At 39.3% G+C, this 144179-nt stretch overlaps 2 protein-coding genes and 2 pseudogenes across 4 annotated transcripts; all 4 read right to left on the bottom strand.

Moving 5' to 3' along the window:
- Positions 1-21465: 21465 nt before the first annotated feature.
- On the bottom strand, positions 21466-21853 carry LOC104652031 (peptidyl-prolyl cis-trans isomerase FKBP1A pseudogene; annotated as a pseudogene).
- An 8568-nt stretch (positions 21854-30421) lies between these two features.
- Positions 30422-41152, bottom strand: LOC101042495 (putative NBPF family member NBPF5). Its single transcript, XM_074381547.1, has 11 exons — positions 40873-41152; positions 40182-40266; positions 39412-39552; positions 38721-38825; positions 37951-38093; positions 36432-36534; positions 35062-35276; positions 33932-34004; positions 32888-33099; positions 31587-31638; positions 30422-30892 (listed from the first exon to the last, which is right to left on the bottom strand). The coding sequence occupies exons 1-11, from the start codon at positions 41048-41050 to the stop codon at positions 30553-30555; spliced, it is 1647 nt and encodes a 548-aa protein (XP_074237648.1). The 5' UTR covers positions 41051-41152; the 3' UTR covers positions 30422-30552.
- A 165-nt stretch (positions 41153-41317) lies between these two features.
- Positions 41318-91054, bottom strand: LOC120363104 (mitochondrial adenyl nucleotide antiporter SLC25A24-like). 3 transcript variants are annotated; one of them, XM_074381160.1, is made up of 7 exons: positions 90841-91053; positions 89471-89641; positions 81461-81586; positions 77941-78028; positions 60621-60732; positions 58744-58898; positions 41318-42188 (listed from the first exon to the last, which is right to left on the bottom strand). In XM_074381160.1, the coding sequence occupies exons 3-6, from the start codon at positions 81498-81500 to the stop codon at positions 58758-58760; spliced, it is 381 nt and encodes a 126-aa protein (XP_074237261.1). In that variant the 5' UTR covers positions 81501-81586; positions 89471-89641; positions 90841-91053; the 3' UTR covers positions 41318-42188; positions 58744-58757. The 3 variants fall into 3 exon arrangements, with proteins under 3 accessions (XP_074237261.1, XP_074237260.1, XP_074237262.1); XM_074381159.1 differs by having other exon boundaries at positions 89570-89641; XM_074381161.1 differs by lacking the exon at positions 41318-42188 and adding an exon at positions 51655-51737 and having other exon boundaries at positions 89570-89641; positions 90841-91054.
- A 22685-nt stretch (positions 91055-113739) lies between these two features.
- Positions 113740-130472, bottom strand: LOC141580452 (coagulation factor XIII B chain-like; annotated as a pseudogene).
- Between the last annotated feature and the right edge of the window lie 13707 nt (positions 130473-144179).

The raw sequence follows: 144179 nt of genomic DNA, 5'->3' as shown, positions 1-144179 counted from the left end.
AGCTAGTGTTTTATAGCAATGTAAGAACAGACTAATCAACATAATTTCTGAAGTTGTGAGGACATGAAGCAACTAGGAATTTCATAGTTTGTTCTTGGGAGTATAAAAACGACTATATTTTTAGAAAAAGTTTTAGCCATTTTTTATAAAGCTAAACACGTACTTTACTATGACCCACCAATTTCACTCTCAAGTAGTTACACAAACAAGTAGAAAATATGTTACACAACAGTTAGTACAAAAATGTTAATAGAAGCTTTTTTTTTACTTTTATTTTTTATTTTATATTTTTGAGATGGAGTCTTATTCCTGCTGCCCAGGCTGCTAGAGTGCAATGGTACAATCTTAACTCACTTCAACCTCTGCCTCCTGGGTTCAAGCAATCCTCCTGCCTCAGCCTCCCAGGTAGCTGGGATTACAGGTGCCTGCCACCATATTTGGCTAATTTTTTTGTATTTTAATAGAGACGGGGTTTCACCATGTTGGCCAGACTAGACTTGAGCTCCTGACCTCAGGTGATCTGCCCACTTTGGCCTCCCAAAATGCTGGGATTACAGGCATGAGCCACCATGCCCAGCCTAGAAGCTTTATTGTAACAGCAAGAAATTGGAAGGAAAAAAAACTGTATCCATTAATAGGACAGTGCATGTTTATATTAGTGGAAAACACAAAGCAAACTGGATGACTACAAAAAACGTTATACTAAGGTAAAACTTTTACTTACAGCAAATATTGTGTATTTCCCTTTATAGGAAATTCTAAAGATTCATATATTGAAATAAATGAATACAGCTAAATGTTTATGATAAATCTAGAGGGTGGCTATTCATGTGCTCACTGTATAATTCTTTAAACTTTAATTCTTAAATATTAAAGTTTTAATTTAAGTTATAAATATTTTATAACAAATTAATTAAAATATTTTAAGTTAATAAAATATTTTAATTAAAATAAATAAATTTATTATTAAAAATAAACATTGATTATATTAATAAATATTTCAACATTCATTGTCCTAAGCAGATACAATATAGAATGGTTGCATAGACATTTTCTAGCAGATAAAATATAGAATATTTGTTCAATTTTCTTCGCCAATCTTGCTTTACCTATAAGCAGCGGTTAATGTTAACAAGCTGTCCTACTTGATACACATGCTTCTCAATTTTTGTGTGTGTGTGTTTTTGATAATCATTGGTATGTTACCTATAGTTAAGTGGTCCCCTTCTTCCTTTTATTTGCACAAATTATCTTGGTGAATTCATTGAGTCTCTTGGTATAAAATATTATATGTATTAATAAATTTCCCACCCACAGTTGTATAACTCTGGGCTGTATTTCACTTCTAATCTTCAGACTCTTTCTATTCAGTATCTCCATTTGGATATACAATTGTCACCCAAATCTTATCCAACAATGAGCTGTTGGTGTTTTTTCAAGATAGTCTAATATCTTCAATCATTTCACACTTAGTTATATTACAAGATCACCCATCTAGTTTCTCAAGCCAAAAAATTTAAAGTTTTCCTTAATCACTCTTTTTTTCCTCATTGCAATCCTCTACACCAGAATATTCTATTAAGTCTGTCTTCAAAATATATTGAGAACCTGACCACTCTTCACTATGATCATTTCTAGCACACTAGTTGTAGACACCATTTTTTCTGTCTGAATTTCTCTGCTTGCCTCGTAAATTTCTTCTTTTCTCCAATTCTATTCTCAACAGAGTCAGGAGAGTGAGTCCATTAAAATAGCCAACAGATTATGTTATGGTTCATTATTTTACTTAAGTAAAATCCAAACTCTTACAATACAGTCTAGCTCCATGTTTGTTCTTTGGCTTTCTTAGCTACTACTTTTACTCAGGTATGATTACTTCACTTCAGCCATGTCCATTTCAAAATGGCCAGGAATGTACTCAAATAAGGTATTTGTATTGGCTCTTCCCTCTGACTGAAAATAATATTAATCTGGCTCAGTACCTCTCGTCTATGCCATTTGTGCACAGATGAGACCAAACCTAGTCATGTATATGACTTAGAAGCTGCAATCTATCAATTACACCATGCCAGAAAATGTTAATAATACCAATTACTTTATTTTCCCCCATGCAATTTATTATTTTTAATTCACCTTTATTTATTTATTTATATTATTATGCTGATCATTCCCTGTGTTTTTAAAATGCCAACTCACTGAAACCAGAATTCCTGTTCATTCTTTTCATTCATATTTCTCAGACACGTAGACCAAGGCTCCGAATATAAAAGGTACTAATAAATACTTCTTAAGTGACTAATAGTATACTGAATAATTAACACAATTGATCCATTATAATTATTTTTAAAAATAAAATTAACAACTAAAAACTACAAATTCTTTATAAGCATATTAAAGATACATAAATTAAAAGCTAACTGGATCATTAAATAAATTCCATAAATTTCAATAATTGATATAAACAGATTTTTATAGATACTAATAATGAATAATAATACATTTAAACATAATTGTACATTTGGAAATTTATAAACATATTTGTAAATATTACATAAATCAAATAAAGAATAACAATCAAATTGTAAAATACCATAAACTATGCTAAGAGAATTTAAAGTTCTGAATATTCACATTCAAAAACATCTCATGATCTAAAGAAGAAGCAATAATCACAAATCAAATATTAAAATAATTTGAGATGTTCTACATAGAAAATATATAGCCTTGAGTGATGATATTAAAAAACTAGAAGGGCAAAGATTTCATTTTCCAGAGGTTGTTGAACTAATAGCATACATTATTTCAACTATGTGACTAACTTTCTTCTCAAAAAAAGGCATAGTCTTTATTTGCTCCTCTTGAATCTTGGAAGATGTGTGTGACTATTTGAAACTTGCCCACTGTCCCATAGAACGGATGTTTATGATTTTCTTTGAAAAAAAACACAGAGATTGACCCTTCCAGTCTTAAAACTTGTCTTATCTGAGTTTCTTTCTTAGGAAATCTATCTCCAGCGCCTCAGACGGTAGTATCAGTGAACTAAAACTGCATCCAGGCAATGAGATGCAAGACCTCTCATTTGTTGTAATTCCTTCACTACCTCTCTCTACTATCTGTTTTCTTTCTGATCACCTGCTTTCTGTTGACAGAAAAACAGGAATTAACTCTCTTTAATTCCTGTTTTTCTGCATGTAGTTACATCCCTTCCTTGCTATATAATCCTTTAATTTCAGTTGGCAAGGGTGCATATAAATGAGAGAGGGAGGAAGGAGAGTCTGTGTCAGAATAATGTAGTGTGAGAATAACTTGACATGCAATTGAAGGACTTATGTTTGAGGGGTTGAATTCCTTCTGTCCCCTAGCAATCACTTTTTTTTTTTTTCACATGGTATGCATTCCTTTCAATCCACTTTAAAATATCTCATGGATATGATTTGCTCAACTTTTGTTTGTTGTTGTTGCTTTTGATGTTTCGATAACCACTATATGCACCCTACTCTAAAACATACAGATATCTGTGCTAACCTCCTGTGAATACACTTTAACTCCTGGGAACTCTGTCTCACTAACAGGTGACTTGCGAACCTTTGCTAAGTTCAGCAAGGTGTTTTACATATCTTGCTTGCCCTCTTCTTCCTCCTGTTCCTCTTCCTTCTCATCTTCTATCCTGGGCACAGCAATACCACTAACTTGCAGATAGTACCTAGTGCTGTTTCTGCAGCTTTATACTTAAATTTTTTCTGACAACAGGGAAAGAAAGATCCACAGAAAAAAACGTTTTCCCTTTCTGAGGCTTCCTGTGGAGTGACTCAGTGAAGGCCTGCAAGAGGCTCTGGAAAGCTTTAGCCCTATTTCAGGACCTGGGTTGCAACCCATACACCTGGCAAAGATGTCTCTCCCTTTCTCCCCAGGAAGAAATCAACTTGGACCCAGTGTTACTCATTAGACCCCACAAAGAGCTCATGGGAAGCTGAGACTTCACACCTGCTCACTTTGTCATCATTTCTCATCCTTCCTGTGGAGTACTCGTAAGAGAGTAACCTGTGATTAAGGCTGACATGCTCTCAAAGAGGCACATCTCCCCCAGGACAGGTTTTTACCACACACCTCACAGGAACATCTGCTTAGCTATTGGGGCAAAGGGTGATGGGGCTCCTGCATTTTCTCACATAGGGTCAAGCAGAAGTTGTTCTTAGAACTGAGAAGGTGCTTTTTGAATACAGAAATTAAGGGTTTTCTTAGTTCATGGTTTCATACTGTACAGAATATAAAAGTTCCTATTCAGAATCTAGATTGACATTTTTCAACTTTGATTTTTAGTAATAGAGTTGCTGCAACCTCTAAGAAGTAAGAGGAAATGGATTTCACTTTCTTGACTGGTAAAATAAAGAAAAATATAAAACAGACAAAATACATGTAAAGAATATTTTCAAAATACTGGACATCAGGTAAAAAAGGACAGGGCTTTAATCCCTGAGAGATGGGCACCAAAGAGGTGAGCCCTATGTAATTGTTCTAACTTACTGCCTTGTGAGGGTTTCCAAGTTAGGCACAGGGAGGGGAAAGTGAGGAGGAGCTTGGTGAGCCTTTTGAGTTAAGGACACGGAGCTGAGAGTCCACGGAAGCCAAGATAGCATAGAGTTCATAGAGAGAGAGAGTAGCAGGGTGGAACCAGCTGTGGAAAGTAAATAGAAAATACTGCAGAACATGACCAGCATGCAGCTAGTGCTGATCCACATGAGGATGCCACTCGGGTTCAGAGGAAAACATCATTTTACAGAATTAAAAAGAACAGTGCCTGGAACTCATACAGAGCCAGAATCATGCCTGTTTCCCAAAGGATGCCTAAAGAAAAAGGCCTCATCATTCACAAGGCATAGAGTAGAAACTCGGGAAAATTTTGTCTCTGCAGTAAGAACTGATTACCCTTAGAGGGAGCACTGCTGTGGACCTCTTGAAACAAATCATAAAAGCAAAACCTGAAATGATCAAACTGGTTGTCAGCAACTTGACTGCATCCCTGAATGAAACTCAAAATTTATAGGGACACAAAAATATGCAGCAAACAGCAAAGTAAAATTTACAATGTCTGGCATTCTATCAAAATTTAGAGCCACACTGAAACAGGGAAATGACGACAATGAAGAGAAAAATCAGTCATGCTGAAGTGACTCAGAGCTGACACATGTGTTAGAATTGCCAGAGAAGAACATTAAATCAGTTATTATAACTGTATCCCATAAGTCCCCAAAATCAAGTAGACAAAAGGAAGACATAAAAAGATCCAAGCTAACATTAAGAAATAAAAATTGGGGCTCGGTGCAGTGGTTCACGCCTGTAATTCCAGCATTCTGGGAGGCCAAAACAGGAGGATCACTTGAGCCCAGAGTTCAAGGCCAGCCTGGGAAACATAGTAAGACCCCATCTCTACAAAAAATAAAAAGAAAGAAAGAAAAACTGTGATATCTGAGAGGAAATGTCCTGCAAGGGATTAACAGCAAATTAGAAAATATAGAAGAAAAACATTGTAATTGTTAAGGCATAGCAAAGAAAAGTAGCTAAAATGAAATACTGAGAAAAACATAATAAAGAAAAAAAGCATCAATGAGCTGTTGAACAATTCAGCTGACCTCACACATGGGTGACTAAAGTCCATCAAAAGCAAACACAGTGATGGCAGAAAAACTCATGGAAAAAACAATAATCCAAAACGTAGCAAGGTATGGTGGCATGTACCTGTGGTCCCAGCTATTCAAAATGCTGAATCAAGAGTACCACTTAAGCCCAGGAGTTTGAGACCACCTTAGGCAATGTAGGAAGACCCTGTCCCAAGCGGCGGGGGGTGTGGGGAACCTCCTAAAAAAAATAATAATCTGATCAAATGTAATAAAATTATAAATGCACAGATCCAGAAAACTCAACATGTTCAAGCACTAGAAATATGAAGAATGAATGACACCAAGGTATATCATAAATTATTCAATGATGATAAAAAAAATCTTAAAAGCAGCCAGAGGAAAAGCACACATTATCTACACTGGAACAAAGATATTAAAAGGATGGCATCAGATTTGTCACCAGCAACAATGCACAGAAGAATACAGTGGAGCCACATCTTTAAACACTCCAAGACTAAAATTGTCCGCATAGAATTCTACACCCTGAAAAATTAGCTTTCCAAAAACAAAGGTGAAATAAAGACATATTCAAACCTATAAAATGTAAAAGAATTCATCACCAGCAGACCTGTCCTCCAAAAATGTTAAAGAACATCCTTCCTACAGAAGGAAAAATGTATCAGATTGAAATCTGGGCGTCCACAAAAGAATGTCAAGCACTAGAAATGGTAACACATGGACAAATATACATATTTCATTTTTTCACTAGTTAAAACTCTTCAAAAGAAAACTGAGGCCATGTGCAGTGGCTCATGCTGGTAATCCCAGCACTTTGGGATGCCAAGGCATGTGGCTTGCTTGAGGCCAGGAATTCAAGACCAGCCTGGGCAACGTGGTGAAACCTTGTCTATACTAAAAATGTGAAAACACCCAGACGTGGTGGTGTGCACCTGTAGTCCCAGATACTTGCAAGGCTGAGACACAAGAATTATTGAAACCCAGGAGGTGGAGGTTGCAGTGAGTCAAGATTGCACCACTGCACTCCAGCCTGGGAAACAGAGAAACTCAAAGAAAGAAAGGAAAAAGAGAAAGAAAGAAAGAAAAAGAAAGAAGAAAGAAAGAAAGGAGAAAGAAAGAGAAAAGAAGGAGAGAGAGGAAGGAAGGAAGGAAGGGAGGAAGGAAGGAGGAAGGAAGGAAGGGGGAAGAAAGGAGGAAGGAAATTGATTGTATAAAAAATAATAGCAATGGACTGTAGAATTTTTAAATTTATTACAAATTTTTATTTTTGTATTTCAATAGGTTTTGGAAAACAGGTGGTGGTTGGTTACGTGGATAAGTTTTTTAGTAATTATTTCCAAGATTGTGGTACACCTATAACCTGAGCAGTGTACAGTGTACCCAATGTGCAATCTTTTATCCCTCACCCCTGTCTCATCCTTTCCTCTGAGTCCCCAGAGTCCATTATTATCATTATTTTGCCTTTCGGTCCTCATAGCTTAGCTCCCACTAAAAAGTGAGAACACACAATGTTTGGTTTCCCATTCCTGAGTTACTTCACTTAGAATAAATGTTTTCAACCCCATTCAGGTTGCTGAAAATGCTATTATTTTGTTGTTTTTATGGCTTGGTAGTATTCCATGGTGTGTGTGTGTGTGTGTGTGTGTGTGTGTGTGTGTGTGTGTGTGTCACATTTTCTTTATCCATTTGTTGATTGATGGGCACTCAAGCTGGTTTCATATTTTTGCAATTGTAAATTGTGCTGCTATAAACATGAGTGTGCACATGTATTTTTCATATAATGACTTCTTTTCCTCTGGCTAAACACCCAATAGTGGAATTGCTGGATCAAATGGAAGATCTACTTTTAGTTCTTTAAGGAATCTCCATACTGTTTTCCATAGTGGTTGTACTAGTTTACATTCCCACCAACAATGTATAAGTGTTCCCTTTTCACCAAATTCAAGCCAACGTCTATAATTTTTTTGATTTTTAAATTATGGCCATTCTTACAGGAGTAAGATTGTATCACATTGTGGTTTTGCTTTGCATTTTCCTGATAATTAGTTATGATGACAGCATTTTTTTCATGTGTTTCTTGGCCATTTGTTTATTTTCTTTTGAGAATTGTCTATTCATGGCCTTAGCCCACTTTTTTTTTTTAATTTTACTTTAAGTTCTGGGATACATATGCTGAATGTGCAGGTTTGTTACATAGGCATACATGTACCCTGGTGGTTTTCTGCACCTATCAACCAGTCATCCAGATTTTAAGCCCTGCATGCATTAGGTATTTGTCCTAATGCTCTCCCTCCCCTTTCCCCCAACCCCTTGACATGCTCTGGTATATGATGTTCTCCTCCCTGCATCCATGTGTTTTCACTGTTCAACTCTCACTTATGAGTGAGAACATGCTGTGTTTGGTTTTCTGTTCCTGTGTTACTTTGCTGAAAATGATGGTTTCCAGCTTCATCCATGTCCCTGCAAAGGATGTGAAATCATTCTTCTTTATGGCTGCATAGTATTCCCTGATGTATATGTACCACATTTTCTTTATCCAGTCTATCACTGATGAGCATTTGGGTTGGTTCCAAGTCTTTGCTATTGTGAATAGTGCTGTAATAAACATATGCATACATGTGAATGATGTATAATCCTTTGGGTATATATCCAGTAATGGGATTGCTAGGTCAAAGGATTTTTCTGGTTCTAGATCCTTGAGGAATTGACACACTCTTCCACAATGGTTGAACTAATTTACACTCACACCAACAGTGTAAAAGTGTTCCTATGTCTCCACATCCGCTCCAGCATCTGTTGTCTCCAGATTTTGGCATATAGCTTTTTGATGTGCTATTGGTTTTGGCTTGCCAGTATTGTATTGAAGATTTTTGCATCAGTTTTCACCAGGGATATTGGCCTTAAATATTCTTTTTTTGTTGTGTCTCTGCCAGATTTTGGTATCAGGATGATGCTGGCCACATAAAATGAGTTAGGGAGGAGTCCCTCTTTTTCTGTTGTTTGGAATAGTTTCAGAAGGAATGGTACCAGCTCTTCTTTGTACCTCTGATAGAATTCGGCTATGAATCCATCTGGTCCTGAGCTTTTTTTAGTTGGTAGGCTATTAATTATGGTCTCAATTTCAGAACTTGTTTTGGTCTATTCAGGGATTTGACTTTTTTCTAGTTTACTCTTAGAAGGGTGTATGTGTCCAGGAATTCATCCATTTTCTCTAGATTTTCTAGCTCACTTGCCTAGGGTTGATCATAGTATTCTCTGATAGTAGTTTGTATTTATGTGGGATCACTGGTGATATTGCTTTAATCATTTTTTATTGTGTCTATTTGATTTTTCTCTCTTTTCTTCTTTATTAGTCTGGCTAGTAGTCTATTTTGTTAATCTTTTCAAAAACCTGGCTTCTGGATTTATTGATTTTTCAAGAGTTTTTCTATCTCTGTCTCATTCAGTTCTGCTCTGATCTTAGTTATTTCTTTTCTTCTGCTAGCTTTTGAATTTCCTCTTGCTTCTCTAGTTCTTTTAATTGTGATGTTAGTGTGTCAATTTTAGATATTTTCTACCTTCTCTGGTGGGCATTTAGTGCCATAAATATCTCTCTACACACTGCTTCAGCTGTGTCCCAGAGATTCTGGTACGTTGTGTCTGTGTTCTCATTGGTTTCAAAGAACATATTTATTTCTGCCTTGATTTTGTTATAACCCCAGTAGTCATTCAAGAGCAGGTGTTCAGTTTCCATGTAGTTGTGCGATTTTGAGTAAGTGTTTTAATCCTCAGTTCTAATTTGATTGCCCTGTGGTCAGAGAGACTGTTTGTTATGATTTCCATTCTTTTGCTGTTGTTGAGGAGTGTTTTACTTCCAATTATATGGATTATGTGGTCAATTTTAGAGTAAGTGCTAAAAAGAATGTATATTCTGTTGATTTAGGTTGGAGAGTTTCGTAGATGTCTATTAGGTCCGCTTGGTCTAAAGCTGAGTTCAAGTCCTGATTATCCTTGTTAATTTTCTGTCTTGTTGATCTGTCTAATATTGTCAGTGAGGTCTTCCACTATTATTGTATGGTAGTCTAAGTCTCTTTGTAGGTCTCTTAAGAACTTCTTTTGTGAATCTGGGTGCTCCTGCATTGGGTGCATGTTTATTTAGGATAGTTACCCCTTCTTGTTGTATTGATTCCTTTACCATTATGTAATGCCCTTCTTTGTCTATTTTGGTATTTGTTGGCTTAAAGTCTATTTTATCAGAGACTAGGATTGCAACTCCTGCAGTGTTTTGATTTCCATTTGCTTGGTAAATCTTCCTCCATCCCTTAATTTTGAGCCTATATGTGTCTTTGCATGTGAAACAGGTCTCCTGAATACAGCACAGGGATGGGTCTTGACTTTTTTTTCTTTTTTTTTGAGATGGAGTTTTGCTCTTATTGCCCAGTCTGGAGTGCAGTAGTGCAATCTTAGCTCACCACAATCTCCGCTTCCCAGGTTCAAATGATTCTCCTGCCTCAGCCTCCCAAGTAGCTGAGAATACAGGCATGTGCCACCACATCCAGCTACTTTTTTGTATCCTTGGTAGAGATGGGGTTTCACCATGTTGGCCAGGCTGCTCTCAAACTCCTGACCTCATGATCCACCCACTGACCTCCCAAAGTGCTGACTCTATCTAATTTGCCAGTCTGTCTTTTAATTGGGGAATTTAGCCCATTTGCATATAAAGTTACTATTGTTATGTGTGAATTTGATCCTGTCCTTATGACGCTAGCTGATTATCTTGCACATTAATTGAGGTGGTTTCTTCATAGTGTCGATGGTGTCTACATATTGATATGTTTTTCCATTGGCTGGGTATCAGTTTTTCCTTTCCATACTTACTGCTTTCTTCAGAAGCTCTTGTAAGGCAGGCCTGGTGGTGACAAAATCCTTCAGCATTTGCTTGTCTGTAAAGGATTTTATTTTTCCTTCACTTCTGAAGCTTAGTTTGGCTGGATATGAAATTCTGGTTTGGAATTTTTTTTCTTTAATGATGTTGAATATTGACCTCCACTCTCTTCTGGCTTGCAGGGTTTCTGCAGAGAGATCCACTGTTAATCTGATGGGTTTCCCTTTGTGTTTAACCTGACCTTTCTCTCTTGCTGCCCTTAACATTTTTTCCTTCATTCTAACCTCGGTGAATCTGACAATTATGCATCTTGGGGTTGTTCCTCTCCAGGAGTATCTTAGTGAGGTTCTCACTATATTTTCAATTTGAACGTTGGCCTGTCTTGCTAGTTTGGGAAGTTCTCCTGGATAAAATCCTGAAGTGTGTTTTCCCATTTGGTTCCATTTTCCCCATCACTTTCAGGTACACCAATCAAATGTAGTTTGGTCTTTTCACATAGTCTCATATTTTTTGGAGGTTTTCTTTGTTTCTTTTCATTCTTTTTTCTCTAATCTTGTCTTCATGGTTTATTTCATTACATGGATCTTCAACCTCTGATATCCTTTCTTTTGCTTGATCGATTCAGCTGTTGATACTTCGTGTATGCTACACAAAGTTCTTGTGTGGTGTTTTTCAACTCCATCAGGTCATTTATGTTCTTCTCTAAACTAGTTATTCTAGTTAGCAGTTCCTGTAACCTTTTATTGAGGTTCTTAGCTTCCTTACATTGGGTTAGAACATGCTCTTTTAGCTTGGAGGAGTGTGTTATTATCCACCTTCTGAAGCCTACTTCTGTCAAGTTGTCAAACTCTTTCTCCATTCAGTTTTGTTTCCTTGCTGGCAAGGAGTTGTGATCCTTTGGAGAAGAGGCATTCTTCTTTTTGGAATTTTCAGCCTTTTTGCACTGGTTTTCCTCATCTTCATGAATTTATCTACCTTTGATCTTTGATGATGGTGACCTTCAGATGGTGTTTTTGTGTGGGCATCCTTTTTGTTGATATTGATGTTATTGCTTTCTGTTTGTTAATTTTCCTTCTAACAGGCCCCTCTTCTGCAGTTCTGCTGGAGTTTGATGGACGTCCGTTCCAGACTCTGTTTGCCTGGGTATCATCAATTGGGAATGTGTAAGTCTGCTGAAGCTGCACCCATAGCCACCCCTTCCCCAGGTGCTACATCCCAGGGAGATGGGAGTTTTATGTATTAACTTCTGACTGGGGCTGGTGTCTTTCTTTCAGAGATGCCCTCCCCAGAGAGGAGGACTCTAGAGAGGCAGTCTGGCTACAGTGGCTTTGCGGTGCTGTGGTAGCCCACTCAGTTCAAACTTCCTGATGGCTTTGTTTACGTGGTGAGGGGAAAACAACCTACTCAAGCTTCAGTAATGGCAGACACCCCTTCCCCCACCAATCTTAAGTGTCACAAGTGGACTTCAGACTGCTTTGCTGGTGGTGAGAATTTCAAGCCAGGGGTTCTCAGCTTGCTGTGCTCTATGGAAGTGGAATCTGCTGAGCAAGACCGCTTGGCTCCCTGGCTTCAGCCCCCTTTCCAGAGGAGTGAACAGTTCTATCTTGCTGGTGTTCCAGGTGCCACTGGGGTACCAAAGAAACTCCTGCAGCTAGCTCAGTGTCTACCAAGCAGCTGCCCAGATTTGTGCTTGAAACCCAGGGCCTTGGTGGCATAGACACCCAAGGGAATCTCTTGGTCTGAAGGTTGCGAAGATCTTGGGAAAAACATAGCATCTGGGCCAGACAGCACTGTTTATCAGGACAAAATCTCTTATGGCTTCCCTCGGCTAGTGGAGGGAGCTCTGTGTCCCCTTGCACTTCCTGGGTGAGGCAGTGTCCACCCTGCTTTCACCCTCTGTGGCTGCACCTACTGGTAACCCATCCCAGTGAGATGAGCTGGGTACCTAAGTTGAAAATGCAGAAATTACCCACCTTCTGCATCAGCCTCACTGGGAGCTACAGACTGGAGCTCTTCCTATTCGAACATCTTGCCTCACAAAAGACCTCTGGAAGTTTAATTTTATTGTATAATGAATTTTGAATTTGGGTGTCCTAATAGTCTTTAGTGAAACAATCATTTTAAGTTTTGGTTCACTTACATCACATTAAGCTAATTGGAAATTTCATCAAGTTTTCCAAGTCATTTAAGAGATGGAATTCCAGGTAAGACAAATTCTGTCTCTTGCTCTGCCTGTCTACTAACCCTGTTCCACCCCCGAAAATAAACGCAAACAATTCTCAATCATAAAAATGTGGCACTTAGTTACCATAAAATTGCCATCATTACTAAATTATGTAAATACTTCTCATTTCAAAATAGTTGTGTTAAATTCAAACTGCCTTAAAAACCACGTACCTCAGCATTTTGAAATTATTAAAAAGACTATATGAAAACTGTCTCTAGGTTTTCAGAATTTATTTAAGTTATATCCTAAAGACTGACATATTTAAAATTCAAAAAACACATTTTGTACATCCAAGAATCAGTAATCATGGAACTTAAATAGATAGTCTACATTTATTTTTTGTATATAAAGCCCCCACCTCCCTCCTTTCCCCCTCCCTCCCTTCTTTCCTTCCTTCCTTTCTTCTCAGATTAAAGTCATTAGGCAGGTTTGAATGAGGAAAACTGACCAACCAGAGTCAGAACTCAGGAAGGAAGGTGGATGAGAAGAGCAATAGCGTGATGAGACTGAGAGATTGGTTATACACATGGAGATTGAGCAAATAAATATGTTGAGGATAATGAGAGCTAAGTCAGAGAAGTGAGAAATAAGAAAAGAGTTAAGCTAGAATGAACCTTATAATGTTGGATTTTAATGAGTAGTATTGGTGTGAGTTCATGGTTTTAACTATTTTTAGATACAGAAATATAAAGGGATTTGTGTATGTGTGTGTGTAATGTGTGTTTATGTATGTACACACTTACATACATGTATTTTCTACCTCTGTCCACTGATAGGGCTTAGTATCAATGAGCACATCCAGTACCCAGATCTTTCTAAATATCATTCTCTGAAAGAAACAAGGGTACCTTGGAGAAATAACTGATTGCAGGGTAGAGACAAAAAGGTACAAAAGAAGCAAAATACATCTTGTTTCACCAGATAGTAAGAGCTCAAAGAATGCAGATATGCAAAAGGACACAGAATCAGCTTGAGGTGTTCTCCCTGGCCAAACCTAAGACAATTTGGGTATCAAAATAAATAGTGTTAGCAGATTATATCACATTATATAAAATAGGAATCCATCAATCCACACAGATGTCATACAAACAGGATAAGAGAAATTCCTTCTCTAAAGTTGAATGCCCACTAATAAATGTTGGTGGGATGATGGAATTAGGATATCACCATCTGGTGATCATCATGATAAAAGAAATTCAGGCAAGAAATACCAGTGCTAACACTCAGTGGGTAAGATTTGGATAAGAAATATGATAACTACATTGTTTCAAACTGTGTCTCAATAAAATATTATACATTACAAATGGAACAAAGAATTTATAGTGATGAAGCTCAGCAAATACTAGCTTACCCTAATGTCCAAAATTAATGTCACCAGTAACAGGAAATAAGGTTGGGGTCATGTGGTGCAGCAAAGAGAAAACATCACTTCTGTGACAGTCCCAACAAAATGCATAACCTGAATCTAATCACAAGGAAACATCAAAAAAAAAACAAAATTAGGATAGTCTGCACAATGACCAGCCTGTAACCTTCAAATATACAAAGTCCACAAAGATCAGGGAATGACTATTTTTTTTTTAATTGAAGGAAACTAAAGAAATCTGACAAGTAAGTGTAATATGTGATTCCAAATGATGTTGTTGGAACATTTGGTGAAACTTGGATGGACTCTGGGTGAACATAGACAGGCATTCTTTAAAGTGTGCTTGCAACTTTTTTGTAAATTAATCATTTTTAATGTACAAAGCTCTAATGCCCTTTAAAAAGCCCTCCCTAACTTCCTCAGATTGTACCACTCCTCACGTTTCCCTGTGTTATATGTTCCCTTGCAAACTGTCCCTGTGTGATCAAAACAAAACCAACCTTATAATACTGTATCAGATCAGCAGTACTGTATAGTAAAAGTGGTCAAGGTGATGCTAGACAGATAGAATATGCATCGTTGTTGCCTAGTTTGATGGCTAAAAGTGAAGTTACACCAGATAATTTACCTCCATGCAATCTCTCCACTTGTGACACTGTCTCTGATGCTGCCAGCATCATGAAGGAGGGTTTATAAAGCTGGCATGAAGAGAGCTGCAGAGATGAGTGGAAGCAATGATGATTCCACACTCACAAAGGTTGCTAAGAAAAAAGGAAATAGCATACTAGATGCATAGTGTGTGATCCATCCTTAACCCAAGAGAATCACAGGGTAAGATTATGCTAGCATTGGTTGCAAAAATTCCCTGTATAATAGCTTCCTTCTGCTTAGTTTTGGGCCAAAGTTATAAAAGAAAGGGTGAATTAAAAATAAACAAAGTTTTTCGCTAATACCCACGTGTCTTCCTGTGTAGGAGACATTTCAAATAAGCACTGACAGGCAAGATGCAATGTATATAATGAGCACTGAGTATAATTGATGTTGGTTCTTATCTACTTTTAGAATACATTTCTAATGAAAAAGTTCATAAAGACTCCAAAATTTCCCAGCTTTCATTATAAGCTATCATGTGCCATGAGAAAATTTTTTTCTATTTGTTAGGTGATAGATACATGGAGATAATACCTCATTCATATGAAGATGGTATTCTCAACTCTGTACAGAGCCTGTGCACTGAAACCATGCTTTTGGGTCCTTACTTGGAGACATACTCAATTTTATTTAATATCTGGTACTTGTCATATTTGTTTACTTGCTTTCCAGCGGAAGAGCAGACTCAAAGCAGGACAGCCTAAAGGGTAGCTGGGGGGTGATCAGGAATGTCTGAGCCAGGTACAATGACAGAAGTGACCACTGGGTGGAGGAAAAGCTAACATCCAAGCTAGAATTTCATTACAATACAAGGCAATCATAAATATTAACACAAACAAAAAGAAAGCATAATTCCAAAACAGGCTAATGATTATCTACATTCTTTGCTTGAGAAGACAGAGAAATTGCTACTACATTAATAAAAAGTTTACACAGGACTATTTAAAGAGAAGGCCAGTTACATGATTCTCTTATATAAACTACTTTTCCCTAGTTACATGAATTTTCTTATATAAACTACTTCCCTCCAATCGTATTAGGTGTATAAAGTTTTACAAGAACAGATCCAAACACTGAAGAGTTAGGTACCATATTATAACAATGATGAGCAAAGTTCTAAGAAAAAAGGGCTATTAGTAAGATGGAAATAAAAGGACTAATCACAAGTGGTTCTGTCATAAAGTTTTTTGTGCTTTTCAAAGTGCAAAGCAGGTGTGAATAGACATTTATTTCCAAGTACTTTGTTCATTCCACTATTAAATATTTATTGAGAGCCTACTATGTGCCATACACAGATCTTCATATACTTCCATACACTGCTTCATGCAGCGGTGAAGAAAACCAACAAAACTCTCAGTCCTCCTGCAGCATATAATCTGCAGGGGATGCAGGGAAAATCTTTATCACACCTAAAGGGTTCTATAGCTAGAAGAACTTTGGGTCAGATAAATAACAATTAACCTAAGAATTTATTAAAATTGCTCCCCTAATATTTATTTTAACAGCTAACACTCTGCAGACAAAAATTTCAAATGCATATTTCTTGAAGTATCTATTATTCATTTTTAAATAGGACTTTTTCTATTTTCTTTCATGCTTTTTTTTGCTAAATATACCAAAAAAAAACTGTGTGTCCTTTAAAGTCTGATTGTATCTTCAAACTCATAACTACTTGTATCTTTGCAGTAATGTGGGTGTACTTGCATAATTGTAATACGTTTCAAATAGTTTGAGAGCAAGTGGATTTGCAGAGAGTTCATCTCTGTAGTGCATTTTCAACATATTACTTTGAAAGTTATATTTTACCTCTGAAAGAAAGGCAACCACTAATGGCAAAATGGCCACAATCTAATGTTGCTAACAGTTCAGTAGAGGGTGCTATGACTTAAAGATGAAGAACGGCTCAGGGATAGATGATAAAAGCTGAAAGGTGAGTGCAGGCAGGATGGGTGAGAAGAAAGAAAAGATAGGTGGATCTTTACTTTTCAAGTCATCATTACAGTTATAGATCCTTGAAATACACCAACAAACGATATAGAGCTAAAATGTTATGATTTAAAACCTGAATATAACACTTTTTTTGTTTAAAAAAATTCTGTCTACAATATATCTAAAATAAACTAACAAAAGAAATGTAACACATTTATATTTTAAACCTCTATTATATATTGTAAATACAATTACATCAGCATCCTTCCACCAATAATAAAATTAAAGGTTCATATTGAGTCAGGGCTTTGATAAGCCCTGTGAATGATTTATCCATGACTCAGTCATCTATTTAAGCCTGAAGTGTATAATGCAACTTTATGCTTCAAAAATGGCATGAGATGGTTAAAGTTAATTTTATTGTGCAGAGACAGGGTTTCCCAGGTTGGAGTGCAATGGTATAATCATGGCTCACTGCAACCTCAAACTCCTGGACTCAATTGATCTTCCTGCCTCAGCCTCCTGGGTAGCTAGAAATACAGACGTGTACCACTATGCTCAGGTAATTTTTAATTTTTTTCTAAACCCTGGGTCTCACTATTTTGCCCTGTCTGATCTCAAACTTCTGGGTTAAAGTAATCTTCTCACTGCAGCTTTCCAAACTGCCTAGATCACAGGCATGAGCCACCACGCCTGGCCTAATTTTTAAATTGTGATAAAGTACACATAACATTTATCATCTTAACCATTTTTAAGTGTACAGTTCAGTGGCATTAAGTACATTCGCACTAGTGCAATGAAACTTTAGAAGTCTTCATCTTACGAAACTGAAATTTTGTACCCATTAACACTAACTACTTATTCCTCCCTGCTGCAAGCCCCTGGCGACCACCAGTCTACTCCATGAATTTGACTACTCTAAGTACCTCATATAAATAAACCATAGAGTATTTGTCCTTTTGTGACTAGCTTATTTCATTTAGCATAATGTCCTCAGGGTTCATTCATATTGTAATATGTCATAATTTTTTCCTTTTTCAAAGCTGAATAATATTCTATTGCATGTATACACCATATTTCTGATTCCCTCTTCATGACAGAAACAAACTTTGATGCAAGTTTCATGGGTTTTGAAGACAAAGCAAATATAATTAAGAAATGTCAGCTAACAGTTCTCACAATAGGGTGAAAAAGAAGCTGCCTTGGGCAAATTACTCACTCAGAGTTTTTTGAAACAAAGAATATATGAATTTTTCTCTTGTACCAGATGTGAGCTGTGCAAGACAGTCAGGGTGGGGTTGTCTTAGATTTTTTTCTGAAAGGGAGGTCTGGAAGAGATACAGATTTCAGCAGGGGCAAAAAAATGTAGAGGCACCATCAGATGTCTAGGAACTGAAAAAGGAGGCATAAGTGACCAGCCAGGGAGGACAGGGGATGATACCCACCGAGAAATTACATGAGAGATCCATGGTAACAGGGTGGGGTAGGGAGTCTCCAGATAACTCACAAAAATGACCCGTAAGAGAAAGAGAGAGCTTTAAAGCTCTCAGGGCAGAGAACGCAGTGCTGTTCTCAGCTGTACTCAAGTAAGAACCTGCTAAACGCCTGCTTCCTCTCCTCTCTACCCTGTTGGGACTCTGATGTGGTTATCGACCTAGAGAAGGAAGAATCCTAGAAGGAGAAAAAAGAAAAAGGCAAACACATCCACCTTCTCCACTGCAGGTTTTTGGTCTGCAGCTGGCCTGAGTGGAGGGAGAAGTTTTAGCTTTAAATTGAGACTGAAGTTTTGATGACTACCCTCATATGACTTACTTTTTTGAAGAATCTTTCATTAACTGAAAGTGATAAGTTGTAGGAGTTGCCCTTTCATCTAGAGCAAGGGAAGAATTAATCCCACAGAATAAATTCAAAGTGACCCTGGCAAAGAGTTAAAATTGTCTCTAACTGCATCCCCCAAGTCATGCTTGTTTCCATAAGTAAAATATTCAGCTATAACTATCTCCTAAACATAAAGACATTTAAGAGAAATGAATGAAGATAGCTGTTAAAGAAACATCCTAAACTCTACATGCTTAACATATTATTTCTATTTAAGTCTTATAACAATCCAGCAAAGTTGGACTTAATATCTTTCATACATATGTGAAAACTGATCATCAGAGAGACTGAGTGACTGCCCAAATGACAGACTCATGACTCATATCCATGTTTGTCTGGTTCCAATCACCTTGTCCTTTCTAAATATCATCTTAATTCACATTTTCTTCTCTTAGACATCTTTAACTTCTAGCAAATAAACTGAAAATCTCTTAAGTTCCATTTTCTTTATGTACAAGACCAAATTAATAATCCCTGCTCTGCCTTCCTCCAAGGTATATTGAAAGAATCATGAGATACACACTCTACAGTTTAAAGCAGTGTATTAACTCAAAAATATTAATATTGGAGGAAGAGAGCAATACCTTATTGTTCCCATTCTTCTGCAGACAGAGTTATACTGGAAATACTAATATTTATTTGGGGACCATAAATCATAAATTGTTTAGAATACACTATCACACTAAATGCCATTATGTCTTTTCTTAAGAAATACTGTTTAAAATAAGCCTAAGTTCGCCAGATTTGATGGCATATGCCTGGTAGTCCCAGCTACTTAGGAGGCTGAGGTGATAGGATCACTTGAGCCCAGGAGTTTGAGGCTGAGGTGAGTTATGATCTCACTTCTGCATTCTAGCCCAGGTGAAAGAGTGAGACACCAACTCTAAAAATATATATATTTTTAATTTTAAAAAAGGTATGTTGGTCTAAAAACATTAGTGCTACCAAAAATAAAAGTAGAGAATGAAGACCATTGTTCATCATGTATATCACTGAATCTAAAAAAAATTTGGATTATTAAATCATTACCAACCTAATTATGACTTGGTTACAGTAATCAAAATTGCACATGAATGAATTGGAGTACTAGCTACGAGCTGCACCTGTCAGAGTTTTATTTAGCCAAATTTATCTGTAAACCTCAGAACTTCCTGCTACCCACAAAGCATCCTTCACAAACTTCCCGGTAGCCTTTTGAAATCCAGCTGGATGAGTCAATGAACAGCATTATAAACAATACTTTTCTTGCATTGAAATATTACCATGCTCCCCCTAGAAGAACAAAGGTTATTTGTGAAAGCAGTGGTGACTAGGAAAATCAACTATTATAAAATTAGTCCGTTTTAAAAAATAAATTAAAATACACTTATTTTTTTCTAACATTTTAATTCTGATTACATGCTGGCTAAGGCAATTAATCTTAAGAAAAAAAAGCTACATTAGCTAACGGTTATATTAGAATGATTTTTTCAGCAACCTTACAATTATCTCCTTCATACAAATTTCTTTTCTATTTTTAAATTATCTTTTTAATTTCATTTCTGATTATGAAACTGGTATATATTTATCGTATAGAGAATACAGGAGATCACAGAGAAAAAAAAATACTCATGATTTTATGGTGCAGAGATTTAAGTGTATAACCTCAGTATCCCTAATCTGAAAATCGGAATCAAAAATGCTTCAAAATCTGAAACTTTTTGAGTGTCAATATGATGCCATAAGTGGAAGATTCAATTCACACAATCTTTGTTTTATGCACCAAATTATTTAAAATATCGCATAAAATTAGCTTCAGGCTGTGTGTATAAGGCATATATAAAGCTTTTTTTTTTTTTTTTTTTAGAAAAGCCGGCATAAAGCACTTTTATTACAATAATAAAACTTGAAACTCATATATGATGCTGTGGGGAGGGGACAGCAATGATTTCTCTCACCAAATCACTACACAGTACAGTAAAGACTGAGAAGGGGCTGAGGGAGAAAAAGCCAGGAAACTTTGAGATCAGCAGAGGGAGCCAAGCATCAAAAAACAGGAGATGCTGAAGCTGCGATGATCAGCATCATTTTCTTAAGAGAACATTGAAGGATTTGTCATGACGGCTGGGCTTTCATTGGGTGTTAAGTCTACAAACAACACCTTCAATTTAAACTGTCAGTTAAAGTTCTCAAGATTTAGGAAGTGGTGGAGCTTGGAAAGTTATGAGATTACTGAATTCCTGAAAGGCCATTAAAAAAACCACAGGATGGGGAAAAAAAAAAAATAAGCCAGGCCACAGAGAAGGCTTCAGAGGTCCCTGCTGGCTCAGGGACAGATAGATACCTGTAGTGTCCAACATCGCAGTGAAAATGACCTGCTTTCAAAGGCAGAGGGTTTAAGGAGAGGGTGGGGTGGGACTGGTGGAGGCAAAGGCTCTCCCCATCCTAACCTCAGTTTTAGGTAGGCTTTTATTTTAACCCAAGGACATCTCTCAACTTGGAGAATAATTCAGTCCTCAATAGTGCCTCAAATCTGCTATGGCTTTGCAGCACAGCAGCAAGAATGCTTAATATATAATAGATAAAAATTTCATCCAAAAAATTAAAATATTCTTGCAACCCCCCTTCCAAACACCAATTCCTATTCTAAAGTTAACCTATCACTTGTGCTGTTAATACTTGATCATGTATTTAATTGGAAACCTAGATCCAAAAGACCGAAACTGAATCTTCACCCCAAAATGAAAACTAAATAAAATGAGTAACTTGAGGTTTATGGCATATAGTTTAGGTAAACACACATACGAGGATAAAGGGAAGAAGAAATGGAGGTGTCCAAAGCAAAGCTGAGTGACAGAACACATTCAGTCAGGGCAGATGTCTATACAGAGTGTAGTGGAACATCAGGAAAAGCTCCACATGGATTCATGTGCACACATCTGCAGGTACCAGGATCCCTCCATGGCAGACCCAAGAACAGGGAGCTAAGGGAGGAGGCCATTCTGTCTTTCCAGTTTTAGAAGCTCCACATCAAAGACAAGAGTGGCACGTGTTGGGTTGATGCCTGGGTGCCCAGTGGCACCATAGGCATAATCTGGATATATAGTCAGTTTGAATCTCTGGCCCACACTCATCTGGGCAACCCCTTCTTCCCAGCCTCAATCACCTCCTGCTTGCCTAGCATAAACTTAAAGGGCTTGTTTCCATCCCGGGAGGAATCAAATTTCTTTCCATCTTCAAGCATCCCGGTGTAGTGCACCACACAGGTCTGATCGTGCATCAAGAAGGTGCACTGGTCTCCTGAGGAGATGGTTTCCACCTGCACTCCCACAGCGGCAGCGGATGCTGGACAGGCGGACAGCGCGAGGGTGTGTGGACTGACAGCTAACTTATATATAAAATTTAAATGAATTTTGTGTTTAGACTTTGGTTCCATCCCTAAGATTATGTATATGCAAAGATAATTTTAAAAAAAAATATATATATACCTATGTATGTATTTTAGATCTACAATTTACATACAAGTGTGTGTGTATATATATATATATATATATATATATATACAAGTTAAAAATTCACACATGTATATATATATACATATGTGTGTCATAGTGGTAAAAATTTGAGTGTGGAGAAACACAGAACATGGTTGAGACCTGGTGGATCAGAACCTTGCTACTGGGGAACTGAAAGGCAAGGGCTTCACAGTGCAGAGGGCCAGAGAGGCCAATCTTCAAAGGGCAGAATTGCTGGGAGATGGGGAGGCCTGGTCAAAGGAAGGAGACTTGTGGTGAAGAGAATTAATGAAATAACTGGTAGAAATTAAAGGTCCTGGTAGAACAAAATAGAATCCCAGTATAAGAACACACATGCCTGTCCCCCAAAGCCATACAATATTTCCTAAAGTCACAGGAAAAATACATTTTGGGCAAGTACCTTATCCAGTGATCCTATTCATGTATCAAGACAGTGGGAAAAGTTCATTAAGCATGCAAAACTCAGCGAGATCTGATTCCCTCATGAGGCCTCTGTTAAGGATAAATTCCATTCGACAAGTGATGCTTCGGATACACTTTTCAACAGCATGTGCATCAATGTATTTAATTGTAGATCTAAACCCAAAACCAAAGTGGGGACAGGTGGGGCACAAAGGCTGTCACTTTATGTTTGGGTTGAAATAACAAATAAGAAATGGCAGGTAAAGAGGTTAGAGAAGAGGAAAAAATGTCTTTGATTGTCATAGTGATACAATTTTGAAGTTGAAAGATGTAATTTAAAACTTATAAACCAAATAGTGGAAGTGTATCAAGTTAAAAGGGGATTAGTGATGTCAAAATTTTTTTAGTGCAATGTTAAACAGGAGCTACACAACCCTTTCTAAATAACAAAAGGCTCACACATACACACAAACACAAAAAGAAAACAAATAACATCAACAAGGAAATACAGTAAATACAATCTACCACATATGGTAAATATAGACTAAAATATGGAAGAGTTTAGAATGTAAACAGGGAAATAAAAATGTATTTGTTAATCTATATTCTTATTGACCAAAACCAATCATAACAATAAAAGCTTAAAACCCTATATGTAAAAAATCCAGTAGTCCAGAGTGATAGACAAAAAAAATTTAATTACATTTAAAACTTAAACATTTTAACTAATAAACTAAAATTAATGTCGATACAGAGTGTAGTGGAACATCAGGAAAAGCTCCCTATGGATTCATGTGCATGCATCTGGAGGCACTAGGATCCCTCCATGGGAGACCCAAGAACAGGGAGCTAAGGGAGGTCGCCATTCTTTCATTCCAGTTTTAGAAGCTCCACATCAAAGACAAGAGTGGCATGTGGTGGGATGATGCCTGGGTGCCCAGTGGATAAAAGTTAAATTTGGGACAGAGAATATTCTTTATCACAGCAGAATGGCAGCAAAAACAAATTAAAATTAATTCTGAATGAATGTTAAAATTTGAGCAGGGAATATATATATATATATATATATATATATATATATATATATATATATAAAATATTATTTTTTTAAAGAATGCCAGCAAAAACAAGTATACAGTAAAATTTTGAGATAGAAAATTTCCAATGTAAAAACATAAGTATAATAACTGACCCAGGCAGGGGTGATTAATTGATGATAAAATGCTTAGTGAGAGATTGTTAAAATACAGGATATTCGTGCTGTTTCAAACCACTTTCAAATTATAAATAAGGTGTCTTTAAAAGGGACAGAGCTGATAGACCCCCTCCTTAATCAAGTGAATATCCTAGTATCACAATAATGGGGATGAAGACACTGGGTTTTCTCTGCCTGCAGATGGGCTGAAGTAGGAAGCTCACAGTATGACTCTGCAGTATTCCTTGCAAAATGTTTAGGCTGAATTTAATCATGAGGACATTTTCAGATGACTTCAGAATGCAGAGCTTTGAGCCAGACAGCTGACCTGTCCTCTACAAACAAGTCCATGTCACCACCAATGACAACAACCAAAAGAAGAAGAGATGTTTGGGGTTCAAAATGACTAAAAAAGATAAGTTACCTAGTTTTTACTCTTTTTGAACCCAAAATGTCTTTTCGTCTTTTTGTTGTATTCTTGGTGGTAACATGGACTGTTTGAAGGAGACAGGTCAGTTGTCCTGTTGAATGTTCTACATTTTGCAATTGTCTGAGGATTCCCTCCTATGAAATTCAGGCTAAACATTTTCAGCAAGAACATGGCATTGTTCATACTCTACCCTGGCAGAGTCCTGGATGACATGCTGTCTCATCCCAGCAGTTCTGGACTTCTGTTCTCTATAGGATGGAAATTGAGAGGAGCAGGGATAAGGCCTGTCAATGCTGTGTGTCCATCTGAGAATTGGTCTCCGTAGGTATTGATCACAATTGGACTAGGATGGACTGTGGCTTCTCAAATCAAAGGAGCCTGGTGGGTTGAAATCAGCAAGAGCATTCTGTGGTCTAAAATTCAGTCCTCTGTAAAGGTTCCCTGCAGTGTCATTGTATTTGGACTTGGACTTGCTTTGCTGTCTTAGTTTTTTCTCATCAATTGGAAAAGCTACTTTTTTGGCATCCTTTCATCCTTTGCATCCTTCTGGTAGTATTTGGTACCTGTAGGGGAGGGAGAGAAAATTATGAAATCAGCATTTTTGTCAGATCCTTTTGAAGGCTGAGTTTAGAGGGATTGCTAAGTGGTGATATCCCAGGGGCAAACTGATCTCCTGCTGGGAGCTTGAGCTGAGGGTGAGGGTTGGGCAGGCTGAAAGGGGAAGCACCATTCACAAGTGAGAAGAAAACACCACTGTATTTCCCTGAACTTCCAGTCAGCCTGTGGTGCAAGATGTAGGGACCCCACCTATGACCAACCTGCAGCCGGGAACATCAGCCCCTTTCCTCCTGATCACCCCTGTCTGGAGGAGAGTGATGGCTTCTCCTCCCAGTGAGGATGTGCTCAGCATCAATCATACATGCTCAGAGAGAGGGCTGCAGAAAAGGAAGATCCTTTGCAGAGAAACCCACTCCCTTAAACTCCATGTCCCAGTCTTCTAGGGAGGAGCAGGAGGCCATGGGAAGAACTCTGGATATAAGAAGCAGCAGGAACCTCAGACAACATCCACGTCCACTTCCAGGCTTTAAAATCGAGGTGTAGTGATGCCACTGGGATATGATTGAACTAAGGCCACATGACTTGTTATTGAAAACCCAGGAATTAGAACCCACGAGCTATGGCCCTTTCAATAAATGTTGGAGAAAGAGAGAGGAAAGTCCCCAATCTGGAGGTCTCAACAGTCATGAGATGCTGTTGGGCCACCTTGGCTAGGACAGGAATCAGGTTTTACAAAGAAATATAAGAAATGTGATGCCTGTGGTGCTTGTTTGGTTGGTTAAAAGAATTTTTTTTAAAGAAAAAACAAATATAAGTAATCTTTCAAAGAGGATCAGGAAAGAAAGAAAATTAAAAGAAAAAAAGAAACTCAAAACGGAGATAGCAAAGAGAGAGCAGGGAGTGTAATTATGATCCTACTTATTTTCCCTAATGCTTGAAGTTGATTCCACACCTGGTTACACCTTATGGGATTTCTAGAAATCTTCTCAATATCTAGACCAACAGAACTCTGAAGTACAAAGTGAAAAGGATTAGTTTGTGTTTTACTACATTCTCCCCTTCCACTCATTGCTTTTCCAAAGTACACTTTGGGGAAAGTTTACTTTTTAATATTTAATGTCAGTGTCAAGAGTGGCATAAAGAAGTATTCATATATGAGCTCTTGCAGAATTTCAGTCTTGATTTGTTATTGCATTCTCTTCAGGAGAGTGAGACCAGTAAGTTTTCTTTCAGGGCTTTGTGGAAGGACAATAACTGACTGAAAGTAAAATGTTCACAATGCAGGGCTGAGCCAATTAGTGGGCTGTAAAATCTGTGTGGTTAAATGCAAACTGGAAGTTTTATTTTAAACTGCCAAAGAAAATACTGAATTCCACTATATATAATATGGCAGGTATTATTTCTGTACATTAGATGTTAATGTAATGATTATTTTTCACTTTATCTTGTATTCAAAATTGAGCAAGTGAGCTTCAAGCAGAGGTTAAAGGTCTAATCTATTAATTTTCTTGTTTTTCTTATTGATTTTTTCTATGCTATACAAACAGTGCTGTTGAGAGAGGAATATAGGTCTCATCAAAGGCTGATGGAGGCTCAGCCTTTGGCGTAGCTGCACATATGGGGCACTTCTGTGTTGGTAACCTGAGATCATAGAAGACCAGTTGTCGTTCTTATCTTTAGCCACAGTTTAGAGTCACATGGCACCATTTTAAAACTATACACACCCAAACCACACCCCAGACCATGTAAGTGAGAATCTCAAGGTGTGAGTTCAAGTCATTCATCTTAATTGAAATCTCACAAGGTGTTTATTACATGGCAGCAGGAGATAGAGATACTAAATAGAATAACCCAATTTCCCATCATTTTCTTTCCTTTTGCTGTTTATCTCGTGATTGCCTTTGTTCCCAGCGGTTCCATGGATTTCAGTCTTCTCTCTGACAACTTCAATGAAATCTCTCTCTTATCAATTGGACTGGACCAAAGCAAAGACTATCCTGTGGATAGATTCTTGCCTGTCATCTTGTGCATGCATAAAGCTGGCTGTGGAGTCACTTTTCTCAAAGTTAATTCAGAAAATGCTATCTCATGTAAACTGGCCTCAAGATTCATCTGAGTTGCATTTTCGACTATTAACTGGACTTGTAGAAGTGGAAATGAGAATAAAAAGGAGAGAGGTTAGAATGATGTACCTCACGATGTATGCAGTTCTGAAGTCCTTCCCTCTGCATGTACTTTTGAAATGATGTCCATTTATAATGTCATAAATGTCTTCCAGTTAATGTCAGCTCAAATGAGTCCATGAGGTGAGAACATTGAATCCATGGTAACTCCATCTACATTGGCACAAGTCTGCAGATCTGGAGCTGAAGACAAACCTGACTCTAGGCTAGTAGGGAACTCCCACCAGATTCTAGTTGAGTTTTCTAAATGGGGCTCTTTCTGCTCAGTTTTAACACTACTCATTCAGAGGAACAAGGGAAGATTAAGGGTTAAATCAGTTGGGTGGCTAAAAAGCCGAATCAAGAGAAAAACCTATGCGTAAATGATGCATTAAAGCAATGCTTCCTGCAGAAAGACATAATGAAGTTGGGGATGCTAGGAGGAAAGGTAAATTTCCCAAGAGATTGTGCAATGCCAGCAAAGAACCCTGTGTTCAGCAGCTTAAACTGTGAATGTGGATGAGGACAAGGAGGTCTGGCTCTCCTGTGGCCGTGAGATGGACGCTTAAGACAGCAGAATAAGGAACAGAACAGAGTTCAGAGAGCAATGGAAAAACGGGGACAGAAAAGGCCTTGCAGGATGGGAGCCCATGGGACACAAAGTTAGGACCAGACAGAGGTTACAGCAGCTGCTGGAGAGAAAAAATGGAAGAGAAAAAACAGTGGGAGAATGAGCTGTCACCACAGACAGAGAGAAATAAGAAGTAAGTGCAGCTAAGAGTCATAAATGCGATTACCTCTGCACCCTAAGCGTGAAGGTCTGGGAATCCACTTGCTGAACCAGAGTTTTCTTTTAATCATCTTGGGTTTCAAAACACTTGAGGCATGAATGTGGCCAGTGACTTGATGCCCTTGTATGTTGTCTGCTGAGCCTTCAAGTGCATCATCTTCCAGCTGCTGAGGGTTCTTCATTCCAACAGAGGGCTCTAAAACCAGCTCTGAAAACAAAACCACAGCCAATGGCATCCACTGGCATCCATGATCTTACTGTGACTTTCTCTTCCACCGAAAGGATGTCAAACCAAGAACGTGGCCTTGGACAAGAAAGTCCAAAGTGTGAGGGGAAGCCAATAGAGTGACTTTAATATTTTCTTTTTGTTGATCTTTCTTCCATTACCCAGTAAGGACAAGTTTGTCAAGAGGCCAAGGCACTTCTGATTCACAAAAATATTGAAGAAACACAGGACTAAGAAACACAAATAGCTTCCAGATAGATAAGGCAAAAGCAAGGAAATGCCCCTGTATGTAGTCTGTGCTTTGGGGAGAGAAGTGATTATAAAAGTGAAAGTAAAATCACAGCTGAGGTCAAACAGGAGATGGGGATGGAAGGGCCTGGCAGGGTGGCAGCCCATAGGATGCAGAGGTGAAACCAGATGCAGGTTACAACAGCCGAGAGAAAAGAAACGGGGAAGCTGGGGAACCTGGAGAATTTACAAAACTTGCATCCTTATAAGACCTATTGCATATACATATAGACCCTATGTAGCATGCACACCAAATACATATATGTGATAAATGACATCAATTTATATATCTGTACATAATCCAAAGAAAATGTATTATACAGGAATTTGTGAGATATTGGATGTAACATTATAATCACTATTGTGGTTTATTGAAATTTGAAAATAAATTAGAAGCATGAAAATAATGAAGAAGAAAAAGTACGGGAGAAACAAATGACCTATTAGAAAGCAGGAGAAATCAACAGCTGAAGGAAAATATCAATGAGACAAAAGCATTCACTCCGTCCTCTGACCTGGAGCCTGATTCAGGCTCTGGACTCCAGGGAATGGGAGTAAGAGAGATTTTGTGTGAGCCAGTGGGGTCAGTCTTGGCTGAGAATGTGAGAATCCATAGAGAAGCAAAGGAGGATCCAGTGGGAAGAAATCAGTTTAAATAAATTATCACGGCACGTGTAAGGAACTGCACATCTCCCAACAACCTGTGGGCACCCTCCATGTATCCTCTCTATGGACACAGATGGTGCTCTTTATCTCACATGACCTTCCCTCCTCCTGAGGACAGGGGTCCCCTTATTCTTCAGCTGAGGACATCACCTGACAGTTGAGCAGCAGGCAGCTCCAGGGGCTCTAGGAGATGATGTTGAGTGGGATGGAGAGCGAGAATAAACACGACCCAGGGTTTTAACAGGAAATCGGAGCCCATGTGGATCCCTGTGAGCTGGAAACTGAGGACATGGCTGTGGACATGAGTGGAGATGATGAACTAAATGGATTTTCATGAAAGAGACTGATATGTATACTTTCTGTGTGAAAGCCAAAAAAAAAAAGGAGAAAAAGGAGCTGGGTATGTCATGAGACTGACTTGTGGACCCAGGATTTACACTGTTACTGAATATGCCTCATAGGTTGTCACTGAAAGTGCCTGATAGCGGAGATTTTGCTTCATGAGGGATGGGGAAGAAGAACAAGAAAACTGGCAGAGAAATATGTGTGAGAAACGAAGGCAATAGGGGTCTCTAGAAAACAGAGAGTGTCACAATTGCTCTACCTCAGAGAAGGCATAGTCTGTGATGTGACTTTCTACATGTAAATTTGGCAGAAAGACAAGTGGATTAGATAATAGCTATTTACAGGTTAATTCAGCAATTGTTATTGAATCAGGCCCTTTGGAAATTATAATAATGCTTTCAACAATTATTACAGGTAGATACTATTTTTTAGATAGCTCTGATGAGGAAACAGAGATTTACATCCCCAAAAGACAAATTCTTAGGCCAACACGAACAACCAGAAAGAGGCAAACCCAGGACCTAAGAGCAGGTTTTGTCCTATGTCGCAGGCTCTTGCTCACCTCACTGGGTTGAAGCATCATGGATTTCAATTTAACCCTGAGTGAGCACGGAGAGGCCCCATTCTCTCCTCTGTCCATAGCACAGTGACCACCAAGACCTGGATTAGACCTTCCTATTCCCCTTTCCTTCCCTACCTTGAGAGGGACATTGGGTCCCAGAATCAGCATTGGCTGTGAAGCTGCAGGCAGTGGAGGAAAGGCCCCACCTGGCTAAGCCATTCCCACAGTCGAACCCTTGATCCAGCTGTAGTCCGAGACAATTGGGCACCATGGTGCCTGGGTCCTGCTGTTTCTGTGAAGCCTGCACCTCTGGCAGGCTCAAGTCTCCACTACAAGTCCCTTGGGGACAGGTCTCCAGGGAGGGAGCTGAAAGGAGAATGGGGCTTCAGTAGAAACAGTCTCAGTTTTCCCATTGTTAAATGTACCCAGAACACCCATCTTTGCTGTCTCTGCTTCTCACTAAAACCTTCCATTGACCCAGGCCCCACTGACAGACATCATGTAAATGCAGGTGATGTCACCTTTCCTGTCTGTGCCTGGAGAAGCTGACAGGAGCTGTGGTTCCAGGGCTAGGGTGTCCCTTTAGTGAAATAGTTGTGCAAAACTGCCTGCATATGTGGGTGGCCAGAGGAGAAATAATGGCACTGTTGAAGGCAAGTAGTTAGGAACATAATTTCAGAAAGGAGAGATTCCAGATAATGAAGAAAGGTTTCTTGGGTAAATATATCTAGATGAACTACGGTGGGCAAGAACTTGCTAAAAGCCCTAACCCCTTTCCAGCTTTCATGCCCACAGCCTGCTCTTGTAAGAAGGAGCTAGGTGACAGAGGAGTCACTTGGACAGGAGAAGAGGAAGTTTCACCCTATGTGATCAAAACTGTATCCCAGCACCAGATTGAAAACAGGCTTAGTGTAGATGGCCTCCCTGCATTGACCCCCTGTCTCAGCAGCACAAGTTGCCAAAAGAAAACATGTGGAGGCTGCCTGGGAAGACACTGGAGCTTTGTGAACTTCAGGCTGGAGTACTCACAGGCTACATCCAGAGCAGAGCATGTGAGCTGATCATCCAATGAGGACAAGGTGCCACTATAAGGCTGGTGGCAGTCAGACAGGTCATGCTGAACTGAGGGAGTCAAGTAAATTTCATCCAAGGAGTCCTCTGGGACTTCCTGCTCTTTTACTTCTGGCAGCTCCTGGCTCAGCCTGGAGTAAATAAGACAAAAGATACACACTGGACAGGACCAAAACCAGTGCACCTAGCTGGTTCCATAGGGAGGACCACAGGAGAGGCCAGAGGAAGCCAAGTACAGTGCCCTGAGAGAGACATAACCATCCTTCCCTGTCTCAAGCAGGAGACAGAGCGGCAGGTGCTCAGTGCACTGGGCAGACAATGAGCTGGGGAGGAAGGAAATGGAAGAATCCCTGTGGTAAACTGCCAGGAAACAGTGCATTCAGCACTTCTGTACACATTTTGTTGAAACTAGCATCAGAGGCCAATTGAATACAGATTCTTGAATCTTCAGAGTTCCTTTATACTCAATATCACTTGTTCTCAAAACTGTGAGCATGACATGAGCTATTTTTATTCCTTTTCCTTGCATCAAATACTTGCAAACATGGTAATGCCAAAGAGGCAGACATGAGGTAAGATCAGAAAATCCCTGAACTTGGTCAGCTCACCTGGCTCAACTGATTGTGGGTTCCTATGCTTGAGAGGAATTAAGAAATTGAAACCTATTTAAGTACCACAATAAAGAAGACAACATTGTTAAGGGGGAATTTGCAATGGAATGGATGGATGACATTGTTCTATTCATCACTTTCCATCTGATTTTCTCCTGGATCCCTGGTCTCCAAGTGTCACTGTTGAGCTAACAGCCCACAAATCCACAGTTACCTGGGGGGCACTGGTGCTTTCCCTTCTTCTTCCCCATAATTCTTTTGATTTCCTGTAAAGAAATTCAGAAGAGCAGGTTACAGTAAGCAAATCACACTTCACACAAGACCAAATCAGTGTCCAGTCATAGCACAGGGACATCAATATCCTGAGTGTAAGAATGTGATATTCTGCCAGGAAGATTCTAGTGTGGTCTAGATCAAGTCTTTTCAGAAGTAGATGAGCCTCCTTTCCAGACCCATGGGACAGAATCTCCCTCATCTAGTAGATCTTATTCATATATCCTCTGACCTAACTCTGTGCAAACAATTAAACAAAATTTTTTCCCCATGATCTTCCAAAATGGCCTAACTATTCTTCAGAAGTGTTGCTGCAATACTGATTTATCTCACTAGATATTCTGGTCAATGAATTCTTAGAGTAATTTATATTTCTCCTGGTAGCAGGGTGACTGCCTAGCTAAGACAAGCTGACTCAAAGGAGACAAAGACTGAGGCTGAGAAGAATGACACCAGGGAAACAACATCTTTAGATAAGTAGGCAAGGCTGTCTTTGACAGTGGCCTTGAACAAGCATAGAAACTCCATGGACATTGTGCAGGGGCACAAATTACATCATTAGAGGTGACAAGAGACATAGGAATTGAGCTAGGTGGCCTCCCAGATACCGCCTGTACACCTTCTGTACACAGGTGGCTATGAAGTTGTCCCACCTGCCTATGGTCCATCTGATATTGGGGCCAAGGAGAATTAGAAAGCTAACTGACCCTCTCGTATTTATATTAAATGTTCCATCCTAGTCCCCCTTCCTCCCTCTCTCCTTCCCTCCCTACTTTTCTCCTTCACTTCCTTCCTTTCCTCTCCTTCCTCCCCTCCCTACTTCCTTCCTTCCTTCCTTCTTTCTTTCCTTCTTTTACTTTTGAGATAGGGTCTCTCTATCACCCAGGGTAGAGTGCAGTGGTGCAATCATGACTCACTGCAGCCTCAATTTCCTGTGCACAGATGGTTCTCCTAACTCAGGCTCCAGAGTAGTTGGCACTACAGATGTGAACCACCTTGCCTGGGCAATTGTTTTATATTCGTTGTAAAGATGGATTTCACCACACTTCCCAAGCTCATCTTGAACTCAAGTAATCCACCCACCTGGGCCTCCCACAGCGCTGAAACTACAGATGTGAGCCACTGCCCCCAGCTGCATCCTAGTTTCCAATTCAAATCAACAGGTTTGTATATAGCCTGTCCTCAGAATTGATCTTCCTTAGCCTAGACAGAGGTATGAGGGACAAAGAATATAAAGGCTACCTGGGAGAATGTTTGAAGTTTCCTCCTCTTCATCTTGAGAGCATTCACTGTCTACAACCAGAGCAGGGTCGACTTTGTCTCCCTCAAATGTGACTTTGGCACTCCTGTGAGTCTGGTTGGAGTCAGAAGCGCCGTTGCTGTTTGAACAATGGACAGCACATTCCTCCAGTGAGTCCTGAGGGACTTCCTTTTCCTCAGCCTTCTGCACCCCTCTGATGAGCCACGTAGGATAGAGATGACAAAGATTAAACCAAGAGGGATTGGACCCCAGGAGTGCCAGCTGGTTGTGATGGGAGGCATAAGGTAGTGGTCCCAGAAAGCAAAGGGGAGGTTCCATTTAAGACAGAACAGGAAATCCTCCTCTGTCTGCAACAGAGCATGGCTGCCTTCGGAACCAGAGAGGAAGAGAGCAGCTGGTATTCATTGCACTGGAGAGACAGGAGCTGAGGAAAGCAGAGGCTCACACAGAACCAAAAACAGCTGCCACACCGTGTGTCTAAGCTGGGTTGTATTTAACATGCTGTGACCAAGGGAATACAGGTTGTCTGAGCCTCGGTAGAATCCGGAGATGCTGTGCCTTGTAGATTTTTTTTTTTTTAATTTTAACATTGTCATGTGAAAAGTAAAATTTTCCTGGGCACTTTTCTTGGTGTTTAACTTTGGTAGATGCTTCCTAATTCCTCTGCTTGTTGTCTCTTTGTTATTTATCTTCCCTAACAAGAGTCTAAGGACAACCATGTGGAAAGCGGCTTTCCATCTCATCCTGGCTTCACTACAAGGGAGGACAGGTCTCCTCTGCGTGTGCAGGAAGTCCCGAGGGCTAGTGAGCATATCGAGGGTCATGCTTACAGGTGCCGTGAAGACAATGGACAAGCATGTTAACACAGCTATTTCCTTGTTGGTGAGTGCATGAAATCAGTGCACTCTGCAGTTGTCTGTATCCTGCATCTATGATCTATGACTACCTTCACCCACCTGTGTTCTTTCTGAGATTTTTTTCCAGATTTTACCACCCATTACCTGCTCCTGATTATTCAGTTTTACCTGGGGGCAGGTGATTCCTGTACTTTCTCGACCTCCTCATCTGTAACACTTTCATCTTCATCTTCATCACTTTCTACAAATACAGAAGCATCTATTCAGATATTTCCCACTTTACCCACTGGAAGCACAGTCAGTCATATGTGCACTGAGACATGAACATCCATGTATGGGTCTGCATTGTACTGAAAACTCTCCTGTTTATCTCTACAAAATGCCCTGGCATGTTCTCCTGATTTATGAGGGAATGTGTTGCTGACCTGGAGGGTCACCATCAAGATGTGGCCAAATATTGAAGACTTCTTGCTCCCCATATTACTGGAGGCTTGTCCAGCCTCTCTCTAAGCTTCAGCAGCTGTCTCCCCAATCCTGCCACTGTTCTGATACCCAGGCACAGGTTCTGTGTCCTGTCACAGCTTGCATTACAACCTGTATCTTTCTCTTAAGACAGTATAAGCAAACTTGTCCCACAGTACTCCGGGGACTTCATGTCCCACTTACATCGGGGACTTCATAGGCTCTCCAAGAGACTTCCACTGTGCTACCCAGGAACACTCTCTCCATGGGGAGTGCGCCAATCTAGACCACTTCCTACCACCAAATGCCCCCATATCAGGTGTCTTCTCCAATACCACACAGCAAGGGGCTTTATCTCATCATGAAATATAGTCATAAGTGTTCCCACATTTGAATGCAAGAGACAATTTGTCTGCCTTTACAGATTTAGAGACAGGAACTCACGAAGGATAAATTAATCAGTTCCTCACAGTTGCTAAAGGCATTGCTGAAGATAGAGCCTGGGAACCTTCATTCTTAGTCCAGGGCTCTTTTTACTTTAACAAGCTGCATCCTGTCACAGCCTCCTTCCTGTCCTTTAAAACTGGACAGATGCTGCCTCTTGCCCCAAAGACCACGTTCCAGCAAGACACGAGGGGACATTTGCAATCCTGTGACCTGCAACCCCATGGATTACCCATTTCTGTTTTTGCCCAGGAAGTCCTGGTGATGTCATGGCTACAAATTTTTAGTAGAAAGAAACCCTACCCATAAAAAGTGTCATTGTGGAGGTGTGGAGGTCTGGAGACTTTTATAAGCCTGGGGCTGTGGGTCATCAGGGCCTGTGTCAACCTTACCTAGGCTGAGCTTGTTGACAAGACGCTCTGCCAGCCTGTGCCCCTCAGCCAGCTGCACCTGGAGGTCCTGACCCTGGGACTTTTCAGGGCCACCAGGAGTGAGGAGGGCCTTCAAATACTGATACAGTGAAGGGGAGGCATCTCTCCCTTCCTGTAACTTCTCCTGTAACTGGGTCAGCTCTCTGGCCTGAGAGTGAACCAGGGCTTTATATTGCCTACGGTGAGATAGCAGAGAATGTTTAATAACGGAAAGTGATGACTGATCAGTTCTAATACCGCAACGGAGATTTATGTGAGAATGTCCTCAAGGAGCCCTCCAAGCAGAAGGTCAAAACACATTTGAGGAAATGCCAGTGTCCAACATATACGTACATATATATATGTATATTTGACAGGGCATGGTGGCTCACGCCTGTAATCCTAGCACTTTGGGAGGCTGAGGCGAGCACATTACCTGAGGTCAGGAGTTCAAACCCAGCCTTACCAACATGTTGAAACCCCGTTTCTACTAAAAATACAAAAATTAGCCAGGCATGATGGTGCATGCCTGCAGTCCCAGCTACTCGGGAGGCTGAGACAGGAGAATTGCTTGAACCCTGGAAGCAGAGGTTGCAGTTAGCTGAGATTGACTACACTACCGCCTGAGTGACAGAAATGACTCCATTAAAATATTCATATATATATAGTATACATACATGTTGTATTTCTATATACAAAGGCTTCCTTTGTATCAGAGAGGGCTCCTGTAAGATCCTCTGTGATTTTCGATTCATTTATTTCTTCTGTAAACAAAAGTCATTGTCTTCTTAAGTCAGTTTCAAGGGGGTGTTCTTTTAGCTCTCCACTTTGGCTATGGACATTTCTATGTGAAAATTCACATAGTGCATCTTGCAGTGACTGGAAACAGAACTGTGCACAGAAATATGGTCAGGTGCAGATGGGGTGATTTGGAAAGATGAAAGAAGAAAGGAATGGCAGGTCAAGAAGGCAATATTGATTGAACGAATGATTTGCTGCAGTCAGTCAGGAGGTGACTCTGACTAAGAGTAAATGGGCGGTGATCACACACTATTTTGAGTATATTAAATGCTGCTGGGTGGTTCATTTTCTTTTAATGAATTTTGGATATGTAAATTTCAACTCAACAGTTAGCTGTTTTAAGAAGAGGAAACAAAGCTCAAGAAACAACTGCAACCCATAACTTGCTAAGATTACTGTTCTGTTTTATGAGTGTTTGCGTGAAATGTGTCTGCCATGGAAATGAATGCCCTTGTCCTGGCCCAGCTTAGCTCCTGCTTCTCCCAGCTGAACTGCTGCACTTCAGAGATCACACTGCTGCCCACCTGCCCCTCCCCACAGCATCTGCTCACCTGAGCTCCACAGCTTGCCTGAGCTTCTCTGCCGGCTTCTCCTCTATGAACTGCACTTCATCCCTCAGCACAGAGTCTATGATGTCTTTGTCCTCTTCACACTCTGAGAAGAGACAGTCATGCCTGCCTCAGTGGAAGGCTGGACATGCTTGTGTGGTCACTGCCTGTAGGGCAGGTGGCAGTGTCTATCCCAAGGACAAAAGCATCTCCAGTACCAGAGAGTAGTGAGAGATTTTTTTCATTTTTTCTTATCAACCTCCCAACTTTCTGGCATCTGACACTCTCCATCTTAGAGATGGGAAAAAAGAAACTCATTGACACAGCAAGTAACTTGATAGGATGATTCACCTGGGATGAGGCAGAGTCAGAATTCATAGCCCAGAAGGTCTGGCTCTGAATCCTGGGACACTTTCCCAAGCCGTGCAGCCTCTCCTGTCAAACACTCTACTGGGGCATGAAGTAGTGATATCCTGTATAGTAGGAAAAGCCTTAGGACTGTGGGACTCATGGATTCCCTCTACTAGGAATTTCAAGCACATATATGTCAAACATTTAAAATATCATATCTGAATATAATTGCATAAAATATGAGGCATAAGACCCTTAAGTCATCATAGAAATATGACCAAATACTAATAAAGTTTGAATTAAGTTCGAAACAGCAGGATGAAGAACTAATAGATAGTGTTTACTCTGTGCCAAGAATTGCTCTAGGACATTTGGAAGAAACTTGTCCTGTAATTCATTGTAGCAACTTACAGAGGTAGATATTATTACAATAGCCAATGAACAGATGAGGAAACTGAGGCGCAGAGAAGATAGGCTACTTGGATGGAGCCTAGGAGACTGGCCCAGACTCCCTGCTCTGCACACGACACTGCTACCTCCCCAATGTCTTACATGCTGTCTTTATTCCTCTTTAGAGAAAGAGCCTGTGCCTCAGGAAGCAGGACTTCCCTATTCCCAGTTGCTACCTGCTCTTCATGCTGTTACTTATGGATGCCACCGTTACTATTGAGAGCAGTCTCTTACTTTAAGTTCTTTAGAGCAGGTACTCTGTACTCTTGCCACATTTTCTCTGGGTTTTCCTTAAGAGAGATTTGCATATCGGCCTCAAAGAAGCTTAAACGGAATTGCAGTTCATTAGTTCCAGGCATTTAGACCAACAGACTAGATGTTATTCACCTGCAGGATCGTCTAGGGTACAGAGAGCGTTCTCATAAACATGACGGAGCATCTTGATGAGAAAAGCAAGTGGTTCTGTGCCTGTGTCAGAGGTCAGCAAGCAGGATTTTAACTCTAGTCCCACCTCATTTTGGAATGCTAAGGTGGAAAAGTTGCTAAATACGTTGTGCTTCTGTTTTTCATACTTAACACAATGAAGTGAAAATACCCATTTCTGCTTTCCCAGAACTAAGAAAAGGATGAAATTAATTTTGATGAAGAAACTGTTTAGTATCCCAGGGAGAAGACAGGTGCTGATTGATCACTTTCGTGATGGTGAATCTATAGAACTTACTGTATTTGTTGAGTTGCTGGGACAGAGAGTAGGCAGTAGCTTGACTTATAAAAAATTTCTCCTTGAGCTCTTCAAACTGCAGTTGGCTCTCTGCCAGCTGGAATTGCAAATCCTCGTTGGTTTCTTGGATTTCCATCTCTGCCCTGTCATGGGACAAATGTGTGGCAGTTACCACCATGCTGATGTTTGTAGCGGGAGAATTCAAACAAGGACTGGGGAGAAGAAACCCAAGCACATGATGGATCAAAAACTAGTGAAATCAACAAGGTTTAGTCAGGACTGAGGGATGACAACAGCTGGAATGACCCACTTAGGGTTGCAAAGAACTTAATCAACACCCCACAGCACTTCAGAATCCCTAACAGCAAAAACAGCATTTAGGATGCCTGAGCATCCGAAACACTCAGTTCGGAGGTGACTCTGACTAGGAGTAAATGGGTGGTGAACACACCATTTTGAGTGTATTAAATGCTGCTGGGTGGTTCATTTTCTTTTAATGAATTTTGGATATGCAGATTTCTACTCATCAATTAGTTGTTTTAAGAAGAGAAAACAAAGCTCAAGAAACAACTGCAACCCATACCTTGCTAAGATTACTCTTCTGTTTTATGAGTGTTTGTCTGAAATGTGCCTGTCATGGAAATGCCTGGCCTTGTCCTGGCCCAGCTTAGCTCCTGCTTCTCCCAGCTGAACTGCTGCACTTCAGAGATCACACCGCTGCCCACATGCCCGTCCCCACAGTGTCTGCTCACCTGAGCTCCTCAGCTTACCTGAGCTTCTCTGCCAGCTTCTCCTCTATGAACTGCGCTTCATCCCTCAGCACAGAGTCTATGATGTCTTTGTCCTCTTCACACTCTGAGAAGAGACAGTCATGCCTGCCTCAGTGGAAGGCTGGACATGCTTGTGTGGTCACTGCCTGCAGGGCAGGTGACATTGTCTATCCCAAGGACAAAAGCATCACCAGTACCAGATTGTAGTGAGGGATTTTTTTCTTTTTTTCTTATCAACCTCAAAACTTGCTGGCATCTGACACTCTCCAACTTAGAGATGGGAAAAAAGAAACTCATTGACACATCAAGTAATTTGATAGGGTGATTCACCTGGGATGAGGCAAAGTCAGAATTCATACCCCCACGGTCTGGCTCTGAATCCTGGGACACTTTCCCAAGCTGTGCAGCCTCTCCTGTCAGACACCCTACTAGGGCATGAAATCGTGGTATCTCGTGTAGTAGGAAAGGCCCTTCAGACTATGGGACTCGTGGATTCCCTGATGGAAAAGTTGCTAAATGTGTTGTGCCTCTGTTTTCCATCCTTAACACAATGAAGTGCAAATACCCATTTCTGTTTTCCCAGAACTAAGGAAAGGATGAAATTAATTTTGATGAAGAGACTGTTTAGTATCTCAGGGAGAAGACAGGTGCTGATTCATCACTTTCGTGATGGTGAATCTATAGAACTTACTGTATTTGTTGAGTTGCTGGGACAGAGTAGGCAGTAGCTTGACTTATAAAAAATTTCTCCTTGAGCTCTTCAAACTGCAGTTGGCTCTCTGCCAGCTGGAAGTGCAAATCCTCGTTGGTTTCTTGGATTTCCATCTCTGCTCTGTCATGGGACAAATGTGTGGCAGTTACCACCATGCTGATGTTTGTGGCAGGAGAATCCAAACAGGGACTGGGGAGAAGAAACCCAAGCACATGATGGATCAAAAACTAGTGAAATCAACAAGGTTTAGTCAGGACTGAGGGATGATAACAGCTGGAATGGCCCACTTAGGGTTGCAAAGAACTTAATCAACACCCCACAGCACTTCAGAATCCTTAACAGCAAAAACAGCATTTAGGATGCCTGAGCATCCAAAACAGTCAGTTCGGAGGTGACTCTGACTAGGAGTAAATGGGTGGTCAACACACACCATTTTGAGTGTATTAAATGCTGCAGGGTGGCTCATTTTCTTTTAATGAATTTTGGATATGCAGATTTCTACTCGTCAATTAGTTGTTTTAAGAAGAGAAAACAAAGCTCAAGAAACAACTGCAACCCATACCTTGCTAAGATTACTCTTCTGTTTTATGAGTGTTTGTGTGAAATGTGCCTGCCATGGAAATGCCTGCCCTTGTCCTGGCCCAGCTTAGCTCCTGCTTCTTCCAGCTGAACTGCTGCACTTCAGAGATCACACCACTGCCCACATGCCTGTCCCCATAGTGTCTGCTCACCTGAGCTCCTCAGCTTACCTGAGCTTCTCTGCCAGCTTCTCCTCTATGAACTGCGCTTCATCCCTCAGCACAGAGTCTATGATGTCTTTGTCCTCTTCACACTCTGAGAAGAGACAGTCATGCCTGCCTCAGTGGAAGGCTGGACATGCTTGTGTGGTCACTGCCTGCAGGGCAGGTGACATTGTCTATCCCAAGGACAAAAGCATCCCCAGTACCAGATTGTAGTGAGGGATTTTTTCATTTTTTCTTATCAACCTTCAAACTTGCTGGAATCTGACACTCTCCAACTTAGAGATGGGAAAAAAGAAACTCATTGACACATCAAGCAATTTGACAGGTTGATTCACCTGGGATGAGGCAGAGTCAGAATTCATAGCCCAGAAGGTCTGGCTCTGAATCCTGGGACACTTTCCCAAGCTGTGCAGCCTCTCCTGTCAGACACCCTACTAGGGCATGAAATCGTGATATCTTGTATAGTAGGAAAGGCCCTTCAGACTATGGGACTCATGGATTCCCTCGTGGAAAAGTTGCTAAATATGTTGTGCCTCTGTTTTCCATCCTTAACACAATGAAGTGCAAATACCCATTTCTGTTTTCCCAGAACTATGGAAAAGATAAAATTAATTTTGATGAAGAGACTGTTTAGTATCTCAGGGAAAAGAGAGGTGCCGATTCATCACTTTCGTGATGGTGAATCTATAGAACTTACTGTATTTGTTGAGTTGCTTGGCCAGAGCGTAGGCAGTAGCTTGACTTATAAAAAATTTCTCCTTGAGCTGTTCAAACTGCAGTTGGCTCTCTGCCAGCTGGAAGTGCAAATCCTCATTGGTTTCTTGGATTTCCATCTCTGCCCTGTCATGGGACAAATGTGTGGCAGTTACCACCATGCTGATGTTTGTGGCAGGAGAATTCAAACAGGGACTGGGAAGAAGAAAACCAAGCACATGATGGATCAAAAACTAGTGAAATCAACAAGGTTTAGTCAGGACTGAGGGGTGACAACAGCTGGAATTGTTGACTTACTGTTGTGAAGAACTTAATCAACACCCCACAGCACTTTAGAATTCTTAACAGCAAAAACAGCGTTTTGTATGCCTGAGCTCTGAATCTAAGGCACTGCCCGTAGCTCTGCATCTGTCAAGAGTGAGGGAGGTCAGAGCCAGAGTGCCAGGTAACCGTCTGCAGTTGCCATAACAGAATTAGAAGGTGAGGGTGTCATGGAATCTTAGGAGCCCTGCAGTCCTATTGCCCAGTTTGTGCTTAAACCCAAGGCCCACTCGTCTCACCTGAGAGTCACTGATGAGGACCATTTCCTCGGCAGTCTCTCAGTATTTGTGCATCTTTGTGACAGTGCTGCAGACTCACCTCTTTCTCAATATATCTAAGCATATTCCTTGTTGTTCATATTGTGTGTGGATAAAATCATCAAGGTAGAGACAGTTTCTCAAGAAGTTACATTTACCAATCCACTATTTAACAAGAATTTAACAAACGCTTATATGGTTGGTAATTCTTACAATGCTGTACAATTTTCATTCCCATTCAAAACTCGAAGAAGTCTGAGTCAAGGATCTGAACCCAAATCCATCAAATACCAAAGCTTATACTCTTAAAACGTGCATGTAACACAGTCAAAAAAATTCTTACTCTGTTTATGTATAAGGCATTTGTATGCATACAGTATATATGCAATGCTTTTGTCACACTGAAATTTCATGATGAGGGAGCATTTAGAAAAAGAATTTCTGAAAAGATTCCTTAAGAAGACAATAATCAAAAAGTTTGAGCGATACTATCTTAGTAGAACTTGGAGTTCTGAAAGTATGTTACTGGTGCAGCACTTTTACTGGTGTGGTTCTGTCATCAAAAACTCACCTAACCCTGCATGTGAGTTCTCACCAAAGCCAATGGGTAGCTGACCAGCTGACCACAGGTGCTGGATGAGGCATCACATCCCAGCAACACCATGACTCCAGGGTTTACAGAGTCTTTTGCAAAATTATCCAGCCAATAGGACTTCAAGAGCTGCCAGATAAATAAAGAAGAAAAATAACACACAATGAACTCTACAACTTCACACCATGTAAACACTTTCACAGCTATTCTCAACCTCATGAGAAGCCCCATTTCTGCAGGATGGGGCTGCAGGTTCACAGAAGCAACAGGCACTGTAAGAAGCAGTGGCTCTGTTGAGACATAGGAGGCCACTGAGGATGCAGAACACATGAGGTTTGCACCAGTTACTCACGTTCTTCTAAACAAACATGAACTGCATATCAAATGCCACAGGATCTAAAGAACACCTCTTATGGTGAGCATTAATGAAATAATTCTACTAACTGTATCTCATTTTAGACTTTACATACATTTCATTTGGGTCTTACAAAAATGCTGACATAAATCTATTATTCTGGTTTTAGAAATGAGGAAAATTCATCTCAGCAGAGTTTTTTTAAGAAGGACTCAGAGCTGGGCACAGTGGCTCAAGCCTGTAATCCCAGCACTTTGGGAGGCCGAGGCGGGTGGATCACGAAGTCGAGAGATCCTGGTCAACATGGTGAAACCCTGTCTCTACTAAAAATACAAAAAGTTAGCTGGGCGTGGTGGCGTGCGCCTGTAATCCCAGCTACTCAGGAGGCTGAGGCAGGAGAATTGCCTGAACCCAGGAGGCAGAGGTTGCGGTGAGCCGAGATCGCGCCATTGCACTCCAGCCTGGGTAGCAAGAGCGAAACTCCGTCTTTAAAAAAAAAAAAAGCAGGACTCAGAATCAGGCATGCTGATCAAAAGGACATGCTTTATTCCCTGTTACTCTAGGTACCTGTATAAAATATATATGATAATCAACTTTTAAACATAAGATATTTTAAGGATAAAATACACGTTAATATATTATATGATATTTTACGTATAAAATACATGTTAATATGTTATAATCCCAGGATTCTGGGAGGCAAAGGCAGGCAGACTGCCTGAGCTCTGGAGTTCATGACCAGCCTGGGCAACACGGTGAAACCCTGTCTCTACTAAAACACAAAAATTTAGCCAGGCATGGTGGTGTACACCTGTAATCCCAGCTACTTGGGAAACTGAGGCAGAATTGCTTGAATCCAGGAGGCAAAGATTGCAGTGAGCCAAGATTGCGCCACTGCACTCCAGCCTGATCAATAAAGATTCCATCTCAAAAAAAAAAAAAAAAAAGACTCAAAATTTTCAATCCTACAGGACAGAATTAAGAAACTATCCCAATGTATTAAAAAATCCATTAAGCACATTTCTCAGTGGAAATCTTGCAGGTTAGAAGGAAGTAGAATATTATATTCTAAGTTTTGAAATTCAAAAAACCACCAAACAAAAATACCGTATGGGCTAAACTGTCCTTCAGAAACAAAGGAGAAATTAAGACTGTCCCTCCTTTATGTCTTCTTTTGTAAAGTATCTGTTCATATCCTTTGCCCATTTTTGAATGGGCTTGTTTTTTTCTTGTAGATCTGTTTTAGTTCTTTGTAAATTCTGGATATCAGTCCCTTGTCAGATGGGTAGACTGCAAAAATTTTTTCCCATTCTGTTGGTGTCCGATTCACTCTACTGACTGTTTCTTTGGCCGTGCAGAAGCTGTGGAGTTTTCTCAAATGCCCAACGATGGTAGACTGGATAGGGAAAATGTGGTACATATGCACCATGGAATATTACACAGCCATCAAAAACGATGAGTTCATGTCCTTTGTGGGGACATGGATGAACCTGGAAACCATCATTCTCAGCAAACTGACACAAGAGCAGAAAATCAAACACCGCATGTTCTCACTCACAGGCAGGTGTTGAACAATGAGAACACATGGACACAGGGAGGGGAGCACTACACACTGGGGTCCGTTGAGGGGAAATGGGGGAAGGATGGGGGGGTGGGGAGGTGGGAAGAGATAGCATGGGGAGAAATGACAGATACAGGAGAGGGGATGGAAGGCAGAAACCACACTGCCATGTGTGTACCTATGCAACAATCTTGCATGTTCTTCACATGTACCCCAAAACCTAAAATGCAATAAAAAAACTAAAAAAATTTAAAAACTTTTTAAAAAAACACTGTCCCTGACACACAAAAGCTGATGTGGTTTGGCACCACTAGACCAGCCCTACAAGAAAGGTTAAATGGAGAAACAAAAGGTTGATAAATAGCGACACAAAACCATATGAAAACAGGAAGCTCCATGGTAAAGGTCAATATTTAGAATATTACAAAATTCTATAGTGTTGTTATGAAAGTATATAAATAACTTCAAAATCTAAATTTCAGAAACAATATTTAAACATAATTTAAAAAACAGAAGCATAAAAAGTAACTTATAAATCTCTGTTAAAGATATGCAATATCAAAAGACATAAAGTCGGTAGGGAGGAGATGAAAGATGTAAAGGAACAGAATTGTATATGCCACTGAAGTTAAGTTGTAAACAGTTTAAAATAGATTGCTCTAACTTTGGTATGTTTTATGTAGTTACAATAGTAACCACAAATAAAGTATCTATAGAATGCACACAAATGGAAATGAAAACAGAATCAAAACATGCCACTACAAAAAAAAAAAAAAAAGGAATCCAGGAAGAAAAGGAAAGACAAAAAAGCCACAAGACAAAACTAAAAGGCAGCTAGCCAAATGACAAGAGTAACCCCTTCCTTGTCAGTAATTGCTTTAAGCGTAAATGGATTAAATCCTCCAATTAAATTGCTGAGTGAATAACACACACAGAATCCATTATACCTTGTCTACGAGACTCACTTTGGATCTAAGGACACACATAAGCTGAAAGTGAAAGGATGGAAAAAGATATTCCATAAAAACAGGAACCCAAAGAGAACAGGGGTGGCCACACTTATATCAGAAAAAATAGATTTTAAGACACACACTGTCACAAGAGACAAAGATAGATATTATATAATGATAAAAAGGTCACTTTACCAGTAAGACATAATAATTATAACTATGTGTGGCCCTAAAATTAAGCTCCTAAATATATGAAGCAAACATTAATAGAATTGAAGGGAGAAAAATCAGCAACACAGTACTAGTAGGAGACTTCACTACCCCATTCAACAGTGTTGGGGAGGACGTGGAAAAATTGGAATCTTGGTGTACGTTGATAGGAATGTTAAAAAAAAAAGTATATTCACCACAAAAAATGACAAGGAGGTTCCTCAAAAACTTAATAGAATTACCATCTGACCTAGAAACTCTGCTTCTGAGTATATGTCAAAGAGAACTGAAAACAGTATCTTGAAGAGATATTTGCATAACCATGTTCACTGCAGCACTATTCACAATAGCCATGATATCAAAACAACTAAATGTCCATGAATAGATGAATAAAGAAAATGTGACATATGAAATATTATTCAGCCTTACAAATGAAACAAAACAAAAATCCTATCATGTGCTATCACATGGATAAATCTTGAGGAAATTATGTTATGTGAAATAGAAATGCCAGTCACAGAAACAGAAATACCACACGATTTCACTTATATGGGGTATTTAATGTAGTCAAACTTATAATAGAGAAAGTAGGTTACACAGTGCTGGGATGAAGGGGAAATTGGGAGCTGTTGTTTAATGAGTTTAAGTTTTGCAAGGTAAAAAAGTTCTAGAGATGTGTTGCACAACAAACCACAAACAGTTAACAATACTGTACTATATATTTTAAAATGGTTAAAATCATAAACTTTGTTATTTGTTTTTAATCATAATTTTTAAAAAATTCAGCACAAGAAGTAAAGTCCTAAACCATGATATCACTTCACATTTAAGAGGATAGCTATAATAAAAAATAAGTTTTTTTAAAAAGGAAATTAAGTGTTAGTAAGGTCAGGGAAAAACTGGAACCTTTGTATGTTGCTGATGAGAATGTAAAATGGTGCAGCCACTAAGGAAAACAGTCTGATAGTTTCTAAAAGCTAAGCGCAGAATGACCACAGGGCTCAGCAATTCCATTCCGAGGTAAATACCCAAAGGAATTGAAGGCATAGACTTGAACAGATACGTAGATGCCAATGTTCACTGTAGCATTATTCACAACATTCAAAAAGTAGAAACAATCCAAATGTTCTTCAATAAATGAAGGACTAAACAAAATACGGTGTATACACACAATGGAATATGAGTCAGCCATTAAAAGAAATGAAGTTCTGATACATGCTACAACATGAACAAGCCTTAAAGACATTGTGCTAAGAGAAACAAATCAGACACAAAAGGAAAAATACTGTATGTTTCTACTTATAAGATACCTCGAATGGGTAAATTCCAAGAGACACATAGCAGATTAGAGGTCACCAAGGGTTTGAGTTAGGGAGGATGGGAAATTGTTGCTTAAATGTTAAGGTGTTTCTGTTTGGAGTGAGGAAAAGGATTTGGAAATAGGGTTGCAGGCTGCACAATATTGTGAATGTAATCAATGCCACTGAACTGTACACTTAAAAGTGAGTAAAATGGCAAATTTTATATTTTATCATAATTTTAAAAATTATGTAAGAAGCCAAGAACCATTTGCTTACACATTTCAAATGAGTGAAATGTAGGGAATATGAACTAAATCTCAATAAAGCTCCTTAACAAAAAGTCAAGTCTTCTTTTCATTACACATTTCCCCCTTCCTGAATGCCACAGCTTGGGTCCCATCCTAGCATGCGCCCTGGCTCATGTCCATGGCAGCCTAGCTAACCACACTGGCTTTCGGTTGTTTGTCTGCCTCCGCCACCAGACCTTCAGTTTCTTCAAGGCACACATTGAGTCCTTTGAATCCCTAGATCTAGTGTCTAACCCAGTGGTTTGCATAGTGTGTGCTCAACACATGTTTGTAAGATTCATAAATTATTAAATGATTTAGATGGCAGGGTTGATCCAAGATTTGTATTCTTTTATTCCTTGTATGACTCACATGAGTAACTAACTGTATTACTCACAGTAGTCACATTAGTCACTTGGCTTAATGTCAGATTTTTGCAAATCCAAAACAAAGGAACTTATTTGCTTATTGTGTCTTCCCTGAAAACAGTCACTAGAATCACCTTTTAAGGTGAACAATTATACCTAACCTTGAGTTTACTCTTCCTTAACAAAAGCAATTCCCAAGGAAATCTAATACAAAAGTGACCCGATGCATATTCACACTTAAGTTACTTGAAGGTTCAAATAACACATGTTGAATTTACTTCTGGTCACAAACTGTTTTCTGGTTTATATCTACTTCATTGTATAAAGTCAGATTCTAACAGGAGCTATTTTACTGCATTTTCAGATTCAGAAGATTGCTATAAACTCACCTCATACACAACAAGATCTACGCCTGCATAAGGTATGATACCTAATAAATTGGGAACACAACCTTTGTAAAAAGCTCCCAAACCTTCGTGTTTCAAAATCTTCTTCCACAATCATATATTCCAGAGTAGTGCTAAGTTTTGCCTACAGCTAGCCTGGTTTTCGTAACCTGGATATAAAATAACAAAATATTATTATTCATATTAACTCTATCACCACGGAATTCAAATGAAGTAATTTTACACAGAACGTATACCTAGCACGTATCATCACTCAATTGACTGTAGGATTTGTTGATACATTCTCCCTCACACATTACCTCTATTGAGGAGCTCGGACTACAGCCAGAGACACCCGTTTACTGCAAGGAGTATCTGACGAAAAAAGCGACCAAGGAAATGGAGGCAAGATAATCTGCTGATGTCTTAACAAAAATGACTGGTGACCACTTATGTCTGGAAGGTGAGGGAAATGGTAGTACAAACACACTATGGGGCAGTGGAGAGTTGGGAAGGTGATACTATTAACTGATATGGAGGATATAAAAGGAAGAATAGGTATTAAGAGTTTTTTTTTTTTTAGAGGTGTGTGGACTACTATAAGCAATCATATTAAGATGCTTGCAAAGAAAGCTGTATTAGCATGCATACCACACGTTGGTGAAAGTTGTATTTATCTTGCTTAAGTCTTATCAGTTACTAAAAAACCCTCGGCTATATCAATAAATTCCACATCTACAATACTATTTTTGCTGTAAAGCAATCGTAAGAAAACTTTTTCTGTAAAGACTGAATAATAAAATATTTGTCTTTGCAAGCCTAAAATATTAGGTCTTTGTTGTATATTCTTTTTCTTTCCTTTTTGCCCACTTTTTTTATTATTATACTTCAAGTTCTGGGATACATGTGCAGAATGTGCAGGTTTGTTGCTTAGGTATACACGTGCCATGGTGGTTTGCTGCACAAATCAACCTGTCATCTACATTATTTCTCCTAATGCTATCCCTCTCCTTGACCCCCACCACCCGACAGGCCCCAGTGTGTGACGTTCCCCTCCCCTTGACCCTGTCTCTCTCTCGTTGTTCAACCCCCACTTATGAGTGAGAACATGTGGTGTTTGGTTTTCTGTTCCTGTGTTCATTTGCTGAGAATGATGGCTTCCGGCTTCATCCATGCCCCAAAAAGGACATGAACTCATCCTTTTTTATGGCTGCATAGTATTCTGTGGTGTATATGTGCCACATTTTCCTTATCTAGTCTGTCACTAATGGGCATTTGCATTGGTTCCAAGTCTTTGCTATTGTAAATAGTACTGCAATAAACACACACGTACATATGTCTTTACAGCAGAATGATTTATAATCCTTTAGGTATATGACCTGTAATGTGTCAAATAGGAATCGCCACACTGTCTTCCACAATGATTAAACTAATTTACACTCCCACCAACAGTGTAAAAGCATTCCTATTTCTTCACATTCTCTCCAGCATCTGTTGTTTTCTTTTTAATGGTCACCATTCTAACTGGCATGAGATGGTATCTCATCATGTTTGTGATTTGCATTTCTCTAATGACCAGTCATGATGAGCTTTTTTCCATATGTTTGTTGGCTGCATAAATGTCTTCTTTTGAGGAGTGTCTGTTCTTTGAGGGGTTGTTTTATTCTTAAAAATTTGTGCAAGTTTCTTGTATAATCTGGATATTAGCTCTTTGTCAGATGAATAGATTGCAAAATTTTTCTCCCATTCTGTAGCTTGCCTGTTCACTCTGAAGGTAGTTTCTTTTGCTGTGCAGAAGCTCTTTAGTTCAAATAGAACTCATTTGTCAATTTTGGCTTTTGTTGACATTGTTTTTGGTGTTGTAGTCATGAAGTTTTTGGCCATACCCATGTCCTAAATGGTATTGCCATAGGCTTTCTTCTAGGGTTTTTATGGTTTTAGGTCTTATATATAAGTCTTTATTCCATCTTGAGTTAATTTTTGTATAAGGTGTAAGGAAGGGGTCCAGTTTCAGTCTTCTGCATATGGCTATTCAGTTTTCCAACACAATTTATTAAATAGGGAATCCTTTCCCCATTGCTTGTTTTTGTCAGGTTTGTCAAAGATCAGAGGATTGTGGATGTGTGGCATTAATTCTGAGGCCTCTGTTCTGTTCCACTGGTCTATATCTCTGTTTTGGTACCAGTACCATGCTGTTTTGGTTACTGTAGCCTTGTAGTGTAGTTTGCAGTCAGGTAGCATGATGCCTCCAGCTTTGATCTTTTTGCTTAAGATTGTCTTGGCTATGTGGGTTCTTTTTTGGTTTCATATGAAATTTAAAGTAGTTTTTTCTAATCCTGTGAAGAAAGTCAATGGTAGCTTGATAAGGATAGCACTGAATCTGTAAGTTACTTTGGACAGTATGGCCAATGATGGGTTGTGTCTTTCCTCCACAGGGCTGGATCATTCAGGGTTCTGCTCAGACTGTGGCACTGGCTGTGTAACCCGCTAAAGTTAGTGCTTCAGCCCTCTGGGGTTTGTCGGGGTGGGTAGGGACCCATCCAGTCCCACTGTCTGTCTTCCGGCTTTCAGCTCCCTCTCTCTCCAGGCAGGAAGAGGGGGTGATAGCTCGGTCAGCAGACTTTCCTGGCTGGCTTATGGGCTTATGCATTTGCTTAGATCTGTGCACCAATCAGGGACACCGTCCTGGATTATTATTCAACTCTGCGCTTTTAATTCCCAGCGCTTGACTGGCAAAGATCCCCTGTTCCATGTATTGCTGAGGCTTTGGGGTAAGTGCTGTATCTGGACCACAGTGCCAGAGAGAGAACCTCTGACTCACTGGTCAGATGCACTTTCTGGATGAAGGGGTACCCCTCCCTGCCTCGGTCTGCCCTTGCTCACCATCTGACCAGACCCATTGAAATGCACCTGGTACCTCAGTTGGAGCTGGGAGATCTCTCGATTTCTGTCTCTCTCTCGCTGGGTGTTGTGCACTGGAGTTGTGTCTATTCAGCCATCTTGACTCTGCCTCCTCTAGATTTTCCAGTTTGTGTAGAGGTATTCACAGTACTATCTGATGGTAGTTCGTATTTCTGTGGGATCAATGGTGATATTTCCTTTATCATTCATTATTGTCTATTTTATTATTCTTTTTTATTAATCTGGCTAGCAGTCTATCTGTTTTGTTAATCTTTTCAAAAAACCAGCTCCTGGGTTCATTGATTTTTTTTATGGCTTTTTCATGTCTCTATCTCCTTCAGTTCTTCTCTGATCTTAGTTATTTCTTGTATTCTGCTAGGTTTGGAATTTGTTTGCTGTTGCTTCTCTAGTTTTTTTAAATTGTGATGTTAGGGTGTCGATTTTAGATCTTTTTCCACTTTCTCCTGTGTTGCCCACTTTTCAAAAATGTAAAAACCATTCTTAACTCAAGGGCTGTACAAAACAGTCTATAGGTCTCTAGTTTGCCAGTTTGCCAACTTATGTACTAATGAAAGGATGTCTAGTTAGGATAACCACCATATAATCAAATACTGAGATTGCATTATGAAATTTATGGTACGTAAACTCTTTGGAAAGGAATGAAAATTATAATTCTCACAAACACAGTGGCAGCCAGCCTCCCCAGTGATACTTGTCTTCTGGTATTCACACCATTATGCAGTCCCTTCCCACCCTCTTTCAAGGTTGGTCTATGTGACCAGTGGAATACAGCAGAAAAGGCAAAATATATTGGCTTTCGTCTTGGGTTCTCTCTCTCTCTCTCTCTCTCTCTCTCTCTCTCTCTCTTTCTGTTGGATTAGTGACTATAGGGAAGCCAGCTACTGTGTTGTGAGGATGCTCAAGCAGCCTACAGAAAGGCTCATGTGATAAGGAAGTGAGGTTTCCAGCCAACACTCAGTGAGACCTGGCAGTAACCACATGAGTGAGCTTGGAATCCATCCCCACCCAAGCCTCAGAGTGACTGCAGCACTGACTGCCATCTTAACTGTGGGCTGTGAAAAACCCTGAACCAGAGACATCCAGCTAAGATTCTCCCAGATTCCTGACCCATAGAAACTTCCCAATGATAAATGCTTGTCTTAAACTGTGAATTTCAGGATAACTTGTTACACAGCAATAGACAACCAACACAAACAACATCACACAGTCAGACTTCACAACGGTACTCACATCCATTGGATATATAAAAGTCTGTGCAGTTGCTCCGGCCATGGAACCAGAATTAAATCTCTCAAATGTTCCACCTTTTTGTCTTTCTTCAGTAAGTAACTTCTTGTACTGTATAAATAAGTTTTAAAATTCACATCACTACCTACCATGGACTGAGCTGCATCCCCACCAAATTCCTATGTTGAAGCCCCAACCTCCCATGTGACGGTATTAGGGAATGAGGTTTTTGAAGGTAATTGGGGTTATGAGGTCATCAGGATGGAGCCCTCATGACAGGATCAGTGTTCTTATAAGAGCAGACACCAGAGAGCTTGCTCTCTCTCCCCCGACTCACATGCACCAAGAAAAGGCCATGTGAGCACACTGGCTATCTACAAGCTGGGAAGAGAACCCCTGCTAGTCCTTTTAACAGTCCCTGGATAGAACCTACCTCTCCCAGCCCCTTTACAACTCCCACTCCCTTTCCCTACACACAAACTCCCTCAGAACACCTGCTGGGTTAAGCAACCTCTCTTACCTAAGTTTTCAACTTCTTTATTCGGATTGACATGCTTCCTTCAGCAATAGATACATTAAAGTCAAATCAAAATCCTCCCTCCAGGCTGGGCACAGTGGCTCACTCCTGTAATCCCAGCACTTTGAGAGGGTGAAGCAGGTGGACCACTTGAGGTCAGGAGTTTGAGACCAGCCCGAGCAATATGGCGAAACCCTGTCTCTACTAAAACTACAAAAATTGACTGGGCGTGATGGTGTGCACCTGTAATCCCAACTACTCAGGAGGTTGACGCAGAAGAATCACTTGACAAACCTGGGAGGTAGAGGTTGCAGTGAGCCCAGACTGCACCACTGCACTCCAATCTGGGTGACAGAGTGAGACTCCGTCTCAAAAACAAACAAACAAACAAAACCCAAAAAACAAATCCTCCCTCCACCCAACATCCTTTTTATCTATCACCCTCTCCCTCTTCTAGTTTCTGTCCCTTCACAGTCAAACTCGCTAAAAATGCGTCTCCACTGTCCAAGTTTCATCACCTCCCATTCACTTTAAGCTCATTTCAGTATGGCTTCTCATTTCATTACTTCACAGAAGCATTTATGCTAAGCTTATCTATCTCCATTTTGAGAAATCTGAAAAGATACTCTTATTATATTCACTACCCAGTAGCACTGGTCCCCATGAAACCATTTTCTTCCACTGACTCCTAGGCCATCCCTCCTCTGGATTTCCTCCCATCCCTCAAGCTATTTCTTCTCAGTCTCTTTTGCAAGTTTCTTTTTTCACCTCTCCCTTTGGACTTATTCCTAGAATTCTTCTTATTTATAAGCTCTTCTTAAGTGATCCTGCCCATTCCAATGGCTCAACTCAGGAACAACCTCTCTATCAAAGATCTCTCTCTCTCTTAATTGCTAGATGATATATCCAGTTGCTTACTGGACAGTTCCCTGTATGTGTCCCATACATCTCAAACTCATCTGATACTGTATTATCTATGTATACAGTCGCTCCAGTTAGAAACTAGGTATCATCCTTGACTCCTCTTTCTCACCTCCATATTCAGTCAGTGAATTCTGTTGATTCAATTCCCAAAATATTTCTCAGTTGATTCCCTTCTCTACTCCTTAAAGACATCAACTTATACTGATGTTCATCATTTCTTACCTGGATTATTTAAATATTCTCCCTGCCTCTAGTCTAGCCTCACTCTCCCCCAACAATGTCTCCATTCTTTTTTCAGGTTGATACTCCTTAAATGTGAATGTACTCATTTCACTTCTCTATATAAGATGCTACCATAGCCCCTACCATATAAATCCAGACTCCTATTACATTTGGCTCCTGCTTATCTTTCATCATTATCTTTCCCGAAACACACCCCGCCACTCTTTAGGCATAGAGAACCACTTTCAGTCTCTTCATTGAGTGATGCCTTCTTGTGCCTACATTTCTGTACACATGCTGCTCCTTCTATCTCCAATCCTTATCTTCCCCTTTCTTTTTCCTTTTTTTTAGATAGGGTCTCACTCTGTCATCTAGGCTAGAGGGCAAAGGTGTGATCTCAGCTCACTGGAACCTTTGCCTCTCGAGCTCAAGTGACCCTCCCACCTCAGCTTCACCAGTATAGGCACAAACCCCCACATCCAACTAATTTTTATATGTTTTGTAGAAATGTGGTTTTGCCATATTGCCCAGGCTGGTCTCGAACTCCTGGGCTCAAGTGATCTACTTCCCAAAATGCTGGGATTAGAGGTGTGAGGCCACCAAGCCTGGCTCCCACTTCATCTTAATGGCTTGGGATTGAGGCAAGCTTGAGTTCAAATTCCAGTCTGGCAGTTCTGTCTTTTAAATTCACTTAAATAAGGATTTCTTCACACCGGGCAAGGTGCTAGGAATACAAGTAGCTACTGCCTAAGGAAGCTCACAGTCTCACAAAGGAGATAAGTATATAGAATGTCAGAATTCCCTGTGAAAGTGCTGTAAGTAAAGGAAACTAGAACAGAAGGCTTTCAGGAGGAACTAACTCCTGAGTAAGGTACTAAAGGACATTCCCCACCATATGACATATAGGAAGAGGAAGGGTGTGTGTGTGTGTGTGTGTGTGTGTGTGTTGCTGGAGCAGGGTCAGGAGACAGGGAGTAACAGAGAGATGACTGTGCATGGTGGGCATGTTGAGTGGGAGGCACTCCTGGGACATGCAAACAGAGATGCCGACACACACATTACACAGATAGATCTACGATGCTGCGATAAAGAGAAAGATGTTGGAGTGGAAGGCAGTCAGTACAGAGACGGCAGCTGAAACCCCAAGAACACTACCACACACTACCACCCTGTCAATGATACCATGACACTACTGTGGTAACGACAACCCACATAGAACACAGCTTTGCCAAACTGATAACGTGTTTGACAGAGCTACATGCCAGGCTGAAAAGATCCTTTTCTTAGTTTCCTAAAGTGCTAGCTATTCAATGAACAAAACCTAATTTAACCAAAAAGTGAGCTAGCTACATACTCTGGGAAATTTGAGAATATATACTGCATATTTTGAAGTAATTTAGAACAAACTGGGATTATCCAGTGAAAAATGGGATATTCTGCAATTCAGCACTCAAGGAAGCCTGGACAGGGGAGGAACTGGTTTTGGTTGAGATGCTTAGGATATGCTTCTCATAGGAAGATGGCTTTTAGAGAGCCCCAAGGGATGAATGAACCTTCAGCAGGAGGGGAGAAAACACTATCACAAGCCCAGAGCCCATAAGAACACTACACCAGACTGTGTAGACAGCTTTCTCTTGATGTCCAAGAAAGCTAGTGTGTGAAAGGAGAATACTATAATGAGTTCTCAGGAAGGAGCTTGGGTGGACAGATGCCTGCTTGTGATGTCCAAGGTAAGAATCTGACAAATTATATAAAGTAAAATGTGCATATTTGCTTGCAATATCCATGGACTTTCAAAAATACCAAACTTCTTGCATACTGAAATAACTGCATTATTTTTGAGTATTTGATTATTTTAGGTTCTTGCCTTCCTATCACAAAATCCAAGTGTGTGGTCAGAATAATCTAAGGGCATTTCAAACATTAGCCCTTAATAATCATTATTTGAATCTTCAAATATTCACATAAGAAAAATAACCTTCCCAAAGATAGGTTCTAATTAAAGTCCTGGAGGCTAGGTTTTCTTTAATTTTTTCTTTGCTTCTCTATTTCCTAGGCCCAGAAAATGATAGCACTATACTCTGTAACCTTCGCAAGAGTATTCTGTTGCTCAAGAACAAACACTCTCCAGAATAATCTAAAATCAACAGGAAATAATACAAAACCTGTGTGTGTGAGGGGGGGGGGGGTGTTGAATTTCAAAGCCCTTCCATCTTTGATAAATAATGATGGAATAAATAATGGAAAAAAATAATCTGTGGCTGCTCAACTACACAGTTCTGCTAATGACCATAAAGAGAACACAACTTATAAAACTTACCTCTGTACTTCCTCCTCAGCCTAACATTGAGTTAGACTGAAGCAATAGCTGAAATCATCCAAGCTAACAAAATTCAGCAAAGTGATTCAAAGGTAAATGCATTTATTCATTCACTCACTCACTCAGCACTCACCTAGCACTTACTACATCCCAAGCTCTGTCTAGGTGCTGGAGTACATGGGGTAGAAGCCATGCCCCTGCCTTCATGGAGCTGTCACTCTAAACTCAACTCAAATTTCCAGTAATGTCAAATTACATAAAGGACTTCAACTTATAAGTTTTCCTTGCAGAGGTCAGATTGAGAAACTTGCATAAAACTTAGTGTGCTGCTTCTGCTCAGAATTCAGAATGAATAAACTGTTACCCTTCCTTTAAGAACTACTTAGAGAGGGAAAAAAAGACTTTCTGTATAAATAATATGATGAATTAAGAATCCCATAACTTGGTCATGAGAAATCTCTGATTTTATTTAGTCTAATCTCCTATAAGTGATATTCCTTATAGAGTGTACATGAGAGATAATCACCTATTAAAACAAGAATCCCAAAAGTATTATACATTAACATTTATTGAATCAATTTACTAACTACTCTTTGTTAATAAATTCCATAGGTGATAACAATTACGTGTTCATATGCCCAGAACTTAACAGCTGTCTCAGGAGCTATTTTGATGACGTTTGCACCATTTCCTCTCCAAAGGGCACAGATACCTCCTTCTTTTACCGTCTGTCAAAAGCCACCAAATATATTCATTTGGTCTGATTTTGAACCATGAGCCTAAAAAATAAATGCAGAATAATATAAAATACTGGTGGCATACTATTATCACTTTTTCTAAAGCAACCACACAAACTTTTTGTGTGGTTACTGCAAGTATATTTGAAATTAAAATATAGAAAAGATTGAAAATATATATATAATGATGGGAGGGAGTATTGCCATGATTTTAGAGGTCTGTTTCAACTCTAAAACTAAGAGTAATTGGTATCTTCAGTGTGAGAAAGCAGAAAAGACAAGAAGAAAATTAAATTATGAACAACATTCATAAGATGACATTAACTAAATTGTATTATTGATATGTATCATTGTCTGATACATATCAGACAATGGAACACCTTTGAAATATGAACAAGCTCACAGAAATATTAAAGAGAAATAAAATGTATACTGCAGGTAATAATATATTATTACATTATATTATATATACTGCAGGTAATACTGTTTCTATTCTTGAGGAGAGGGAGTAACATATTAAGAAGAAATAGTACAGACATGAACTGTAAATGAGTCTGAAATAGTTTGGATATTATGTATATTAGGGCTAAAAACACTGGAATATATACAGCCTGAAACCAAAAATAAAAATTCCACCTTCTTTGGCATATTTTGAGGCATCTCTAGGCAATAAATTCATTATAACATGTACCAATCGTGTGAGTGCTAATACAATACTTGACTTATACTACAGATGTGGTAGTCATTTAAAAATACTGTACCTTATGACCACCTACAGATAAAAACTTATTCAATCTAATACACCGAAAATAATCAAATAAATCAGCTATTCCTCTGATAGTTTCAGCTAACATAAAAGGAGTGACTACCACTCTACACACACACACACACAGACACACATACACACACAGGTGCACTCACAGAAGGGGTTGAATCCTGAACGCCAGCCATGTGGCCAGTATGAAAATGGACCCCACTAAGAACGCTCAGCACCAAAGTCTCAGATGAGCTTCCCTGGTTGGTGTGCAACACTCTGTGCCTAGTGTCACACAACAGTGCCAAGAAAGTAAGACATGGGGACTTCACAGGGAGAGGACAACAGAAGCTCCACCCTATGAGCTGCTTTACTTGACTGATTTTCATCCATATCTTTTCCCTGTAATAAACTATAACCAGGGGTAATAAGCTTTCAGTGAGTTTTGGGAGTCCTAGAGAAGTATCAAACCTGAAGGTTGACTTTGGAAACTTTTTAAATTTGCAGAAACTAAATTCCAGAGAAATCCATTTTATTTTGAATAACTAAACATCACAATAAAATAGGACAAAGGAAAAAACGAACACTTAAATATTTAAGTTCTCTAAAAGTCAAGTTACTACTATTCCTAAAGAAAAACACACACTAGTCCTCTCTCGTTTTTCTTTAAAGCATTAGCTTTTCCCCTAAATATATTTTGTGATTTGGGGACATTCTGAAGGAATGCTAGCTTAAAATATTGCCAGAAATCTTTTTGTACAGAAATCTGTGGACAAATATTGAAAGTGCTGACCAAAGGTATAACAAACTTTTAAAAACATTTTGTAAACAACTACTATGTTCCAAAAGGATATTCCAGTGTGCCAGGCATTTTCACATACCTGATATTGTTTGATTCTTACAACCATTCTTGTTATATATTTTTATCCCCATTCCAGAATGAAGGAAAATGAGAGCTCAGAGGTTTCAAGCAGCATGAAAACCAGGAGCATTGGAGGCAAAGATACTCCACTCCTCCTCTCATTTGTTGTAAAGGAAAAGTTAATTCTCTGGGCCTCAGGTTCCCCCTGGAAAAATGATAAAATTCCTACTTCACTGGGCTGCTGCAAGGATTAGCTGGGTTACCACAATGAGCAAATACATATTAATTTTTTTCCTTTCCCTCTTTCCACTCTGGTCAGCCTAAGGCTACATTGATAGTAAATAGCAAAGTCAGTCTACAAAGCCAGATCTTTTCCTGCAAACCTCAGCTTTAGAATAGTTTTTAAAATTACATTGCTGCTCTATGATTCTATATTTCAGAGTTACTTTACTTTTGGTAAAGTATATAAGAAAGAAGGGAACTATAAATAAGGAAAATCCTACAATAATGGCTAGAGATCTTTCTAAAATTAAACGTTTGAATAGTCAGAGAATCCCAAAGATTAAAAATTCATTACACACATGTATTAACGATTTAAAGTTTGGTACAATGCCATACTTTCAAGGACTGAATTTAGTGTTAACACTAACAAAATAGATACACACTTTAGGGTATAAAAGATTATTACTGAGAAATTTTAAAACTTACTTTTCAAAGCACTACATTTCTCATTGTTTCAGACTATTTAAGGCAAACCTGGACACATGATAATAAAGCTCACCTGCATCATGATTTTCAGACAGTCCAAAGGGGCAGTGCTTGTTCAACAGACAGCACCAGCAATGCCTCCTGCCAAAAGCTGCCGCCACCGTCTGGATTTTTTTCATCTTCCGTGAATTCATCTGGAATAGTTAGGCTATCCCCTATGTTAATTCCCTGTTAAAATGAAAAAAAAAAAAAGATCCCCATGCTTCTTAGTTAAAAATATATAATGCCAGAAGACATTTTTGTTTTAGAGAAGAATCATGTGTTATTTTGCAGTTAATATGAACTTTTCTCCCTATAATTTATACTAAACCAATTTGAGCACATAGATTATAAGTAGTCTATTCACAATGAACGAAGTACATTGTCAGTTCATAAGAAATGGAAATAAACAGTAATTACAAATATACAAAACCAACAATTACAACTTTCTTTCTTCATGGATTCATAGTAACTTTGCTTCTCTTGGTCTAGGTCAGAATGAAAGGGCAGTGTTTTGTCAGGTATAGTCAATCTTTTTTATTGTAACCACTTTCCATAAGGCTAGAAAACCATAACCAATTGGTGAAGACATCAATTCTCAAATAATCCTTCCTTTATTTCAAATGTACATTCATATTATAATTTATACCATGATATGTTTTAAATATATAAATAAAAATTAAAACTCTGTATGCGAACAACCCTAAGCTCATTACCTTTTGTTTATAAAAATATTTTTAAATCTGACTTGCCATTTAAAACATGCAATAGATTCTATATAAAATTTAGCTAATGGAGAGGTATTGTTTGAAATCATCACCCTTTCAATCTATTCTACAGCACTACAGCTTGAGAGAAATAACTCTATAATAATATTTTTACAACTCTATTATCTAAAATGTTTTGGCATAAAAAATTTTATAGGCAAAAGTGCAAGGGGAAGGAGCTATCCTATGGTAGTAACCATCTCTTCCTTCATTTTACTCTCAATAAAATGGAGATACTTCTATAGCTTCAACTGTTATCAACTACCTTAAAAATACAGTAAGAATCATGTAAATAAAACTTCACACAGTGTAAAATGTATCGTGGCAACTGAATTGAACTACTAGTATAGTATTATTCTATACTCATAGCTGAGACAGCACTAATCACCAACAATTTTCTAATGCTTTATGTAATCTTAGGTGTTGTTACTAGTGGCAGTGTGAACTGCTTCATTTAATGCATATTTAATTTAGCAAAATCCATGAATAAGTGTTGAAGATAAGCCTATTAAGGGGAAAGAAATAAACCTCCTTCACAGAGTTCCCAATGGTTTCAGAAGTAGACTGCACAATAATGGAACTTGGTTTACATCAGTATACAGAATATTAATGAAACAATCAAAATTTGAAAGTTTTGTAGAAAACAAACTGGTATGAAATGCCATCTAAGCTAAGCAGATGAAGCAAAAAGATTCTGTAACCTTTAATGATTATTTTAAATGCCGTATGCCAGAGATAAACCTAGACAATCTGAATAAACAAGGAAACAGATTCTTAGCAACCATGAGGTGCTGAGATTATTTGGGTAATGTAGTATCTATAAAAAGCAAAAGCCTACAACTTTTACACTTCCCTATGGCAGAAACTTAAATGCCAATAAAAGCTAGAGAGCTTATTCATCAAGATGGTACTTCTCCCAAGTTTTCAGGATGAACACTTATGCAGTCTTGGGTGGTGGTGGTGGTGGTTGTTGTTGTTTTAATGTTCTATAAATCTATGCCTAACAGGATAAATAGAACTCTACAGGTTAAGGAGCAACTGGGACTCAGGTATCCTGGCCTGTAAGTGTTAGAGTGTTATTGAGTGACAACTGTACCTATGGTTTATAGCTCCAAATAAGCATAAATACATGAAGTATACTTACTGTGGAATGTTTCCAGAAACGGATAATTTCCTCAATGTCTGTAATGGGATTAAATAAGTAGTCGTCTCCCCATTCATTCCAGTCCACTGTCATTGTTCCATCTGCATCAATGCTGAAAATGTTTGAAAATGATCAAAGAACGAAACTAAATTGATAAAACTAACGTTATTGGCCACTTCACAGAAAAGTTTCTTTTCTAATTTAATATTCGTATTAAATTAAAAACCCGATTTGCAAGTATAGGTTATTGGAAATGGTAGCAAGCATATGGTCCTGTCAGATAGTTTTAATTATTTAGATTAAAATGGCCCCCAAAATTACAGCCAGCTCACTAAAGACTACTTTCAGCACTCTGTCAAACTCTGTCAATGAGCTACAAAACACAAAAACTGAAAGATAAAATATTGAAAGGTGGTAATGAATGGATTCATTACTCATTTTTTTCCTGCACTTAGTGGATCAAGAAGATAATTCTTAATATTCTGTTGTAACATTTGAATGTAGTCTTGAAATACTCTAAACATGCTTTCAATTTCCTACAAGTTAGAAAAATTAACAGTGACTGTAAAAAATCTAACTCTCAGTGACTGAGCCTCTGAGTTTTAAGAAATCCTTGTACCTCATTTTCAATCTTAAAATTAACATATTGCAGTCTTAAATATTTATCATTAATATTTGGTTTGTTTCACAAGTTTCTTGGTAATAACATCATTTGTATCTATTTTCTCCTAAGAGAAACTCTGAATGTGCCAGGATTTTGACTGTTTTGTTCTCTTCTTTAGGCCACCTCTTCCAGTGACTGGGACAAAGAAGGTGCTCGTTTATCTGCTGAATTAATGGATGTCTCTAAAAAAATACTTTGGTGCATCCTACAAATTCTATTCTATAATTTGCGCTCCCCAGAATTTTATCAACCAGCTTAAAAATCTTATGTCTTCATAGCGAATTTTAAAATGTGGCGACACTCTATTCTTATTAATGATTTTACTATATAATCCATTATTAATAGATTATTATAATCTGGTATTTATTATAATTTATTATTAATAGATTAATAATTAATATTAGCATAGTTGATATTAACATAGCTACCCTATAGCTGATATTAACGTAGCTACCCCAGATTTGTTTTTCGATTAGTAAGACTTTATTTTGCTTGTCCTTTCATCTGACAATCTCTGTCTTCTAACAAGGTTTCCATTAATTTTTTTTAATTGAGGACTAAACTGAGAAAGTCTAAACCGATCAGAAGGTGACTATCTTCTAAATTACTCTCCACCAACCTCAAACCCCCAGGGAAACTGGATAAAAATGTTATTTAGCCCACTCCATTTGAGAATGGAGATGAAGGGAAATCATGTCTCAACATTACTGCAGGGTACATTTTAGTGGAGCTTTACTGTACTTGAATTTATTTCTCACACATTACCTATTGCTTTCTAATTATCTCATTCTTTCTATGTTTCTCCCTCTCCTCTTCACTGGATTGTTTGAAACTTATGTTTATGTATTTATTTTCTTATTCCATTTATTTCCTCCATGGTTTGGAAGTTATATACTCAACTACTATAGTTTCAGTGGTTTACCATGAAATTTTACCATATACATAACAAAATCTAAAGTTAATGTTTGCCCCCACTGTCCTAAATAAGAATTTTAGAACAGTTTAAAACAAATAATCATCCCCCCTCTTGACTTACATATAATCATTTTCTAATACTGTAGTTGTCCTTTTTCTTAGAACCCACAAATGGGTCATTATTATCATATCCATGGCTGTTTACAGATTGTTTACAGATTTCTGAAAAAATCTATAGACCACTAGCTAAGAGGTGGCCCACTATAGTCTAGAGAGTACCAAGAAACACTGTTTGACCCATTCCCTACACGTGCTGCTTCCAGTGCTATCTGTGCCTTTCCCTAACTATCTCCCACCCACCCTTTTCACTAGGATAATTCTATTCATTCTTTAACAGATTCTTCAATATTTTCTGAGTCCATTATTGCAATGTGGTGGACATAGAACTGTTAGCCAGATACATATGCTCTGTGCCCTCAGTGGGAAGAACAGGCACTAAACAAAAGCAAGCAATAGTCAATATTCACTGAGCATTTGCCAGGGATTGTTCTAAGTATTTCACGTGTTAACTCATTTAATCCTTAAAACAAGCCCATGTATTTACTGTACTCTTCATTTTACAGACAAAAAGAATCTGAGAATTTTGTTATAGGTCACAAGGCTAGTAAGTAGAGTAGAATTAAGTGTTTCAACTCAGGCATTCTAACTCTAAACTGTACTCCTAACCACTGAGCTATACAAATGAGCCAATGATTACAAACCATAAGAGCCATGCAGCAGAGAAACAAGTTGCATAGACAAAGAATAACTGGAGTGAAGTGTGCCAGTGTTCTCATTAATTGTGGAGAAAGAAACTTAGAGATAAGAAAATGAGAGGAAACAGGGGAAATGAGATGGAGATGAAAGTCTAAAAGAAAAATGGATTTTTACTTGAGAGCAGAAGATAATTATGATATATGTGAAACACATGTTTCAGAGGGAATGCCTGCTTCAGCAACTTCCTATCTATAGCTTCTATTGAACAGGTGTAAGTAGGAGGCTTTATTTCAACCCAGTGACTCCTCTCTTATGCCCTGATGACCCCGTCACAGCTGTTTCAATCAGCACTGTGTCACTGTTTAGTGTTGTTTTAAATAAACACCCAAGACTGGGTAATTTATGAGGCTTATTCGGCTCACAGTTCTACAGCATGGCACCAACATCTGCTTAGTTTCTGGTGAGACCTCAGGAAGCTTTTACTCATGGCTAATGGCAAAGAGGGAGCAAGCGTGTCAGATAGTGAGAGAAGGACAAGTAAAATGAAGTGCCGGGCTCTTATAAACAACCAGCTCTCATGAACTAATAGAGTTCACTTATCACAAAGCCATTAATGAAGGATCCACTCCTGTGACCCAAACAACCCCAATTAGTCCATAATTCCAACACCAGAGGTCACATTTCAACATGAGATTTGGAGGGGACAAATATCCAAACCATATCAAGCACCATTCAGATTTTTTTCCCATGAATTCAGATTTGGGATACAAAAAGATAGTAAAAAGGAAGAAAACGAGCTGACATTTGGAGTGACATGAGTAACACTAATGGCTAAACACTTGAGGGAAGGTCCATGATGGTTATGTACCTATAGGAAACTGGTTACATCCTGTCTTTAAAAATTGTTTCTAATATTTTTACTGAAGAAGTATAAACACTAGTAATAATGGTAATAGCCCAAAAGTACAAAAAGAACCCTAAGTCATCCATCAAAGAAATGTAAACACAAATGACATATCGAAACAACAATGAGATATCACTTCATGCCAATTATCTATTAGTCAGGGTTCTCTAGAGAAGCAGAACCAATGGATGATTAAAATCAAAAGAAATCAAAAGACCAGCTGGATACGGTGGTTCATGCCTGTAATCCCACCTCTTTGGTAGGCCAAGGTGGGTGGATTACTTGAGCCCAGGATTTTGATACTAGCCTAGATGATATGGTTTGACTGTGTCCCCACCCAAATCTCATCTTGAATTGTAGTTCTCATAATCTCTATGTGCGATGGAAGAGACTCACAAGAAAATGAGTGAGTTCTCACAAGAGCTGATGGTTTTAAAGGGGCTTTTCCCTCTTTGCTCAGTGCTTCTCCTTCCCTTGCCCATATGAAGAAGGACATGTTTGCTTCCCCTTCTGCTATGATTATAAGTTACATGAGTCCTTCCCAGCCATGTAGAACTGTGAGTCAATTAAACCTCTTTCATTACAAATTACTCAGTCTCAGGCAGTTCTTTATAGCACTGTGAGAACTGACTAATACAGTAAATTGGTAACAGGAGTGGGGTGCTATAAGGATACCCAAAAATGTAGAAATGATTTTGGAACTAGATAACAGGCAGAGTTTGGAACAGTTTGGAAGGCTCAAAAGAAGACAGGGAAACGGTGAGAATGTTTGAAACTTCTTCAAGATGTGGAGGGCTCAGAAGACAAAAATATGTGGGAATGTTTAGAACTTCCCAGAGACTTGTTGAAAGTCCTTGAACAAAATACGATAGTCATATGACCAGTGAAGTCCAGGCTGAGGGCATCTCTGATGGAGTTGAGGAACTTGTTGGAAAATGGAGCAAAGATGACTTTTGCTGTGCTTTACAAAAGAGACTGGTGGCTTTTTGCCCCTGTCCTAGGGATCTGTGAAACTTTGAACCTGACAGAGATGATTTGGGGTATTAGGCAGAAAAAAATTCTAAGTGGCAAAGCACTCAAGAGGAATTAGAGAGTAAAAGTTTGGCAAATTTGCAGCCTGATGATATGATAGAAAAGAAAAACCTATGGTCTGAGGAAAAAATTCAAGCCAGCTGAAGAAATCTGCATAAGTAACAAGGAGTGAAATGTTAATCAAAGCAATGACTCCAGGGGATTTCAGAGGTCTTCACAGAAGGCCCTCCCATCACAGGCCCAGAGGCCCAGGAGAAAAAAAATGGTTTCAGGGACCAGGCCTAGGGCCTTGCTGCTTTATGCAGTCTCAGGATTTGATGCCCTGCATCCCAGCCATGGATAAAAGGGGCTAAGGTACAGCTTGCACCATGGCTTCAGAAGGTGCAACCCCCAAGCCTTGGCAGCTTCCACATGGTGCTGAGTATGTGGGTGCACAGAAGCCAAGAACTGAAGTTTGAGAACCTCTGCCTAGATTTCAGAGGATGTATGGAAATGCCTGGATGTCCCTAGAGAAGTTTGTTGCAGCGGTGGAGCCCTCAAGGAGAACCTTGGCTAGGGCAGTGCAGAAGGGAAATGTGGGGTTGGAGCCCCAACACAGACTCCCCATTGGAGCACTGCATAATGGAACTGTGAAAAGAGGACCACCATCCGCTAGACCCCAGAATAGTATATTTACTGACAGCCTGTGCTGTGCACCTGGAAAAGCCACAGACATGCAAAACCAGCCTGTGAAGGCAGCCAGGGGAGGGGCTGTATCCTGCAAAGCCACAGGGGTGGAGATGCCCACGGCCATGGGAGCCCACCACTTGCATTAGTGTGAGCTGAATGTGTGACATGATGTCAAAGGAGATCATTTTGGAGCTTTAAGATTGCCCCACTGGATTTTGGACTTGCATGAGGCCTGTAGTCCCTTCATTTTGGCCAATTTCTCCCAGTGGGAACAAGTGTTTTTACTCAATGCCTGTATCCCCATTGTATCTAGGAATTATAATAACTAACTTCCTTTTGATTTTACAGGCTCATAGGCAGAAGGGACTTGCCTGGTCTCAGATAAGACCTTGGAATTTTGGGTTAATGCTGGAATGAGTTAAGACTCTGGGGGACTGTTGGGAAGGCATAATTGTGTTTTGAAATGTGAGAACATGAGATTTTGGAGGGGCTAGGGGCAAAATGATATAGTTTGACTGTGTCCTCACCCAAATCTCATCTTGAATTGTAGTTCCAATAATCCCCACGTGTCATGGGAGAGACCCAGTGGCGGGTAATTGAATCATGGGGAAGGTTACTCTCATCCTGATGTTCTCATGATAGTGATTTGAGTTCTCATGAGATCTCATGATTTTATGAGTATTTTCCCTCTTTGCTAGGCACTTGTCTTCCTGCCATCATGTGAAGGACGTGTTTGCTTCCCCTTCTACCATGATTGTAAGTTTCCCAAGGGCTCCTCAGCCAAGCAAAACTCTGAGTCAAGTAAACCTCTTTCCTTATAAATTACCTAGTCTCAGGCAGTTCTTTATAGCAGCATGAGAATGGACTAACACACTAGGCAACATGGCAAAACTTTGTCTCTACAAAAAATATAAAAATTAGCCAGGCATTGTGGTACACGCTTGTGGTTCCAGGTACTCAGGAGGTGGGAGGATCAATTGAGCCAGGGAAATTGAGGCTGCAATTAGCCATGACTGTATGTACCATTGCACTCCAGATGGGATGACAGAGCAAGACCCTGTCCGAAAAATATAAAAATCAAAAAGACAGACAGTAATGACTATTGATATGGCTGTGGAAAAACAGATTCATTGCTACTGGGATTATAAAATGGAACACTCACTTTAGAAACAGTTTGGAAGTTCTTCAAAATATTAAAGATATTTAATTAAATATTAAAGAATCTCTAGACATTCTTTATGAAGGGCATTCTCAGATAAAGCCAGTCTGCAAAGACTGAAATAAGCACCTACCTCTTCAAATGCACTAACATAAACACATGGCCGCAAGCATCAGTAACAATCAGTAACACATGACATCACTAACAACCATCCCTAAAGAAACAGAGATGAACAGATAAAGAATTCAAAATAACTGTTTTAAGAAAGCTCAGCCAACTTCAAGAAAATACAAAGAAACAATTCAATGAAATTAGAAAAATAACCAGTGACTACAATGAAAAAGGTAGTAAAAAGACTGAAATAATAAAAGAAAAAAAAATCAAACAGAAATCACGGGGCTGAAAAATACAATGAACAAAATAAAAATACAATGTGGGAGCATCAACTATAGGAGTGATTAAGAAAAAGAAAGAAACTGCGAACTCAAATACAGGTTATCTGAAAATACACAGAGGAGAATAAAGACTGAAAGTGAATGAAGAAAGCTTACAAGATTCATGGAACAGCATCAAAAAAGCAAAGTTCTGAGTCACAGTAGTTAAAGAATAAGAAAAGAAAGATAAAGGGGGTAAAAAGCTTACTTAAAGAAACAGTAATGGAAAATTTTTCCAAACCTGGAGAAAGATGTAAATATCCACATACAAGAAAGTCAAAGGTCTCTAGTCCGATTCTATCCAAACAAGACTACCCCAAGACATATTACAATCAAACTCAAAGACAATGAGAGGATCCTGAAAACAGCAAGAAAAAGAAGCAGATAACATCAAAGAGAGTCCCAATATGGTTAGCAGCAGACAAGTCAGGAGAGAAAGGGATGATATATTCAAAGTGTTAAAGGAGTAAACTACCAACCAAGAGTAATGTACCCAGCAAAGTGTCCTTCAGAAATAAAGGAGAGATACTTCCTCAGACAAACAATAGCTGAGGGAGATAATCATGACAACACCTAATTTACAAGAAATGTAAAAGGAGTTCCTCAAGCTGAGAGAAAAAGATGCTAATGGGTAACACGAAAACATCTGAAAGTGTAACACTGACTGATAAAAGAAAGTACACAGGTAAATTCAAAATACTCTAATACTGTGATTGTGGTAGGCAAATCTCTTATATCTTTAGTGGGAAAGATAAAAAACAAAACTATTAAAAGTAATAATAGCTACAATAATTTGTTAAGAGATATACAATATAAAATGTGTAAACTGTGGCATCAAAGATTCAAAATGTCAAGGGATTAAGTAAAAGTGTAGACTTTTTTGTTTGGGGGGTAGTTTAGCAATCAAAATTAAGTTATCAAGTTTAAATAAAATATTTTAGCTCAAGATTTTTTTGGTAGCCTCTTGGTAACCATAAACCAAAAACCAATAGTAGGTACACAGAAAATAAAAAGCAAGAAATCAAAACATACCACTAGAGAAAATCACTTAACCACACACACACACACACAAAAGAAGACAGCAAGAGAAGAAGAAAATAATAAAGGATCTACAAAAGAACCATGAAACAATGAACAAAATGGCAGTATTAAGTCCTTGTCTATCAATAATTACCTCGAAAATAAGTGGATTAAATTATCTAATCAAAAGACATAGTGTCTCAGTGGATTAAGAAAATAAGACTCAACTATATGCTGCCCATAGCAGACTCGCTTCTTCTGTAAAAATACACACAGACTGATGGTGAGAGAATGGAAAAAGATATTCCACGCAAACAGAAACCAAAAGAAAGCAGGAGTAACTATACTTACATCACATAAAACAGACTTTAAGTCAGAAATTGTAAAAAAGAAACAAAGATTCTAGTGAATTCAATAAGAGGATATAACAACAAGTTATATGAAAGTACTTTTACTCCAGTTCCCTCACTTTGAATGTTCAGTGTCATAATTTATATTGTCATAATTTTATATTGCACATCCCTTAATAAATTATGCAGCTATTGTTTTGTATAAATATGTATGAGCCCAACATCAGAGCACCTAAATATAAAAACCAAACATTAATAGGTCTGAAAAGAGAGAGACTGCAATACAGTAATAGTAGGAGACTTCAACACCCTACCTTAAGCTTTGGACAAATAATCTAAACAGAAAATAATAAGAAACATCAGACTTAAACTGTATTCTAGGCCAAATGGACCAATCAGACATAAAACATTTCACCTAACAGCAGGAGACTACACATTATTCTCAACTGCACATGTAACACACACCAGGGGAGATCATATGTTAGGCCACAAAACAAGTCTTAACAAATTTAAGAAGAGTAAAATCATATCAAGTTATTTTTTCTGACCACAATAATATAAAACTAGAAATCAGTATCAGAGGTACTTCAGCAAATTCACAAAGACATGGAAATTAAACAACATGCTCCTGAATCATCAGTGGGTCAAGGAAGAAACTGAAAGGGAAATTCAGAAATTTCCTGAGATTAAAAAAAATGGAAATGCAGCATATCAAAACCCATGGAACACAGCAAAAGCAGTTTTAAGAGCAAAGTTTATGGCAGTAAATAGCTATATAAAAACAAAAAAACCTCAAATAAACAATCTAACATTATACCTAAAGGAATTACAAAGACAAGAACAAACTGTGCCCAAAGCTAGTATAATAGAAGGAAGAAAATAATAAAAATCAGAAGAAAGGTAAATAAAATAAAGACAAAAATAGAAAAAAGCAATAAAACTGAGAGTTGGATTTTGGAAAGTTAGATAAAATTGACAAACCTTTGGCAAGCCTAAGAAGGGAGAAGACAAAATCAGAAATGAAACAGGACACATTACAACTGATATGACATAAATACATACGATCGTAAGATGCTTATGAACAATTAAATGCCAACAACAGTAAAATATTATGCCTGCAGTCTCAGTCATTCAGTCACTGAGGCAGGAGGATCACCGGAGCCTAGGTGTTCAAGGCCTGGAAAACATGATGAGACCCAATCTATTAAAAAAAAAAAAAAAAAAAAAGAAAAAGAAAGAAAGAAATGAAAAAAAGAAAAATCAATAGTGTTTCTATACACTAATAGTGAACTATCTGAAAAGAAATCAAGAAGAAAGCAATTCCATTTATAGTAGCTACAAAAAAATTAAATACTTAGGATAAATTTAACCAAAGAAATGAAAGACTTCTACAAGAAAATCAGTAAAACACTGATGAAAGAAACTGAAGAAACAAATAAATAAAAAGATACCTTGTGTTCCTGGACTGGAAGAATTAATATTGTTAAAATGACCATACTATCCAAAGCAAACTACAGATTCAATACAACTGCTATTGAAAATACCAATGATTTGCTTCAGAGAAATAGAAAAATAATCCTAAAATTCACATGGAAACACAAAAGATTCTGAATAGCTAAAGCAACCTTGAGCAAAAAGAATAAAGCTGGAGGTATCACATTACCTAACTTCAAAATATACTACAAAGCTAAAGTAGCATAAAGAGTATGGTTAATGAGGTTTGGGCTTAAGATAAAGATTTATAAAAAAGAGCTGGCATAAAAATTTCCCCCTGCGGGAAAGTTAGGCCTATAAGTGCTGAAAAACTTTTACTAACCAAACACCTCATCATAAACTGGAATTATGCTTGGTGCATCTGCCCTGAGGGCACTGCTTTGGTGTAAAAACAGACACACAGACCAATGGAGCAGAATAGAAAGCCCAGAAATAAATCCACACACTTACAAGCAACTGATTTTTGACAAAGTTACTGAGAATACACAATAGAAAACAGTCTTTTGAATAAACGATGTTGAGAAAACTAGATATCCAAATGCAGAAGAATGAAATTAGGCCCTTATCTTACACAGTATACAGACATCAATTCAAAATGGATTAAAGAAGTAAATGTAGACCCCAAACTATGAAACTACTAGAAGAAAACATAGAAGGAAAGCTCCACACCATCAGACTTGGCAATGGTTTTTTTGATATGACACCAAAAGCACAGGCAACAAACGCAGTAATACACAGGTAAGACTACATCAAACTGCAAATATCCTGCAGAGCCAAGGAAACAATCAATAGAGTGAAGAGACACCTACAGCATGGGGGGTAGTATCTGCAAACTATACATCTGATAAAGGGTTAATATCCAAACTAAGGAACTCAAACAACTCAATAGCAAGAAAACAAATAACCTAAGTAAAAATGAGCAAAAAATCTGAATACACATTTTTCAAAGACATGCAAATGGCTAAAAAGTACATGAAAAAAATGCACAATATCACTAATTACCACAGAAATGCAAATAAAAACCACAATGAGATATCACCTCATACCACACTTAGAATGACTATTATCAAAGAGACAAAAGATAACAAGTGTTGGCAAGTATGTAGAGAAAAGGAAACCTTTGTGCCTTATTGGTGAGGATGTAAATTAATACAGCCATTATTGAAAGCAGTATGGAGTGCCTTAAAAAATTAAATGTAGAACTACCGTATGATCCTGGAATCTCACCACTGGATATGTGTGTGTGTGTGTGTGTGTGTACACATATATATACATATATAAAATGAAATCAGTATGTCAAAAAGGCTTGTGCATTCCCATGTTTATTATAGCACTATTCACAATAGCCAAGATATGGAATTAACCGAAGTGTCCACCAATGCATGAATAGAGAAAATGTGCTATACATACACAATAGAAAACTATTCAGCCATAAAAAAGAAGGAAATCCTGTTATTTGCAACAACAAGAATGAAATAAGCCAGGTAAAGATAAATACTGCATGATCTCACTCATATGTGGAATCTAAAAAAGTTGATCTCATAGAATCAGAGAGCAGAATAGTTTGGGGGTGGGGTATGGTTTGGGGAGATACTGGCCAAAGGACTCAAATTTTCAGCTCAACAGGAGGAATAAGTTCAAGAGCTCCACTGTACAACATGATGAACACAATTTAAAAAAAAATTATTGAAAAATACTAAGAGAGGGGGAATGCTGGGAAGATGGCCGCCTAAGAACAGCTCAGGACTTCAGCTCCCAGTGAAAGTGCAGAGGGTGAGTGGACGCGGCATTTCCAGATGAACTCTTATTGCCCACAGACCAGGAGATACCCAGGCAGAGGGGTCGCCAGCGTCGCAGTCCCAGCTGGTCCAGCTGTTTTGGCCCCCGTGGGGCTGATTCCGCCCGCGCGGCTGCTGTGACCACGCCCTGTTGCTGCGGTTCTCCATACAAAAGCCACTGGTCTGGGAGCCCTCTTAGCTGGCGAGCAGAGCCCTGAGACGGCAGAGTTGCCCATTCATCTGAAATAGCGAGTCAGGCCAGGAGATTCCTAGGCAAAAAATCCGCCAGGAGCCGGCGCCACAGTTCGAGCCGACTCCGTGAGTCGCAGCACGGGAGATCCCGGCGCCTTTTCAACAAGTGACCGGAACGCGGGGTCCTTCAACTTAAAAGAAAAGACTCTGAGTCAGGGAGCCAGGTGATCAGGCTCGGTTGGTCCCACCCCTCCACCCCCAACAACAACGAAAACAAAAACAGTAATTGGAAACCCTCTGGGTTGAGCCCTCCAAACCAAGCACAGCTGAACCGGGACGGTCCGGCTCCTTGGGGGAGGGGCTTCCGCCATTACTGAGACTCTCCACAGCTACGGAGGCAGGCTGCCGTTGCCGAGGCAACCCGCCGTTGCCGAGACAACCTGCCACAACAGAGAGAATCCGCCATAACAGAGGCGGGGCCACCGTTGCGGAGACAGTTCTAACTGCGCCCATATAAAAAGGACTACAGGGAAGAGCTCAGGGCAGCTGGGCGGAGCCCACAGCAGCTCAGCAAAGCCCCTGCGGGCAGGCAGTGGCTAGGCATGCTGCTAGCTGGGCGGGTCAGACCTGAAAGAAAAATCAAAAAAAGGCAGTAGTGCAACGGAAACTCATAAAGCTCCAACTCCCTGGGACAGAGACAGACAACAGGTGGATAAACCCACAAAAATGGGAAGAAACCAGCGCAAAAAGGATGAAAACTCCCAAAACCAGAACACCTCTCCTCCTAAAAGGGATCACAACTCCTCACCAGCAAGGGAACCAGACCGGATGGAGAAGGAGGGTGATGAAATGACAGAATCAGACTTCAGAAGGTGGGTAGTAAGAAACTACAATGAGCTAAAAGAACATGTTCTAACCCAACGCAAAGAAAATAGGAACCTTGAAAAAAGATTGGACGAACTGCTGACGAGAATGGACAGCATAGAGAAGAGTATAAGTGAATTGATGGAGCTGAAAAACGCAACACGAGAACTTCATGAAGCATGCACAAGCTTCAACAGCCGAATTGACCAAGCAGAAGAAAGGATATCAGAGGTCGAAGATCAACTCAATGAAATAAAAAGAGAAGGCAAGAACAGAGAAAAAAGCACAAAAAGGAATGAACAAAATCTTCAAGAAATGTGGGACTATGTGAAAAGACCTAATCTACGTCCGATAGGTGTACCTGAATGTGATGAAGAGAATGAATCCAAGCTGGAAAATACTCTTCAGGATATTATCCAGGAAAACTTCCCAACCTAGCAAGGCAGACCAATATTCAAATCCAGGAAATACAGAGAACACCACAAAGATATTCCTCAAGAAGAGCAACCCCAAGGCACATAATCATCAGATTCACCAGGGTTGAAATGAAAGAGAAAATGCTAAGGGCAGCCAGAGAGAAAGGTCGGGTTACCCACAAAGGGAAGCCCATTAGACTCACAGAGATCTCTCAGCAGAAACCCTACAAGCCAGAAGAGATTGGGGGCCAATATTCAACATCCTTAAAGAAAAGAACTTTCAACCCAGAATCTCCTATCCAGCCACACTAAGCTTCATAAGTGAAGGAAAAATAAAATCCTTTGTGAACAAGCAAGCACTCAGAGATTTCATCACCACCAAACCTGCTCTACAAGAACTCCTGAAAGAGGCTCTACACATATAAAGGAACAACCAGTACCAGCCACTCCAAAAACACACCAAATGGTAAAAGAGCATCAACACAATCAAGAATCTGCATCAACTAACCAACAAAACAGCCAGGTAGCATCAAAATGACAGCATCAAATTCACACATAACAATACTATCCCTAAAGGTCAATGGACTAAATGCCCCAATCAAAAGACACAGACTGGCAAATTGGATAAAAAGCCAAAACCCATCAGTGTGCTGTATCCAGGAAACCCATCTTACATGCAAGGATACACAAAGGCTCAAAATAAAGGGATGGAGGAAGATCTACCAATCAAATGGAGAGCAAAAAAAGGCAGGAGTTGCAATTCTCATCTCTGATAAAATAGACTTTAAAGCAACAAAGATCAAAAGAGACAAAGAAGGACATTACATAATGGTAAAAGGATCACTGCAACAAGAAGAGCTAATGATCCTAAATATATACGCACCCAATACAGGAGCACCCAGATACATAAGGCAAGTTCTTAATGACTTACAAAGAGACTTAGACTCCCACACACTAATAGTGGGAGACTTTAAACCCCATTGTCAATATTAGACAGATCATCCAGACAGAAAATCAACAAGGATATCCAGGACCTGAATACAGACCTGGAACAAGCAAACCTAATAGACATTTACAGAACTCTCCACCCAAAATCCACAGAATATACATTCTTCTCAGCACCACATCACACCTACTCTAAAATTGACCACATAATTGGCAATAAATCACTCCTCAGCAAATGCAAAAGAACAGAAATCATAACAAACAGTCTCTCAGACCACAGTGCAATCGAGTTAGAACTCAAATGCAGAAACTAACTCAGAACCGCACAGCTTTATGGAAACTGAACAACTTGCTCTTGAATGTTGACTGGATAAACAATGAAATGAAGGCAGAAATAAAGATGTTCTTCGAAACCAATGAGAACGAAGACACAACATACCAGAATCTCTGGGACACATTTAAAGCAGTCTCTAGAGGAAAATATATAGCAATGAGTGCCCACATGAGAAGAAAGGAGAGATCTAAAATTGACACCCTATCATCAAAATTGAAAGAGCTAGAGGAGCAAGATCAAAAAATCTCAAAACCTAGCAGAAGACAGGAAATAACTAAGATCAGAGCAGAACTGAAGGAAATAGAGACACAAAAAACTCTTCAAAAAATCAATAAATCCAGGAGCTGGTTTTTTGAAAAGATCAACAAAATAGACCACTAGCCAGATTAATAAAAAAGAAAAGAGAGAATAACCAAATTGATGCAATAAAAAACGATAAAGGGGATATCACCACAGATATCCAGAATTTACAAAGAACTAAAGCAGATCTACAAGAAAAAAACAAACAAGCCTATTCAAAAATGGGCAAAGGATATGAACAGATACTTTACAAAAGAAGACATACAGGAGGCCAACAAACATATGAAAAAATGCTTATCATCACTGGTCATCAGAGAAATGCAAATCAAAACCACATTGAGATACCATCTCACGCCAATTAGAATGGTGATCATTAAAAAATCGGGAAACAACAGATGCTGGAGAGGATGTGGAGAAATAGGAACACTTTTAAACTGTTGGTGGAAATGTAAATTAATTCAACCATTGTGGAAGACAGTGTGGCGATTCCTCAAGGACCTAAAAATAGAAATCCCATTTGACCCAGCAATCCCATTACTGGGTATATATCCAAAGGATTATAAATCATTCTACTACAAGGACACGTGCACACGAATGTTCATTGCAGCACTGTTTACAATAGCAAAGACCTGGAACCAACCCAAATGCCCAACGATGATAGACTGGATAGGGAAAATGTGGTACATATACACCATGGAATATTACGCAGCCATCAAAAACGATGAGTTCACGTCCTTTGTAGGGACATGGATGAACCTGGAAACCATCATTCTCAGCAAACTGACACAAGAGCAGAAAATCAAACACTGCATATTCTCACTCATAGGCGGGTGTTGAACAATGAGAACACGTGGACACAGGGAGGGGAGCACTACACACTGGGGTCCGTTGGGGGGAAATGGGGGAGGGGCGGGGAGGTGGGGAGGTGGGAAGAGATAGCATGGGGAGAAATGACAGATACAGGTGAGGGGACGGAAGGCAGCAAACCACACTGCCAAGTGTGTACCTATGCAACAGTCTTGCATGTTCATCACATGTACCCCAAAATCTAAAATGCAATTTAAAAAAAGACAAATACTAAGAGAATAGATGTAAAGTTTTCTCACTACAGAAATCATAACTATGAGATGTATCATGTAAATTAGCTAGACAATTATATATACATTGTCATTCCACAATGTATATATACTTTAAAACATCATGTTGTACATGATACATGTGATTCTGTAAATTTAAAAATAAATAAATGTTTTAAATCACTGAATTGTACAATTTAGAAAAGTGAATTTACGGTATGTGAATTACATCTCAATAAAGCTGCTGGCCTGGCATGGTGGTTCATTCCTGTAATCCTAGCACTTTGGGAGGCTGAGGTAGGCGGATCTCCTCATGTCAGGAGTTTGAGATGAGCCTGGCCAATATGGTGAAATCCTGTCTCTAGTAAAAATTTAAAAAATTAGCCAGGCATGGTGGTGCATGCCTGTAGTCCCAACTACTCAGAAGGCTGAGGAAGGAGAATTGCTTAAACTTGGGAGGCAGAGGTTGCAGTGAGCCAAGATCACACCATTACACTACAGCCTGAGCAGCAGAGTGAGACTCTGTCTCAAAATTTTTAAAAAAGTCCTCATAAAATACTTACATTAAAAATTATGTAGTTACTTTTAAATATCCAACCCTCTTTATTAACCTTTGCTATGGGCTGAACTATATCCCTCCAGAATCCAAATGTTGAGGCCCTAACCTCTCATGTGATTATATCTGAAGATAATAGCATCTTTAGGGGGTAAAGTGAAATGAAGTCATAAGAATGAAACTGATCTAACAGGACTATGCTCTTGTAAGAGGAAGCAAGAGAAAGGTCTCTTTCTCTCTCTCTACCATCTGACAATACAGTGAGAAAGCATCCATCTGCAAGCCAGAAAGAGAGACCTCACCACAACCCAACCACGCTGGCACTCTTATCTTAATCTTCTAGCTCCCAGACATGTGAGAAAATAAATTTCTGTTGTTTAATGCATCCAGCCTATGGTATTTTGTTATGGCAGCTAAGCTAATACTTCTTAGTCTACTTCTGAAGCTTGGGCTTAGAATTTGCATTATTTTTAAAGCTGTCATAAAAAATATAATAATATGATTTCTGGCCTAACAGCCAGGGAGAAACCTTCACTTTCCTAGAAGAATGTTGACTTTAGAAGCAGAATATTATATGCTCTATATCTCTCACTGTCTAAATTTCTATTTATCTTTTCATGTTTCAGGTTCCATTTCCTCAGGAAAGTGCTTCTCATCCAGTGCTAACAAAAGTCATTATGTGCTCGGCCTTGAGACTTTGAGCTTTTCTATTGAGCAGCTGTCTATCAAAGAAATTATGCTGAGAGAGAAGGGATGAAAATTAGAAATTTTTTTTAGACAACATGAGGACTAAAAACATTCACAGCAATATTAATACAACGTAATTGTCCTTTTCTGTTTTATGTTCTCATAAAAAATCAGTCCCTGCCCTGTGTTTGTAGCAAGAGAGTATTTGAGAGCACCTGGGCTGCAGAGATCACTGCTCTGTCCTGAGAAATAAAAAATTAAGGCTCAAAAAGTCTGGCTTATATAGTCAAACTGATTGCCCCGGACAATAAAGTTAAAATTTGGATCTCTCTTTTCCGAAAGTTAAAATAGGTATTTCTTTGTTAGCCAGGAGAGCTTAGTGATTTCCTGTTTTTCCAGTCACATGTAGGTTAAATAATGTGATCAATCTGCTAGGCTTCTTAGTTTGAATCAATGAATTTTAATGTCACATTAGAAACCAAATAAAAAAGTAACACCAAAACTCCTTATCTCCTTATCTACAGAGTTAAAACTGTACTTCCTGCCATTCCACTATCTCTTGAGGCCTCACAAGAAAGAGTCCAGTCTGAGGTTACACTTCCCATTCCTATACTTTAGATAAATGTACACAAACAAAACGAATGAGAGGAAAAAAGAAAGATCTTAGATATACATAATGAAGACTAGTGAGATGTTTTAAAGCCACACTTAGAAACACATCTGATGCAGCATATTAAAGCAAAAAGTCAATTGTTGACCAAGATGAAGAGCTTACCTTTGAAGAATCAACTCTGCCCGTTTTTCAGAAATAGATAGACCCAGTGTCTGGAGAGACTGGACAATTTCTGAAGCCTCAATTTTTCCTTTAAAGAAATAAAAAGGGCAAAAAATAAAACTTAGAACTGACAAGAACCACAGAAACAATGAATTTCAAATCTCTCATTTAATAGAAAGCTTTACACTGATTAGGGCAAAATTATGCACTTAGGTGAGTTACAGATTTGCTTAAATGCCTATCCCAACATCAATATTTAACAAATGCATCAAATAAATAAACACACATTTTTAAAAATTCAGTAATTATAACAGCCCTATAGATAAATAATATTCCTCCAAAGAGACCGACTTCTCAAGTGGCCTTACCAAATAATGTGATTAAGAAGTAGCAGAACTAAGATCCAGATCAAGATATTCTAACTCTGAGATAAATTCAATTAAACTAGGATCTACTCATTTTTAAAGTACCTAATTCTACATTTTTAATAAATTACTAGACATTTTACCACTCAAAACATCATACTATATAATGGAGTTAAAGAGAAGTAGAAAATGAGGAAATAGACTATTCTTTTAACAATCTGGCAGTAAAAATAAAGGGAGCAAGGATAAAAGAACAATAAAAGACAGAAAATTTTAGTGTTAAGGAAATTAGAGCATGTTTGTAGACATAGGAGAACAATCAGAACAGAGGAAGAAAGAGAAAAGATAAAATAAAATGGAAGCCATAAATATAAGTACTGCTGTATTTTCTTCTAGCAGCTCACAGACTCATGAGAATCCTAAGATTACGGTACATGAAACAGAGTAAAACAAAACAAAGTAAGAGAGGGTCTGGTGCTGAAGCAGCATGAGCAGCAGACTTCTCTAGAAAAAGAAGAAGACAAAAATTACTGTCAGTGGTGAAACGACAGACTTTGTTGGAGAAAGGACCTTGGAGAGAAGATAGGATTCTGAGAGAATCCTCCTGAAGAGAAGGAAGGAGCAGCATGAGAATCTTGATCATGTAAGGACAGTGAGAGCCGGCATCTGTTAGCAATTAAGTTATGCAAATATCATTCTGAATAGTCTCCTTTAGAACTGCAGTCTTAAAGAGATATGGTCAATTCTCATTACTCACAGTAATCATGTTCTACAAAGTTCTATATTCATTGCACTGACTTAGCAAACACTGAACCATTGTTCATAAAGGACATACAGGGTTAGGTTCCTGTGAGCTTCTGATCACAACACTTCCATCAGTTGATCAATACATAACTTTTCGTCTGTCTGTTTCTGTTTGAGGACACCTCATTTAAAGTATTTGTTGATTCACTAACATTGAATTTGGGGCAAAGCTTATCTAATGCATCTATTTTCTCCAAAAGGCATGCCATGACTTTCTTGCACTTAGGCACACTAGTCAGCACTTCAGCACTACATTTGGGGAACATTTTAAAAAGCAAATTACCAAAAAAAAAAAAACAAAAATGCAAAAACTGGCATAAAATAGACCTTGAAAGGGATAGTTATCAGTTAATAGTATGAGAGCTGAAACAAGAAGACAGACTATTGCCTTATTCTACTAGCTAAGAATATGCATGCTGAGCAACTCAAGTTTTTCACTGCTCTGTGCATGTCCATGAATGCCTGGGAAAGTACTGTGAATATATATTTTGGGGTTACTTTTGGTGAGTAAGCAAATTTGCAAATACAGAAATCCCACAGAATGAGGATCAACTGTACATGTTTTATATTAAGGAAGTCTGAAAAATAAAAATATAAACCTCTAATGCCACATTGTTTTAAAATAAACAAACATGGTAAATTAAGGGAATATTGCATAGATTTGCTACAAATAAACCATTACAATTTAATCTTTAATTATTTCCTCTGTTTCATTTAGAATTTTATGAAATGAACAGTTGATGTGTACACAACTTACATACTGGGATGATCGACCTCTGATTATCTGCCAATTGATCTTAAGGTAGCTACATCTCTCAGCTACTGCCTCCCGTAACAGCACACAGACAATCTGATCTGCAACTGAACTGCAGAGGATCCATGTTGGAATGAAAGTTTGCAGGCAATAAGGAAAGCTGAATTTTGCTAGAAGACTGGACTAAGGCTAGACTTGGGGGCATATATTGTAAGACTTATTGGGGGTGACAAATATTCCAACAGTACTACTGTCCAACCCAAACTCAGCTCTTCCTGGCTGAGAGTCATGGACTTGAACTTTAATCACCAAAACCATTTAAAGAGTTTAGTTTGTTTGAGGGAAATTGCTTTGAATTTAACTTTAATTTTCAGTGTAAATCAGGGGATGGCAAACTATAACCCTCAAGCCAAATACAGTCTATTAACTATTTTTGTAAATATAATTATACTGGAAATCAGCCACACCCATTCATTTACATATTGTCCATGGCTGCTTTTGAGGTACCACAGCAGAGATAAGTAGCTACAACTGAGGCCATATGACCCACAAAGCTAAAATATTTACTATCTAGACTTCTGGACAAAAAAGTTTGCTGACCTCAGATATGAACCACATTTCCTCTCAATCTATTTGTTTAGCCTGTTTCATTAATAAGAAGTCTGTAAATGAAATGACTCTGACTCTTTACAAGTAGGGAGGAGATTGGGGCTGCATTATAATTTTATAAATTCTCTCTTCCTGTTAAAGGTTGCCTCTGGTGATGAGGGCTTTGAGACTCTCTTTCTAATTAGAATTAGATAAGGTCTTCAGAGTAGGGCCCCCATGATGGGACTAGTGGCTTTATAAGAGGAGGAGGAGAGATCTGAGGTAGCACGCTGACAGAGTAAGAGGCCCTCACCGGATTCAGCCCTTCAACTTTGAACTTACCAGCCTCCAGAACCATAAGAAATAAATTCCATTTCTTCATAAATTACCCAGTGTGTGGTATTACGTTATAGCAACTGTAAACAGATTAAGACAAACTCCAATCTATTAATCGAAATAGAGAAGTCATAATCACAACTGGGAGGCACATACTTAAATGTTTAAATGCTATTTTTTCCTTAATTTCCAGGATCAGAGAATATCTTCTCTAAATTAATTCTTTCAAAAATACTATCAAATGCAAGATAATCTGAAAGTTTTTTTTTTTAATTTGAGAATATACAATTGTCATTCCTGTCTAGAAATAAAAACGAATCTCTCTTTACTAGAGGGCAAGAAAATGTAATTATTATTTTTAAACTACAGGTTTAAGTCAAATCAGCATAATGTTCCACAGTTAAAATTTACAACAGGCCCTGCCCACAGTTTTTAATTCAGCAATGTAATTCATTACATTTCAAAGTAATGAAAAAAAAAAAGCTATCTATATGTTTTCTTCACTAAATAATAAGAACTCTAAATAAAAATCACATTACTAAGAAAAATAAGTATTAACACAAATAATAATTATCATGTAAACCCAGAGAGATTATACAAGCATCCTTTAGACTGATGGAAGCATGAGAAATGCTTCTTCATAGCTGGTGATAAATACAAAAGAAAGACACACCGTCATTATTTTTGTCCAAACTCTTAAATGCCAATTTCATTTCTTCTCATGGTCTTTAAGGTACTTCATAAATTCTTCAAAATCCAGCTTCCAATCTTCGTTGCCATATCCAGTAGTACAAATTTTCTATAAAAAAACAAAAAACATTAGAGATAAGTTATTGCCAATATGGGCTGATACACTAAATTATTTCTACACATATTTCACGCAGATTGACTGTTTTCCTAAAAAACTACAGTACTATTTTGGGCCAGATATGTTATCATTCATTATGGCAAAGATCTATAATAAAAGCAGTTTTACTGCTGCAAAAAGATTCCAGGTCTTGTGTTAAATTTTCAATCAGAAAAAGGATACATTGATTTTTATAAAACATTACATTTTTAAGGCTAATGTAACCACGCCCTCAATTTCTGGACATGTACTTTCTAAACCCCAAGATAGAAGACAAACACGTGACCCAGCACAGGGTTTAAAATATTGCAGCACTCTGGGAGGCGGATCGGGGAGGATCGCTTGAGATCAGGATTTAAGACCACACTGGACAACATAGTGAGACCTCATCTCCACAAAATATTTTTTAAATTAACCATATGTGTTGACACATGCCTGTAAGTACTCGCTACATGGAGGCTGAGGTAGGAAGATCACTTGAGCTCAGGAATTTGAAGTTACAGTGAGCTACATTGCACCACTGCATTCTAAAGTAGTGACAGAGCAATACCCTGTCTCGAAAAAAAGCCTAAAACAATATTTTTCCCTTTGATTTCAAAAATTAAATCATCTTTTACTAAGGATGATCCATATAAAAAGCTGTCATAGCAAACTCTCCATTTCCATTAACAGAAATCATTGCTTTTGAGAAGTAATGAAGACCTTGTGAAATTTGATATGACATGTAAGCCCTCTGCTACCACCACCCAAAATATAATCTATCTATCTATCTACCTATTATGACATTCACAATCACCCACTCAAAGCTTACAAATTCTACTGTTCTGTTGGTCATGCTCTTCTGGGTAAATAATGCCATGTTGTAACTGGATGGTTTAATGGTCAGATCTCCAACTGCCAGACTTAAAGAGACAGATCCAAAACCTGTGGGCTGCAACTAAAGCTATACTATGAGAAAGATTTAAGGTTTAAAATGTATAATCAGAAAAGAAGAAAGGCTGGAAATCAGTGATCAATCGTTAAGGCTTATCTCAATCTCAAAAAATTATTTAAAAATTAAGCCAAAAAAGAAGTTGAAGGAAACAAAGAGCAAGAAGTAATGAGAAAGAAAACACACCATTGGGAGGATTAACAAAGCCAAAAGATGGTTCTTTGAAAACACTAATAAAATTGATAAGCTTGTGAAACTAGCAGATAACCAATGTCAGAAAGTAAAGATGGAAACTACTAGGCACTATAGACATTAAAGATATTATGAACAGCTTTACATCCAAAATAGGAAAGTGAGATGACAAACGCCTATAAAACCAACTTATTAAAAACTGACATAAGACAGCAGAAAATCTGAGTAGTCCCATACTCAGATTTTAAAGAAATTTAAAGTGTACTTTGAAAACATTCCCATGAAGAAAAAGAGGCCCACGTGGTTTTAACAGTAATGTCTACCAGACTTTAAGAAGAAAAACACCAGTTTTCCAGAGAATTTAAAGGGTAGGAACATTTTCCAACCCGTTTTATGATGTGGGTATACACTTGATTCTAAGACCCAACAGGGACATCCAAAAAAAAAAAAAAAATTACAAGCAACGTCAACAAGTAAAAAAAAAGCAAAACTCCCATATAAAATATTTGCAAATCAAATCTAATAATACACAAAATGGATTAACACTATATATATATATATATATATATATATATATATATATATATATACTTGCACTGTATACATTTCAGTCAATGACAGACCACATATATGACAGTGGTCTAATAAGATTAAATACGATTATGGTACTATATTTTCACCATGGAATACTACACAGCCAGAAGAAATAGTAAAATCATGTCCTCTGCAGCAACATGAATGCAGCTGAAGGTCATTATCCTAAGCAAATTAATGAAGAAATAGAAAACCAAACACCACATGTTCTCATACATGGGAGCAAAACTTGAGGTGCACATGGATATAAAGATGGGAACAGTAGAAACTGGGGACTATGAATGGGGAGGGAATGCACAATGGTTGAAAAAATTATCTACTGGGTACTGAAAACAATTTCTCTTAATCATGAGTTCCTTTTAACTCTTTGGGGGCACTGTTTCATGATCATTTTGGAAGTTACAAATTAAAGGACATCCATGACCCTATCTTTGAACAGTTTTATTTTTTAACCCATATATCTGCAGCATTTCTTATGGTGAATCAAGAGTTATGATTGTCTAATGAGTCTGACTCAACAATACGGTAGTCCTCCCTTATCCACAGTTTCACTTTCCACAGTTTCAGTTACCTGTGGTCATTCATGGTTTGAACTATTCAATGGAAGACTACAAAAACAACTTAAATTGCACACCATACTGAGTAGCATGATGAAATCTCACAACATCCTGTGCCATCATGCCCAGGAGGTGAATGTTCTTTTGTCCAGCATATCCACAATATAGATGCTACTTGTTAGTCACTTAGTAGCCAAACAAGTTATCAGATCAAAAATACATAGTATATGGCCAGGCACAGTGACTCATGCCTGTAATCCCAGGACTTTGGGAGATTGAGGCAGGCGGATCACTTGAGGTCAAAAGTTCAAGAAATATGGTGAAACCCCATTTCTACCAAAATTTAAAAAGTTAGCCAGGTGTGGTGGCACATGCCTATAGTCCTAGCTTCTCAGGAGTCTGAGACACAAGAATTGCTTGAACCTGGGAGGCAGTGAGCCAAGATTACACCCCTGTACTCCAGCCTGGGAGACAGAGCAAGACTGCATCTTTAAAAAAAAAAAAAAAAAAAAAAAAAAAAAAAAAAGAGCTAAAGCTAATTAAAGATAAAGTAAAAAAAAAGAAAAGGCGTGTGTGTGTGTGTGTGTGTGTGTGTGTGTGTGTGTGTATCTATATATACATACAGGGAGAGAGGGAGTGTATATAGGGTTCAATATTACCCACAGTTTCCGGTATTCAGTGGTCTTGAAACATCCCCAGCACATAAAAAGGGGACTACTCTATTATGAAAGACTAGGGAAGGATTCCCCTTTAAATTTTCCTGTCTGTTACTTGTAGAAATAAAAGACCAACCAAATGAGAAAAGCAAAAGCTACTTGGCCCAAGCTTGCTATAACAAGGGAGTCAGCCACCCTCACTTGCTTTTTGACATACTCAAAAGCAGACAGAGGAGTGGGAAAGCTTTACAGTGGGAAAATGGGAAGGTTTCAGGCATTTCCTGATCGGAGGCTGATGGCCTGGGGAAGGTGTAGGCAGGCTCACTAGAAGCAGGGCATCCTATTTGACTAGTAGGAGATGCGTATTTAGCTTTCTCTGGTTCATACTAAATTGGAAGTGAAGAAAAACATTAGAGGTCTGTTGGTTATTAATCAAATACTGATCATTTGGGGCTGAATGTTAGAGCAGTTAATGCATAGCTTTGTGTATTGTCTCTGGAGATAACAACCTGACTTCCTGCAAGTCTGACATAACAGGCTGGTTTCCTTATTTTAGATAAAGGACTGGTTTTCTGGGCAGACTGCTATAAATTTTGAGTCAAATTTCATTTTTATATATGGTCTGACCTTTGCACTGGCCTGGGTGATAATATTCGTGTTTTGCTTCTGGCTAGGAAGTTTTTACTTCTTTTTTCTAAGGGACAGTGAGAGCCTGGACGACCTTTGATTGAGGCAGTTTTAGCTGCAGGTAGTTTTTTTTGTTGAATGGGTTCGTGGCCCTTGATTTAATTAACAGATTTTGCTAGAGAAGGGGGACAGGGGCAATTGATTAAGTACAAGAAAGTTTGTTCTTTTAATACTTTAATAGATTTAACAACACTGGCCTTGTTCTTTTTGATGAGGGGTTACAGGGCTGTTGTTTGGACAAAATGCACAGTAAATGCCAAAGTGGGAGGGAATTCCAATTCCCTCCTCAGTGAACCCTGTCTGGGGAAATGTGAGATACAGGACAAAGTGTTCCGGGAGATAATTGAACTCAAACTTTTTGGAAAGAACCTTCAAACTAGTAAACGGCCCTTTGTTTTTTCTATTTGAATGCACCTCCAAGAAGTATCAGTCAGGATATTTTTGGAAACACAGAAAACAGCAACATTTTTCTAAAAATAGCTTACATAGTCATGTGACTACTCAACATAGAGTAATAGGCATGGATAGAGCCAGGTTTTGTGGAGCCTGAAGCTCATGTAATTTCAGGAGATGCCTTAAGCTACATGACATGTTCTCAGTTCTCATTGGCTCTGCCAGTCCTGGAGGCATTTTCTGGGGAGAACTCAAGGTTCAACAGCCTGGAGAAAAATCCACCTTTGTGTTTGGGTTGATTTAGAAAAAACAAACCAAAACCAAATCATTCGAAAGTACTTAATAAAGTACACATTTGCTAAGAGAAAAACCTCAAAAACAGAGTATTTTAAGTTGAAGTTTTCCCTTTGAATCAGAATCAGGTTTGACTGTTACGTGTAAAATAGGTTAAGCAATTTGGAAGTAATAGATTCAGAGTTTACTTGTGGCTCTAGGTTTCTAAATGACAAAGGTGAAATTACCTTGGGTATGGCCCCATTTACTTTTTACAGCTTTTGAGGGGTTGATTTCATTGCACAGAGTTCTACAGAGAACTTCTAAACACTCTCACCTGCTGTGGGACCTCAGAGGGTCTGACTGCTTCAGGCATCTGCTGCTTGGTAATGAGTAGGGTTTTTTTTTTTAATTTTTAAATTTCATTTTCTGTGGGTACATAGTAGGTGCACATATTTATGGGGTACGTGAGTGTTTTAATAGGCATGCAATGAGTAATAATTACATCATGGAGAATGGCATATCTATCCCCTCAAGCATTTTGTCACAAAATCCAATAATGCTTTTTGTTATTTTAAAACAGACAATTAGATTGTTATTGACTATAGCCATCCTACTTTGATATCAAATATTAAGTGTTATTCATTCTTTATATGTTTTTTTGTACCAATTAACCTGTCATATGTCTTCCAACCCTGTCACTACCCTTCACAGCCTCTGGTAACTATCTTTCTACTTACACACAGAAGATGCAGCTAGAAGGTGTGTCGATTAGTTATATTCAACTCATGAGAAAAACATGAAAATGTTTGCTTTCTAAAGTGAAAAATATAACATTTTTGGAAGAGTAATTTTAGGTGATATTACAAATGGTGCCAGGCATATAAATTCTTGTGCCTCTCAATTTTTAAATATGCATTTCAGAAACTATCACTGTGCTACCATCACTTGCCTTAGTGATTATTTTCCTGTGAATCATTTTTTACAATGGATGCATATGATACACAGTTTCATGGTACAGGTAATAATTTAATACACTTATTTAATTTTTAAAGATGAAATAAGAGTATTGGGATGTCTATATCACCTTAGTATGTCTTTTTCATGTTAGAGTCATTCAAATATTTCTCTTCTAGCTATTTGGAAATGTACAGTAGATTGTTCTGAACTATAGTCATCCTATTATTCCAATAGTAGGTCTAATTTCTTCTACCAAACTACATATTTATATCCATTAATCAACTTCTCATTATCAACACCCCTCCCCACCATGCCCTGCAGCCTTTTCCAGCCTCTGGCAACCATCAATTTATTCTCTGCCTTCATGAGATCCACTTTTTCAGCTATTATATATGAGTGAGAACATGTAATATTTTTCATTATGCACCTGGATTATTTCACTTAACATAATGACCCCCATTTATGCCATGTAGCTGAAAATGACAGATTTCCATTCTTTTTTATGGGTGAATAGTATTCCATTATGTATACACACCATATTTTCTTTATGTATTCATCTGCTATGGGCACTTAGGCTGACTCCATATATTGGCTGTTGTGAATAGGGCTGAGGTAAATTTGGGAGTGCAGTTATCTTTTTAATATATTAATTTTTTTATGTATACCAATCATTGTGATTGTGGGCCTATGGTAGTGCTAGTTTTACTATTCTGAGGATTCTTCAAGCTGATCTTCATCATGGCTCCATTATGAAGAGTGTGGGAGGGTTTGCCTCTCTCAGTGTGCTTGGCAGCCTGCTTGCCTTAGACATTAAATTGGGTGCTACTGCAGTATTCTGAGTTGCAATTAGTTTTTTATTTTAATATCTATAAATATTCAGGCAATCAGATAGCTTGATAAAGTTAAGGCAAGTACAGTTTTTCTAGGAGTGGTGAATGGATGGGAGAAGTGGACACATCATCACTGTGCATGGGTGTGAGCATGTTTGTGTGTGGCAAGGAAGGGTGGTTGGGTAGAGAGTGCTTCGAGGGAATGAGGCGGGAATCCCCCTTGGTGGGACTGAGTCACTTCTTTCTTCTTCTATGCAAAATGGATATTTTTTAATGTGGATTTCTGAGTGTGTGAGTGATTAAAAAATATATACAGGCCAGACACAGTGGCTCAAGCCTGTAATCCCAGCACTTTGGGAGGCTGAGGCGGGTGGATCATGAGGTCAAGAGATCGATACCATCCTGGTCAACATGGTGAAACCCCGTCTCTACTAAACATACAAAAAATTAGCTGGGCATGGTGGCGCGTGCCTGTAATCCCAGCTACTCAGGAGGCTGAGGCAGAAGAATTGCCTGAACTCAGGAGGCAGAGGTTGTGGTGAGCTGAGATCGCGCCATTGCACTCCAGCCTGGGTAACAAGAGCGAAACTCCGTCTCAAAAAAAAAAAAAAAAAAAAAAACAACATGTGCCCTGACCTAGTTGCAGCTATTGCCTTCAAGTGGCTGAAGTGCCTTGTGTTCTATGTTATTGGGCAGACAGCCAGTATTAGTACCTGCTTTTGGTCCTTGTGATCACAACACTAAGATGAGAAATAACTGGCAGAATTTTGGCTTAAAGGCTAATAGATGTAATAAATGGAATGCAGTTAGTATTTCAACATAATTCCATAATTTGATTCAGGTCAAAGAAAGTCATTTTAACCAAAACTTCTATTACAGAAGAAAATCTTCCAGGAATTATGAAAATTGTGTCTCAGGATCAGCTCATTTAAGAAAAATAATGCCTCACGCCTGTAATCCCAGCACTTTGGGAGGCTGAGGCGGGTGGATCACCAGGTCAAGAGATCGAGACCATTCTGGTCAACATGGTGAAACTAAAAATACAAAAAATTAGCTGGGCATGGTGGCACGTGCCTGTAATCCCAGCTACTTAGGAGGCTGAGGCAGGAGAATTGCCTGAACCCAGGAGGCCGAGGTTGCAGTGAGCCAAGATCGCACCATTGCACTCCAGCCTGGGTAACAAGAGTGAAACTCTGTCTCAAAAAAAAAAAAAAAAGAAAAGAAAAGAAAAAAGAAGAGGAGCAATAAGATGAGAAGAAATTACAGACTGGAAAAAAGAAAAATGAGCAGGTGTGGGAATTAGAAAGCCTACTATGATAACTTTCATCCCTTCCCTGACTCATGAAATTTGAAAAAGTCTAAAACCATCACAACAACAACAACAAAAAACAAGCTAAAACATAGAGTCACACCCTAAATTTCGTTAAGAATGAGACAATGCTACCTCTCATACCTGACTCAGGCACCAGCAGGAGGAGGGCACCCTCCAGAGACTGCAGGAGAAGGGGGAGGACTCCTCCTTGCCCTGGCTGTGCCTCTGCCACTGCCACCAAGGCCCACAGTACAGCACCTGCAGCTTCCTCCCCACCCCAGGCCAGGCTGGGCTGTGCAGCGCTCCTACTCCCCCTTCCCTACCCCCAGACTTGCTGCTGCTGCCACGACTAACGCAGATGCCAGTGCAACCACCACCACCACTGTCACCCTCAATGCACCAGCCCACCCTGCAAGGCTCCTATCACCTGGCCCCTTGGGCGCCCTCCTACCACTCTTCTGCAGTGAAGCTGCAGCCTCCATCACTTCCGCCACCCACATGAGGCCAGCCACAGAGCCGGGTCATCTGCAGGCTCCAGCCTCCAGCATACCATATTTGACTCTTTCTTCTCATCCTCCTCCAGCCTGGCTGGGAGTAGCTGGGCAAGCAAAGCCAGAAAAGCCTAGGAAGAGGATGCAGAGAGTGGTAGCATTAGAGCTTCACCTTGTCATGCTGGCCACTGGGTGGCATGGGTCAGTTTCAGTGAAGGCACTCACACCCACTCTCCAAAGTGCAGTCTCTCCTTCTGGCACAAGCTGGCCAAGAACTGGGGCCTGGGGTGGGTGTAAGTCCCTTCACTGAAACTGGCCCCTGGCATGGTCCAGCTGGCCAGGAATTGCTGGGCCCACAGGGTTGTGTTCCTTGGGGAGCAGGAGTAGCAGCCAGCCCTCCCCACCCAAGTGCCAATTCCTGTTCCTGACGCCTCCACCCACAGTGTCCTGTTCCTCCTCCCACAGTGTCCTGTCCCCTAATCCCTGTGATTCCCACTAATCTCCCTGAGCAGTGGTCCCAAGTGATCCCCACAACACAGAGCGTGAGGGCTTGGGCCTAGGAACCATGGCGAGTGCAGGGGCCAAGCCGTTCTCAGAATTGCACAAGCAGGAGGAGATCGCTCTCTAGAGTCTGGAATCCAGGAAGAGGAGGACAGTCTCTTCCTTGGGGCCCACCGCTGTCGTTTTTGCTGCCACCTCTGCAGTCTGCCAATGCAGCTGGCAGTGAAGCCCGTGATAGTACTCCTATTCTACCCCCTGCTGTGGACAGCGTAGCACCCCAAATAGCACCCCTAACACACCCTGTGCGAGCTGCAAGCAATTTAATACCAATACTGTCCCTAAACCACTCCTCGCCCCACAGGCAGTGTAGCACCTGACAGCACCCACAACCAGATCCCACCACAGATGTTGCAGCACTCAATAGTGCCCCGAACCTGCCCCCATACCCCACCCACAGGCAGCACAGCCCTTGATGGTGCACCCAAAGCCACAGGCACTGCAGCACCCAACAAGGCCCCTAAATCACCTGCCACTGCCTGCATTGTAACCCGGGATAACTCCACCCAACCAGCACCCCGCCATGGCAGTGCAGCAGAAAATAGCGTCCCTAACCTTCCCCCACCCACTGCAGGTAGTACAAGTTAGTGCACACAACCTGCCTCCCACCCCCACCATTGCAGGAAGTGTAGCGACAGATAGCCAACCAACGTGCCCCGCCGCCAGCAATGCAACTCCTACAGTTCCCTCAAACACTGCTCGGGCAGTGCAGCTCCAAAAGGACACCCAATTTGCCCCGGAGGTGGGCAGTGCGGTCAGGGATAACACCTACCGTGCCATGTTTCTGTCATTCTGGCTGAGCTGCAGTCTCAGATGTCACCCTCAACCACAGTGAGCGAGCCGCAGTGGCGCAGGCTGCAGACTCCAGCATGTAGCAGGTGGCGCTCCCTTTTCCTCCTTTTCCAGCCCAGCAGGAGAAGCTCCGGCTGCCAGCTGCCCTACTACCTCTGCGAGCACACTCCCACCACAGGGAGGCAGTGCAGCGGGTTCCAGCTTCCAGCCGGCAGCAGACCTCCCAGATCTCTAAGCCAGGAGCTGAGTAGCTTGGATGACAGACAGGGGAGAGCCTGAACTAGCCTGGCACCGTCTCAGCATGCTTTATATACTGAGGTTACAGCCATAGGGTTCCTGGACTACATGTTCTGATTGGATGAGAGAAAAATGTCTAGGCCTACTCTGATTGGATGAGAGAAAAATGCCTAGGCCTACTCTGATTGGACTTTATTTTCATGCTGTGATTGGTTGACTTAAGACTTGCTCTCATCCAATCAGAGCAGGATAATAAAGTCCAATCACAGAAAGCCTGGAGTTTTTTTCTCATCCAATCATAACATGCAGTCCAGGAACCCCTGTGTGCATAACCTCAGTATATAAATGATGCTGAGGAGAAGTTGGGTCTTTTCGGGTTCCTGTGTCTGCTGGTGGAGTTAAGATTTAGAGGACCAGGACTGGCAATAAGGTGCAGACTAGTACCGCGGTCCCCTCGCTGTAGTTGGTGGCGGCGACAGACACTGCACCGGTGGCTGGAGCGGTAGCAGGGGAAAAATAGTTTGGGAGTATAAGGAAGAGGGTAAAGTCGGTGGTTAATGCTAAAGGGAAAAGAGGATGGTGAGAAGGGAGGGCGTTGCAAAAAGACGTTGGGGAAAAGATGGTGGGAAAAAAGTTTTTGGGTAGATGGAGGGGGATAAACAGGGTGGGGAGCAGAAGGGAAAGAAGGTTTTGCAGAACGGTGGTGGGTAAAAGGTTTATGGGTAGATGGAAGGGTACAAGAGGGTGGCAAGTGGGAGGAGGAAAGAGTGGTGAGGGGGACAAATGGGAGCGAGCAGGAGGGAGAGAGTTTGCAAAAACACGGTGGGGAAAAAAGAAAGATGGTGGGGAAAGAAAAGATCGTAGGTAAAAAGATTTTGGGTAGATGGAGGGGAAAAGAGGGTAGCAAGTGTGAAGAGAAAAGAAAAGGGTGCAGAGGTAGAAGAAGAGAGGGTGGCGAGCCGGAGGGAAAGAAAGTTTTGTGAAAAGGCAGTGGGGAGAAAAGTTTTTGAGTAGGTGGAGAAAGGAAAAGAGGGTGGCAAGTGAGAGACGGAAAAAGCGGGTGGGAGGGAGAGAAGGTTTTGTGAAAAAGGGGGCAGAAAAGATCATGGAGAAAGAAAAGATGGCGGGTGAAAAGTGGGTAAATGGAGGGGGAAAAGAGTGGTGAGAGGGAGCGGGGGAGGGTTGGCAAGAAGATTAGGGGAAATAGTTTGAGATAGAGGGAGACCAAAAAAAAGGGTGGCAAGTAGGATAGAGTAAAGAAGAGGGCGAGCAGGAAGGAAGGGAAGACTTTGGAAAGATGGTGGAGAAAAATGTGGAGGGTGGAAAGAAAATGGTGAGCTCTGGGAGAAGGCTTTGTGAAAAGATGGTAGAGAAATGTTTTTGGGTAGATGGAGGAGGGTAAAGAGAGTGATGAGCCTCAGGAGTGGGGAGAAGGCCTTGAGAAAAGACGGGGGGAAATGTTTTTGCTTGGATAAAGGAGCAAAAGAACATGTTGAGAGCAGGAGGGGGCGTCAAGAGTGCGGCCTGGGAGAGGGGGAAAACGACGGGGAAAAGTTTTTGGTTAGATGGATGCAGTAAAGGGTGGTGAAGGGGAGTGTAGAGAAGGCTTTGCAAAATGACGGTGGGAAAAATTTGGGGGGTAGATAGAGGATGAAAAAGTGGCGAGAGGGAGGGGGCCAAAGGCATTCAGGAAAAGAAGGTGGGGAAACAATGGCGGGGGACAAAGGCTTTGGGTAGATTTTAAAAATCAGATTATTTGCATTTCTGCTTTTGAGTAGTTTGAGTTATTTATATATTTTTTGTATTAATCTCTTCCCTGATGCATAGTTTGGAAATACTTTCTTCCATTCTCTGGGTAGTTTCTTCATTCCCTGGGTTGATTGCTTCCTCTGCTTTGCAGAAGCATTTAAGTTTAAGATAATTTCATTTTTGCTTTTGTTGCTTGTGCTTTGATAGCTATTGGAAAATTTCTTATCCTAACCAATTTCATAAAGCATATAACCTATATTTTCTTCTCTAGTAGTTTCAGGTCCCACGTTTAAATCTTTGAGTAGATTTTTTTATACAGTAAAATTATAGTCTAGATGTATTCTCATACATGTGGGTGTTGAGTTTTCCTAGCATAGCTTATTGAAGAGATTGTCCTTCCCAAATGTATGTTCTTGGTGCCTTTGTTAAAAATGAGTAAACCGTAAATGCATGAATTTATTTCTGATTTTTCTGTTCTGATTGATTTGTCTGTGCCTGCTATTTGTTCGTCTGTCTCCTCCCGTCCCTTTTTTTGATAGTACCATGCTGTTTAGGTTACTATAGATTTGATTTGTAGTATCTTGAGATGCGTCCAGCTTTTCTTATCTATTCCAGATTCTTGTCTATCCGAAGTATTTTGCATTTCCATGTAAATTTTAGAATGTTATTTTTCTGTTTCTATGAAGAATGTCTTCGTAATTTAACATGGATTGCATTGATTCTGTAGATCACATTGGGTCATAGATATTTTAACAATATTCTTCTAGTTCATGGACATGGGGTATCTTTCCATTTACTTGTTTGCTTTACTATCTTTCATCTATATTTTACATTTTTATTGTGGAATCTTTTGCCTTTTTGGTTAAGTTTATTCCTAGTTATCATTGCTTTTGTAATGAAATGGCTTTCTTGATTTCTTTCTTAGTTATTTCACTATTGGTGCAGGGGTGTGCTTCATTTTTATGTACTGATATTGTATGTTGCAACTTTATTATTTCTAGTAGGTTTTTTGTGTAATCTTTAGTGTTCTCTGTGTGTGTGTGCGCGCGTGTGTGCACACGCGCGTGCATATATGATCATGTCATCTGCAAATAGACAATTTGACTTCTTTTTTCTAATTTGGATGCGTTTTATTTCACTCTCCTAATTGCTCTAGCTAGGACTTCCAGTACCATGACTAAAAGTAAAAGTAGCCTTAGTAGTTCAAGATCTTAACTAAAAAGCTTTTAACTTTTCCCATTGATTGTGATGTTAGCTGTGGGTTTGTCATATATATAGCCTTTATTGTGGTGAGATAGGTTCCTTTTGTTCTCATGTTGTTGAGGTTTTATCATGAAAGAATGCTAATTTTTATTTTTTTCATCATCTACTGAAATAATTGTACAGTTTTATTTGCTGAATGTGATATAGCACATTTATTTGTGTTTATTGAATTATTTGCATATTCTTGGGTTGAATCCCACTTGATCATGTTTTCTTTTTCTTGTGTTGTCAAATGCAATTTTCAAGTATTTTGTTGAAAATTTTTTGCATGTGTTCATCAGGGATATTTTCCTGTGGATATCTTTTTGTGTTGTATCTTGGTCTGGTTTTTGAACCGGGGTCTTACTGTCTCCTAAAACAAGTTTTGAAACCTTCCTTTTTCTTCCATTTCTTGGGAGTATTTTGAGCTAAATTGGTATTAGCTGTTTTAAAAATGTTTGATCGAGTTCTGCAGTAAAATCATGACTCTTGTGGTTTTCTTTGATTTTTTTATTACAGCTTTAATTGTATTACCCATTATCGGTGTTCAGGTTTTTTAAAATTTCTTTATCTTTCTATCTTGGAAATTTGTTACGTGTCCAGAAATTTGTTCACTTCTCTTAGATTTTTTAATTTATTTGTATATGGGTTATTTTTAAAAATCTCTTAAAATTATTCATATTTCTCTTTTTACTTATAATGTCTTTTTCATCTATGAATTTTTTTCTTTTCCCTAGTCTAGTTGTAGCTCACCAATTTCATCAATTTCGATTTTTTTTCTAAAAATAACCCAGCTCTTAGTTCCATTGACTTTTTGTATTTTTATTTCTGTTTTTAAAAGTTTTTCTGTAATGTTTTTGATTTTTTTCTACTTATTGTATCATTTGATTTTTCTTGCTTTTCTCATTACTTCAAGTGTACTGTTGGGTTGGCTATTTGAAATATTTCTACTTACCTGACGGAGGCATTTATAGCTAGTCACTTTTTCTCTTACAGCTGCTTTTGCTGCATCCCACAGGATTTGTTATGCTCTGTTTCTGTTCTTTCAATAAATTTTTAATTTCCTTATTTGTTTATTTATTGGTTGTTCATGAGCATATGTTTTAATTTTTATGTATTTGTACAGATTGTAAAGTTCCTCCTGTTACTGATTTCTAATACTATTCCACTATGGTCCAAAAAGATACTTGACGTGATTTCTCTTTATAAAAAGTGTTGTGACTTGTTTTTTGGGCTAACACAGTCTGTCCTGGAAAATACTCCAGGCACTACTCAGTAGAATGTGCATTGTGCATTTGTGAAGTGGAAAGCTATATGAATGTCTCTTAGGTCCGTTTGGTCTTATAATAGTTTTTAGACTAATATATTTAACTTTTAATGTTGAAATACGCCGTATTTGACTGAGGTGGAGAGAATACTATAGTAAGCCCTGTGTACTCACCACTCAGCTTCAACCAGTATCCAGACTTGGCCAGTCTTTGTTTGTCCTTTTTACTTCTGCCCCTCCACAAAGCCATATTCAAAAGGCCTTGGGCATTTAAATCTAAAGATTGGTGTGAGTCAGTATCATTTATAATTTTAAGGTAAAATGTTAATGTTTTAAAATGGTTACCTACTTTAATGAGATTTTTTTTTGAGGAACCCATAGATACAGGCCCCAGTTGTCTCAGATTAGTAGACTGAATTGTAAAGCTTACAGCATTTTCAGTACTAATTTGATGGTGTGACATTGCATATCCTTCACCTAATAAGGTATGCTTCAGGTGGAAAGACTCCACTTAATCATAGTGAGTGGAATGATTATGAAAATAAACGCTGAAAGTTTTATCCATAAGCTCCAATTTAAGGCATATTCTTTGTAATGTAAGTTAGTAAACCACTTACTATCATATAGAGAGATACTACTTACATTAGATTGAGGAAGAAAGATACTACTTATATTAGATTAAGGGGAAACATATTGCTGTTTTAAAATATAAAAGTTTTTTTTTGAGACTGATTTTTGCTCTGTCACCCAGGCTGGGAGTACAGTGGCATGATCTCAGTGCACTGCAACCTCCACCTCCTGGGTTCAACTGATTCTCCTGCCTCACTCAGCCTCCCGAGTAGCTAGGACTACAGGTATGTGCCACCACACCCAGCTAATTGTTTTTGCATCTTACTTAGAGACAGGGTTTCACCGTGTTAGCCAGGATGGTCTCAATCTCCTGACCTCGTGGTCTGCCCACCTTGGCCTCCCAAAGTGATGGGAGGACAGGTGTGAGCCACCACACCCGGCCTAAAATAGGAAAGATATTTAAGTTTCGTGCTATGTTCTTCCAATGACTAAGATTAAAGTCTGAATGGAAACTCCACAGAAACAGACTTTAGTCCAATATATATCATTAGTATATTAACATAAATTCTTTTGCCATTTACGGAGTACTGGCATTGTACCAGAGAACAAGATATATGTATTTACCTCTTGTTATTTCATCTGGCTATCCCTGTAACCTTTGAGGTATATCTTACTATCCTCATCTTACAGATGAGAAAACTGACGTTCAGAGAGGTTCAAGGCAACTTACGGAGCTTGTAAGAGCTCGTGCCTCTCATAATTACTAATAAAAATGTTATACTGCACTCTTAGTCATTAAAATTAGAATTACTCATTTCAAGTTGTAATTAGGAATGTTTAAAACTTGACTCAGTCAAGCTTTCAAAAAGAAAGAAAAACATTTGGCATGCTAAATTACCACATTCTCCTGCTTATAACTATTTGACCTTCTCTTGGTTCCTGGTCCACATGCATTTTGAATGTTTATTTGAGGGTTCAAGCCAGCTTCCCTGAAAGTCACATTGAATCAGCTCTCATTTTGGAAGTGGGAGGTTATTGTTTACTCAGCCTCCTAATGGCTTTTACATTAGAAAAAGCATGTTTATAATTTCAATAGGAAAATCATATATAATTTACCTGTGAAATAATGCTTTCAGATGCTGACTTGGGATGCTGTCTCATCACAGACAGTCTTTAACTGTATTCCACTAACTCAGTTGGAAGAGGAGTAAGCAAATTGGGGTCTGGATTACATGATATTCTCAGGCCAGTTGTATGTAACTTCCTAAATGGTTTGGCTGGAACATTTTCCTCCTTGCATAAATCTCTGTGAAGACACTCGGGGTCTATTCCAGCTCCCCACAGGTTGTTAATCAAATAACAAGTCTGAAGTAATTCAAATAATTCCAATCTTCTCTTATTGCCACCTCTCCCCATCTTGTTCTGTTAATGCATTTTAGCTTCGTTTTGTCTCTGAAGAGTTTGATGGCTCTACACTCACTGTTTCCAGCCAGAAAGTTAGAGCTCACGTGGGGTTTCCGACATAGCCAGGTGCTTCAGCGTGTGCACTGTGTTTTCTTCCGCAGATGATTTGTGTACCGCCAGAACGAGGAGCTGGAACTAGCATAGGTGGGTTTTGGCAGCAGTCAGTCTTTTCAACTGGCCTGATTTTGGATAATAAACCTCCAGGTCATTGACCAGAACAGGAAGGCATCGTCTTTGACATTTTGGAGGCATTAAGGAGAGTTCTTGACATCATCAGAAGTAATAATAATATAGTTGATACGTTTTCCTCCCAGAGTGGCATCCTTTTAATTGTTACAGTTTGGGCATTCTGGTTTTTTGTCGTTGTTGTTACTTGTTTGTTTTTATGTGTGTGTGTGCTACAGCCTATAACAAACTTATTTATGATTAAGAAAAAATTCTAGACAAAGATGATATAAATACTAGTTTGTTTGTTTTTTTCTGAACCAGATCTATTTTGGGGAAACATCATTTCCTTATTCAATTTGTTCTAAACAGCCTCTCTGTGAGATAGGGAGCTTTGAAATTAGCCTAGAGTAGAATCATTGCATGCTAGGGATTAAGAGCTTATCTTTAGTGTTTTTCTTTCTCTTATTTATTAATTTATTTATTTATTATACTTTAATCTCTGGGGTACATGTGCAGATCTTGCAGGTTTGTTACATAGGTATGCACATGCCATGGTGGTTTGCTGCCTGCATCCCCCTGTCACCTGCATTAGGTATTTCTCCTAATATTATCCCTCAACAATCTCCCCACCTCCTGCTATCCATCCCCTAGCCCCCACCAACCCCCAACAGGCCCCAGTGTGTAATGTTCCCCTCCCTGTGTCCTCATTGTTTAATGCCCGCTTATGAGTGGGAACATGAGGGTTTGGTTTTCTGTTCTTGTGTTAGTTTGCTGAGAATGATGGTTTGCACTTTCATTCATGCCCCTGCCAAGGACATTAATTGATCCTTTTCATGGCTGCATGGTATTCCATTGTGTATATGTGCCACATTTTCTTTATCTAGTCTATCATCGATGGACATTTAGGTTGGTTCAAAGTCTTTGCTATTGTAAACAGTGCCATAATGAGCATACATGTGCATGTGTCTTTATGACAGAATGATTTATAATTATTTGGGTATATTCCCAGTAGTGGGATTGCTGGGTCAAATGGGATTTCTATTTCTAGATCCTTGAGGAATCACCACACTGTCTACCACAATGGTTGAACTAATTCACACTCCCACCAACAGTGTGAAAGCGTTCCTATTTCTCCACATCCTCTCCAGCATCTGTTGTCTCAAGATTTTTTAATGATAGTCATTTTAATTGATGTGAGATGGTATCTTCAATGTGGGTTTGATTTGCATTTCTCTAATAACCAGTGATGATAAGCATTTTTTCATGTATTTGTTGGCCACATAAATGTCTTCTTTTGAAAAGTGTCTGTTTATGTCCTTTGCCACTTTTTGATGGGGTGGTTTGTTTTTTTCTTGTGAATTTCAGTTCTTTGTAGATTCTGGATATTAGCCCTTCGTAGCTTGCAAAATCTTTTTCCCATTCTGTTGGTTGCTGGTACATTGTTTCTTTTGTTGCGCAGTTCTTAAGTTTAATTAGATCCCATATGTCTATTTTGGCTTTTGTTGTCAATGCTTTTGGTGTTTTAGTTATGAAGTCCTTGCCTGTGTCTATATCCTGATGGTATTGCATATGTTTTCTTATATGGTGTTAGGTTTTGTGTTTAAATCTTTAATTCATGTGGAGTTAACTTTTGTATAAGGTATAAGGAAGGGGCCCAGTTCCGTATTCTGCACATGGCTAGCCAGTTTTCCCAGCACCATTTATTATACAGGGACTCTTTTCCCCATTGCTTGTTTCTGTCAGGATTGTCAAAGATCAGATGGTTGTAGATGTGTGGCATTACTTCCGAGGCCTCTCTGCCATGGCACCTGATATATTACACTGCAGTTGTCTGCTTTTCTGTCTGACTTCACTGTCTCTGCACACCTTTCAGTCTAGACCCTGTCCTACTCATCAGTGTATCCCTAGAACATTAACACAGTGCCTGGCATTAGATTGATAATAGTAACAATGATGGTAACTACCTTTCCTCAGTATCTCCTATGTGCCAGGCCTTGGGCTAGGCAATTTACAATCATTTTCTCTTCTACCTGTGAGGCATAACTATGTTAGGTTTATCTTACAGATAAGGCAACTGAGGCTAGGCACCTAGTAAGCAAATGTTTTTTGTTGAGTGAAAGAATGCTGCTCAGAGAAGAGTAAGTACTAAAGCTGCACAGCCCATAGTAGCAGCACCAAAACTGGTTCTCTGCTGTGGAATTTGAACTCTTTACCCTGCAACTTTCTGCCTTTCAACCAAAGTTGGATTAAATGGTTAGAGTTGGCATCTGTGGCTTGAGTGCCCCAAGAGTAGTCACATCTAGAAGTTAAGTTGAATGTTACATTTCTTGTGTGTCACTCAGCTGTCATTCCTAGAGAACAGTGACTGAGTCTCTTGTTCACCACTGTCATCTCCTGAGCACATAGTAGTTGCTCAATAATTGCTGGATGAATAAAATGAAGAAATTAACAAATAGATACCCAAATAGATACCCAATTGACCTCATTTCTTGTCACAAATGCAGACAGATGGGAATGTCTGATACTTATTTGAAGCAGAAGTTATAAGACCGGGAATTAAACAGATGTTAAATCTCAAAACGCGGTTTACATTTGAAGTTATACTAGGTTTCTCTATGTTGTTGAGGAAATTTTGACACTGTCCAGGAAAGCAGGGTTGCAGGTCACAAACTACATACGTGCATTGGGAACACTTTGGGAATACCACAGGCCAATTAGTAGCTGTCAACTTTCTAGACTTCTGGAACTGTATATTCAAAGTACAGTTACATTGACTAAATGAGTTTTTACTTTTGAACTATGTACAAAACAGGTCTGGAAAAACATTCATATGAAATCACTTGAGGGGTCAGAGATAGCCTCCAGAAAACCAGTGTCCCCTCCACAAAGTAATAGGAAATTGAACACTGTTCTTACTGTTCCCAGAAGGCATCTGATGACCTCTTAATTATTTTTATTTTGAGTTTCTCAGCTCTATTTCTGGATTTAAAAAATAAAAAATAAATAAATAAAAATAAAAACCTAGCCAGCAGGTATTTGTGGTCATTCTGTTCCCTCATTGTAAGTGCTTATCTTTGGCAGTAAAAATTAATACACAGCCACACATTTAACGTGAAGTGATGCAAAGCTTATTCATTATGTTTAGTATTAGAAGCACGTGCCTTCATATCTAATACACAGAATTGGTGTTTGTCTTTTCCTCCTGATGAACTTGGTGAATTTAATAATCTCTCATGTGCTAAGTTAGATCCGTCATTGGCCTTCTTTTTTTTTTTTTTTTTTTTTTTTTTTGAGATGGAATATTGCTCTGTGTTACCAGGCTGGAGTGCAATGGCACAATCTCGACTCACTGCAACCTCTGCCTCCTGGGTTCAAGTGATTCTTTGCCTCAGCCTCCCGAGTAGCTGGGACCACAGGAACGTGCCACCATGCTTGGATAATTTTTGTATTTTCAGTAGAGGCCAGGTTTCACCATGTTGGCCAGGATGATCTCGACCTCTTGACCTCGTGATCCACCCACCTCGGCCTCCCAAAGTGCTAGGATTACAGGCATGAACCACCGTGCCTGGTCATATTTTTTTACTTTGTTTCTCCTTCTCCCTCTTCTCAGTTTTCCCTCTTGGCTTTCTTTATCTCTTTTTTTTCCCTTCTTTCCGTGTTCATTAAACAACTTTGAGTTAGCCTTTATATTAGGTACTGGAGATATAATAGTGAATAAGACAGTTCTTGTCCTTTAAGTGATATTAATAATCTTAAAAGAAATGTCAGAAAGTGCTGTTTCTCTAAAACTTTGCTCTAGTAAGTGTTAGATAGGACATATATGCATAAGAAGTTATATTAACAAGAACCTTTACATCTGTTGCATGACCTTACATATTTATTCTATCGCATGAACTTGTATATTTTTGCCATATAATTTGTGTATATTTTTTCTTAGCTATAACTATTTGTGTATATTTTTCTTAGTTATAACTATCTGTTTTATTTTTACCAGGAAGCCTAGTGAATTCTAATCTCAGACATAATAGCATTAACAATGAACTGATAGGATTAATTGAATTTGTATGTTTGTGTCTCTAATGGAGATTTCCTCCCTTTTATGCCCAGGTGTACCAGGTGGTGCCAGTGCCAGTTACTCACCTCCCTGTTGGTAGCACCATGAGCACCGTGCACCTGTCTTCAGATGCCACTTACTTACATTGGACCTGGTCTCCTGCCAGCCTGAAAGAGAAAACACCGAAGGAACATTCTGTCTTCATGGACATTTTTGAACTTGCGGTTAGTTTTAACTTTTTAATTTTCTCACTTGTTTTTGTAGAAACATTTGTTTGCTTTCTTATCATATTGATATACAAAGGGCCTAACACCCTTGCAGCATGTACAGTGTGTTCATCGTTTCTGCATTCACTGCACCTGCACCTACAAACTCTGCACCTGCTGCACTTCCACCCTCTGCACCTGCACCTATACCCTCTGCACCTTCAGCCACTGCACCGCACTTGCTGCACCTACATTCACTGCACCTCCTACCTGCTGCACCAAACCCTCTACACCTACATCCAGTGCACCTACTGCCTGTTGCACTTACACTCTACATTTACACACACTTTACTGGTGAGCCAGGTGACCATCACCACGTACATGAAGGGTGTGTAACCTGGGGGTCAGCCGCAATGTGAGTACAGCATCTTCATTCTTCATCTGCCTCTTCTTCAGTCTGTTCAGCCTCAGCATCATCTGCGCTGTGAGTGTTCAGTGCTGCCTGGCCACCAACTACCTATTTCAACAACCATGACATGCACCAGCTGTGGGCGGCCTCACATTATGTGTGGTCTTTGTGCTCAGCTTGCTCTTCTGCGCTCTGCCCACATGGACCTCCCTAGCTTGGCACTGCAGAACTCGAAGACCCAGTGCTTCATCACTTGCCCACCAGCCCACCGCCACCTACTGCTATTGCAGGTAGCTTCAGCCCCTTTTTCAGTCTCCCCTCTTGGCCTCTTCAGCACGCCCTCATGTGGCTCTGTTCTGCCCGCATCACCAGGTCACGTGCTGTACCTTGCTGGGCACCCAGCAGCACCATAGAGCTGCCACTGCTGCTGGGTTGGGTGGCTTTCATTGCCTCCTGGTGCCACCTCTCCAGCCCTGCCATCCCTCAGTCTCAGTGACTTTTGCTGCCCCCAGAGTTTTGGCAGCATCGTGAGTGCCAAGGTCCAGATGGTCTCTTCCTTATCACAGCCTCCCTGGTGGTGCTTACCTGCTCCATTCCACTCCCTTGGTGAGGGACCAAGGCTGGGGCCCCACTTGACCCTTTTCCAGCATCCATCTCCCTGCTGTGTTCCTGGCTCCCGCTTTCCCAGTGAGTCCTTGATGGTGACTGTTGTCTCCTTCAGGTCATCTGGAATTCCCACACTGGGCTGCTCAGAGCAGGCAGCACCCTCTTTGAAGTCCTGACTGTGAAGGAAAAGTTAAATACTAAATTTAAACTCAATTGAACATGGACACCAACAATGGTCTCCTACTCTGGGAACGAGTTAAGTGACCCCCTTGAGGCGTTTATCCAGCATTGTTTTGGAGAAATCTCTATTTCAGTCTATTTTTATACATTAGTTATTGAAAAACAACAGACAGTTACAGAAACAAGTTGACATTTCCGTGTTCCTTAAGCCTGGTCACAAAAGGCCCTCCTGACTGAGCCTCATGCCAAACAAGTTGCTACAAGAAGAGCTGGGGTCCCACACTGCACCTAAACTCCATGAGACCCTCCTCATCTGTGCACTGATGAGTGGCCATGGCTGACTCTGGAGCCCAGGCTGTTGCTTCCCAATGTGGTGGTGAATCCTCCATAGCTCAATGAGTGTAAATATCTTTTCTCCTCTTCCCATTGCAATTGCATAGTGTATCAATCTGCTTACTATATCATTTGCTTATTATATCTGTATTGCCATTTACATGGAATAAAGGTGGTTTTCCTTAAAGGTATCTGTGTGTGTCTTCTCCCCTTATGTGATTCCCACACAGAACACTACCCTAAAGGGATTTAGTGGGTGCCCCTACATCCCCTAGTCTGTTATCCTGAAAGCTTGGGTTCCTTTCACTCCCGGGGCAGCCCTTACCCTTGCTGCCGACACTGGCCAAGTCTTTGGGAACACCCCCCACCTGCTCTCTTAGGGAGGGAGCTTGCTGTAGTGTGACTTAGCCCAGGTCTCCACACCACGACTGTGAACTGCAGAGCCTGAAATGACAATGGATGGTGATCTTTCCATTGTAAACCATCGCTGAGGAAAGCAAAGTTTTTGGTGTTTTGAATCATGCAAGGCTTTTGGATGTTTATCCTGTGAATTGTGTAGAATTTTAAAGCTAAAAGACATACCAGAGGGTTTTTAGTCTGAATTCCCTCACTTCACTGAGGGAATGAATGATTTGCTTAAATCAGTCCAGCAGAACCTACATAGTCAAGCTAGGATCCCTGCTTTTTACCATGGTGGTTCCTGGGAGAACAGCTTTTAAAGCATCCAATTTTAACTCATCCACAGGACGTGGTTCAAACTCAGTTCTTTTCATTCTGTCTAGATAAATGAAGCAAGATTTGTCAGGGATGCTAATTATGGACAAGCAGATACATAGGATATTGAATTTGATCTACAGCTGTGAGAGGTACAGTACTGACACAGAGGAACTGAGTTTCAGAGATAGTTATGTTGTTTATTCAAGCCAAAGCCCTACAGCTTTAATGGACCTTAAGCCATCTAATGCCAGACTCAGCTCATGTATTGCTTCATGTCTCCTAGAATTTTGGCTTTCATAAAGTGGGTTGGAGTTTTGGTACATTTTGGAAAACAACTCTTAAAAATTGCCTTTGGATTAACTTAAATATATAAGCAGGAAGTCTCAAGTCCTATCTAGTTCTCTACTTTGCCTGTGGTTAAAACAATGCACAAGAAGCAGGTGGGAAGAAAAATGTAACACTTCATCTGGAGTTCTCTTGGAAGTGGCTAGTTCTGAGGTCTTCTATCTCTCAAAGTACTACATTATTGGAAATTCTAAATTATCAACTGGAAATGAAATAACTGCTTGCTTTATGCTTCAATTGAGAGCAAGAGAAAATAAATGTAAATGTAATGGGCTATTATTTCTTCCCTTTTTTTGTTGTTTGTCTTTTTCAGACAGAGTTTTGCCCTTGTTGCTCAGGATGGAGTGCAATGGTAAGATCACTGCTCACTGCAACCTCTGCCTCTTGGGTCCAAGTGGTTCTGCCTCAGTCTCCCAAATAGCTAGGATTACAAGTGCCCACCACCATGCCCAGCTAATTTTTTGTATTTTTAGTAGAGATGGGGTTTCATCATGTCGGCCAGGCTGGTCTTGAACTCCTAACCTCAGGTGATCCACCCACCTTGCCTTCCCAAAGTGTTGGGATTACAGGCTAGAGCCACTGCTTCCAGCCCTCCTTCCTTTTTAAAATTAATACCGTCCAAGCATCTTTGATGTAAAAATGTTCTAATTATTTGAAGATCTAGAGGAAAGATATTCTTAGGGCTATATTTGTGGTTTGCAGATTAACCACATTTCCACTAACAAAAAATACTTTCCACTATGTATAATGTCAACTTGTTAGACATTTGGGACAACTTGTTAGACATTTTTCCAAATGCCACAACTTAATGCATTGTGAGACTCAACAACAAACTGAAAATCAAAAATACTTGAGAAAAAAGTAAAAACTAACAATACAGCAATGAAAAATACTAATTGAAAACAGTACAGTATAACAACTTTACATAGCATTTACATTTGGTTAGGTATTAACAGTAACCTAGAGATGATTTAAAGTGTACAAGAGGATGTGCATAGGTTGTATGTAAATGCTGTATCATGTTACATCAGGAACTTGAGTGTCTCTGGAGTTGAAGTATTGGTGGACTCCTGAAACCAATCCTCCACAGATACTGAGGGGTTTCTGTAACAATCACCAGCAAAGAGTACAAAGAGTAAAGGTCTCAGTCTTACACAGCGTTGGGTTCAAACCCTGGCTCTGTCAATTCCTAATTGATTCCTATTCCACAAATAAAGCAATCTTTTTCTTTACAGTGGTAATTTCCCAGGTTGCTCTAAGAATCAAGTGGAGCCTAAGTGAGAATCTAGTTTATCTTAGACTATGAAACACTATCAGTTTCCTTTTTTTCTGAATTCACTGCTATTGAGCAAAAATAACATTTCTAAAATTTAATTCATCCGTTCTAAATAATTAGCTTATTCTCTCTTCTGATCTTCTTTGCCTTGAATCGTTTTTTTGACATTAAGTCATTAATGGCTGCAGCAGCAGTTTACCCCATGACACCAATACAGTGAATGCCAAAAAAGCTGGTAAAATCAAGGCTTTAATTTGGGAGTGCTGTTCTAGGGAGTAGACAATGGTGGGGATCAAGCCCTGAAGGGGGTGAATATAATTCTGTCCATGGGTGGTTTCCTAAGCTAGGCCCCACCTTCTAACTAGGTTACATGTAGGCCAGCAGTTCAGTGTATGCAAGAATCAACTAGCAGTCTCAGAAACCCTGAGCCTGGCCCCCAGCATTCTGATCCAGTAGGCTTGAAATGGAGCCCATGAACCTGCATTTATAATAAGCTACAGCTGAGGCTGATGCTGCTGGTCAGTGGCCACAGCAAGGAGTGTTAGCCACAGGTCAGAAGTGCAGGAAAGTCTCTCAATATGGGTTGCTGGAGAAATGCAGGCCTTTTTCAAGGACTCTGCCCATTCTAGGATAACAAATTGGGATATTGGATACCCTCAGATATTTGTCCCAAGCCTTCGTTTAGGGTTCTTTATTTGTTCAGCCACCACAGTGTGAAATGCTAAGCAGGGCATTTGAATGTCTCCACAGTCCAAATTAGCACTGTCTTTTAAAGTTGAGTTTCTCATTATTCTCACTTGACATACCTTATGTATTCCACACTCACCCTAGTAACACATCATGCTCAGTTACCTTTGCAACAAGACATGGTTTTAGTTAGCCTGGAGGAGTACTCTTCACATGTCCAGACCCAGTTCTGACTCATTATTCTTCCCTGCATCAGTCAGTGGGGGCTAGGTTAAACCACGGTGACAAACAACCTCCAAGTTTCAGTTTTTTTTTCCTCATTTATTTACATCTCATTGTGGGTCAGGTGAGAGGAAGCTCTGTGCTGCATCATCCTAATGAATCCAGGCTGAATGAGGTACCATCAGTAAGATCCCCATTGCTATAGAAAAAACAAAAATCATACTGGATAGAACTCTGTTTCTTGGAGATTTTTTCTGAAAAAGTCACATATTATTTCTTCTCACCTCCAATGGCCAAAAAAAAAAGTCATATGGCCATGCAAAAAGTGAAGTGCGATGGAACAGTCAGAATGCATTCATAAAAACTGAACTGAAAATATGACTATTGTGATTAGCAGCATGTATCCGTAACAACCCAGTGCTGTAACCCTCTCAACTTTTTATGTCTTGCAAAGTATTAGAACTTCTTAAGCCATACCACTCAGAGGGACTGCAAAATACATAATGACATCTCCTTTAGGATGTTCTTAGAGAATTCAAGGAAAAGAAGTTAAATAACTCAGAAGTGCTTTTGTGTACAGCTATTTAGCACTAGAGGGTAAGGTTAGAGATAGATTGTAAAGTTAGTAATAGGGCTAGGGTTAGGGTCTGGGTCAGAGTCATGGCTGGAAGTATGGTTTAGAGGTAGGGTCATGGTCAGGTTCAAGATCAAAGTCAGAGTCAGTATTAGGGACCAGGGTAGGGATCAGTGTTAGTTAGGGTCAGGGTCAAAGTCTAGGGACAGGGTTAGGGTTAGAACCAGAGCTTCGTTCTCCTCAGGACTCACCTGAGGAGAGACCATGGCTTTGGAGCACCTAGTAGCATGTCCACAGTGAAGACTAAAGTTTTGTTCTCAAGACTGACCTGGGGAGATGAGGCTACAGGCCATGTGAGGAAGGTGAGGCAAAAGCTTCCTGTATGCTCTTGGCTTTACTTTCACACATTACATTTTACAAGTCTTGTTTTCAAAAGTGTCCCTTGCTTGAGACTTTGGCTGCTCATCATTCATAGCGTGCCATAATATATTGTAAGATTTGGGTTTGTTTCCAGGGTGAGATCTTAGTATAGAGAAAGGAGAAATGCGTAGAGCTGCCATCAGGACAGCTGAGATGAAAGCTGGGGATGGGCAGGCATCTTTCAAGTCACCCCAAGCCTGAGGCTGGAGGAAACATGTCCACCCCCTGTAAACACTTTTGTTCATGTTATTACTCATTTCTCTTACAGTGTTAAAGTAGTCAAAACAGTATTAAAAAGTGAAAAGTAGGCATATTAAAACTTGCAACATTATTTAAGTTTAAATATATTATTTGTACCTCATCAACATTTTTTATTTTGTTGAGAAAATGTAAGGTTAATTGGCAGTATACTTGTAATAGTAGATAGAATAATGTCTGTTTTACAAACATTGGCATCCTCTGTTACATGTATGAACCCTGAAAATCTAAGAAAGATCTCAGATTTTTTAGGGAGTTTATTTTGCCAAGTTTGAGGATGCGTGCCCATGATGCATCCTCAGGAGGTCCTGACATGTGCCCAAGGTGGTAGGGCACAGCTTGGTTTTGTACATTTTAGGGAGACATCAGACATCAATCATTATGTGTGAGATACATACATTTATGTACATTGGTTCAGTCCGGAAATCAATATATGTACGTTGGTTCAGTCCAGAAAGGTGAGAGAACTTGAAGAGAAGGCCAGACGGGGCTTCCAGATTATAGTTTGATAAGAGACAAATGGTTTCATTCTTTTGAGTTTCCATTACCCTTTCCAAATGAGGCAATCAGATATGCATTTATCTCTGTGAGCAGACAGGTGACTTTGAATAGAATGAGAGGCAGGTTAGCCCTAAGCAGTTCTCAGCTTGACTTTTCCCTTTAGCTTAGTGATTTTGGGTCCCCAAGATTTATTTTCCTTTCACAAGGTTTAACATGTTTTCCTATGAGCATTGAGTGTTCATTGTGTATTTTATTAAATAAGGCATAGATTTTATAAAAATCAACTTCATGACTGGCTATATAGACATAATTATATAGAAGTTCAACTAAATTTGGAAACATTCCAGAGTTTGGGTTTCCAATAACTCTGTGATTCTTTAAAAGGTAAAGTGTTTTTCCCCCATAAAACATAGAAACATCTAAAATCACCCATAGAATGTCCTGCCATTTTTGTTTCTCTAGTTTCCTCATTTTCTGCAAAGGTTCATTTAGGAAATTGACTTGGAATATCCTTTTAAGCTCTTCTGTTTTAGAAAACATGGTTAAACGTTGAATCATCATGGTCGCAAGTTCGGTTCACATTCTTTCTTTGAATATTTTTTTCCCAGTGGCCAATATTTGATTCCAGTATATTATGACTAAAAGGTAGGCACTGGAACAAAATAAAGACAAGAAGTATTTGCAATAAGTGATCCAGGGACAATGAATCAATTTGCCATTGGAATCTATTTTTACAAAGTCACTCTTTTAAAAATGTTTAGCCATAAATTGAAACAGAGTCTGTAAGGTTATTTTTTTTTTTTTTTGCATGGTCTAAGCATTTTAGAGAATGAACCCAGGACACAACCACAGCACAAGAAAAAAAAAGATAAATAAGTTTATACATATGTGTTACTACTGTAACAAACATGTAAAGAGCATTTATTTTTATTTATCAGTCTGTATTTAATTTTTTGTGTCATAGATGCTCTTATTTCAAAAAACAGGACTAGTTAACTGTCAATTACTAGCAATTCATGGTATAAATAATTAAACAAGGAAGTGTTCAAAAAATACGTTTTAAATATTTATTTTACAGCAGTTTTTGACATACACAGAAATTGAAAGAAAAAAAATGCATAGATTTCCCGTGTAGCTCCAACCTAATTTTCTGTCTTAATAACATCTTCTATCAGTGTGTCTCACATGTCTTATTAATATCTTACATAATTTGTTATACTTAATGAACAAATACAGACTATTATTAACTAAAGTTCATACTTCATTTGGATTCCCTTAGTTCTGCCTTACCGTGACCCAGCATCCCATCCAGGATCCCACATAGCATGTAATCGTCACGTCCCTATGGCTCTTCCTGGCTGTGACAGTGTGTCAGGATTTCCATCTCATGATCACCTTGATAGTATTGAGGAGGAGTGGTCAGAAATTTTGTAGAATGTCCCCCACTGTGGTTAAACATGGAATATTTCTTATAATTAAACTGAGGTTATGGGTCTGGAAGAAGTAGAACACAGAGGTGAAGTGCTGTCCTTGTCATTTCATGTTCTCAAGGTGAACTGTCACCTTTGATGTTAACTTGGATCATCTGGCGGAGCTAGCATTTGTCAGGTTTCTCCTGTGAAGTTACTTTTCCTCCTTGTCCACATTGCATGTGTTCTTCTCGAGTAAGTTACTATGTAAAGACCATACTTAAGGAGTGAGGAGTTAGCTCCACCTTCTTGATGGCTGAGTGTCTACATCAATTATTTGGAATTCTTTTGCAAAGGAGATTTTTATTCAACTCCACTTGCTTATTCACCTACGTATACAAATACACCTAGACAATTACTTGAAGCTTTAGTTAGTGTTAAACACTACAGTATTACATTGCACAGTTCATTTCTGTGTTGATCATTGGTAGCTCTCTTTATTGGCTCCAATTTTTCTTTTACATATTTCAGGGTTTTTTTTAGTACTTACTTTCTGATACTTTGAGTGTATTCCGGCTCATATATCTACTGTCCCAGTTCCAGTATCAGACATTTCTTCAGAAAGCCTGATTCCTTTGTGAATGGTAGGAAAACTTACATCTGGCTGCCAAGTGATCACATTGTATCTTGTCCCTCATTAGCAGTGCTAGGAAGTATATGTGTGTGTGTGTGTAACCTACCTATACACATCTAATTACAAAGATTTCCATGGGAACTGTATGTATCTATATTGAACTAAACATAAGTTTATGTTGATATGTCCACCTCTGATCTACTATCACATGAATAATTCTAGCTTTCTCCCCTTGCTAATTTGTAACCTCCCGCTTCAACAGTGAGAGACCTAGTTTCTACCATCTGTGACTTATGTAATTCATTGTTTGATTCCAGATGCAGATATTGTGGTTTTACAGTTCTTCACGATTACCCTTGTTGAAAAGAACTTTATAAAATGGAGTCCCATGATGAAGTATAGTTCATTTGCCTTCAGCCCACAGATTCTATTCATTTTCAAAATGACTTAGGTCAGCACCATTTTTCCTACACCTTCAGTGACTTTTTTCCCACATTTGTGTCTTAGTCCACTTTGTGCTGACAAAACAGAATACCTGAGGCAGGGTAATTCGTAAGTAAAAAAACATTCATTTGGCTCAAAATGCTGGTGGCTGGAATGTCCGAGATTGGGCAGTGGATCTGGTGGGGCCTCAGTCTTTTTCACCTCATGGTGTAAAGTGGAAGGGGAGCAAGGGATGCACCAGATGCACAGCAAGAGCGAAAGCAAGAGGGAATCCAAGGAAGCCAGACCCTTATTAACTAACTACTCTTGCAGGAATTAATCCATTACTGTGAGAGCAGAACTCACTCACCCCCATGGGAGGGCATTAACCTATTCATGAGGGATTGATCCCCATAACCTAAGCACCTTCCACTAGGCCCCACATCCCCACACTGCCACATTGGGGGTCAAATTTCAACTTGAGTTTTTTCAGGGACAAACCACATCCACACAATAGTAATTTGTAGCATAAATGATTTTTTTTCACATTATGAATCTGTGGTGATACTCTACATCCTGAATAATATTATTTAATTAGAATAGAGTTGGATTTACCTGTTTAGCTGTAAAATTCTGTGTGTTTTGGCAAATGCATAGTGGCAGGTATCCACTGTTAAAGTACCATATGGAACACTTCCGACCCCCACCCCATGCAGCCAGTGACTTCCCATCTGTGTAGTTTTCCTTCTCCAGAATCTCATTAAATGAGGTCACACTGTGTGGATTCTCCTCAGATGGTCTTCTTCCACTTAGCAATGTGCACGAAAGATTCACTCATGTTTTTGTGTGAGTCGATAGCTTGTTCCTTTCTATGGCTAAATAGTATTACATTGCATGAATGTATCAAAATTTGGTTATGCATTTTGGGGAGCAAAACCTTCCTCTTCTAACCTTGTTCCAGGGTCAGAGCCCTTCAGATTAACTGACAATAGATACATTAGTAGGGGATACAAAACTTGGTTTCTTGTTCCACAAGTATCATCATGGGACAAAATTCATCAGATGACAGGATCCAGTTTACAAAGAGGTAAAAATAGCCCAAAGACCGAAAATGAGACTAGAATCTGATAACCCACAAGGGTTATAGTTTTCCTATTTAAAAAAAAAATTTGAGCCAGCATCTGGCTCTGTTGTCCAGGCTGGAGTGCAAAGGTGCAAGCTCAGCTCATTTCAGCCTCTTCCTCCTAGGTACAAGTGAGCCTCCATCCTCAGCCTCCTGTTTAGCTGGGACTACGTAGGCACCTGGCATCATGCCCAGCTAATTTTTAGTATTTTTAGTAGAGGCATGGTTTCACCATGTTGCCCAGGCTGTTCTTGAACTCCTGGCCTCCCAAAGTGCTAGAATTACAGGCATGAACCACCATGCCTGGCTGAGTTATTGTTTTCCATTGAAACATAAAATTTCTCTCCGTAGCAGCCATCATTTTTGGTCATAAAGTCAGATTATTCTTATTTTTAAAATAAGTCTAGTTTTGTTAGATTTTGCCTGATTATTTGTGTAAGTGCAGCAAGAACAAGAGCTGACCAAATAGGTGCTTTCAAGCTTCTTTGCTGGAAGTTGTCATACAGAATCTCCTATTGGACTTTTAAAGGCCTTATTGAGACTAAAACCAAGCCAAGAACATACTGTTAAAGTTCAGCTGCAGTCCTTTTAGCATTGTGTGAATTCCCCTCTTCCTGAGGTCCCCAAAATATCCCCAAATTCTTGGGCCTACAAGGAAATGGTCTTCCCTACTAACCTGTAAGGCTGTGAACCCTCTAATCTAGGTATCAGGCTGGTTTTTCTCAGAGTGCTTTGTAAGGATTGGCTCCATAAAAGTCAACCGTATTACTGACATCTTCCATAAAGATGAAATAGAACTAGCCTACAATGACAACAAGTTTTGTGATGTGGACTGTACTTTCTTAGTACCGTTTGAAAGTAATGAAAGATTTGATTTTCACAGGGAGCAAATTGGTGACGCCAGCCCCCAGCAACCTTGTGCTCTACTGCAGCTCACCTCTGGATGATGAACTCCCTGACGCCATCCCACGGGTGCCCATGCATGATCCACTCATCCACTGTCTGCAGGTAAGGTCGCGCCGTTTCCACCCAAAGAGAGAACAGGAGGGAGACCTGAGGCAGAGAGTGTGCACGATCAGCTCTCAGGGCTCCCTGGCCACTAGAACAGAAGGAGGTTTAAACATTTCTGAAATGCCTTGAAATTAAAAAAATCCAAAAACATATACTATAAAATTCTTACAAAAAAACTCAGACCTAAGTATGGAAGGAACATATTGTTTGTGGCTTGGGGCTTTGAGCTCTAAGTGGTGGCAGCTAAATGAGGGTTCTCATTGGGTCCAGCTAGTCAACCACCTTCAGCGTTTCTAGTCATACAGCCAACTGGAGGCTGGGGTTTTGTCATTGACTGTGGTTGGTTTGTTAATTTTTTAAAGTCAGTTTAAATGCCTCCAAGTTTGGTTTTCATTTGCTTAGGCAAGACCTCAGGCTAACGGCCTCCTTTTTTGCTTTAACATGTCAAAACCGTAATTCATTTTAATTTTACTTTCTGGCATTAATAGAAGTAAATTGACATTTTTGTTGTTAGGGTCAGGGTCAGGGGTTGGGGTTGGGGATTCAGGATTGGGGTTTGGGGTTTGGGGTTAGGGTTAGGGTTTTGGGTTTAGGGTTATGGTTAGGGTTAGGGGTTAGGGTTGGGGTTTTAGGGTTAGGATTTTAGGGTTAGGGTTTTAGGGTTAGGGTGGTTAGAGTTAGGGTTTATGGTTAGGGTTTAGGGTTAAGATTAGATATTAGGGGTTAGAGTTAAGGGTTAGGGTTAGGGTTAAGGATTAGGGTTAGGATTAGGGGTTAGGGTTAGGGTATTAGGGTTAGGGTCTTAGTGTTAGGGCTATGGGTAGGGTTAGGGTAAGGGTTTTAGGGTTAGGGTTAGGGTTAGTGTTTAGGGGTTAGGATTAGGGCTAGAGCTTAGGGCTTAGGGCTTACAGTTTAGGGTTTAGGGCTAGGGTTTATGGTTTAGGGTTAGGGCCTCTAGGACCTTGGGCCTAGGGTTAGGGTTTGGGGTTTGGAGTTTGGTATTTGCTTTGATTCTTTAGGACCAAGCCTAACTCTTCTTGAGGCAGGTGTTCCAGATACAGAATGACGTATTTCCTTAAATACATCATTGTTATTTCCTTATGAGCTTGTTTCATTACTAGTTTGGCCATAAAAATTTTAATCTAATCTTTGTCCTTAGAGATTACTATACCTCCATTGAATTAAATATCAATCACATCAACAACTAAATATCAAAAACATTTATAAAAATATGAGAGCAACAGAAAAGTTCTATGGGAATATGTATCTGAATTTGAGTGGAAACAGCCTTGAAGTATTACTTGGAAGGTAGAAACTACTAACAAAATGTTGAAAGAGCTCAATACTTAAAACTTACATATACTTAAAAACACTATAAATAAAGAGAAATTAAAAATAATTGCAATAAACATTATCAAGTGGATAATTTAATTTATATACATATTGATCTTATAAGAATGAAAAACAGCTAAACTATCAATAATTTATCCATGAAAAAAAAACCTGTGGCCAATAGAAAATTGAAAAATTCCAAATTAACTAATTCTTAAAAAAAATCAAATTAAAACAACTGTGCTTGCCTGCTTAACAAAAAGTCAAGATTAAAATATTCAAAGTTAACAAAGATTAAGACAATTACTACTTTAATTCACTTATGGTAGGGTTAACAAATTAGAACAAATCTTCTGATAAGCAATTTGTTAATTAATAGAAAATGAATTAAAATTACCAGATCTCATAATTATTTATTTATTAAAAAAATTTTTTTAGGAAGACAGACACTGTTCCTGAAAAAAATCATTTACTTTCCCTTCTGCTTAGAAAAATTGTTCATTATTTATGTTATTTTAGCTCCAAAAATTTTTTCAATGGAAAAACATGATGATATTAAAACAATTTTTGATGATATTATTTTAAAGGTAAATCGCTGTGAGGAATCTAAATAGATGATGCAGTGGATATATTCACATAATTTAAAGGAAAATAAGATATAATGATGATATGATACTCAAATAATACTTCACAGTTTATAACACATTGACATTTATTTATTTTCTACAATGCTGTTGTATGGATATGACTAGCACTGGAATTTGCTTCCAATGCCAATTGGCTGCCATTTATTGAGTGTTTACTATATGCGCTATGCTTTACACACATTACCTCATTTAATCCCCATAGCAACCACATGAGATTTCTTAGAAGGCAATATTCCACTGGGTGAGATAAATCCCTGCTGTATATTAAATCTATCCAAGAAATCCAAAAAAGTGTGTTAATGCATAATTATTTTTATAAAAATAAATAAGTTAAATATGTACAAAGATTTACTTGGAAGTGTACTGTTTGGAATATAAAAATGTTGAACACCAAACATCCATCGATAAACTGGTTAAATTACATATGTTAATCTCCATTATGGAATACTAGGCAGTCATTGAAGTATATATTGTAGAAGTAAGACAAACCATATTTATAATATATTTTGAGTGAAAAAAATCTAAGATACATACCTCTGTATCTTATGATAGCATTTTTGTGGAGTCTGTGTATATGTGTGTCTGTGCAAAACATTCAGAAGACTAGTTATTAACAAACACTTTTAATCCACAAGATGTAACAAATGCGTCATTTGGGTGAGGATGTGGTGGTAAAAGCTATTAACAATATATTCCACCAAAGAAAGAATAGGACTAATTATTCTTCTCCAAATGATATTCTGAGGGCAATACAAGCAGAGATGTTGAGGGGTATACAGTAGAGAAGGAATTTTAGGCAGGAGAAAGGCAATCCCAAAAGTAATTTGTTGCAAAATGTGAATATACTAAAATGTGAATATACTTAATGCCACTGAATTGTACACTCAGAATTTGTACACTTAAAAAGTACACTTAAAAAATTGTACATTAAAGTGGTAAATTTTATATTATGTATAATTTGCAACAATAAAAAAGAAGTAAGGGGATAATAATTAATGTAGGCCTGGATGCTGAGATTTTAGGGGCTTTCTACTTAAAGAAATGAGAGGTGAAAACACTTGAAAAAAAGGTGTATACAAAATCATCATTTTCATGATATAAAAGACTGTAAGAAAATCACATGAAACTACAAACATAGACATTCAATATGTTCTCTTTCTTACCCAAGCAAACAGGTGGGGATGACCATTTACCTTGTTCACAATGAGAGATTTTTGATCCCCTCAGTAAGTAATATTCATTGCATCTATATTCCACTGAGGATCCTGTTGTATAGCTTGCCAGTAACCCATCTCCAACAGCCCCATTCATTACAACAGGAGGATGCTTACAATTGTCAATATTTTCTAAGAAAAGAAGTTGTTTTAAAATTAACATAAGCTCATAACAATATAGTAAGTCATACTATAGTGTCTCAGTATTTGTATTATATAACTTTGGACAATTATTTTATAAGTTCAGTACAAATATAAAAACGTTATTCAGTTTAAATATTTTTAAAATTTGCTAAGCAAGAGATGAGAGCAATTACGTTACCTAAAAACAACTATGCATATTTTTTCTCTTTTCTCAATTGTGAAGGAATTATGATATAGACATTTTTTAAATCTGTAGAATGAGAAACTGTTCTTTAATCTAAAGATTATGGTCAATTCTAAAATTGCTCTTTGGAGTTACCCACTTTTATTTTCTTCTTTCTCATTCCTCTTCATCTCTGGTCTCAATCAACCCATGAAGGAAATATCCATTTTTTCCCCTTTTTTGGTATCTTTCTCTTACTCTGTCAGTTTCCTTGGCATCCTTCATAGCTTTTGTCTTATTCAATAAATGTCCTAGATAAATATGTTCGTGGAGATCTCTCTCTGATCTGATCAAGAAATGAGAAAGAGGACAGGAATAGTAGCCCCCAGGAGTGATAGTGTAGCCTGGTGGTGCCCTTCAGCAAAATGAAACATCAAGGACATGCCTCAGAAAGGGATAAGGTTAAGAATGGCCAGATGCAATGCTCCACCCTAACTTTGTAGGAGAAGTAGAAGATAATGCTTATGGCCAGTCACTCAGTCCACCATGCCCTTATTTACTTCTCTAACAAAGCACATCATCATTTGTGTGCTGTCACTTAAAGCCTACAGGTCACGGCATGACACAGATCAGATAATCGTGCTTAGCACTATTGTGTTGAAAAAGGTTTTGTTTTGTTTTTTAGAAAGTTTTTTTTATTATTATAATACTTAAGTTCTGGGGTACATGTATAGAACATGCAGGTTTGTTACATAGTTATACACGTGCCATGGTTGTTTGCTGCATCCATCACCTCATCACCTACATTAGGTATTTCTCCTAATGCTATCCCACCCCTAGCTCCTCACCCCGCGACAGGCCTCAGTCTGTGATAGTCCCTTCCCTGTGTCCATGTGTTCTCATTGTTCAACTCCCATTTATGAGTGAGAACATGCAGTGTTTGTTTTTCTGTTCTTGGGTTAGTTTGCTGAGAATGATGGTTTCCAGCTTCATCCATGTCTCTGCAAAGGACATGAACTCATCCTTTTTTATGGCTGCATAGTATTCCATAGTGTGTAAGTGCCACATTTTCTTTATCCAATCTATCATTGATGGGCATTTGGGTTGGTTCCAAGTCTTTGCTATTGTGAACAGTGCCTCAATAAACATACATGTCTACATGTCTTTATAATAGAATGATTTATAATCCTTTGGGTATATGCCCAGTAATGGGATTGATGGGTCAAATGGTATTTTTAGTTCTAGATCCTTGGGGAATCGCCACACTGTCTTTCACAATGGTTGAGCTAATTTACACTCCCACCAACAGTGTAAAAGCATTCTTTATATTGACTTGAATTCTATAGATGGCTACACATACACACACATACACGCATACACACATATACACACACAAAGCAGAAGAGTAGGTGCTATAGCAATGTGTTTCTAATTTGCCTAAACAGTCTATTCCTAAAATACGCATATTAAATTAAAAGAATGAAAAATTTTACACCATAAGCTTAGCTATTGATGTTAAACGCAGCACACATACCAACACACTCAGGAGGAAGTGTCCATTTTCCACGCCTGCAAGTTATCTCATTTGATCCATGGAGAAGGTAGCCACTTTCACATGCATATGTCACTTTATCCCCATTGTAATAAATCTTACAGTGTAAATTTGCTGCACCATTTTCAATGAAGGGTAGTTCCTCACAGGCTACCTTCTGTCCTTCTGAAAAGGTACAGTTAAAAGAGAAAAGACCATTTAGTCACACATGCAGATTTCATTTTAGCAAAGCTTCTTCAAGGTGTTACTAACCAATGCATTTTGGAGGTTCTGTCCATTTTCCATTTTCACAACGTATTTCTTCTGACCCATGGATCTCAAAATTAAGTTCACATTCTATATGAACTGTTTCTCCATGACAATAACTTATTGAACTTGAACATGTTTGAATTTTGGAGTTCGTGGGCAGAGGTGGAGGAGGACATCTGTTTCTTCTTCCTTATCAGCAAATTTAGTCATAGAATTACAAAAAATAATAAAGATTTAATGAAAGTGTTCATTATTTCAAGCACCATAGAAAGCATGGCAGATTGATTCTAGGAGCATTCCTTTGATCACCATCTCTTGATGTTAACTTCCTTGTGTGATACCCCTTTTCATGAGTAGGACCTGTGACTTGCTTCTAGCCCACAAAATGCAGCAGAAGTGATGGATCAGTACCTGATTATGTATACGTAATTATGTAACAAGAGATTTTAATGCCCTTCTTGCCAAGAGACTCTCACTCCTTGCTAGTTTTAAAGAAACTAGAGGCTACATCATGAGCTTCCAAAGCAGAAGGGGTGCAAGGCAAGGGGAAGTGGCCTGCCTTCAGTTAACAGCCACAAGAAACTGAGGCTCTCAGTTCAGCAGTCTGCAAGGCACTGAATGCTGCCAATAACCATAATGAGTTTGGAAGGAGACTTGCCCAGTCAAGACTCAGACGAGACTGCAGTCCAGCTAACATCTTGATTGTAGCTTTGTTAGCTATAGATACAGAGAGCTGGTTAAGCCACACCCAGACTCCCAACCTACACAGAATGGGAAATAATATCTTTATGTTGTTTTAAGCTGCTGAGTTTGTGGTGACATTGTTATGCACCAACAGAATACTAAAATTGCAGGCCTTTCAAATTCATTTCCTCCTTTAGTCCTAAAATAACTTTATTAAGTAGGAACTATTATTTTTCCCATGTTATAGATAAACTAAAACTCATGAAGTAAATAAATTTATAGCATGCAGCAGATCTGTTCTTGAACCCATGTCTATCTAAATTAAAATCTCCTGCTCTAAAATATTGACTACACTACTTCCTTATTGCTGCTGTGATGAATTACAGTTTAGTGGCTTAAAATAGCACAGATATATTCTCTTACAGTCCTGGAGGCCAAAATTCCAGATTCAGTTTCACTGGACTAAAATTGAGGTGTCAAGAGAGCTGCATTCCTTCTGGGGGCTTTGGAAGAGAATCGGCTACTTTTCCTTTTCTAGCTTCTTGAAATTACCTGTATTACTGGGCTCAGAACCCCTTCCTCAAAACATTGCAACCTGTGGCTTCAATTGTCACATCTCCTGCTTCCTCTTCTGTAGTCAATCTCCCTCTGCCTCCCTTTTATAAGAGCATTTGTGATTCTATTTAGAGTCCGAAAAAATAATTCCAGATAATATTCCTGCCTTAAGATTGTTAACTTCAAAGTGTCTTTTACCATGTAAGGTAACATTTAGTGGTTCCTAGTGTTATAGTGTGGTTATATTTTGGGAGGAGTAGGAGAGATATAACTCAGCCCACAACACTACCTGTTGTATGCCTAATGACTGTTTACCAGAGAAAATAGGCAAGTTGTCATGCTGGCTAAATTGGAAGAGAGGGATATAAAAGGCCTTAAGGAGGTCTGCCATTTACTGTTGAAATAGCAACTTGGGAGACCGAGGCCTGCTGATCACCTGAGGTCAGGAGTTCTAGAACAACTTGAACATGGCAAAACCCTGTTTCTACTAAAAATACGCAAAAAAAATCAGCCAGGTATGGTGGTGGGTGGAGATTGCAGTGAGCTTAGATCATGCTACTGCACTCTAGCTTGGGCGACACAGGGAGACTCCAACTCAAAAAGAAAAAAAGAAAGAAATAATAGGCTTTTAAAATTTTGCTTAAAAAATCTTCTCTACTACTATATTAAGGATGTTGACCACAAATGAAAAACTATAAAATCTTTAAAGTTACAGTAGTAACTTTAGTTAGTAGTAGTAGTAACTTTAGTAGTAACTTTCAGTCCATTTAGGGAATTATGATAGTTCCCGGCAATCCCATTGCAAACCCTGGTCAGAGCCTTCATTCATTTTCCTAGCACCTGTTTCAAAATTTTCACCATTTTCTTCCAAGTTCTACCCTCATATTTTCACCTACCTGTCAATAGACATTATATCCCATATATAAAAAAATTAAAAAATGACTATAAAACCCTTGCCTCACCCTATCTTTCCAATCCTCAAACTCCTATTTGTCTCTTAAGACCAAATCTAAATATTATCCATCACCTCTGTGAATGTTACTCCACAGCATACCAGTCAGAATCTCTAATGTTTATTCTGTCACTTTGTACCTGAGTTGATTGTACCATTTGTCACATTATAGAAATTTTTTTTTTCATATCTGTATATTCTGCTGCATAGGATCCTCCTATCTAGGTGTGTTTAAATAACTAAGGATGTCTTCTGCATTGCCTGTTAGGCACATTTAGTAATAGAAATGTGACCATAGATATGACATTTTGGGGTAGCTTTTACTAGATGCCTCTTTTCCATTTTCACTTCTGGGGATTATTCTTTTGTTTTTTCTGCTATCTACTTCACTATTTTGGAGACTAATTTTTACATCTGGAAGTATATAGCAAATTAAGAGAAAGTATCCTTGCAAAGCTGCCAGATTGGACTAGTCTAACAATTCCCAGTAAGAAAAGTTATTGGTTATAATAAGGAATTTAAAATGTATAATAGAGATTTTAAAATAATAAATTTAAAAGATATACTTATTTACAAAGTAATACAAAACAAAGATTTATTCAGATGGAATATATTAAAGATTGCTGAAAATAGCACTAATTTAAAATACAATGTTTATTTTAAAAAATAGGACCCAGGAAAAAAATTAGGTGTCACCACAGGAATTTTGTCAGAACTAATGGAGATTAAAGCTGATAAAGACATTTTACCTTCACATACAGGAGATTCTGGGTACCAACCAAAGCTGTAGCATTGAATTAAATCTGATCCACTGAGATAATAATTTTCATCACAGAAAAACTGAATGACATCTCCTTCTTCATAGGTTTGCTTTACAGGATGAAAATAACCATTTTCAATTAATCTTAAAGAAGAGCACTTTAAGGCCAGGTGCGGTGGCTCAAGCCTGTAATCCCAGCACTTTGGGAGGCCAAGGCGGGTGGATCACGATGTCGAGAGATCGAGACCATCCTGGTCAACATGGTGAAACCCCGTCTCTACTAAAAATACAAAACATTAGCTGGGCTTGGTGGCGCATGCCTGTAATCCCAGCTACTCAGGAGGCTGAGGCAGGAGAATTGGCCTGAACCCAGGAGGCGGAGGTCGCGGTGAGCCGAGATCGTGCCATTGCACTCCAGCCTGGGTAACAAGAGCGAAACTCTGTCTCAAAAAAAAAAAAAAGAAAAAGAAGAGCGCTTTAATTCTACAAATGAAAGAATGAATAAAAAACAGACAATTGTTTATTTTTTCTGCTAGAACCAAATTCACTTACTATTGACATGATATATCTAGAATATAAATTAAATTTGCCAAAAAAGCTTATGAATTCATTTTATGTATTTGTTAAATGGCATTACTTTTATTTTAATGTAATCTTGTGAGCTAAAATGAATTTTTTTTCTTTAGAACTTTAAACTATCAAAGACCGCTATCAACATAATTAAAAATAAAGGCAAAAAGTATGGACTCCTCGGTCTTGTTTCCTCCAGCTGTGTAGTAACCAGTGGCACGTTTGAATTGTACTTTGTCCTTCACTTTGATTGTTTTCTGTGTTGTGGAATAATTTCCATATATAATTCAGGAGCCAAACGTGTTTCTAAAATTACAAAAATTATTTATTTTGTAAACCTTTTTAACAACCTAGAATATTGAAAAATCTTAAAATGTATTTTTATGAATCTTAGGAATATATTGTAAAATCAACTCTTAGCAAAATGGAAAAAGAGCCCCAGTTCTTCTTTGCCTCTCTATTCTCTTTTTTTATACACCTATTGACCTAACCGTACCAGTTTTCTGTTCTTAAAATTCTGGTCTACAAGTGCTTAACCAAAGGCCAAAATTCAACTGACAGCTTGTGTAGTAGCAATCGTTAAAGTATGTGCTGTCTATGCATTTGTACAATTTAAACAACATACTAACAAAGTATACATATATTTAAATTATTGAATTATCTTTAAGTATATCTGACATTGGTTCACGATATAAAATAATGTACGTGATTTTAAATTCTTCTGTAATGAAGGACAAAGTGACATACGAAGAAAAAATTTCTTTTACTCAGACGTGGTGCCTCACGCCTGTAATCCCAGCACTTTGGGAGGCTGAGGCAGGCAACAATATCAGGAGTTAAAGATCAGCCTGGACAATATGGTGAAATCTCATCTCTACTAAAAAATACAAGTAATTAGCCAGGTGCAGTGGCTGTAGTCCCAGCTATTCAGGAGGCTGAGGCAGGACAATCGCTTGAACCCAGGAGGTGGAGGTTGCAGTGAGCTGAGATTGCACCACTGCAGTCCAGCCTGGACAACAGAGCAAGACTCCCATCTCAAAAAAAGAAAAGACAAGAAAAAGCTTCTTTCATTTTATTCCATTCCAATTTAAGCCAAAAGCGTAATGTTAATATTAGCAATTTCATTTTGGAAATATCTGCATTTTTTTTAAATGGATTCAATCTAATACTGACTTTCTTTGTATTTACTATTTTTTAGTTCTTATAGTAATTTATATCCCCACCACATCTACTTCTAGGTAGCTTTGCTAAATATATCAACGACAATAACCACACTCGATGCCCTCTTTTACATGAAACTAACTCAATCAAAGCCCCCTACTCTGGGTCACCTGCCCTTAGTGGAAGATAATTGATAGTTTGACGATAGTGTAGCCTGACATAAAGTAATAAAATGAGTCAATTAGATTACCTTCTCACAAATTTGAACTCAAACTTTCATTCAAAATTGAAAAACACAGTTTTCAATGGATATCATGAGAGAAGTTGGTATACAAAGAAGAGATCAGTCTTACAAATGATAAAGCATTGGAGTAGCAATATTTCCCTTCCAGAGGCCAGTGTTTCAAGCATTTTTCTGGCATCCTATGCTTAATTATCAAGATAAGTTTTTCATTACTTAAAGTAAATTACATCTTTTCCCCTTGCAATGTGATAAATAACAATTTCAGTTATTACCCTATGCCCTTCAGCAGAGTATTATTAAAAACAGATAAAGAAAATAACATTTTAACATAAAAGCATTATTTTCTGGAATTCAAATTATGCTTTCAATTTGTAGAAAGACAGTTGCTAGTTATTTTGTTTTTTTTCTCTACTGAAATGTTTAATCACTTTCCATTTTCATTGGACCCATAGTTTTATAAACAAATTTCTTTGAGTATTGTAATACTGAGTTGACACATTCAGCTGACTTACTAAAGCACCTTGGTTCTGAGACCAGCCTTCTGCTATACATGTGGTTTGCCCTTCTTGTCTCGCAGTTTTGTTGGTATAACCAGCCAAGCAGAAAAATGACAATTTTGTTGTTATGTTCATTGGAAAGTAAAAGCTTTTAAAAGTGTAGTAATATTGGACAATTCTTCCATTTTCCATATGAAGAAAACCACAGGGTTTCTCTGAAATGAGCAAATGTCAAGCTGAAAATGGAAAAAAATATCTAAAAACATAAAATTCGTAATCAGATGACAAGACAAACTAATTAAAAGTATTTAGAGTAACTTCAACTAGTACTTATTTTTATTAATTTTTTTTTTTTGAGATGGAGTTTTGCTCTTGTTACCCAGGCTGGAGTGCAATGGCGCGATCTCGGCTCACCGCGACCTCCGCCTCCTGGGTTCAGGCAATTCTCCTGCCTCAGCCTCCTGAGTAGCTGGGATTACAGGCATGCGCCACCATGCCCAGCTAATTTTTTTGTATTTTTAGTAGAGATGGGGTTTCACCATGTTGACCAGGATGGTCTTGATCTCTTGACCTCGTGATCCACCCACCTTGGCCTCCCAAATAACGTACTTTTGTGACAATTCAAGCAGTCCTTTTATCATAATTGCAAGTTACTTTAAAAATCTACTGGTCATGATAAAACTTAGGAGACCACTTCTTCAGGCAAGCTCCGCTAACTTCGTAGAACAGTATTTTCTTTTTCTTATTAGAGACAGAATTTTCCTTGTTATCCAAGCTTCAGTGCAGTGCTGAAATCATAGCTCATGGCCACTGGGAGCTTCTACGCTTAACCAATCCTCCTGTCCTGTAGCTAGGACTGCAGGCACATGCCACCACACTTGGCTAAAGTATGCTTTATCTTTTGTAGAGATGGGGAAGGGGGTCTCACTATGTTGCTCAGGCTGGTCTTGAACTCCTGGATTCAAAGGATCCCTTTGCCGTGGCCTTCCAAAGCACTGGGATTACAAGAGATAAGCCACTGCACTGAACCTGCACTTCCTACTAGATATGTTTTGAAAGTCACATATGTAATTAAAAAATGTCTAATAGTCACATTCATAAAAATATAAAGGATGAGTTGAAGTTAATTTTTATAATATATTTTAATTGACCCAATATGTTGAAAATATTTTACATTCTGTTTTTTGGGTACTAACTCTTTAACATTCCCTGTGTATTTATAGTTAAAGTACATATGATCTTGGGCTAGTGACATTTTAAGTAGTGTCTCCAATAGCTATATGTGGCTAATGCCCACTGTAATTAGACAGCACAGTCCAGGAATAGATAAAGTTTCTCCTTAACATATGCAGACTCATTAAAAATTTTCAAATAGCATTTTTTTAAAAAAAAAAAACAAACAGACAACAAATTAAAATGAATAGACTACTTTAGGAAGAGCTTTGCAAAACAGGATTTTTGTTTTTTTTAGACATAGTTTTACTCTTGTTACCCAGGCTGGAGTGCAATGGTGCAATCTTGGCTCACCGCAACCTCCTCCTCCTGGGTTCAGGCAATTCTCCTACTTCAGTCTCCTGAGTAGCTGGGATTACAGGCTTGAACCACCGCACCCAGCCAAAACAGGATATTTAAATGGTCAGAGAACTAGTACTTAGCGATATTAGTCATCAGGGAAATGCAAATTTAAATCAATGGAGATAGTACTGCATATTCAATAGAATTGCTGAAATGAAAAAGACAGGCTATCTCAGTGACTGGTAAAGAACTGAAGAAACTAGAACTCTCATATTTATCCAATTGTAAGTATAAATTAGATCAAACTCTATGAGAGAACACCTTTGCAATATTTATTGGTGTAAAACATGGACAAACCATATTCCTAATTTAAAAAGCATATATTTGTATACCAAAAGACATGTAAAAGAATGTTTATAACAGCACTATTCATATAGTCCCAACTTGGAAACAATCTAAATGTCCAGAAATAGGAAAAGATAAACACATTTTACACTATGTATACAATGGAATATTATACAACAGAAATGAATGAATGGTGATTCTCATAAACATAATATTGAGTGAAAGATGCCAATCACCTATGAATTATGTATAAATTTGCATAACTTTTTACAAGACGACAAACTAATCCATGATAAAAGAAGTCCAATTGGTTATCTTTGGGGTTTAGTGCCCTACAGGCATCAGTTATGTTTCTGGGGTGCTGTCACTGTTCTATATCTTGATCTGGATGGTGTAAAATTATGTAAAAAATTATAGAAGTGTATCCTATGATTTTTGCATTTTATTGGATATATTATGCTCCAAATCAAACACATATTTAAAAAATATATCTTTGTGTTGAAGATCTTAAAATCATAAAAACACTTGAAAGAAATGCTTGGACAACCCTAGGAGCTGTGTTGAGAAGAATCATGGGCAGTCATGGATAAAAGAAGGGCTGGATCTAGTGTGATTACTGTGGCTTCAGTGCCTAAGTTGATCACTGCATACTAATGCTACCGTGAGACATAGAGTAAAAGTAATGCTAGCCTAGTTTTGAAGGAAATGGATGTGGAATGATGAGTAACTAAACTTCCAGCATCTGATGGAGCAGACAGAAAAACACGGGCAGGAAAGTTCCCATTTTCTGAGAATTCTCACCATTTTTCATACCCAAGAACCCAAGAAATTTACAATAAAAAGGCTCTTCCAAAATAGCAATGCAATGGTGAATACACAAGGGCTTTCTCTGAGGGGCACAGTTGCTTGTCAGGGAGGGGCAGCAAAGTATTCTTTGCACAACAGTCCTAGGTTGTGGTTTTAAAGACTCTGTCCTGGGATATCTCTCTCCACCACCAGTCTAGGCACATTACTTGTTAAGGAGGCTTGAGTGACTTGGAGAATATGAATTCCTGAGAAAAAATTATTGAGAAATGTGAGGAATATAGTAATTATATATAAACCAGGAAATCACTGACGTCTGATCATCTAAAAAAGTATATGAAGAGATGTACACATTAGCAATCAGAGAATGGTAAATAAATAAAAATTGGATTTTACATTACAAATAATAGCATAGCAACCAGTACAAAGATGGACAATATGAGGTGATGGTGAGGATGATGAGAAGCAGCAATTGCTATCCTCTCGAAGATGATATACTTTGAAACTGCCATTCTGCATAAGTAATCTGTCACGACTCACAGAAATCAAGTACAAGAATAGACTCAATAATTTCACCTGTGAGTGAATACGGACTGACCATATTCTCACAGAAAGATAAGTTGGTTATATTATAATATTCATTTCAGAGCTATTTGTGGTTGAGAGAACTAGAGTAACATGTCAAAACATTATAGTAGGTCCAGGGGAAATGGACTTCAAGACTAGGAATAAGGGGATAAAATGTGTAAGTAAAGCAAGAGTGAGGTCTTTCATAAGTTAATAATAATTGCATGCCAGGAAATGAGAAATACAATTAACTGAATTCTTGCCCCTGAAGTTCACAATGAGAGTTGAGAGAAGCATGCAAAAATAAGATTATCGTCTCGATCTTTAAGCAGTTTACTTCTTTTGTTATGTAAAATAGCACTATAACGTTATAGTAGTCAGAAAATTCAGTAGAATATTACAATGTCTTTATCGTATAGATAACAGGCAATTATATCTGCTAATATTTCACTATTTAGACAGAAAAATAAAATCAAAAGAAATTCATATAAAAATCATCCTATTATAGAATTAAGAGCATCAAATATGGGAGCCGGGCGCGGTGGCTCAAGCCTGTAGTCCCAGCACTTTGGGAGGCAGAGGCGGGTGGATCACGAGGTCAAGAGATCGAGACCATCCTGGTCAACATGGTGAAACCCCGTCTCTACTAAAAATACAAAAAAATTAGCTGGGCATGGTGGCACATGCCTGTAATCCCAGCTACTCAGGAGGCTGAGGCAGGAGAATTGCCTGAACCCAGGAGGCGGAGGTTGTGGTGAGCCGAGATCGCGCCATTGCACTCCAGCCTGGGTAACAAGAGCAAAACTCCGTCTCAAAAAAAAAAAAAAAAAAAAAAAAAGAGCATCAAATATGAATAATTCTGTGTCTTTCACTTTTACAATTTTAATCTTAGATGTTTTGGTAGAAAATTTACAGTAAATTATTCAATTAAAATACAATTAAAACTTATATATTTAATTTCAATAAATTCCCTAAGATGTTTATTTTAGAAAAGCCTTATTGCTGTAGTTTCCTTCTTTGTATGTTCACTCTTGCTAATGCGAACTGCGTCTCTGGATTCTTCATCCTACGATCTGATAATATTGATAATTGATCGTAAACAACATGCCCATGTGCACTGCCTCCCTTATACTATCACACTAAGCATACACACTGGACAATATGATTATAAAGCGTTCTAATAGGGAATCCATAGCTATTGGTTTGTTTGGAAAGTCTTGATTTATACGTGTTCAAACAATTATCAATAGAACCCCTCTTTTAACTCTCAAAAGTGTCCCTGTTTGTACAAGCAATTATATGGTAGTCCTACTAATCAATACTTAATGTCTTCCACCAATGAATAATTCATTGGGATAAAAATCAAAGTCTCAAAAGTAGAAAATCTTGCTCATTATTTATGGCTATTTCTTTTTCAAATTTCCCACATTATGAACAGAATTAAAATTGTACAAGTTTTGTCAGTATTAGGAATGGATTCTAGCATAGATTTAGAATTAAAGTTAACATGTGACTTTGAAATGGACATACTGCAGCCTGAAAACATTTTAGAAGTATTTAGATCCTGGTCTCCTGTCCCCAAACCTAGAGATAAAAGCGTTTTTGTTTTATTTTGTTTTTCTGGCTTATGCTACCATAATAGTAATTTTGCTCACAGGAAAAGGTTTAAATATTATTAAAAATTATATTTATAAAAGATATGTTATAAAATTGATATATTAAAATGAAAGTATAGTAAAACTTTGGTTGTATAAATATTAGATTCTCCATTTATATGTTTTAGAGAATAAAGAATATTAAGGGTTAATTTTACCTTCTGCATAGAGTTCTCCTGAGATTATTAGTATGATGATAAAAGTTTTTCAACGTCATCTTCAGTGGTGTGCTTCACAAATATTTTAACAATTCTAGCCACTAGTAATTTGTCATTAAGTACACAATACTTCTCATGAGGAAAAAGTTAATTTACATCTGTCTAAATCCTTTTGTAACAAGTCTTATATTTCACTTAAATATTTTCAAATAATTTAAAAATAACAAAACTATACCAATTGACATTGCTTATTTTGCCAGAGTCTAATAATAACATTATAATTGATTTGGTCATCAATAGCAGCAGAATAAATAATTAACACAGGCTGCATAAAAAACTAGGTAAATTTTCAACCTAAGTTCCCAGTTGTAAATTCATAGACTCAAGTTCACTTGTGGCCATGGATCTTTATCAATACTGATCAAGTAAAAAGATGAACTTAGGAACATAAGCTAATGGATACCTGATGTTGAAATATGTGGTTGTCTAGATTGCACTTCTTAAAGAGATATATAATCATAGTTGTCTCAAGCAATGATAGAACAGTATTATTGAAAATAGTAAGAATCATATTCTTTAAAATTCCTAAAATAGTAATATTTGACATTTAGAGAGTTTGTACTTTGTGGCAGATGGTGAGATAAGCACTGTAATATATCAACATTCATTTTTGTGAAATATTTAGAATGTCCATAATATGGCAGAGTATGTAACAGTTTTGAAGTAGTTAGCAGTAAAAAAAAAAAAATGGAATAAAATTCTTGCCCTCATGGAGTTCACATGCTAATGACTTTTAATTTAAAATACAAAATAGGAAAAAACAGTGGATAGGAGGCAGGATTGACTTGCAGCTCCCACTTGGATGGACAGACCAGGATGTAGAGACTCGCATCATGAATTTTGGATCCAAGAACTACTGCAGGGATATACCAGGAAAGCCAAGAGTATCCACAGATCCGTTGAAAGACATGGATTGCTCCTGCATGACTCAGGAGACAGCCTACATACTTTGAATGCCCAAACAGTGAAAAGGGATTGTCCACCCCTGAACACACACCCTTGGGGAACCTGAAGGTCTAGATTACAAGAGAAGAATTTGACCTTACCTGGAGCAGAGACAATTTAGAGAACTGAGTGAAGTACAGGAGTAGGGCAAGCAGGGGGAAAAGCCCTGGCTCTCTGGGTCCCCAGAGAAGCCATTTCTGACTTGTCTAACAGGGGACCTGGAAAGGGCTGCCAGAGGAACTGGGAAAAGATCACAGGGAGAAGGAAACCACCAACTGAACTTTGTAACAGTTTTGACTGAGCAGAAACTTCCTGGCCAGAACTCGGGAAAGTGTGAATCTGGTGTGCAGAGTCAACAGGTGGCGAGGCACAAAAGCCTGTCTTGCTTTCTCAGTTGAGAGGCTGGTAGCCTGGGGCAAGTTCTCAACCCTATTCACCCACTGCATGGAAACAAACTCATTGCTGTTGGTGGGAACATGGTAGAAGTGAGACTTGCTTGTTGGGTTGTGTAGGAGCTGGGTAAGGTCTGTAACTGCCAGCTTTCCCCCAGTTCCTGGACACCATTCATGACACAGCAGAGCTAGCCATAATCCTCCTGGGAAGATAACTCCATGGACCTTGGAATCACAGCCTCTTTCCCCACGGCAGTTGCAACAAGCCCTGCCCAAGGAGAGTCTGAGCTCAGACATGCCTAACCCTGCCTCCACCTGATGGTCCTTCCATAACCATTCTGGTAGCTGAAGACAAAGGTCATATTCTCTTGTAAGTTCTAGGCCCCACTGATCCTCCCCTATACTACCACAGCTGATGCTCTCTTGGAAGCGCTACCTTCTGGCAGGAGGCCAACCAGCAGAAAACTAGTGCATTAAACAAGTACAACCAAGGATCCTCAGAGTTCATTTCACTCCCCTGCCACCTCTGTTAAGACACGTGCTGGTATCCATGACTGAGAGGTCTGAAGAGAGCTTATATCAAAGGGCCCTGTGCAGACAACCCGCAGTACTAGCCGAGAGCCTGGTATCCCTGTCGGATGGCTAGATTGAAGAAGTCACTGTGAGCCAGAGGGCCTTGCAGTGCCCCCATCGGCCAGAAGCGGGCATGCCGCCGCTACACCGCGAGCAGGACTGCCTGGCAGCACGGAGAGGATCCTGCATTGCCGTGGTTACCAGCGGGGGCGAGCTGCCACTACACTATGAATAAGAGGTCTCTGCAAGTGCCCCCACCGCCAGCAGGGGATGCCATCACCACGCTGTAAGAGGGCCCTGCATTGACCCTAATGGACAGCAGGGGGTCACCCGAGATCGCCTTTTCAGATTCCTGAGGCTCCGCCTCCAGCGTGCACGGCGACAGAGCGCCGCCGGCGTACGTGGCTTCAGAGTGCTGCTGTGCAAGCTCGCTGTCACTGCGCGGTGTGCGTGCGTGGCATCGGAGCGCCGGTGTGCGAGCGTGGCGTCACAGCATCGGCGTGCGTGGTTTCAGAGCGCTGGTGTACGAGCGCGCTGCCACAGCACGGCATACGTGCGTGGGGTCAGAATGCGTGCGTGCGAGCGCGCCGTCAGGGCACCAGCTTGCGTGGCATCAGGATGCTGGTGTGGGAGCGCGCTGTCAGAGTGCCGCGTGCGAGCGTTGAGTTAGAGCCTGGAAACGCCGGCCTGCGTGGCGTTAGAGCAGCGGGGTGCTACGCGTCGCGCCAGCGCGCGCGGGCTTGCGTGTGTGTGTGTGTGGCATCACAGCGCCGGCGTCGGGGGCAGCACGGCGGTCCGCAGAGTTTTGTTCTCCTAAGTACAGACCTTGTTAGGGTGGAGCTGTGTCCTCCTCCCCAGAAAACCCAGGGTGGCATTGGGGGGAGCACCGCGAGGAGGAAGCTGTGTTCTTCTCAGTACAGACTCTGCAGGCCTGCAGAGGCAGAGCCGCGTTCTTAGCACAGACCTTGGGGGCGCTGCCTCAGTTTTGGACAACTCCGGGCCGCGTTTGGTGAGTAAAATCCTTCCTGTTTGCAGCCCTGAATGCTGAGGGTCAGAGACTAGTAAGAAGGTCTCCGTATGGAAAACTTGATATCAAAACCTTCTGAATCCTGCGCACCTAGGTTCTCCCCACCCCATGCAAGGCGGCCACAGTGCCAAGTACACACGGTAGACCCAAAACACAAGTAGAGCTTTCCCAAAGCAGATATGACATCCAAAATACGAATACAGCACCCACAGTGCTCTTGTAGAAAACACCTGTAATGCCAGTGCAAAGCCTCAGTACCAAAATTTTAATATGAAACCTACAATACCCACTTGGCCCTGCCTGCCGGTACAGCACTGTTAATAACGCTGACATATCAATGCAAACGTGGAAAAGAAGGGTTAGGGGTTAGAGTGAGGGTTAGGGTTTAGGGATTAGAAGAATTTTAGGCAAAATCTAGTAAAATAGTTATTTGAGCAAAGGAGTGATCGATGAATCATGGTTGAAGCTCTAAATGGAAAACAGCGTTTGGGGCTGAGGTTTCTTTTTGGCTCCAGGTAGGGGAATGCATATTGCGGGATGGTTCCCTCCGTGTCACGCGTCATACAGTCAACTGGCGGCTGGGCTTTTTGTCATTGACTGTGGTTGGTTGGTTAATTTTTTTGTCAGTTTAAATGCTTCCAAGTTCAGTTTCCATTTGTTTAGTGAAGACCTCAGGCTAACAGCCTACTCCTTTTATTGCTTTAACATGTCATGACCGTGGTTCTTTTTCACTTTACTTTCCTGGCATTAATAGAAGTAAATTCGCATATTTGTTGTTATTCAGAAAGTCTGTTTAATTGGCAACCTATATGTGATGGTGCATAAAATAATGTTTTTTAATCGTTGGCATCTTAGATTAGATGAAATATGTTAATCATACTAAGCTTTGTTATTAAACCATAACAGGAGTTGAGTTTCCTTTTTTTTTTCCCCTAGGCTTTAACCATTTAAAATACACTCAAGCATCTCCTCACAATGTGGATACTTTCTGAGAAATTTGTCTTTAGTGATTTCATCTTTCTGCGAACACCATGGAATGTCCTTACAAAACCTAGATGGTGTAGTCCCCTCCATCCCTAAGTTATATGGTATAGCCTATTGTTCCCAGGCTACAAACCTGTATAGCACATCTCTGTACTGAATGCTGTAGTTAACTGTCACACCATGGTGATTGTGGATTGTGAGCCCAAAATATCTGAGACAGGTCTCAGTCAATTTAGGAAGCTTATTTTCCTAAGGTTAAGGACATGCCCATGACACAGCCTTGAGAGGTCCTGACAACAGGTGCCCAAGGTGTTCAGGGTAGAGCTTGCTTGTATACGTTATACGGAGACATGAGACACTAATCAGTATGTGTAAGTTTTACAGTTGTTTGGTCCAGTAAGGTGGCACAGTTAGAAGCAGGAAGTGTGGGTGCTTCCAGGTCAGAAGTAGGTAACTGAGACAAAAGGTTGCATTCTTTTGAATTCCTGATCAGCCTTCCACTGAATACACAATTTAGTCTGGCTTAGTGAGTCTTCATTTTTACATATACAGTAAGGCAGAGGAATGGCATGATCTTGGCCCACCACAACCTCTGCCTCCTGGGATCAGATGATTCCCTTGCCTCAGCCTCCCTAGCAGCTGATATTACAAGCATGCACCACCACGCCTGGCTAATTTTTGTGTTTTTAGTAGAGATGGGGTTTCTCCATGTTTGTCAGGCTGGTCTCAGGACACCTGACCTCGGGTGATCCGCCTGCTTTGGCCTATCAAAGTGTTGGGATTACAGGCTTGAACCGCCATGCCTGGCCAGGAAGCATATTTTGATTCTGATATTGTCAACTGTTTTTCAGGTATAACTTGTTTTCTTTGGAGCATTAAATACTGCTTTGGTATTTTGTTACACAAATAAAGCACAGATCCCTTTTTATCATTATATTCATTATTAGTTAAATTGACATCCAAATGTAGAAACGTTCCAGAGTCTGGGCTTCCAGTATTTGTCATCCTCTAAAAGGTAAATTATTTTTTCCCAGAATACCCAGTGACAGCTAAAGTCTCATTGAATGTCCTGCCTGCCACTTTTGTTTGTCTAGTTTTATCAATTTCTACAAAGCATCTTTGGGGGAATAACTTTGACTATCCCTTTGAACTCTTCTGTATTAGAAAGCATCATGATGAAACATTGAATAATTGTCACAAAATCCGTTTACAGTCTTTCCGTCTTTGAATATTTTTTCCAATGCTGAATATTTGCTTTTATTGTTTTGTAGCTAAAAGGAATGCTGGGAAACCAAAGACAAGCATTCATTAGAATAAGTGATCCAGTCACAATCAATTGCTATTTTAACTTTTTTTTTTAAAGTTATACTTTTGAAAGCATCCAGCCATAAGTTGAAATAGTCTCCAAGATACGAATTTTTTCCCTGGTTCTAAGGTGACCAGCTTTCCTAGAGAGTGAACCATACCACAAGAAAAAAGATGCGATAAATATGTTTATGTGTGTTATTTTAACATAAAACATGTAAAAGAGGCATTTCTTTAAAATTATGTATTAGAGTGCATAGTTTACTTTGCAGCATCATGAATACTCTTATTTTAAAAAACAGTGTCAATTACTACTTATTAATACAAATAAGCAGATATTTGAAAAAAATACATTTTTTAAGAAAGGTTTTATTTTAAATTAGTTTTAGATTCAGACTGAAATTGGGAAGAAAATGCAGATTTCCTGTGTAGACCCAACCTAGTTTACCCTCTTATTAACATGTTAATATATATCAGATATGTTATTAACACCCTTTTTTTTTTTTTTGATGGAGTCTTGCTCTGTCATTTAGATTGGATTGCAATGGCACGATCTTGACTCAGTGCAACTTCTGCCTCCTATGTTTACGTGATTCTCCTGCTTCAGCCTTCTAAGTAGCAGGGATTACAGGCACCCACCAGCATACTTGGCTAATTTTTTGTGTTTTTAGTAGAGACGGGGTTTTGCCATCTTGGCCAGGCTGACCTGGAACTCCTGATCTCACATGATTTACTCTTCTCAGCCCACCAAAGTTCTGGGATGACAGGCATAAGCCACCATGCCTAGCCTACTAATTGCTGTATTTTATTAGGTGGGGTATCTGTTCAGGTATTTACCCAGTTTTAAAATCATGTATGTATTTTGTAAATATCTTTTCAGGTCTGTCTTGTGTTTTTGTTGTCTGAATACAGTTTTTCACAGTACAATATTTAGTTTTTTAAAGTCTGCGTTACCAATATTTTCATGAATTGGGGTTTGATGTTGTGTGTTAAAAGTCAACAGCAAACCCAACATCACATAGATTTTCTTTTAGAGTTTTTATAGTTTTGCATTTCAAATTACAGTCTCTGGACTATTTTGAGTAGGTTTTTTTTCTTTTAATATGTGTGTATATTCGTTTCATTCTACATGTCTTCTAAAGTCTTCCATCACCATGTTTGGGAAGATATGGCTACAGTGGACTTCATTTTTGTTTGAATATCCAAAATTATTACATTGAATAAACCGAGTATTTAATTTTATAGGTATTTCAGGACAGCCAGGAGGGGGTGCACGTCTCCCAAGAAACTGAGCAGTAGTATCCATGCTGAGCTCTGGCACCACCAGAGGGTGCGCGAACCCACCGGTGACCAACTTCCCTCTGAGGTACCAGAAGCAGCGAGGAGCTTCGACTCCGTCAGGGCAGCACAAGGGTCGTGTCAAGTAAGTGTTGTTCATTGGTTAGTGAAAAGCTTCCTTTCCATGGCCGTGAGTGCAGAGAAGAGAGTCTTTAGAGTACATAGCAAAGGAAGAAATTCATCTAGCAATAGGAAGTCCCCAAGTCCCATTGTTACGACTACACCATGATATGATTGTCAGTGTCCCAGACACAGCGGCTGCTAAGATACATTCTCACAGTGTCCTCTAATAATCACAACATGCCCTAACATTACTGTGATATCCACACCATGCCTTAACACCAATGTAATATCCACACCATACTTTTAACACTAATCTGATATCCACACTGTTGTTTCTAATACCAATGTAGTACTATTCACACTGTGCCCTAACACTAATGTACTATGTGCACTGTTCCCCAACACCAGTATGATATGTAGACCATGTCCTAACACTAATATCCACACTGTGCCATAACACTAATACACCCACACAGTAGCCTCTCGTACTAATAAATATAATAATACTCATTAAGTGGAGTCTGTTGACATTGAGGCTTTTATGAGGGTTCACAGCTTTGGCTGAAGCATAGACTCTATAGTGCATTTTTATGATGTCTCTGCTTTTCTGGCATAGTATTGGTATGATTGTTTTAAAAAGTAATTTACTTTTTAATAATGTCATACTTCTAGGGAACTTCTAGTAGCAGCAAAAAATATAACCTGTTTTTTTCCTTAGAATCCCCAGCAGTTATTGCTGTATCTGATTTGCCATGTCCCACAAAATTTTACCCAAAGCATGAACACTCTCCAAGGTTACCACCACATAACCCCTAAATCAGGAAATCAGCATGGTTCCTATGTGATAATTTTGTCGACAAACTCATTTCACTTTTACTTTCTGCTCTACCTGGGAGTATAATGTGTTTTTTGATTCTGATCCAGTTTTCCTGGCACTGTTCCCAATACTTTCCTGCATAGTTATGATCTTGACACAGTTAAAGAGCATGCGAGTTTTTGTTTGAGCACCTGTTTTCAGGTCTTTGGGGTATGTACCTAGGAATGGAATCACTGAGTCATACGGTAAACCTATTTGTAACTGTTTGAAGAAACACCAAATAATTTCATACATGTGTTGCACCATTTAATATTATCACAAGCAGTGTTTAATAGTTCAGGTTTCTGCACATCTTTGTCAACACTTTTTTTTTTAGCATAGCTGTTCTAATGTGAGTTAAGGGGTATCTCTTTATGGTTTTAATTATGAGTCATGATGCTAAGCATCTTTTCATGTGCTTTTTGGTGAAGTGTGTATTAAAGTCCTTTGTCGATTTTTAGGTTGGGTTATCTTTGTTGTTGAGTTATAAAAGTTATTTATACATTCTGGATAACAGACATGTCTGAAGTAGCCAATGTGTTTTTTTTTTTCCGTTTTGTGGGTTATTGACAAATAACAGGAGTTAATGTGTGATGTCTGCCGTGGGGTCCTGAGACAGAGCTCTAAGCCTTTGGAATGTATGAAGTGTGATGTGTCTTCTGCGTGCTAATGAGATGACTGATGGCTGGGGGCACCTGGACAGCCTCCGTGGGACTGGCTGCCAAGGGAACTAACCTTGTGGTTAGAGGATTTGAAATTTCATCTCCCCTCCCATCTCTGTGAAGGGGAGAGGTGCTGATGGTTGAGTTGATCACCTATGGACACTCATGTAACCAATCTGTCTATGTACTAAAGGACAGGGTTGGGAGAGTGCCAGCATCTGTGTTGCTGAACATGGGGAGATGCTGGAAGGATCATACCTAGAGAGGGCCTGGGAGGCCTGCACCCCTTACACATACTTGACGTTGTGCATCTCTTTATCTGACTTTTCATGTGTAGCCTTTAAAATATCCTTGGCAATAAGTCAGCCATAGTAGGTACACCGTTCTCATGGGTTCTGTAATATGCTTTAGTAAATTGCTGAACCCTGATAAGGGTGTTGTTGGAGCCTCCAACCTGTAGCCAAGTCAGCCAGAAGGTAACCTGGGAACCTACTGTTTGTGATTGTCATCTTATAACTGAGTACCCTTATTTTCTTATAGAAGAAATGAATTAATTTTACCGTTTTTCTTGCCCTGCACTTCCTAGTTTGCTCTTTAGGAATGCAATTATAAGCTTCACTGTCTCTCCGTGAGATAATTCCTACACTGCAAACTTTTCTAACTGTGTGTTTTCTTAAAAGTTCCAGGGACCAAACCTTGAAACAAGCTAGGCATCTCTAGAACTCTCCCCTACCAGGAGATTGCCAGTAGACAACAGTCAATTTACAACTTAACTCTGCCTACTAGCAAGAACACCTAATGTTTAAAACATCAGAGCTAGTCTTACTGACCCTGCACCTCCTCACACCATCCTCTGCATGCCATTTTGCCAAGTCCTACTTTTTTTTTTTTTTTTTTTTTTTGAGACAGAGTTTCGCTCTTGTTACCCAGGCTGGAGTGCAATGGCGTGATCTCAGCTCACCGCAACCTCCGCCTCCTGGGTTCAGGCAACTCTCCCGCCTCACCATCCTGTGTAGGTGGGACAACAGGCACGAGCCACCATGCCCAGCTAATTTTTTGTTTTTTTAGCAGAGGTGGGGTTTCACCATGTTGACCAGGATGGTCTCGATCTATTGACCTCGTGATCCACTCGCCTCAGCCTCCCAAAGTGCTGGGATTACAGGCGTGAGCCACCGTGCCCAGCCCGCCAAGTCCTACTTTTAAAGCTCCCACTTTGTGCCCTGGAAGTGGAAGTGGTTTCCTTAAGGCAAGAGCCTCTGTGGTCCCTTCAGCTAAGCTCTGGCATAAAGTCACTTTCTTTTTACCATCCTTGTGTTTGTCAATAATTTGCAGCAACAAGCAGCATGACTTGCCTTCCTAGGACTGAGCCCTTAGCCTGTGGGGTCTGATGCTTTCTCCAGTTAGTGTCAGAATTGGATTGCACTGTAGGACACCTAGCTGGTACCCAAGATTTGGTCTGTCTGGGGAAAAAAAACCTATGCATCTGTTAATAGAAGCATTCTGTGTTGAGTGTTAAGAGAAGACAGTTGTTTTTTCTGTTATAACAAGTCTTTCAACTTTTTTCTTCGTGTCATCTGTGGCATAAAAGCTTTGAATTTTGAGGAGATCCATCGGTTTACTTTTCTTTTTGTGGTTTGTGGTTTTCGTGTCAGATCTAAGAAACTATTGTTGCACCCAGGGTCATGAAGGTTTAGCTGTATGTTTTCTCTAGAGATTTTAATTTTGCCATATTTAGATCTTTGATCCATTTTAAGTTAAATTTTTTGTGTGATATGAGGTAAGGATACAATTTCGTGTCTCTTTATGTGGATCACAAGTTGCCTTACATCACTTGTTGAGGACAGCATTTTCCCCCAATTTAATGGTTATGGACCTTGTCTGAAATCAATTGAGTGTGGACGTATTGTTTTATGTCTGGACTCCCAGTTCAGTTCAGTTGATCTCTCTGTTTATTCTTGTGCCAGTATCACACTGTCTTGATTATTATTGCTTTGTAATAAGATTCGAAACTGGGATGTGTGAAGCTCCAGATTTGGAGTTATTTTTCAGGATCAATTTTGCTTTTCAGGGTTCTTTGAAGTTCCATATGAACATTAGGATAAGCTTTCCCATTTCTGTCCCAAGACCCTTGGGATATTGGTAGGAATGATATTGAATCTGTAGATTGCTTTGTGTAGTTTGGCAAACGTAACAAATATGGTCTTCAAATCCACAAACATGATATGTTTTTACATTTATTTGGGCTTTGTTTAATTTCCTTAAGCAATGTCTTATAATTTCCCCCATCTAAGTCTTGCTCTTTATGTTTATTCCTAAATGTATTATTGCTATTGGTATTATTTAAAGTGGAATTTTTATAATTTTGTTTTCAGATTATTCATTGTTAGTGTATACTTACAAAATTGATTCTTTGGTCAGGCACAGTGGCTCATGCATGTAATTCCAGCACTTTGGAAGACCGAGGCAGGCAGATTACCTGAGGTCAGGAGCTCAAGACCAGCCTGGCAAACATGACAAAAACTTATGTCTACTGAAAATACAAAATTAGGCAGGCCGCTGTGGACTTACTGGGATAAAAAATCATGTTCATGGTGTTTGATGCTTTCAAAATGCTGTTGGTTTAAATTTGCTGTTATTATGTTGAAGAGTCTTAAGTCTACATTTCTGAGGTTATAGATCAGTCCTTGAAGTGGTGTGGCACTGAGTAGTATGGATAAGAATGGGATTGTGAATAGACTGTGGTTAGCATTTACAGATTTAGTGTGTCAGGGTATTACAGAATCAGGAAATAGGGATTTAAGGGTTAAGAGTTTACCAATTGTAGATTATAGTATAAGGGCTGCAAGATAGGATGTTCCAGTTGGTGGTTGTGAGCTGTGTAGTAGAGATTAGTGGGAGACATCAGGTGAGTAACAGGGTTAGGTTGAGAGGTCAGGATTACGGTGAAGGGTTAGGGTGAAAGGGTTAGTGAGGTTTATGGTTAGGGTTACAGAAAAGGTTAGAGTAAGTTTAATTTTGAAGAATATGTCAAGTGAATTTTTGTATAAGTTGTAAAGTGTGCATCCATGTTCATTTTATTTCCTATTGTTTCCAATTAATTGCCCCTTCTTCATTTCTAGAAACCCATGGGCTAGTGGACTCTGTGTCAGTTTGCATTTCCAGAATGATGGTGCTGAACACTTTGCCTTCTGACTTGAAGGGCGCACATCCACCCACCAGTGCCATGAGCATGAGGACCCTGAAGTGCCCCCAGCCGCTGGCAAAGGGCACGTGAGCCCCAGATTTTCTAGTCCCAGGGGCCACAGCATCCTACCCATTTGCTCCATGCAGGCCCTTGCAAGGGCAGGAGCCAGGTTCTCCTCAGCACAGACCAGGGGACGCCACTCACTTTGGTACACCTCGAGCCCGTGTCCACGGTAACATCTTTCCTGTTTGCCACCCTGACTGCTGAGGGGCAGAGACCCTTCGTGTGGAAAATTAGAAACCGAAAACCACGGTGAATCCATGGCAGCTAGGGTTGTTTGTCAGCACCCAAGGTGAGGTGGCCACAGGGCTATGCTGCAGGCTCAGAACAGAAATGCAGCGTCAGGAGAGCAAATAGAACACCCTCCACACTGATAATAACCCCTTATAATACCAGTAATGTTCTGTCTGTGGTGCTGATGTAAGCACCCATTACGCAGATATCCCTTCTGTTAGGGGAATGCGCTAGCCACCATGCAGGTCCCAATTCCGGGAATGCGGATGTGTCTCACAGAGTGCACAGAATGCCTGGAATGCCTGTGAGTGCACACGTATCACCCAGAGCGCCCATGACATAGACTAATGCAGCACCCATCACACTCATCTAACACCCAGAACATGCATGTGTCCCTCAGAGTGCACACATATCACCCAGAAAGGCCATGACACCATCAGACTCAGAGCACACACGTGTCACCTGGAACGCAGAAGTGACACCGACTATCCCAACACCTGTCACACTCCTACAACCCCCAGAGCACGCATGTGTCCCTCAGAGCACACACATATGCCCAGAACGCCGGTGACACTGTCAGAGTGCACATATCACCTGGAATGACAAATCATATTGTCAAATTAACCCAACACCCATCACACTCATATAACCCCTGGAACATGCATGTGTCCCTCAGAACACACACATATCACCTGGAATAACTGTTACACCATCAGACTTAGAGCGCTCTTATCACCTGGAACACACAGATGATGCTGTCAGACTAACCCAACACCCGTCACATTCATATAACCCCCAGAACACATGTGTGTCCCTCAGAACACACTTGTAATGCCTGGAATCACCATGATACCATCAGACTAATGCAGCACCCATCACACTCATATAACCCCAAGAACATTCATGTGTCCCTTACAACACACCTATCACTTGGGACGTGAATGTCACCTTTGGAATGTCTGCAGCACCGAGGATGGGACCCTCTGGGTCTTGCCGGGGAACTGGGTTCACAGCCTATGCCAGACTGTATTTGGGTTGGATTTGGCATCTGTTATGAAGTGTGATGTTGTTTCTGCTTTTCTGACAAGGTGTTGACAGGATTGTTTTAAAAAGTAATTGACTTCCCAATAATGTCATGTTTCTGGGAAACTTGCAATTGCAGTTAGTATGCCATCTCCTTTCCTCTGATTCCCTAGCATTTACATGCTGTGCCAGATTTGTGGCTTCACACAAAATACCCCCGTGTGTTTCACCAAAAGCATAAACACTCCTTCAGGTGATCCTCACATAACCCCCAAATCAGGAAATAACACGTTTTTTTTTCTTCTTTTTTTTTTTTTTTTTTTTTTGGAGACGACAGCTCTGTTGCCAGGCTGGAGTGCAGTGGCGTGATCTCAGTTCACTGCAACCTCCACCTCCCGGGTTCAAGGGATTCTTCTGCCTCAGCCTCTCTAGTAGCTGGGATTATAGGTGTGCACCACCACGCCTGGCTAATTTTTTGTATTTTTGGTAGGGATAGGGTTGCACCATGTTGGCCAGGATGGTCTTGACCTCTTGACCTCCTGATCCTCCTGCTTCGGCCTCCCAAAGTGCTGGGATTACATGCGTGAGCCATTGTGCCCAGTCAAAAATACACGATTTCTGTGTGAAAGTCCTGTCCACAGACAGACTTGAATTCACTGCTTGCCCCAGTTGGCAGAAAAATGTCTCTTTCAACATGGGCCCAATTTTCCTTTTTGGGAATTGTTCTTGACGCTCTCTCAATTTTCTTTCTTTTTTTCTTTTTTTTTTTTTTTGATATGGAGTTTTATGTTTGTTGCACAGGCTGTAGTGCAGTGCTGCGATGTCTGCTCACTGTAGCTTCTGTTTCCCAGGTACAAGAGAGTCTCATACCTCATCATCCCAAGTAGCTGGAATTACAGGCATCCACCACCACGCCTGGCTAATTTTTTGTATTTTTAGTACAGACGGGATTTCACTGTGTTGGCCAGGTTGGCAAAAAACTCCTGACCTCAGGTAATCCACCCACCACGGCCTCCCAGAGTGCTGGGATTACAGGCGTGAGCCACCTGTAACTAGCTGACTACTTGGAGGATCTTTCATCCATCCCACCCCGCTGGCGATCTCACTTGGTAATGTCAGAATATTTATTTACAATCACAAATTTCATCCTGTCAAGTTCTGGATTTAACTTTGCCAATGGTTTCCCAATGCTCTTAGAACCATGGCCTCCAGGCTCTGAGTGCTCCTGCCTGCTGCCCTCTCCCATCCCGTCTGCCACAGGTGTGTGCAGTCCCACTCATGGGAACGTAGGCTCTTGGGTTTCTCGGCAGGGATTTTAATATGTGTTCTCTCAGTGACCACCTTAATCCATTATTTATTAGACCACCCGTGAGATGACCCTCAATTCTTTTTTTTTTTTTTTTTTTTTTTTTTTTGAGATGGAGTCTTCCTGTGTTGCTCAGGGTGGAGTGCAGTGGCACAATCTCTGCTCACTATAGCCTCCACCTCCAGGGTTGAAGCAATTTTCATGCCTCAGTCTCCTGAATAGCTGGTACTACAGACACCCATCATCACACCCAGCTAATTTTTGTATTTTTAGTAGAGATGGGGTTTCGCTATGTTGGCCAGGCTGGTCTTGTACTCTTGACCTCGTGATCCACGTGTTTCGGCCTCTGAATGTGCTCAGATTACAGGTGTTAGCTAGCATGCCCAACCTATTTTTAACTTTTTTAGGGAATACAAACTATGTTAAAAGTAGGCTGCACTATTTTGTGTTCCACATACAGTATTTAAGGGTTGTGATTTCTCTACAACCTTGCCAACACTTGTTATTTTACATTTCTTAATCATAGCCTTTCTACTGTGTGTTTGAAGGAATATGTCATTGTGATTTCAGTTTAGATGGCCATAATGATAATGGTATTCATGATCCTTTTATGTGTTTCTTTTCCATTTATATGTTTTATTGGTGAAGTGTGTGTTGAACTATTTCTGCATTGTGTAATTTTGTTCTTTTGGTTGTTGAGTTATCCAAGTGATAGATTGTGATTAACAAACTGTAGTTAAATACTTAATGCACAAATATTTTATTCTGTTTTGTGAGTTGTCTTTTCACTTTTTTTTTTTTTTTTTTTTTTTTTTTTTTTTTTTTTTTTTTTTTTTTTTTTTTTTTGAGAAGGAGTCTTGTTCTGTCGCCAAGATCGGGCTGTAGTGTCGAGATCTTGGCTCACTGCAACCTCCACCTCCTTGGTTACGATAAGAGCATGGATCATCTTTTTATGTGCTTCTTTTCCATTTGCATGTCTTATTGGCAAAGGGTATGTCCAACTGTTTCTCCATTTTGTAATTTTGTTTTTGTTGTTTATTCAAATTATACATTGTTGTTAAGAGATTGTTTTTAGATACATAATGCAGAAACATTTTCTTCCCTTCTGTAAGATTATCTTTTTACTTTTTTTTTAGATGGAGTCTTGCTCTGTCTCCCTGGCTGGAGTGCAGTAGCACTGTCTACTCACTGCAACCTCCAGCTCCCGGATTCAAGCGCTTCCTCTGCCTCAGCCTCCTTAGTAGCTGGGATTATAGGTGTGTACCACCACGCCTGGCTAATGTTTGTATTTTTTAGTAGAGATGGGGTTTCTCCTGTTGCTTAGGCTGGTCTCCAACTCCTGACCTCTGGTGATACATCCGCTTTGGCCTCCAAAAATGCTGGGATTACAGGTGTTAGCCATTGCACCCTGTCGCTCCCAGGCATTTTGTTTTTCTTTCTGTCTTGTTTTTGAG

This window comes from Saimiri boliviensis, chromosome 11 (assembly GCF_048565385.1).
Source record: "Saimiri boliviensis isolate mSaiBol1 chromosome 11, mSaiBol1.pri, whole genome shotgun sequence".
In the NCBI taxonomy this organism is placed as follows: Eukaryota; Metazoa; Chordata; class Mammalia; order Primates; family Cebidae; genus Saimiri; species Saimiri boliviensis.
The sequence above is the reverse complement of the archived record's forward strand: the minus strand, read 5'-3'. Positions and strand labels throughout refer to the sequence as shown.

Coding starts and splice junctions, on each gene's coding strand:
- LOC101042495 (XM_074381547.1), bottom strand. CDS start 41,050: ATGGTGGTAACTGCCACACATTTGTCCCATGACAGGGCAGAGATGGAA. Junction 38,826..39,411: donor CCAGCAACTCAACAAATACA/GTAAGTTCTATA, acceptor CCACTGAGGCAG/GCATGACTGTCTCTTCTCAG. Junction 35,277..36,431: donor AGGCAAGCTGTGGAGCTCAG/GTGAGCAGATGC, acceptor ATCTCACCGTAG/GCAATATAAAGCCCTGGTTC.
- LOC120363104 (XM_074381161.1), bottom strand. CDS start 81,500: ATGAAATTGGCATTTAAGAGTTTGGACAAAAATAATGACG. Junction 78,029..81,460: donor TTTGGACAAAAATAATGACG/GTGTGTCTTTCT, acceptor ATTTCTTTAAAG/GAAAAATTGAGGCTTCAGAA. Junction 58,899..60,620: donor GTTTCTGGAAACATTCCACA/GTAAGTATACTT, acceptor TCATTTTAACAG/GGAATTAACATAGGGGATAG.